The 144,179-nt window shown below is 39.0% G+C and overlaps 3 protein-coding genes across 7 annotated transcripts; 1 reads left to right on the plus strand and 2 right to left on the minus strand.

The window, feature by feature from the left end:
• The first annotated feature begins 13,789 nt into the window (after positions 1–13,789).
• On the plus strand, positions 13,790–17,570 carry klf4 (Kruppel-like factor 4). Of its 2 annotated transcripts, XM_036529865.1 has the most exons (5): positions 13,790–14,124; positions 14,258–14,375; positions 15,204–15,987; positions 16,078–16,242; positions 17,115–17,570. In XM_036529865.1, the coding sequence occupies exons 1-5, from the start codon at positions 14,120–14,122 to the stop codon at positions 17,288–17,290; spliced, it is 1,248 nt and encodes a 415-aa protein (XP_036385758.1). In that variant the 5' UTR covers positions 13,790–14,119; the 3' UTR covers positions 17,291–17,570. The 2 variants fall into 2 exon arrangements, with proteins under 2 accessions (XP_036385758.1, XP_036385757.1); XM_036529864.1 differs by having other exon boundaries at positions 15,204–16,242.
• A 4,794-nt stretch (positions 17,571–22,364) lies between these two features.
• On the minus strand, positions 22,365–38,620 carry rad23b (RAD23 homolog B, nucleotide excision repair protein). Its single transcript, XM_036529337.1, has 10 exons — positions 38,407–38,620; positions 33,847–33,928; positions 32,448–32,527; positions 30,566–30,765; positions 27,267–27,322; positions 26,351–26,478; positions 26,051–26,180; positions 25,763–25,890; positions 23,975–24,127; positions 22,365–23,378 (listed from the first exon to the last, which is right to left on the minus strand). The coding sequence occupies exons 1-10, from the start codon at positions 38,470–38,472 to the stop codon at positions 23,265–23,267; spliced, it is 1,137 nt and encodes a 378-aa protein (XP_036385230.1). The 5' UTR covers positions 38,473–38,620; the 3' UTR covers positions 22,365–23,264.
• An 11,415-nt stretch (positions 38,621–50,035) lies between these two features.
• znf462 (zinc finger protein 462) lies at positions 50,036–106,202 on the minus strand. Of its 4 annotated transcripts, none has more exons than XM_036528319.1 (13): positions 105,970–106,202; positions 82,432–82,691; positions 74,999–80,430; positions 73,362–73,499; positions 69,967–70,325; positions 68,388–68,506; positions 66,729–66,920; positions 65,190–65,439; positions 64,568–64,704; positions 60,350–60,573; positions 53,015–53,177; positions 52,798–52,921; positions 50,036–52,687 (listed from the first exon to the last, which is right to left on the minus strand). In XM_036528319.1, the coding sequence occupies exons 2-13, from the start codon at positions 82,658–82,660 to the stop codon at positions 52,471–52,473; spliced, it is 7,584 nt and encodes a 2,527-aa protein (XP_036384212.1). In that variant the 5' UTR covers positions 82,661–82,691; positions 105,970–106,202; the 3' UTR covers positions 50,036–52,470. The 4 variants fall into 4 exon arrangements, with proteins under 4 accessions (XP_036384212.1, XP_036384211.1, XP_036384213.1 ...); XM_036528318.1 differs by having other exon boundaries at positions 82,432–82,694; XM_036528320.1 differs by lacking the exon at positions 105,970–106,202 and adding an exon at positions 105,198–105,418 and having other exon boundaries at positions 82,432–82,694.
• Between the last annotated feature and the right edge of the window lie 37,977 nt (positions 106,203–144,179).

The following is a 144,179-nucleotide window of genomic DNA, read 5'->3' on the forward strand; positions in this document are numbered from 1 at the left end:
CGTCTCTCCTGTGTATGAATGTCATATAGAAGGACCATAGCTCTAAAAAAAAATAAAAAAGCCCAGACATAGATATTAAAAAAGGCAATACTTGCAATGAATCCACAAACCACAGTGCAGAAAGCTACACCTTTCCTTTTATAAGCATATGTGCTGATTGTTTTTTTTTTTCATTTGCAAATTTTACAAGCTGTCAGGAGGTGTATTCCACATGCTGGGTTTTATAAAACACAACATCGGGGCAAAGTGAAAGATTGTATTTTTTACATGTGTGCTAAAAAATAAGCATTTGACAGCAATGCATAATTTCCAGAGGAGTGTTTTCAGAAATAAGTAGTATGGTTTCCACTAATATTAATTTACCTTATGAATGGAAAAATACTGTTGCATCTGCTTCATAGACTAATCTGTTTCTTTCTGTGTTTAAGTATGTCATTTAAACATAGCTAAAATTCATATCTATCCTTATCTTCAGAATACCAAAATCATGAACAATCTACATGGCATTGCTGTCATTTTACATGATCCTAAACTTCCAGCCATCAATAGAGATATTTTCTTGAGAGGAGGTGATCAAACCAGCATAGAGAGAGTTCAAGAGATACTTAAGTGCATGGTTAGCAATTGTACGATTGGACCAGGCATGATTCATTCTCCTTATTTGCCCCCGAGTACCTTTGGACAGCCGTCATAAACAGATGCCCTTTAAAGCTATTCTTACGCATTATGAGTGATAATTGCTCTTGAAAGTGGACGGTTGACACGTAAAAACAAAACGATAACAAACCTTATTGCTATGGCAACGATTTGGAAATGTTCCAAGAGACCCCAGAAATAACTGATCCTGATTTCTGATGTATCAATGGTGTTTTTTTTCCCCACAACACAATAAAGATACTGTCTTTTTATGAAAGGATCTAAAGTGTGAGTCAAAATATTTTAATTTTGCACATCACACCTGGCATGATTTCTGATGGATCATGAGAGGAGAGTTCCCACTTTCTGGTCCATGAACACCGAGCTAGGCTTCAGTAAGCTGAAAAAAATGATGACTGCAGGTTGCTATGGCTGCTGACCAATGGCTGTTCTCACCATTTCATCTCCCTTCTCAACACATATTTTGCTTCCTGCCCTTTCCGCCGGTCCACTGCTAACAATGAACCACTGTTCCTGAATGTGTACAGCGCAGTCTACAAAACAGACTCTTTTTACACAGAGACATTGAGCACTGCTGGCTGTATGAAGTCCAAAAACTAGACAACCCTTGTCACAAGGAGAAATTGCTGTTTTGGCCTGCTGTGCTGTCTTATGTGTTTATCTAATAACGTTCATAGAGACCTCAACCAGTTCCATGAGAAAATTATGGCAAAGACAAACTATTACGGTGAATAAAATGTGACATATTTCTAGTGTTTGCCAGAACTTAATGATTGCCATGTTCATGAACAGTATAACTGAAGTGACTTTCCTGGGGCAGAGACTAACACTTCTATCACTAAATCCATACCCAGCTGTAAATCAGTTTCTTAATTGCATCATTAATTGAGTGAGGGCAAAAAGATATGCTGAGGAAAACGCAATATCTCAATTTCTATAAAATGCATTACAGAAATTTCTGTGTAATCAGTTAAAGATGATATCAACTTTGAAGAAACTGCCTCCAAAGTGTCTCCTTAAAATTGTGAGTTGCAAGGTCTCTGATGTCTTTTCAAATCCCCACACAAATAAATAGCTTTTCGCTGATGCAAGCAAGTTCTACATTATGGTTAAAATGGCCTAGGACCTTCTGTCTTTAATAAAGAAATCCACGTGAAACTACTAATTTGGTTTCTTTTAAAGCCTTGTATTTTTTGCAGACACATTAAATCCATCTGTCTTATGAGCACACCATATATGTGTGCACATATGTGCTGTGAGAGCAACACAGTGCTGGAGACCTTGGCCATTTGAGGATTTGTGATTTGCAGGTCACAAGTGTTCACGTCAGGCAGGACTCTCTGCTTCCCTTGTAATACATACTTAAATAGACAATCTGATCATTTGTTTTATACGTTATTACATTGCTTTTGATAGTATCCACAGGGTATCCACAGCCTAACAGTATGCATCCAGTGATCCTCTCAATGCTTATGAAGCAGAGAGTACATGAAAGAGGCCATTTCATTCAAACTCTGTCTGGGTTTTGGTATAATATGCATGACTGATTACCTTGATGACTGCGAACAATGCTTCCAAAATGTAAGTAACCCAGAGCTGAACTCCCTTCCATCTGATGATGCAAGCAGAACTAAGGCAGCTTTGAACTGGTGCTACAGGGCAATAGGAGAAAGACGAATTCTTACTTATCATTCAGAAACATACAATCAAGAATAAGAAGAATAAAATATTCACCATCTGCATGCTGCATGTCTGTACATTCAATTCTACAACCTGTTTTGTGTCTTTATGTCTTTATATATCTTTAAGAAATGTATAAAGTACTTCTGCAAAATCTTTTCAAATCACCACTTTGAGACTTTTCAAACTATAATATGAACTTTGATACTTTTCTCACTTTATTAACAAAGATGTTTCCCTTTACACCTCAGCCATCTCTGTCTTGATAATTAAGTTGTACTGTAAACTGAGCACATTACTATTATTTAAATTACTGCGTTGTTACTGCGTTGTCAATTAGTGTGATGTTAATAAGTCTGATTAACAATGAGATGCATTCATCAACCAATAGTAGCTGAAGCTCATCCTAACTGTTTTTTTCCTGTCTGTAGCAATCCTTTTTATTGGAAAATACTGATAGACAGCACATTTACCATACTCCATACACTAAACTGCAATGGCTACAGTTTAATTATGTAAAAATGCATGTTTCTTGCTAATTTAGGTCTGCCTTGATCTGGTCTAGTGTATGCATGCATTGTCTGGAAAAGCAGATAGATTGTCAAGTGAGAAACAGTGTTTGACTTTGTGTGTGTGTGTGTGTGTGTGTGTATGTGTGTGTGTGTGTGTGTATGTGTGTCTGTCTGTCTGTCTGTCTGTCTGTCTGTAAATGTGCTAGCATGGCATTTGTATGCAAAGAAAAGACTCAGGAACTCCTTTAATTTTGATTCTATGCTATTAAAATCTCAATGTAAATGAAACATAAAAGCATAGACAAAGCTAATTATAATTTTTGAATTTGTTAATCAAATTGTTGCTTTACTGTCATTTAGTTATGGTGCCAAGATTATAATTGAAAAATGTTTTGTTTTTTTGGTTGTGTATGATATTTTTTAAACATTATTGGAGGTGCCATTTTTGTTGCTTCATCATTATTCATTGCCTTTGATTTGGGTTTTGGTGGATAAAATGTATGAAAGCATGCGTCAGATATGATGTTAAAATGGCACACTGGAAAATACTCTTTTTCATACAACCCTGTAAAGATATTCATAGTAACACACTTAACGAGGTTGCTTAGCTAAATTGCACTCTACTGTTATGGTGCCTCCTATGCCAAATAATTACAGAAACTTAATATCCCTACTTACATAATGCCACATGTGATGAAATGGGGAACAGCACAAAAGCAGTGAAAAACAGACATTCATTTATATAGTGCAATATGGGGACTCCATTAGTTTGTGTTTGAGCAGAATGTTGTTTCGACAATATCGAGAAATGATATGTCCTTTTTAAATTAGTTGAATGGACCATTTAAACATTCATTGATGTTGATATATATATATATTTAGTTTCTTAAATGTATGCCACCAGACAGCTATAAACAGTCATATGCTTTCAAAATTGCCTTTCAATGCAGAGGTAGCACTTGTGTGTGAAGCTTTTATTTTCAAATGACCAGTCATTGCCATTGCCATTGATCATTGTGAGTTAGAGTGGGGGCTTTTTAATGTTGCCTCAAGCAGCAAGATCAATCCACATGTAATTCAGAATTCAATGCAATGGCATCATGTGATTTCCTCTGCTAATTGAAGATGTGCTGCTGAAACAACTTAATGATTCCCAACTGTGGAATCCTCAATGTGTTTCAATTGGTTTCATCTTGTTATTGTTCATTAATTGTTTAAGAATTTTTTTATGGTGTTCAGTATGATGCACTACAGGAAAGTTTTGTTTCTGCACTTGATAGGGGGGAAAACAACTGAGAGAAATGTTAGCAGGATAATACCTTCAAGTTTAGAAAAAAATACTGGACTCACGTTCTCACTTGCTTTTAAATATCTAAAAATTAAATTTAATGGAGGAAAGTATGCCCACAAGCATTTCTGGAGACTAGAAGGGGCTTATCTTATATGAGCATATTATAACAAGATGACAATTTTTTGTTGTAGATGGACGATGCAAATAACAACTTCTGTTACCCCCTTACATCAGATATGATTCCGAAATACTAATACTAAATACTGTTAGAACTGTTCATCAGGGCAATGAATACAGGAGACAATACAAAAAAAGGTGTTTTCACATAATTGTAAGACCTGTGGGTGTCTGAGCAAAATTTATATTAGTGACTTAAAGCTCAAAGTCATAGACTCACATTCAATAGTCAATTGAGAATAGTACTAGGAGCAGATATAAAAGTTTTCAAACACTCTCAAATACATTTTTGGTCTATTCCCTCAGCACAGTCTGGTGTCAGTCTGGTGTCTTCCTCTCAGTCCCAGTTCCAAGTCCCTTGATTATTGAGTTCTGAAGTTAACTTTCCTGTGGTGTTTTCCCACATTCCCTTTTTATCCTGGCAAATGTATGTTTTTCCATTTGAACATCGAGGATCAAACACTGAACTCCATAACAGGGTTAAAACATACAACACAGAGACTCAACAGTCTATTTTAAAATTTTAAATAGTATTTGTGACTTAGGTTAAAGGACCTCTAGCTGGAGTCTGAATACCATGAGACAATGCATCATCAACAGTTTGTACAGAAAAAATAATGTTACTACTGTTTCCCTTTTTTGACTGATTCCTTCTCATCTGTGACAAGTTTCTTTTAAAGGTCACACTCTTAAATTTCCTCCTCTAGCCAGGGCTCCAGGGTCAAATGATTCTATGTCTCAGAGTTTCTCTTTCAAATTCCACCTCCATTTGATATGATGATCACTGCAGAGTCATTGATGGACAAAGCCAAGTATTTCACAATACCAACAGTGACAGTTACAGAAAATGCAAATTCCACAAGTTGTTAATAAGAAACATCTTTATCAAGATGTATCCAATTGATTCGTGTTCTGTAAATATGTGGTTATTAACTATAAGGTGGACGTTTTTATTGTACCAGTAAACTGTACCACACCAAAAGGTCTGTATTTGCCATGAAGGAATGAATTTTGGATCCAGGGATGGATCCAACACTTTTGGATTGATAACTTGATTGTTTCTGTAGGAGCTATGATAACATAGTAAAGATGGTAGCAGACTCATAAACATATTGTTCCCTGTCTGAAAATAAGATGTACAGGCTTAAAAAATGAAAATAATTTCCAAGGACAATGTTACAATACCAGCTCATGTAAAATGATCTGTTTGTATAAATATGTAAACAGTGATGTTTCCATTTAGTAAATCATTAAAAGGAACCTACAGCAATTTGATGCTAATAGGTGCCTTGTCTATGGAAATTGTAAATTGAAAGATCAAAAAAGATCATGGAACACTTATAGGTAATTTATGTTTCCAGATATGTGAGAGGAGACAGTTAAATAACAACATCTAAATTCATCTACCTTAAAAATGTATTTTTGTATAGTTCCAAATTTCAGTTTAATTGTAGTATACCAACAAATATCTAACATGATAATAAAAAAGTCTGAAACAGAATTTACAGAATAGCAAAATGGGAAAATAGAAAAAAACAATTCTACTTTTTCTTTTTCTTACGACTTAGGAAATTTTCATTTCCTGTTTTACACTAGTTGGATTGAATCACATCAATCACAATTAACTATGGTCATTGTAGACAAATATTTTTTGAATAATGCTTGCCATATAATTGTCATTATTATTATCACTGTTGTGATTTGGCAACCTTTGTGGATAACAATAAACTCACTATGTATGTTTTATTACCATTATTCATGCAAAATCATTTCAATTAGTGGACTCTCTAACCTGCATCTCACAAACCTATGGAACGCTTTCCATTGAGAATGGGAACTTCCCTCAGGAAGTTCATTCTTTAGCTTATAAAAATTTCATTCCAAAACAACAATTAGCCTTTCAAAACAATATTTGATGAAATTGTTTTTTGATATTCAAGTTGCTAAATTCATATTGTTCTCTCGTATTTAATCTCTATAAATGTAAAGACTGGTGTCTGCCTGTATGTGTCATAAATGATTGCACAAAGACCTAAGTTAGTTCAATACAAATGGCTTTTATTCCACCAAATTTGAGACTTCCATCTGAACTAGGTATATGACTACAGCTAACTAAAAGTGCCTTTTTTCTCACAACCACAAAAATGTTATATAGAGAGGGAGAAACCTTGGCGCATGATTCATACTTCCTGACTTTACTCTGGTCACCGGTCCAACTGGGTCCCACTCTCTGACATTTTCTCGGGACTAAATGTAATATTTGCTAAGGACAAAGAGGGATCCTTTTATAGCCTCTCAAAGGAGGACTGTGGAAAAACGGTGTCGTTTACAGCATGTCTCACTGCCTAGTACTAATCCATGCCCACTGAGCCCAAGCCTAGCTTTTACCTTTCCATCCAGGCACCTTTTGTTGATGACAGTCTCTGCATGAACAGCACGCTTTGAGATAAAACTGATATTGATATTGAGAACTGATGACTGAGACCCGGGTGGTACACAGCACCAAAATCAGACTTTAAATGTTCAGTACAATATTGGGCTTAAATAAATACAGGCAGTCTACAATTCACAATGATCAGGCTTTATATGATCTGCAAATCCTGATTTACAATGGGAGGGAGGCCAGAGAGTATAGGGGAATGCAAGCTAAAGTGATGACAAAAACAGCATAAAGGGCAACAAAGATTTTATTTACCCTTAAGGTAACTTCATTATAATCTCTCGTATTTCTCATTTTTATTCATTTAGTGAGCTATAGAAGAATTATTTGTTTTATTCTTTGACTGTGTGCAGCATCTCACTCACTCTGTAGTATCACCTGTCCAAAGACTGTTTTGCGCCTTGTATCTGTCTATCGTCATTCCCAAATATATATAGTGAGTTACAATACAGTGTTTTTGTATTGTATGTTTATATTGTACCTCATGTGTGTATAATTACATGTACAAAATGCATGAAATATTAACATCTTGTGAACAATTGACTTAATGCCATATTCAGTTTCCCTTTTGTGAGGGAAAGAGAAAATGATTTTGAGGCATAACCCCTACTTACAACATTTAGTCTACAGAAAAATAAGATTTCATATGAAGTTTCTAGGAGTGCACTGTGTTCTAAAAGCAGGGCCAACCTGTATGTCTTGTAATGTACTTCATAATAAAAATAATAAGAATTAATAATGGGAAATAATTTGACCACTGTACAGTTAAATGGGTAACCTGTTTTGTTGGTTACCTTACCTTTGGTGATCGCCTGGATTTTTCCACTATCTACTGCACAGCTTGTCATGACATCCTCGCTAAGTAACTCATCTATGAACAACCACAACCTTCTGAGAGTGTAATGCACTGTATCATACAGTGTCATGCACAATCTACAAAGCACAAGTTTTCTGATGTGATTGTATTATTTTACCATTGCCAATCATTCTGCTTGAAGAAAATTGTAGAAGATCTGCTCAATGATACGTTGTCCTACCTGATTGAATAATATGTAGTGAGCGGTTTGTCTATTTAAAAGAGGAATCAAAAGTTACCAAGTTATATTTTATTTATTTATTTATTTATTTATTTTGGGGGGGGGGGGGGGGGCGGGGATTTTGGTTTTGATCTGTTGGTTTTGTGCTTTCCATTGTCAGTTATTAGTTGCCATTGGAATTCAAAATGTTGTTTTTTTAAGAAAAACATGATTAATTCTTATGTCACAGTTGCCAGTTATTCCCTTTTTGTGTGAACGCTGTACCCGATGAGTGACTCTCACTTCTCAATGTCGATAGCAACATTTCCAGAGTAAACAGATATCTGTAAGTTACATCTATGTGTATAAATTCCTAAGAAGGTTCCTCTCTTCCAGTCTTTTTAGGTGAATATATAGTGGATATTGTGCTATCTGCCTCCTTTCCTACCTCTCTTCATCAAGTTTTCACATTTGAAGATAAAACAAAAGAAATGTATGAGCTTATCCATTTTCTGTAAAAGTAGAGAAATGTCATATTTGCCTGTTGGAAAACCCCCACAGCTAGTGAGCTCATGAGAGGCTCCGTATGGAGACGTGCTGACCGGTTTGCTGGGGAGCTAGTGCGCATTCTGCCCTTTATAGAGGCTTCTAATTCTAGCGGGGCTGCTGACATCATGCTTCCCCTCGTCAGCCGATGTGTCGTACCCTTCTCTCATTTCCTCCACCGCTCACGAACACCAATCTCCGCTACCCGCACTGTTTGTTTTCTTCCTGACGTCCAAGCTGTTGATTAAAACAGCCTGCCTTGTCTGGGGGCCCAGACAGACTTGCCGAGGGGGTTAAGTTTAGAGAGGTCTGTGAAACGGCCAGCCTGTTTTTTTTTTTTCCCTTGTATTCCTCTGACTGGACGGTACCATGTGACCAGGAAGTGTGGCTCCCATCCATTTCCCCTCCTGACTGAAGGGAAACATTGTAGTTAAGTGGGATGGCTTTCTGCTGTATTACGTCGTAGGTTAAAAATAACTGGCATATATAAGGCTGCTGCGGAATCCCACAGCAGACAGACTCAGCCCGGATTGCGGCCCTACATGAGCTTGTCTCCCTGCCCAACCTCTGTGAACACAGCGCTGGGGCCCTGTCTGTCTCTGTAAGCAATACAGGCCCCACAGAGTAGACAAGCCCAACTACACCTGAACTACTGTGTTGAAGCCTTCCCACTATTTTTTTTTGTACTTACGAGTACATAGTTTTGTGAATTGTTATAAAAATATGCAAAGAGCAGTGCTTACACAGATTCCACTTCATAAGCAGGTTATCTAATAAAATAAACTGTTCCAAATCCCATCCAACACAAGACCCCTCCTAGAAATCATTATGCTTGCCTTAACTTTAGGAATGCAGCTCTCACTGCCTCATGAATTGCTCTGAAATAATTCTTGATGTTCACTGCTACAATTGTAATGTTTACAGACCTAATAGCATTCCTCTGTGAGTTCACAAACACTCAAGCATCACTCCCTATTGGATATCCAGTGAAGGCAGACCAAAAACTCAACCATAGTAAAGTAAATACAGCTCTGTCATGGCAAAAGGAATCAAGTACAGTTTTAATGTTAGCTCAGAGATAGATGTCTAATTTTTACATGATTACTCTTACTTTTCGTCAGGCATTATGGGTAGGATGACAGAAAACATGTCCTTGGAAAGTAACCTATGTGCCTTAAATAAATCACTGAACAAATGAGTGTCATTCCCTGCCATGTATAAAGTATATTAATGTTTTGGGAATGTCAGCGCAAATTGAAAAGCATGTCTGGTCCACAACAGAAACAATTTTATCTGGAAAATCAAGCATTAGTATTAACAGCAAAAATATTCTAATTAAAAGATACCTTACTTAAAATGAACCTATTCTATATAGTGAGAGGGAGTTATTTGAATCCCAGATTCATATTTTTAGGCCTCTGTAGAGTATGATTCATAAAAATGTTATGTGCCCTGATCCTTACAAACTACAGTATGGGGTATCTCAACACGCACAACATAAGGGTAAGATATGGTTGCCATGGCTTAATTCGATAATCTATGAGATATGTGATATTCCAGTACTTTCTTTTCTGTCTTTGGAAGGCTGAGCAACCCTAAATAACTATAGCACAAATAATGTTAATATGCAAGAAAGTCATCTCAACCACTAGTCTCAATAATAATGGGACAAGTTCCCATCTGACTCTTCAGGATTTTTTTTTTTTCAATTAAACAGCACCATCTTGAATAATACAGTGAATACCTCAGCATCTGAATCATGATCTGTAAGCTTTTATATTACTTTGAATCCCTTCCAGAAGGACTGAGGGATACATGATGATAGACTGTCAGTCAAAAGTGCTGTAAGACAATGCCAAGATCTTGATGTTTCGTGCAAGCAGAAATACTTAAGTTTGGAGCCAAATTCATAGTGTGCAGTATGCACACATTCAGATGTAACAGGGTAGAAATTATGCTTGGGTGGCATGTCACTCAGAGAGTGGGTAATGTGATAAGCACAAAAAATGCATTACTGTGGGATTTTCTGACATACAGATTCATAGACAGGCTTACTTGTTTACTCTTTGTATGTATGTATGTGTGTGTGTATGTGTCAGGATATATTTTGCATTTGTTCCCAATAGTAGTTAATAGAAATTTGGAATGGAAAATTAATTAACAATAAGAACATAATGGAAGAGAATAGGGTTTTCAACTTTCAACTAACATTTGTTAGTGTAATGCAATTGTAATCATCATCATCATCATCATGTGATTTGTAGGTGTGCCCATTTTTAAACTACTTCACGTTTCTACAAGAGGAAAGCAGAACACTCTAAATTGATATGGCCTGATAATGAAGCAACAGGTGGTCTCATGAAAAATTTCCCTGAAATCTAACATACCACAATTCTCAGAAATGTTCTCATTCCTATTGTTATTTTCAATGTTTCTGTGGTTTCAAGGTGACCAATCAACAGTCGTTGTAGGTAGTACATCAATAAAGAATGAAGACTGTCACCCTTGTGATGTTTATCCCTCTGTATTTTTAGACTGAGTGGCAGTCATCATTCAGTTCTATTTAGTATCTTCCTACAGTGGTCTAGACCTCTGTGGCTGATTACAGACAGGCGCCAAAAGCTTTTGGAATACATCAGACTGTTCTGGATACAATATTGTAAGTTGGCATTTAAATATGTTTAGATAAGTGTCATCTGTAACCTCATTGGTTGAGTTCAGGGAATTTTGGTATTGCACAAAAACAGCAGATTTTTTCTCCTTTTGCTCTTTAATTGGAAATGGTTTGATCCCTGTTCTCTGTGTGTTAGAAACCTTTTCTTTACATGGACGAAGTATGGAATTTGTTGTACGTGTGGCCAGTTTGTTACCTCTTAGGATTATGAAGGGATCTCTGTTTTTGCTTCAACCACTGCATTGTTGCAGTCATACGCCACAACTGTCAGTTACATGAGTCATAAAGCATCCTCTAAGCACCATCAAATCCTGTGAGCATGTCCAATTTTGCAATCTCAAATTTGTGTGAGTGATAGACAGTCCTGCTGATTTTCATGGGTTGCAAACTTGCAGAGAGAAGCGAGGGCTTGTATTTGTCATGCTAATTATGAGGAAACCATGGGAAGCCCAAGGACAGCAGCAATGCAGAATACTTTGCTCACAAGTTGCTAAGATATTTTTCAGCCCAGAGCAATCGCAGAGCTTGCTGTAATAACACACACTCACCACACTGGAAAATTAGGATAACATGCCAAGAATAATTTGTGAAAACAAGGCAACTGGCATTGTTTATCATGACATGTGAACAACCTGAACAGGTGTGAGACTGCAACTTCAATATGACAATTTCCAGTTAATTGTATAGAAATTTTTCATCACTTTTTTGTTCTTATTTTCTCTGGAGTAAGAAAGTATGAATAAATATGGAGGAAACATTTTCACAATGTCAGTGTCTAGCCCCTTTCAACCACACTCACTGAAATACCTGATTGATACTTGTTTTTAAGTAGTAACATACCAGCTGGTGTAATACAGACTATAGCTACAAAAACAAAATGGCAGTGCACTGCATAGAAACAACAATAATCATTTTATCATTCCATCATATATTATGCCTCTATTTCTGCATCAGATAAATTGTATGTGTGGTTCATTCATCAGAGTCACAGGTACATATGTAGGAAAGATGGGGGAGGGAAAATCTGTTGAAATGCCTCACTAACTACATCCTGATGTAACAGGATTGTAGTGCAGTGTACAGAGTGTAGTGTTTGTTCTTAAGACAAAGCTTTCAGCTGATCCCGTTAATTACAGGATGCGTTTAAGTTAGCACAAATCTCTATGCAAACATTACACAGCCCACTTCAAAAACAGCTTGAGTGCATATTCAATACTCACTATGTTAAACGTTGTATGATATAATACCAGAAAACCATGTCTATATTCAGCCTCAGAGCAAACTATGGGTTGTTGCTGCCACATGTCTTCTGAGTTGTACACTGTTTTACAGGGAGACCCAAACAGCTACCCTTTCAGTATGACTGATTTGAGAATTGAGTCTTGTTATAAAGAAGATCAAAAAAGCTTCCAATGATGAAGGCATGGAAGCATGTCAACTTGTTGCAAAACAAAAAAGCTAAAATAAACATTACACAGTGGCTCTCTGATGATAATGCATTTCACATTATTACGCATTTATGTCTAATTGCAGCTTGCAATTGATTTCATATCCAAAAAATCAAGGGAATGTGTTACCATTTTGCTTTTTAAATGTACACTTGAGTCCAGAATTCCAGACAACATCCCAGGCCTGAACCTGAACTTGCATGAAATGGTTGAAATATTGGGCCCAAGCTTGAGTAATTAAATGTGTATCTTTAATCTGTATTCATTCAGATATAACAAACTTTGCCCCAGTGCAATGTAAACAGTAATATTTGCATACTTTCACCATAGTGAATGACGCACCCCATGTTATGACTTTAACGTGTAACAGCCACATACCCAGTACTAGTCTGTAATGCACTTGAAGCGTACACAACGTAGTACCACCGCTTCCTGGCCAGTAATTTAAATTCTTAGATTGGACTACGGCACAGCTACACTTACGATTAAGAAAATAAATGGCCTATTCTAATATCCATAGAGATAGAATACCAGAATTACATGTGCATGTTGTTACTACTGCTTCTACTGATACTACTAATAAACAGCTGTATCAGTGGTTCCATCTTTTTGTATACATTAGCTAATATGTTATTTCATAGTTTTCCTTTCTTTTTTGCACGCCATAATGCACCGTGATGGAATTTTAAGTCCAGCAGAACATTCAATAAGCTGAACAATGATTACTACAAAAGCAGGGGAGTGTTTTATTCTGAATCTGCTGCGATCATTTCAAACACAGGGATTTTTGTAATTCTAAAACGAGTGAAATAACAGTAAATCAAAATTATTATATCGACTCAACAAGAGGAACGTCCAAACAGTACATACAGAACCTGCTCAAATACCTTTTGAGTAACGTTCAGTTAAAACGCAGAATCTCACCGGAGGCAGAGATCAAGAACTTGCAAGAAAAATCTGAAACGACAGTTACATAACTCTTAAACTTAGTTTTGCATTGACAAGAACAACAAACGCATTTCCCTTTTGTTTTCTTTTAGTTCGAGATCTGCATGTATCCTTTATCTGTCCAGAATTTTTTTTTGCGTGGATCCGGTTCCTCCACTTTAGAAATGAATAAAAAGCAAACACAGCGATGCATGCAGGGCCTCCCTGTTGCTATCGCTCTGTTTGGATACAAACAGTAACAGGAGACTTTCTTTCGCCTTTTTTTCTTTTGCTCTGCAGCCCAGCTGCCAAGGCTCGTGTCGTCACGAGCAAAAAAAATGTTCCAATAGACACGCCCTAAACTAAAAGTGAGTGTTTTTTTTTTGCCGTCGCCCGGCAACAAGAAGGCAATTTAAGACTTAGGGAAGCCCATTCAGCGCGGTCTGTCACTCGAGTCTCATTCAGGCAAGCAAAGCCACGCTCTCGCCCCATGGCAGCGGCAGCACGACCTAGAGGAGGGAATCCCCGGGTCTCACCCCTTTCCTGATCGATTTGCATCACTGTTCCAGCGCTTCAGTTACCTGTTCCATGTCCCTCTGCCACGGCCATGGCACCACGGGCGTAGCGTAGTGAACAGCGCGGGCTTGACAAGACCGGGAGCATTCACAACTCATGCGAACTTGTCTTTTTTCACACGGAGGAATATCGGAGGCTCAGCAACAGAATAATACAACTATTTTCTGTATCATTAATGAGGTGCGTTTTTCACCGTGGCGATTTCTTTCTATTAGACAGTTCACTACTCCTGATTTAACATTTATTTATGGGGGAAATCGAGAGCTACTGAAACGCGACAAGGATTTATTTACATAATCTTGTGTTCTTACAGGCAGCCACCAACTGACTTCGACATGGCATTAAGCGGAACGCTTTTGCCATCCATATCTACGTTCGCCAGCGGCACTCCTGTCAAGGGCAAATCAACTGGACTGGGAATGGCGAGCTCAGTAAGTCCATTCGAGCAGATCTTTTTTTTAATAAGCCCAGCGTGCGTCATGTTCGTTCCCTTTCTATTCAGATACCTTTGCGTACTTCTTGCCATTGCCAGGCGTTACACTGGTGCGTCGCTGCACACCTATTGGGATAAATTATAACCAATAGTACATTACAAAACGAGTTGATTTCCTCAACAGAGATGTTTTCCCCTCTAACTGTAACAAGGTTGCTGAAAGGTCCTTGGTTTGTTAGGTAGGCGAGAATCTTTCTTGTTTTTTACTACTCAGAACTTCACATACGTTTTAAATATATATCCCGCCATTTTTATAAGCTCAATTTGCGTTTTATTTCAACGATTCTGGGAGTGATGTCCTTGGTTAAAATTATAACAGTTGTTGGTAAAAGCGTAGTTCTGACCGTCTAGCGTGGTTCTGCCAGGTCTATTGAACAGACCTGCGAACATTCAGAGGAGTTCCATCTGAAATTACAATAATTGTTGGAAGTCAAGAACGAATAAAACACTTTTTGACATTCGTTGTAGGCATTTTATCATTAACGATTGTTTTAAGGGAAATATTGTCTGTAGTTATTACATGCAGATCATTTTTATGCAATTTATTTCATCTAAAGATTAAGAAAAGAGTTCAGTGGAAGGTACTCACTCAAAATCACTTGGATAACAAAACAAGCTCATAAAACACAAAGATTACGTGTTATTTTGTGAGTATTAAATAACTAAACTTAGTAAGTTTAGTTATTTAATACTCACAAGAAGCAGATCTGGTAATGATTTAATGTTGCTATCGTGACTGAACAGGTGTATCAAACTTCTTTTTCAGAGATGGAAAGAGGAGCTCTCCAATCTAAAGAGACCCTGCGTGCCTACAGGTGGTGGTTGTCCTGATCATGACCTCCTTGCTGGGATTGCCAAGAAGGAGCCTGACGACGCTGACCTACTGGATTATGATTTTATCCTCTCCAACACTATGCTGCAGCAGCAGCAGCAGCAACAGGACGCCATGGCCGGCAGCTCCCGAAATCTGCCCCCTTCTCCAGGGTCCTACTCCTATCAGCTTCCCTCCCCCCAGGACTCTGCCGGTGACATTCTCTACACCATCCCCGATATCAACGACGTGTCGCCCTCAGGCGGCTTTGTGGCGGAGCTCATGCGACCGGAGCTGGACCCTGCGTACCTGCAGCCCACCAGCCTACAGGGGAAGTTTGTGGTCAAAACCACCATGGACATGGCGGACTACAGCCAGGGCATAAACGTCAGCAAAAACAGCACTGTCTTGGAGTCATCCTTGCCCTTTGTTTGCCAGAGAATAAAGCAGGAGAACCCCAGCACTTGCACCATCACCCGACCGATGGACGTCCATCTCGGGATTAACTCGCGTCCGGGGAGCAGCCAAAGACCCCTCCTCAACCCTCACGGTTACCCCTCAGGGCGGCCAGGGGCAGCCAGCCGGCCTTCTGCATCCCTTTCCCCGGGGGACGTGCTGAACAGAGACCACCACCCCTCCTCTCAGGTTTTAAGTCACCCGCCACTGCCTCTCCCCCAGGGCTACCATACCTCAGCAGGATATGCCCCCTACAGCCAGCCTCCGTCCCTGCAGTACCAAGGTCAGTCCTATCTAAGTGTTTTTGAAGAACCTGTACACATTCCACCTTTACTGCCTGAGGCCATGCTCACCCCACCCTCTTCACCCCTAGAGCTTATGTCACCCGTGGACTGTTTGCCAGAGGAGCCCAAACCCAAACGGGGGCGCCGGTCCTGGCCAAGGAAAAGGATAGCTACCCACACGTGTGACTACGCCGGCTGTGGCAAAACCTACACCAAGAGCTCCCACCTGAAAGCACATCACAGAACACACACAGGTACGTTTGCCTAAACATACACAAACGACTTGCTGAAGGCTTTTTTAAGTGGGCTGAGAGTGCCATAAAAAGAAAAGTCTTTATTATTACATATTCACATTAATAACATAAATTTGAAAACCAGTCATACTTTGATTTCAAGTTTAAGTCTTTTAATGTTATGGCCAGGAATGCATCTAAGAAGTTTGTAGAGGCCCATTAAAGTCTCTCTTTAAAAATTGTGGTTGTGGCTTTTAAGGCTTTCGTCAATCTTTATGGTGAAAAGCTGGTTATATGAAATGTACGATACAGACCAGAGGCTTGACTTGGAAAAATAAACTATGTTAACATGAAATTGTAACCTGTGAAGGCCTGACTGTAGGACCACTCAAACAACTCTGATCGGTGTAAGGCATGACAGTTGAGGTGTAATTCCACACAAGTCTGGAATGATCCATTGTTAGTATAGTAGGACAATTAATATATAAGTGAGCAAAAAAGTAATGTGATACATGAGACAAAATTCAAGCTGGTGCATGACAGGATGACTAATGTCAAAGTAAAGAGGATTCAGAACATTTTCTGTAGTATTTGTCTATAAGAAGTACTTTTCCAGCAATACCATGGTGCTTAGAGAAGTGGCTAGTTTGTTGCTAGCAGTACATTTCTGTAGTCTGCCATTACTGTAATTGCTAGAGAGCAGCTGGGCTGACAGGTGTCACAGGTGACATCAGTTTAAACAACAGGATGATATTGATCCCTACTGAAAAACAACTGAAGGCTAATTAATTTAGCCTTTCACACAATATGCAACAGGACTACTTTTTGTGGTGATGAAATTTATATGAGTTTGAACTTGTGGGTGAATTTTTTTTCTTCTAACTGTCCTTTAGGAGAGAAGCCTTATCACTGTGACTGGGAGGGTTGTGGCTGGAAGTTTGCCCGTTCCGACGAGCTGACTCGCCATTACAGGAAACACACAGGCCATCGCCCTTTCCAGTGTCAGAAATGTGACCGGGCCTTTTCAAGGTCGGACCACCTGGCCTTGCACATGAAGCGGCACTTATGAGACTTGACGGAACCAAGGAGGGAGGCCGAAATAAAACAAAAGAAACTGAACAAATTTGTGCCCTTACACCACACACTGCCTTTGAACAGTTGTACCACATGACCAGCTGTGTTGTCCACAGTGAAGAACTTCTTCGAGCGGAGCTTGAATGACAGGCGTTTCCATCGTCTTCCAATGGACTGGAGATTGATCAGAAATTCTTTAGATCAATAATTGTTCCCCGGGACTAAACTGGAATTCTGATTTGTACATGACAAAACTTGGAGGACCAGGTGCCAAAGTATGACTGGAAATATATAAAGTATCAGGGAAAACTTAAATAAGTGATCAAAAATGAACTTGATGAAATGAGGCCTTTGACCAGCAACATTCCATTTGTCTTCACAAAAACACACTGTTCAACATTGTATTATACGTCTATTTTTATACTGCTCCTGCAAGCCATTAAATTCAGGTACAAAATAATTTATAGTTTGTAACGGGATGGTGCTCTGAGACTTAAGCGTATTTAAAGGTACCAAAGGGAAAAACATGTAAATGTTATTTTTTTTTTAGTGCCATAGGGTTTTCTATGAGTTTCTTTGAAACCTCTCTTCCACATGCTTGATTTGGATCAGGTGAATGTTTCCCTTTTTAATGGTGATGGCAATTTTCAATGCACTGTGATTGCAAAGTGCAATAACGTCTAGTCATTAATTGAAACGCTCATTTTTTAAAAAGATTGTTGTGTTTATTATATGTGTTTATAGTCAAATTATGTAATATAATCTCTGTTTCATTTTGTACATGTGTAAATAAAATTTTCTTAAAGCTGATATTTTATGTATTATCACAAAAATATGCCCACAAATAAAAAATGTATTTAAATGTTGTTACACTTTAAAGAGCCTGTATGCGTTCTACTGTGGTGTTTTTAGTATCTTTACCATTGATTTTATTAACAAATCATTGTGGCAAATGCCGTTTTCAGACCACACAGAAATTTAAAAATAATTGCAAAAAGTTTCATAGAGCTTATATTGCATTGCTGATTAGGGTGCTACAGTACAGGATACTACTCAAAAGCATACAATGCCATTTTAATATGGTCTAATTGTGGTCTGATGTGACCATGTTTACTCTGTATCTAATTTGTTGATTTTTAGTTTCCTTCACCATCTGTCTTTGTCAAACAGCTTTTTCAGGGTGGTTATGGTATTTTGTATTTTTACACTACATTTAAGTAATAAGGGACGTGTTCCTGACATGTTATGAGTGCTCTTTTGACAATGAATTTGCAAAAGAACAGGCAAGTTTGGTAAAACTGCAGAAGTTTATAAGCAGAGAATTTGCATGAGGACAGTTTTAAGATGGTTTTGCAAATGGCTCCCAAACCAACAAACAATTGTATGGATGTGCTTTTGCCAGCATCTAGATTGCTTTATTATATAACAGGGTAAAATAAATGCATATAAGGAATTAATTCAATACTCAAAACTGCATCAATTTTCATTTCTTTTAAGGTCAAATATCATAGAATGAGCCCCAACACCTCAGTTCATATTAATATTAATTAATTTTAACACTTGTTAATGATTAGAATAAATGAAAGGACTGGAAAACCTTGGAAAACCATTACAATATGATACATTGGCCAAAATCGAGAACCCTAAAGTTTTTAACCTATTCCTTGGTGTCCATAGTTTGGCTCACCTTCATACTGTTAGTGGTCTGAGGAGCGGAGGAAAATAAATACAACACAGTATAGGAAATAAAAAATACAAACAGATTAAAAGTTTGCCATGGCTACCGTTCAGTTTACAGTCCATTATACAGGTGTTCTAGCTCATTTCTTTCAGTTATTGCTGGTATACTCTAACGTATTGTGCCGTTATGGATGTATTGTTAAACATGTTTATCCACAACTTAAGGCAGACTCATACAATCGCTTTCATGAATAATAGGGAAACTGCCTGGGGTGAAATTATACAATGTTTTAGCTAAAAAGATCTGAACAAATACTCTTCTAACATGTCTCGTTTCCATGGTGTTCTCTTTTCACTTGTCATATAGAAGAAATGAAGTAATGCAAGCCACTGGATGGCATTCAGCTGTGAAACAATATCCCATTTTAACCCACCATTTAACATTTGTACTTTATTTACAACTGCCGGATTCAATAGCCAGCTAACCATATTGTACCACAATAGACTGACAGCTATTTGACAATTAGGTTAATTGAACCATTTTCTGTTAATTTACTTTAATTTAATAAATATCTATGCCAATTAAAACAAAAGTATGCCAGTTATAGGGTTTATCATTTGTGTGGATCCTTTCACTGAACACTTTCCAAATTCTCTAAAAATCAGCCATTTTCCTTCTCTCTTGAAGGCAACCACACTTTTTTATGTTTAAAATATCAACATATGAACCAACATTGGTATATACATACAGCTGTTTGAAAGTCTTACAGACTAGACATATCACAATACAATGTATTTATCTTCTTATATGGATTAGAATATCACCATGTAATTGTGTTACTATGTAAAGAACGGGGAGAATTTGAGTAAAATGGACCACATCACTCAGTTTTCAAAGTGTGATGTCTGAAGCACAATGAGCAAATACAGACTAACATCATCTACAACTGACAAACTCAATGCTGGAAGATCCAAGAAGCTGTCTAAGAATGATTAGTGATATTTGGAAAATAATATCCGCACAGAATACAAAGAAGACAAGCATTGAATTTGCAACACAACTGGCAGAGTGCTCAGGTGTTGCCCATCTATCAACATTAAGACGGTCACTCCTGAAATCAGGACTTAAAGGATATGTTGCAGTAAGAAAACTTATTTTATGAAAGGGCAAAAAGACTAAAAGGCTAAAATATGCACACATTTTTTTGTTTCCTTTTGCATCAGAGCATGCACAGCAGTGTCCCGTTGGTAGCAAAGCTCTGTGTGTGCTATTGTGATATTACTGCAGTAACAAAACAGAAAATAAACACCAATATCTATGGGAATTCATCCAAAATGCAAGAATGATAAACACCAATCGTGAAAACATACCAAATGCCTTCTGTCCAAGTCATGTGTGTTACTTCAGCTGAACAAATGACTAGAGCATGGCTCTAAACAACCCTGAATGATTCACAGAATGAAGAGGGTCAACTGAACCATCAGAAAAATGGAAGTTAAAAGAGCGGAACAAAGACTAGAGCAGAGTTATATTTAGAACAATGCAGACTCAACACTCCCCTTGTTGAAAGACAATAAGGGAGAGATACATGTTGCACATTTCACACAATTTTACACCTACCAAAAGTGGAGAGTTAAAATATAAATCTAAATTTCAGTGTTACAGTGTTATATCTCCATGTCCTTTTCTAGATTATGAAGTTTTATAGTCGTTGTTCAATTGACTAAGAGGTTCCTTAGGTGACACAAAACAGATGAAAAGAAATATTATGGTGCATACTGACCCCTGCAGGGCAAAATGGTTCCATCAAAGTGAGAGAAAGTAGAGAAAGAGTTTATCAGTAGTGGTGTGGGCTTGAGTGACTGGGGCATTCAGTTTGAGGACTTTCGATGAAAAGGTTGTAATCTCATGTCATAGGTGGAACGCTGCATGTTCCTTTAACTGGAACTTAAGGTGTTCCAGTTGTGTAAATAGCAAACATGACTGTATATGCAAAAATGCAGTGTTTTGATAAAATATCAGCTAAATAAATAAACACACTCCACTGGTACACAACCACAAATACACAAAAACACATTAAATATTTTACAATATTATTTAAAATCACTAACAAGCTTTTGTTATAACACAAATCTAAAGAACACTAAAGTGTGATTTACGACAGCTTGTCTTGGTGTCTATTAAGAAAACGATTCTGAAGTCATTTTTGGTCATTTATGAATCATATTTGGGTAAACATGTCAATGCCTGTTGTAGCACATCAGAATGTCAAAAATATAACACTATCTTTTCAGCACTCATTTCAGATTAGCAGTCTTGACATCTGACAGATTCTGCTTCAAAGCATTCACTATGAATCACCTTAATCATTTTGTACACTTGGGACTGGGATAGGCTTGAGGCAAGGTGATCTTCTATTGATCATTTGGGTGAAGTGAAAATGCTGACCCCATTTCACCTGCTATGCTGTTCTTGACAGCTCTCTTGCCACCATGTGGTCAAACACCATATTGCACTAACTTTATATTCACCAGACACAAGTGCAATCTACTTCACACAGAAGAGAATACTGTGGTACTGTGGGAAGGCATGGAGGGGAGGGGGCTGCTGAGTTTTCCATGTAATTACAACAGCAAACCTCCACACTGTGTCTTCATGGTTTTATATGTGGCTGGGAGGGTCTATCAGACAGGAGATGGGAAAAGTGGAGCAGTGTGTGCATGGGATCTGCAGTTATTCTGTGCTGCCCCACATGATGTCACCCACAGTGCAGTGGGGGTACCTTTAACACTGCATAGCTATGAAAATGCACTGCTGAGTGCAAAGCTATGACTGCCATTCACCCAGTGCTGCCCTGACTTCAAAAGGAATGAATACATTTTGGTTTTCACATTGGTTTCTTTACTCAAGGACAACCACAGACCAGAGAACTAAAGAGAGCAATTTCAAAAAGGTCTAATAAAAAGGTCTATTGTGGCATAGTTGAAACCACAGATGCATCCTGGAAAAAAAATTAAAATCTTCAGAGATGTGATTTGAGTAATGGATCCTGTGTGACTGCTTGATGAAGTGATTATGAGTGAGGGGAGGGAATTAATGTTGCAAGCTTAGTGGGGGCCATTAGGACATGCAGAGGTTTCTTCATATATCCACCACACACTCACTGTGACCACACAGTCCCATCTCATCTTTTTGAGTGCAGTTGTAGTGCTTCTGTGATTGCAGACCGCAGGGCTTTGAAGAAAGCAAAGAACCCAATGCCCATACATACAAAAACAACTAGATAGTGTCAGACAAACTGATGCAGATAAGAGAAATGGCAAAACTATCCTCATTCTTCCAAAAAACAAAAAAAAGTCAAATTTTGAACTTTCAAAAGTTTATTTCTCTGTAAAAATGACAGTAAATTGTAGTAACAGGAACTGTAAATACTAATACCTACTACAAGTCATTTACATACCTTTAATTTTTGATAACACTAGAAGGAACTGCAATTCAGTCTCCATGAATTATGGCAATAGTTCATTTCTGTACAACTCCCCTCAAACATGTAAACCGAACGTATTGCATGCAGTACACTTTGAGCCAATTCCTTTGAGATTAATGAAAAGGATAATTGTGATTAAGAAAAAAAGTTTTTGCTTTAACATCATTGCTGTTATTAAAATTGCAGCAAACAGAACTGGTAAGCCTATACTGTTTAACCAAAAACAAGAAAAATAAACAGGAACATTTACGTATGGATTCAAAAACCGAGACAAAACACTTATTTGGTGATAAACCCTTCAAATCAGCATTCATTCTGATGTGGAGAAAATCATGTTCATCCCTGCTATACGAAAAAGCAACAGATGTGTTCAGAAATGGTTCCTTTCTTGCACATAGATGTTGATCCAGTGTTACCAAGATTATACGTTGAAGTAAAATCTTTAACATCATTGCTGTTATTAAAATTGCAGCAAACAGAACCGGTAAGCCTATACTGTTTAACCAAAAACAAGAAAAATAAACAGGGACATTTATGTATGAATTTAAAAACTGAGAAACGCTTACTTGGTGATAAACCCTTCAAATCAGCATTAATTCTGATGTGGAGAAAATAATCATGTTCATCCCTGCTATATGAAAACGCAATAGAAACGGTTCCTTTCTTGCACATAGATGTTGATCCAGTGTTACCAAGATTATACATTGAAGTAAAATCTAGAAAAATCAAAGGCCCATTTCAAACCAAAATGATAAATCAAAAAAAGGACAAAAAAGTTGAGCAAAATTTCCATGGCTCCCTTTAATCATCATCAAAGTTCTGTTGTAAAAGGAAGTTGGCCGCCAAATTTTCGTTCTTCTCACAGGCAAAGTAGGCCTGTATGACAAGTCCTTCAGGGAATCCTAGTGCTTTTAGCTGAAAGAAGTAGAGAAAGAACACAGGTTAGACTTGTCACATTGTTAACATTCTTTTAGGTGACTTCCACCTATCAATATAAACACACTTGACTCACTGAATCAGGGCAGTTTTGAACTTAGCCAGCCTATTTTTTCAGGTGACAAATACAAGCAGGCAAAAAACAATGACAAAAAAAGCACCAGAGGAGATTTTATATGACTACATCAGAGATGTTCATGCAAGACTACCTCTAAATGGTATTGAACTGGTAACATGGAGGTTTAAAATGACAGCATTTTTGAGCTTCATAATTATTAACTGGCACCAAAAATGCTGTCCTGTGATTGTGCAGAGCCAGAATGGATTAGAAAACAAAAGTTTTTTTTGTGTCACAACCCCCAGCAACATTTAAACAGCACCACTTGACCAAGACTACCAACAACTTAACAACAGGGTTCTATGGACATCAGTTGGTTATGCAGTCAATTGAGAAAACAGTTCAGATTTAAACCTGGAGGGTCAGAAAACAAAGCAATAGTTGACCAGGCTGACCAAAAAGGCAGTGTGACAAAGTGAACTCTTTTCAGCTACGTTCCATAATCCACAGTGCTTACCCTTTCGATGGCTTCCTTCTCTTGGGGTGTGACCTGGATGTAGTTCATGGGTCCACCACCAGCCTCCGCCATGCCTCCCCCACCTCCCTGACCTGCCTCCTGCACAGGCTCATTCAGCATCTGGATGAACTGCTCCTGATGACTGCTGATTTGCTGGTGGGAGGACAGAGGGAAATTTTTAGTGTTCCAAATAATCAAACCTTGCAGCCATTTTTTTTATAGAGACCTGCGGGAAAACAGGCTGGAGGTTAAACTCGGTGAGACAATTTGAAAGCAACAGCCTGCTTTCCATACAACAAAAATACAGTGCTTGGCAATGCAGGGTCTCAGTGTATAGACTTTCCAGCCACTTTCTGGTATGCTACAGGATGACTGAGATGAATACACAGCAATTGGGATTCTGCCTAGCCTCGCCATCTCTTAAACACAAGGGTTTTAAGAAACTCTTTCATCACTCTTGCTGATAAAAAGCAAGCTGGAAAACGGTAGTAATGACACTGCTTCTAACGGAAGCCTTTCATAAGACTTTGGACCTGCTTCCCAGCCTTGATCTTTGGAAGATACGAGCTGACAGTTGTTCCAAAATCCTTCTGTAAGACTCTTTAATGAGCAGTGAGCTGGCTACTATATAAACTAAGGAGAAATGAACACATAGTGACACTGAGCATCAGTTTACAACACACTCTTTCTGATTAAATAATCATTTTATGAATGGGTTATGATGCAGCAGTCACAATCATCAGCTTGTCTGCTATCTAACTAGCTTTGCAGTTGATTCCAGTAGCATTTTTTTACCTTTATTACTTGATATTACTTATCCAGCAAATTGTTTTGTCTTAAAAGCTACTTAAGCTGGCTACCCAGGTCTCCTAGGAAACATATCATATGGGTGAAACTTGACAATTAAATCAAGAAAAATAAATACCGAAATCTAAATTCCCTGCATACTTTCTTATTTCTGCATTTGCGCATTTGCTCCTGCTTTGACAAGCTGATAGGTAACTAGACAAATATTGTACATCACTGACTTACATCAATAATACAGTGAAAGATTACTTCAACTAAACACCACCTCCTCCAGGGGTTCATGGGAACACAGAGTGAAGGTTCCTGAATGCTTGACATAATTTAATGTACTGCTCCAAAATAAGAAAGAAACCAAATGCTGAGAGGAGAACAGAAAGACACAGCAGGGATCACCTATTCCAGCAGTCCTGAAAAGCCAGCACAGTCTACCAACAGCCATATGTTAACTATTTTTGCTTTCACACCTACCCCTGTCTGCTGTCTTCTAAGGCACTGTTCCATTTTGGGAGTTGAACGGGGTATATGATTAGTGCCTACAACCTACGTTCCCCTGTCTCTATATGTGTAATTATAATTCATAATAAATACACTGAATGCTGCAGTCAGCCATATGGTTGATGAGCTAGGGTGAAGTATACACTTTAGGGTGATATCTGAGAAATAAATATAATTTATATCAAGATCTAATTTAGAAGATTCAGATACTACACTCAGAAACAATACTAGCATTTATAATACTAGGGACTGACCAGGGAACTAGCTTAGAACATACATGAAAAGCACACAAGCAAAAGGAGTCAGATGGATCCCAGACACAACCACCCAGTTAAGACAGTCAGAAATCTATTATCTATCTGAATTTATTACATTATGTTCCACCTTTAACCAAGTGAACACTAAGAAAAACAAAAACACATGTTCACGTGTGAATTCAACTCAATATTTTCTGTGTGTAGACAAATGACTGAGTGTTCTCAGTACCTGCAACAGCTGGGGATTCTCCCTCCCAATTTGCTGTAGTAAGGCAGGTAGCAGAGAGGGGTTCTGCTGGATGATCTGTCTCATCTGCTGGAACTGAGGCTGGTTCCTCAGGAACTCCAGGGGGTTGGCTGGGATACACAGAAAAAAAAAAGAAACATGTGACTGGAGTACAACTTTTGGAAAGCCTTTCCCTAACTGGCTGGAGTGTTTATGCATCCATGGTCGAGGCGCTGGAAGTGATACACATATGAACCCTTATTGGACTGCAAGATTTTGGGAGACACTCACCCCCCGAGGCGCTGATGGGTTGTGTTGGGGTGGCACTGGAGGGCGAGGACACAGACCCTGTGGCTCCAGCTGGAGTTCCCCCTGAGGGGGGCACCACTGGGTTGGCATGGCTCTCCTCCACTGGAAGACCCTGGGGAAGAGAAGAGCAAGCTATAAGATACACTCAACACAAGGAGGAGAAAACACATTCACACACATTTCTGCTGGATAGAAGGACAGGCGTCGTTAACCTGCTTCAGGTCACTCGTGTGGTGGGAATATATTTGGACAGACAGGTAAAGGTGCAGTTGGGGTGCTCACCGTCAGCAGGTACTCCACTGCTCTGTCTGGATTGTTGAAGCTGGCCCTCAGAGCTGCCACTACCTGCTCTCTCTCATAACCCATCAACATGATCTCTGTCACCATGTTCTCATATGACTGGCCTGTCACTGGAAAGCAAGCAGAATTCAGTCACAAGTCATATTTCTCACCCACAGTGATATACATTTCTACTTCAAGTCATACTCATGTTTTTCCATCAAGTAATATTTCCTGTACCACACCTGCCTGTTACTCTATCTTTGCTTTTCCATAGTTCCCCAGTATTATGCACTAGACAGTTGAAACGCTGCCTTATTCTGAATCTCCTACACTATATTACTCAGAGCTGCAAATGCCTAGTGTATAATACTGGATAGATACAGAAGAAATTACAGAATAGTACGAACATGCCAATGCGGCAAAGTAAACATTAATTGTAGGAAAAACATGTGAAAGACATGAGATAAAATCAACCATCTTTTCAAGCTAACACTTTGTGAAGTTAAAGTTAACCATATGAACAGTAGTAACAGCTGTGGTTTTTTTTTTTTTTTGCAAAACACTTTCAAGAAAAAGTCAAAGATAAATTACCATGTAACATTTCAGACAACTGAACATGCTATCACAAAAAACTTACATAAATCAAGTGCTTCCTTCAAAGTTCTGTTTTTAAACCATTTTAGCTGCAATTTCCTTTTAGGTAGAGAGGAAAATTATTGGGCTGATACAAAATTAAAAACAATTTCAACCAGCCTTTCATTATAAATACTGTTTTACCACTATAATGTTCAAATTATATTAGAAAATGAGAAAAAATGTTTCTCATTCCTGAACCAATAATTTGACAAGCTCATTTCCATCATGGGCAAGTAATTCCAATTATATTTTATTTCAAAGAGCAAAATTTAAAAATTACCAAGAGCAGAGGTGGCCTCTTCAAAAATGTTCACATTTGGCAAAGGACCTGAAGAACTGCAAAGAAATGGAAACCTGTGATAATGCATTGTGACTACAGAATGCAACAATAAATGAAAAAAAACTATTAATTAAAAGGATGGGCCCCTTTCATACTTGTCATCTCAGACACTGAGGTAGCCAAGCACTGTCAAAAATGAACCAATGACCTACTAATGTGCAACTTGGGAGTTGTTTTGCTGGAGTGAATTCAAACACAAACCCATGATGCCTGAGGGTGGGGGGTGAAGCATACTACCCACAGAGGGAAGAGGAAGCTCTAAATTCCACCCCAGTGACAGAACCTCTTAATGCTTTCAAGTCAGAGTTAATGTAACCTTCATACCATCTGTTCCCCTACGTCTTGGCACCCTTCTCTCAGATAAGCCTGCCAAAAATGTTCTCGCAACCCTTAATTAACCTCATCTAAAGGCATTCAGAAAGGCTGCTTGTGTAGATAACTGCAAAAGTGACGGAAGATTCAAAACTGATAAAACCAGCTGACAATTCATTTGAATTTTTTTTCCAGGAACAATGACACACAAAAAATAAATTAATAAATAAAAGGAAAATGTTCAGTACAATAAGGAAGGCATTAGGTCATATTTCAATACTAAGTGATTCAATACTCCGTTATTCAATTTATTTATGCAGCACAGGCATGTATATAGTAGTAGACTCTGGTGTTACAAGGATGGCAAAGTACTGTGCTAGCTGAAGCACGCCATTAAATATGCTCACTAGCTTTAATGTGGATTAAGACACAAATCTCTTTCATGGATTCGAACTTTAAGAGATGTCCTTCTACAGCACTGCATAAAGTACTCTATGCTGGAGGCCCTTCTGTTCTTCCCCAGGAGCAAATGTGCTGTTTAGGTTACAAGTGTTTGTATTGCATCTATCACCTAAACACACGTCAACCAGGTAATTAATATTCCTCTTTAGCCAGATAACCAGCAAGGTAGCTATGACTGCTCCTTCTATACTGCCTGCCTTGGTAGCACACTGCACCCAGTACAATTCTAGTTCATACGACTTTTGACTAATGTATGACATATTGTAGCTGTATATATGCCACGAAAACAGGCCTGCGAAGAGCTGTTTTTGTGTGTTGCCAAGGATTTCTTCCCTGATACATCTACTTTGTGCTGGCATTTAACTAGCTTAAGCAGCTTTATAGCAACAAGCAATTCCCATGAATGAACTCATAGTAACACCTTCCCAGCTAGCTAGCTAGTTATCAGTTTAAGAAGATAGCTAGGTGGCACGCAAGGTAAACTGTCATTTAGAAATTGTTTACAGAATTACACAATACCTAGCTAGCCTGCTACAACTTTGCTAAATATGGGACAATGCAGCTGTCTAGCTACCGACTGTGAAAAATACAAAATGCTAAACACAAAGAAATGTGTAAGTTTAGAGGACTATTTAGAGTCAGATCCATGAAAAACAGCACCACGGATTAGTACAAGCAAGTTAGCATGTTTTTTCAGCTAAAATGCCATTATGCAGTATTAATAATTGTTAGATGCCACCACAATATTCTAAATACCTAATTACCTAAGAGAGACTTGAGAATCTACTGCTGTTTGGATGGCTAAGCACCCACTTAGCAACAGTGTGCATGTGTTGTGTGGAGAATGTTAAAATATTCTCCTAATAAAGATATAAAACTGAAAAGCTAATTTACTTATCTTAGTGTATGTACACAGACATATTATAGTAAGTTTGTAAGTAACATCAACGAAGCTGGGTCATTCCATCTGAAACTAATGCCTCATGCACTGTGGTCTAAGATTCAATCAGCAATATGAGAAAATTTTCATTCAGTGATGAGCAAGTCTTATGTTTATGCTCTGTTTTCCAAGAGGTTTTTGAGATAAACCTGTTTCACTTTACACTCATATTTTGGTCACCATTTCTGTATGTCCAGATTCTAACACCATAGGACATAACATACAGAAAAGCCTGACTTTTTTTACTGCAGTTACCATGGACATTGAGCCCTCACATACAACTAAATATCCACATCTACAAATCAACCTAAAATAAGAAAAAAAAGTATTAGAATTAGTATTATAAGAAAAAAAACATGTTTGGGCATTTCTAGTTAGAGAAATAAAGCTTGTGGCCATATTCCTTGCATCTAAACAACTTTGACATTTCAAAACAATTTGTATGCTGTCCCTATGCGCCAAATTTAATCGTCATTACAAGATTCCTTCCTAGTGAACTTCAGTCTTCATTAACGCACATTTCTTTCATTTGTTCATTTCAATGAACTAAGGAATACTAAGAATAATCTGCAGAAAATAATTGATAAGGTACATAAGGTCCTGCAAATATTTGCCGATTTGAGATGGAATATCCCAGCAATACAGTATATTTTTTTGGAAATCATAACCATAAATAATCCTGACAGATCTCAAGAGGATTATCATGTTTCATACACTACTTAATACCAGATGCTGTAAATTCACAGTTTATAAGACAAATACTACAGCTACTTTGTGGACAGTTCTGTGCCTTCTAATAATTACAGTGGCCATATTATCACAGAATTTCTAATGGAACTGTAAATCAAATCAGTTAAAAAAAAAAACCCTGTTCAGTTTCAGAAAAGATCACTGAAGGGTGAGACCTGACCCATTTTTTTTTTTACCAAAAATTAACTGGATTATTTCATGTATTACTATTTACTGCAATGCAAATAGTCAATGAGTTTTTTCAAATTGGTTTCTTTATATGCTGGATTTTACAAAAGGACTCTTCAGCTGTATGAAATCAATGAGCGCACACATTTTACTCACCAGTACACCTTTGGTTCAACTTATTCAATTTACATCCACTTATAAAAGAAATTGATGTAGGGGCTAGCAAAGCAGTTCAACTCTTACCTGCCTCTTCTCCTTTAGAAAGACTAACTTCTTAATCTCTTCTTTCCCTGACTGATGCACACTCATGTTGATACTGATGGGTGATATTCCTCTGTATTAAGGTTACCATGATCAAGACGTTACCTGAGGTCAACCACTGCATTTCCACTGAACAGAATGCAATTATAGACACTTCCACAACATGTTTTCATCCTCACCAATCCTGGAGACTCTGTGCCCTTTAAAAATGCCAGACTCAGCTCTGCTAGACACTGGACTGAGAAAATCAATTCCAAAAAATTCTGATTACAATTTAAGGGAATGAACACTGTGAGATGCACTTGTTGCTGTGTCAGAGAGCGGTGGGCCAAGGACACTGCAGTACCTATCAGGAGAGGAGGCAGGATCTGTGCTGGTGGGAGGTTTCCCCTCACTGGGCTTGTCGTCTTTGCTAGTACTCTCAGGTGTGGTCTCAGAGGTGGTGGAGGCGGCAGGGGCAGGCGAGGGGGCTGTAGTGCTGGGTGGGGCTGGGGTTGTGGTCGACACAGCAGGGGAAGACTGGGCAGCTGATGGCGCCGCTTTAGGCTGCAAAGCAGAGACGTGGAACAGAGTGATAGTGATTTACAGCCCCAATAAACAGTGCATTAATCTTGACAAACCTCCGTCACCACTAACATTTCTCTATTTAAACATCAAAAAAGAAGTCTGTCTGTTGACAGACCTTAATTTCCTGCCGTTGTGGAAAAAATTCTCACATGCCCACCCCCGCCTTCACCATTCCCAGGTGCAAAACAAATCATATTTCAATGAATATAAAACCATTTTTTGAAAGCCCCTACGGGAACTTGCATAATTGCAGTACCCATGAACTAGCACCTTCTGTAGTGTCACCAACAGTGTCTCAAACTGGGCTGACAAATGTAACGGCACAGGTATATGGCCTCAGATCATGGGAACTGTTACAAACACAAATTATTACGTGCTAAGAGATGATGTCTGGGCAGCTACAACCGCAATTGTTAACATCTCCCCTCAGTGGGAGTGAGACTCTGGGCACTGTCTCAATGACATACAATATGGGATATTTTCCATAATAACAAGCTCTCTGCTGAGACGCATCTCATCTACCTACTCGACCTCCACTCTAATGAAAAGGGGAAAGTAATTAAGACCATCGGTTATGGTCAACGGGCACCTAAGTGATCACATCTCAGCTAGTAAGTCAGCCAATATAAATGATTCAAACTAAATTAGCCGGCTGGGTATTATGTGAGCTTTTTAGTGCTTTGGTTGGTACAGTTCTCAGTAAGATACATTCTGCAATACTTGGCAAAAACATGGAGGCAACAATTCATTTGAAGCTTAATGTGTGAACACCTTGTCTCATGGCCACTGAACACAAGGGCATTTTTACTGTTAATAACCCGATATAACAGTTTTTAAGCCAGACAGTTCTGATTAAAGTAACACTGAAGGTTTTGTATATTCTATCTGACATCACTATTTGTTTCAAATTTTTACACATTTTTGAATAGTAGCCTTCTAGTAAAAATGTTTTACTAGAGCTTTATTTATAGTCATCACATCCCCAGTACCTATTGAATTAAATGGTGCATAACTATTACAAATGTTTCATTGAAACGGTAGTGTAGCAAGGGTTCCTGTACATTGTTATTCACATAATTGGTCTTTCTGATATAGGACCAGGGAAAACGACACTCGTGACTAGGTTGAGTGACAGGGATAGCTAAGGACCAATCTAGCTCAATCCGTGCAAAGCCGTCCATTCGCCTACAGCTATTGTGCTGGAGGCTGCTTGAATATTTTTGTCAATACAACAAATGAATCAGAGAAGAGGTAGCAGAGTACTAGCTTAGCTAACACACACACACACACACACACACACACACACACAAAATAATGTCAATAAAGCAACAAGAGGAAATTAAGCTGCCTAGGTGATTACAATATATTTTTGTACAGGACACTTTAGATACAGGGTGTTTGGAGCAACGGTTTGTTTTAACTGATAGTGCAGAGTTTGGTTTGCTCCATGAAAAGAAATACTGAAGAAATGTTCTCTTTCTGGCTGTTGGATGTAGAATTTTACAGCAAATGAGCTCATTTTCTTACATCAGTACAGACCGGGCACTAGACAGAATCACTGGCCTGGATGTGCTAAAAGTAGACACCAATCTACTCTCTTAGCTGGTAAATCCAGATAATGAAGACTAGCTTGTGTTAGATCAAATTTTTATCATTGTCACCTTTGCCACCATGACAACCACAAAGTTCTTCTCGTCAATCTTGTACTCCTTGAGTGCAGTATCATCATTAAGGATTTTGCCTGAAACACAAAAGAAGGAAATGTGATTTATCAATAGGTGCAGAGGACATTTTCTGTGAGCCATAAATATTCCCATGAGCTGCACAGGAAGATGTCTGGACCCAAATAAATAAAAATGTCACAGCCAGTACCAAGGTCTAGAAATTTTGAGGATAATAAATGAACTGCCAGAACAGTTGAAATGCGCCATACCTACCCAACTGCTCCCAAAATATTTAAGGGTGCTTCAGTTTTGTAAAACGCACAGAAAAATATTCAAATTGAATGGAAGCAAATCATTTATCATGTGGTTTGACTAGCAATCTGATCTTAAAGTGGAGAACAACTAGGTACCTTAAATACTTAAGCAATTGAAATAAGCTTTGCAATTATTTGGGGGAGGGGGGGGGGCTTTCATCGCATAAAGGTATTGCTAGATCAGGGTGGAGTAAATGCCCGATAATATTTAATGACTGCCAAAGTCTTTATAAGCCAGGTCTCGATATGTCACTTAAATTTAACAAGTTTGCATTGACACCAGCACAAGCACACACAAATTTGCATGCAACTTCCCGAACCGTTGCAAAGCCCGATCACTGGTGTCTAGCTCAAACTCTCCCTGCCAAAGAGAGTACAAGCAGGCCAAGGTGCACTTTATTGCCAAAAAGCAGTTCTGCACATTGAAATTATGGGTTTCCTTGGGAGGATGCCTGACTGATGTTAGTTTTTGGTTGGTAGGACCCAGAATATTCAGTATGACAACTACAAAGCCCACTGTTAGTCATCTGTTGGAACAGTGACAACTGATAAATGTCTGGTATCTACAACAATGGTTCCTGTCACATCGAATTCTAGATCCTAAAATGGCCTTTTCACAATGCTGTCCATTTCAAATTCCTCCTACTCCTGCCAATCCTCCTGATCAAGTCTGGCAACTCTTAAATGTCTGGGATAAACTGGTGACACCAAAACGCAGAAGGACAGAAGGACGTTGCTTGCTTTCTTTACTTACTGGCACCCTTGGAATAGAGAGACATATGAGAACATCAGAGATGTCATATCAGAGAAGAGCACCACAGATCAATCAAAGCACCATACAAATTGCAACCAGCATACTGAAATCATTTCAATTATAAGCAACTGCCATGCAAGTCCACCGAAAGATAGGACTACTTTAAACCAGAGAAATGCTTTAATTAGAGGTAGTTAGGACTCCCAATGTATCCACCAAAAGATGGGTAAAGGTGGATACATCACACCATCTTTTGAGAACAGTTTGTGCTCTTTTCATTTAAAAAATGTCAGTTTAGGGAGGAAATTTAAGAAAAGAAGAAACATACCTGCATATATCAGTTTTTGTCCTGCCACAGGAAAACCATCCTTTCCTTTCTCATTCTCAATTTTTTCCTTCAGCGCCTTTACCTATTAAAAATGATGCACAAAAAAACTGATTAAATGAAGAGTGACAGGCGTGTGACATTAAGTTTCTTGGCATACAATAACTAGTACATTAGTGTTACTGCACACTAATTCTTATGCAGAGCACACTGCACACCCACTCCTGCCAGCATCTCAGAAACGCTAATTCCTTATGATGTCACTCGATTCTTTCAGTTTGTTTTCAAAAAGAAGTATTTAAAAAAATACATTACCACTGACTTCATAAAAAGAGGATTCTGTTCAAAAATAAGCGTACAAATAATTGCCCAGCTTGAACAGATAATATACAAATCAACAGCATTCAATTCTGAATGTTTGTCAGCTCAGTGCTTCTTGAAAAATGCTCAGTAATTGTTTTCTTCTTTTGTGATTTTTGAGATGATAAACACTAAAATATAGCACAGCCCCAAGATAGATGAGTTTAAAATAAAACACACTGAAGAAAGTAGGCACTAATACCTTTAGTAAACCACTTCTACAAAAATATTTACTGAATGCAAATTAAGTCACAGTTAAGTGGCTGCAAGGCAATGCACACATTTAAATAACTATTCCTAACAGGTTATAAAAAACATATGCATACCTGTCCTCTGTTAGCTCACTGTTAAGTCATTTGTCTGGCTACATGCAACTTCACACATCCCCAAGGACAAAATATGACTTCCAACTGTCATGGGGATAATAATTAGCTGCATGGATAGTTTCACTGCCAGGGTATCTGAACTTCACAATGATTACATCCTTCACCAATCTGTGTGACTCAACAAGCTGCTGAACTTAAATCATAAAGGAAGCAGGAAAATTATGTCCCCATCTGTTGGATGTTCCACATAGCAATAGTACTTGCAACAGTTTTGTCATCAAGGGCCCCCAACTCCCCCTCCCCAATTTTTTGAATTACCAGCTGGACATAAGGCTTGCCTCAACAGGCACATGCTGCAGTCACACAAAGGGCCATGAAGTAAATCCTGCAATCCTATGATACTCCCATCCTATGATTCTACTGTAGTGCATTACGGGGCCTGTAGCAGTTTCACTAGCTACAATTCCCGTAGTGCACTACAGGATAACCAGTGTCAGTTGGAGGATCAGTGTATCTCTGACAGCAGCTTATGGGCACCTATGCCCAACCTACCCTTGCAGGACAAGGACATATAATCTCCCTGCTGCACACTCCTAACATTAGCCTGCTAATGACATAGTGCAACTTTAAAATAGTGAATGTTTTGTTTATAGAAGTGCCTTTTCCAAATGAGCCTCTTGAGAACCCCTTAATCAAATGTTTAACAATAAAACTATGCATAAGGTAGGCACAATTCAAAGGCAATCATTTCAAAAATAGGTGTGATGTGGTCTGTTAGCAGGTTAGTTCCTTGTGTTGCACCAGGTTTGACAGATGCAGATGAAATGATCAGCTGAAATAGCCAAAATGTAAGTAAGACTGCTGTAAAGTAAGAAACATGATGGGCACAGACCATGCGGTACTGATAACTGTACATACACTGTAGAAACTTAAGACTTGGATATGGGTGTCACTCATCCACAGAGAGACTGTAAAGAATCTTTACTGGGACTTCCTTGTCTAGGTGTGACCTCACAAAGGCTGAGCCATGCAGAGAGAGAGAACAGCAGCTGCATGGCTGCAGCAGAGGCCTGCCAAAGCAAGCCATGGGTCAGCCAACTGACCCAGGCTTTGCTGAGAGACCACGACAAGTGTATACCCTTGTGATTGTAGGGACAAGGCTCATGCAGCCAATCAGAGCCAGGGACACATGAATGGGGCTCTATGATGGGACAACTGGTGCCATCGTACACACTGCACCAGCCCAGATTTCCTGGACAGTGAGTCACTGCCTGTAATTGTTTGTCATTCCAGAGGGGGTCTCATTTCTAAAACTACATGCTGAATGCAGCCACTTATCCCACTTTAAAACAGGTTTGTAATAGTATACATATATATATATATATATATATATTTTTTTTTAAAGTTTGGTGCCCAAATTTAATCAATTCAAGCCCGACTATAATTATTTTCTCATCTGACCAAAACTCACGGCAAATTTTTTTTTTTTTTTTATCCAAAACTGCTTACACACAAACACTGAGAGGTACATCAATGTGATTGATTCTGGAGAATGTAAGAACAATCTAATTTCATTCTAGAAAAACATGTTACAAAAAAATCTTTAAAACAACAAAACAAAACCTCTTCCCCGAAGTGGTCCTTCTAAGCACCAACTTAAGTTGTAAATCTGATACTTCTGCTTGTGAGCAAGGGTTGATCAATACGGTTTTTAGGCCTGGTACAGAGATTTTTCACAGTATTTAAGCAAATGATGAATAGGCCTATACAATATGTATGATCATCCACTGTGCAAATAGGTGATATTGGAATATTACCTCAGTCATGTGCATATTGAACTTCTTTCTCAAAATCATGGTTACAGATTTAACTGTGGTAACAAATTACAAACTCTGGGTACTTTCCTTGCTACCTATTTATATAGGTATAATTATCTACTTCATTCAGTACTTTTGTAGGTTGCTCACTAACATTTGATTTGAATATCGGAAACACATCCATAAAGACAGTATGAAAGACCAAAGGTGATTACATTTTGTCATGGAGAATGGGGTACAAAATACACTTAATCTACGCATTGGTCATTCCAGTGATTACCACATTTACAAACAGAAAAAACTACAGTGAAACAAAACTTCAACTTTCAAATTGCATGTTGTGTTAAAAATGGTACCAGCTGTGAATGTGTCCATGCATCATTAAAATGCAGGATTCCCATTGCAGCAATTAATATGACCAGTTTCTACTGCTGAGTCACCTGGCTGGTGCTGACCATCAGGAAAGCAGCACAGTGAAAGGCCAGACGACTGTAACACAAAGCAGTGAAAGACTTGAAAAACACATTTCTGGGTTTATGTTCAACAAAAGTTTTTAACACTCCCACACGGGCTTACAACACACTAACTCTGTAACATCATACTCCCAATCCTGAAGCGGTCTCTAAAGACCGTCAATGCGAGTCAAGTCATGCTTTTGCAGGCCACTTCCTGTGCTGTCCCCTTGGAGGTTCACACTACACAGCCTACCAGCACGCTAGTTATGTTACCTCGTTTCGATTAAGCAGCTCAGACATAACTAGACTAACTGGCAACAAATGCCCTCAAACATCTGACAGCTAACCACGTCTATAGAGTAGACATCGACTCAGACTAGACATTCTTACACCGAAAGATTTTCACGTGGCTGCACACAAAGGTTAGGTTCAAGGTTCAAGCTAGTTAGCTGAGTAATGATACCTCATTGCTATCTTGACACCGATTTACTCGTTCATTACAGGAGATGACGGTAGCGTGAGCTCGTTGAGTTATCAGGGTAAGTAGCTGGCTGAAAACATCAAACTAACTTAGCCAACAAGAACTGGCTAGCTAGTTATAATCACATTCGTCCCGAGTAGCTGGCTACCTAAAGACCTACAACTAAACACCCACCTTCTGGTCAAAGTGCAAATAACGTTTTATTTATACTATTTATATTTCAATCGTGGTAATGCTGGAGTAGTTGATCAGCCGCAGATCGCAGCAAGTTTGCTGGATAGCTAGGTCAGACCTAGCTACTACACTGGTCACGACTAGTCAGCTTGCTTAATGCTACATAATCCAGTGGATCCACTAGGTAGTTATAGTTAGTTAAACCGCTATCTTCACATTTGATTCACTCACAACAGAATTATGAAATGTCAGATAGCTATATACTTACACAATGCTTAATGCATTATATTAGATGTCTGACTAGATAACTAGCAAATGTACAGTTAACGTAACGTTTGGAGATAAGTAGCTCACCTAATGTAACTAGACTAATTAGCCCGACAGTCCATGACATATGGTCGTAACGGAGCAAGATGGCTAACTTTAGTCTATCTAGGTAATTTAACATTGCTACTACAGAATGATGCAACAATTTTGCATGATAGCTAACCAGCTAACTTGCGGTTTTGGTTCGCTCACGTGGCTAGCTACTTATATTGGTAAGAAAGCTAGCAGGCTAACCTTACCAAGTAGCGAGCCAAGTTAGCAATAAATAACCAATCGTCTTAATTTCTACTATTACTAACGTCAACCGATTAGCTAGCTAGCACCCTTAGCTAAGAAGCTACCCAGCTACTTTTACTTTTCACGAGCTGGCTAGCTAACTAGCTAACTTTCAGGTTAGCTTGCTAATATAGTTAGCAAGTTAAGTTATGGTTCCAGTTCATGAAATACAAAGTTAGTGTGTCAGAACGGTTACGTTTCTACTGGTGGTTGCTAGTACTGGACTGAAAATAATAACCTTATTGTCCTCTAAAAGTGGTAAGCTAGCTACCACCCTCCTCGAAGGAATCTATCAGTAACGTTAGCACCACCTCCAACCCATGCTTGGTGTTTCCACCCGCTCTCACCGTCTCTTCTCCATCTATGTCGATTTTAAACGTCTGCTGTTGCAGGGTTTTCAAAGTGATCTGCATTTTGTCGACTTTCCAGTGCTCTAGCTCACTAAAGTATTAGGACTATGCCTTCCCGCAGTTATTTTAAAAAGGGTAGCTAGCTGTGTGTGTACTTTCCTCGCTATTTTCGCTAGCTCATCACAGGCTGGCCGCCGCCATTCCTCTGCGCTTTTTTTAGAGCGTAAACAAACCTGGCCCTAGCGAATACGCATGCGCTGAGCGCCGACGGCTTCTGCGGCTGCGCAAACTACGGAACGTTAAAAGACTCGAACGTCCGGGGGAAGAAGCCTCATCTTTAAAGATACTACATAAAACAAAGATGGCAACGTTTGTGTAGTTTACACTGAAGTTGCTTGGCTTGTACGTGAAAACCGAAATGTCGATAGTAACCGGAACTTAATTAAGTAATAAAATATTTGGAATCAGTTGAGTTTACTCAGAAGTAACTCAGAATACATCTCCCCTTTCATCGTCTTAGCCATTCTTATTGGCTTAGTGGGGAAAGTGACCCTGGGGGGCGGGGACTGGACAGAAGGTCATGGTTGGGGAATGTCACAAGGTTTTTGGCAACAGATATGGCTAGGCCTGACCAAACAAAAAGAATCATATTGTAAGCCTTGAATTGAAACTACATGTGGAATGATACTCAGACTACAAAGGGGCAAGAATAGAATGCAAAATACCTATTGAAAATAAGAGACGGAGCTTGCACTCACCTCTGGAGTGCCAGAGTTTAAAGTGGGTCCTTAAAATGTATTTTTGTGGTTTTATTTTTCATGAAAACTCCACGTTTTTTCCAGTCAACCTTCATCTGGTTTCTCAGTAGTCATCTGTTCCATGCTTGATTTGTGTTTGTTAAATCCTTATTAATACACAAGAACAAATTATGTACCAAGTTCCACACTGTGAAGACAGGTACTATGTTACTAGCAGTATGAGATCTTACAGAGAAGTAACAAGGACATTTCATTCGAAAGGCAGAAGGACACTGACATCCAAGGTAATACATCAATTTAGCTGGAGGCGTTATTCTATCATTGAATTTTTCTCTCTTTGAAGTTGAAAAAAAAAAAAAACAAAATCTGGATTTAAACTGCCTACATTTTGCTGCTTTCAAAAAATGTTTGAGTGTGCTTCAGACCATTCAGGTTGGTGATTACAGGACACAGTGTCAAGGCATGGATGCATTTGATTACTTGATTCCCAGCTTGTCATTTTAAATGGAAACTGCTGCCCACAAAGCTCATTCATTTCAGTTGAATTACTTTATTATGTTTCCAATATAATATTTTGACATAGTGTTTTAAAAGAAAAGTAGGTGCTCTTCCAAGTGAATTTTCACACTATTTGAAAGCTTGGTTCGCTATCATAATGAGTACATTAGACCTTCCAATGTCATTGGAAATTTGTATCTTTATTGTCATGAGGATAAGTAACAGTAATGGAAAACACTTTTCACAGTCTCTTCCTCAGGCTCACTTAGGCTATAATTGCTGTACTAGTGGGAGAGTGCACAGACTATTTCTCTAATGATACAATCAAATAAACCTTCTCTGTGCCCCCCTTTATCTTCTCATCCAGGAAAAAAGTAGATTGGAAAAGTGGAAGTAAGGACATCACGGTTTAGACCTCAATTCCATTCAGAGTTCCAACTACTTTTAGGTGCATGGATGCTTCTAGTGATGTATTGCTAATGTCTCAAGCAGCCACATGTCTGACAAGCAAGTGAGGGAAGAAAGGAGATAAAAAGTAAGACCCGAGGACAGCATTACAGTGTGAGATGTAGGCAACACAAACACATGCACATGCCAAACATACATAGCTTGTTAAAATGCTTGATATTTGGCAGTGTGATTTGGTGGACATCTTTCCCTTTCCATGTACTTGTGCAGGAGGACTAAGGTGAGATGAATCCAATGGTCCAGTACACTCACATGCAGCCAATGGCTATTTTTTACACTGTTAGTCACGGTGCACACTACAATGGATGCTCATTGAAGGATAGATGCTACTCGAATGATGTCGTCTGAGAAACTTGTAGATGCTTGACAAATGACAGGGTGTGATAAGACAAGCAACCCCTGCTGACATGCCTACCCCTATTCCTGGCACAACAAATAAATAAATCAAAGTGTATTGTTTCTTTTCTATCTTGTTTTTGTTCCTATTTTATCCGAGGTGTAGAGAAATATGGAGAGCTATACAACTCCAATGTGACACACATTCCATTGACATGATCTTGCAATTAGTACCCAATATGCAAATCATCAAACGAACGTAACTAGCAATAACGCATTATTCACAGATGAACAGTAATTAGCATCAATTATCTTTGCAAAATTACCTACATTTTTGACCAAGTATTTGTACTACAGAGCTCAACAGTCAGATTTTGGGATCTAAATTTAAGACTGGATATTGGCAAGTATTTGAGATGGCAGCAAATTACACAGAATACACCTCAAAGAAAAACTCTTAAACTGAAATAATCAAGTCAGTGAGGACACAGCACATTCAGGGAAGACATCCAAAGTATTTCTCTTGCAGTAAGTAGTTTAGCAGAACCACTGCCCCTAAATGGGATTCTCACATTTTTACACTTCCATAAATGTTAGAGATACATGGCATATATTTGTCAAGAATATAAGTCCTAATCAGCTCACCTGAAAAATCAAATTTGCTTCCATCTGAAATGTCCAATGTTAAATATTATTAACTCCTAGCCCTCACTCCCATACATGTTGCTGTGGAGCCTCATTAGAATAAGATCATTAGAAATGGTATCCTGGGTTTATAATAAGCTGAGTTATCCTCCAGTTGTAGTAAGGGTACATGAGTCTTGCCATCACCTTTTAATACCACAAAATTCTGTAATTTAAGATAGGTAGCATATTTAATACTGTAAACACATCCGTGTGTACAAACACAAAGCTGTGGTGAGTGTTGTCACTATTTGTGATTAATTTATTTGGCAGGTGCTCATATCTGAAGTGAATAAAAAGGTCTGACTGCTGCTGCGGAGGGGAGAATTTCTAGAAGACCAGAGGTTGTGGAGTAGAGAGCACATGCATAAATGGAAGGTCTGATGAAGGACTGAAGGTAGGAAGGAGCCATGCCCTAGACTGCCCAGTAGGTAGTGCAGTGATTGTAAACCAGAGAACGTAAACAAGCAGAGCTGAGATATGGTATATTTTGGGAGCACTCTAAATGATTTGAAGGAGTCTAGTGGCACAGGCAGTGAGGCTGGCTGACTGAATGTTAACATAGTCCAAGCGGGATAGAACCAGGGCATGGAGAAGGAGCTTAGGCAGCTTCGTCTTGTGTTGTTTAGGAAGAACCTGCAGGACCCTCCATATTCTATCTGGTTATGCATGATCATCTCTATTTCTGTAAATCTGTAATATCTCCACCTGGCTACTAAGCGTATAATAATATTTGACATATTGATTGATTGGTTGTTTGATGGCAATTGATTGATGCAATTATATTTTACTTAATTATATTTGGTCTTTACTATATTTACTTTATGAATGCATTTTTGTGACCCCAATATCTTTCTTCACACTTATGTGAGTACCCATAAGCATATGTGTTGTGCGTAATGACTAACAATGTCTCCTCAATGATCTGGATGACTGGAGATGGCTGGGAAATGCTTTGACTTTCAGAGAAAAACTATGCCTCTGAAATAAACATCTCAGTCATTCAAATGTGTTGTCAAACAGCCACATCCCCCCACAGAAGAGCTTTTTAAAATCTTTTTATTTTTAGTGCTTGACTTTCATCCCCAAAGATCACAGCCAAAGATGAAAACTAATAGTAATGAAACCAGCTACAAAGATAGAGAAATGAAAGGGATCGTGTGGATGCCCAAAGCTTGGCAGACTGAAGCCTTCCCTGAAGGAGGAGGTCTATGTGAGAGGAACCACAAAGTTGCATATTAAACATAGGATCAGAAGATGGTGAGAACAAAAGCGTCCCTCTTTGCCCCCCCCAAAACTCTGTCAGCTCCAGTGGTCCTTTCTGTGTTGCTGTGGATGCAACAGTTCGGTCTGCTCATGCAAATGCACACATCGTGATGAGAAGGCGACAGATGCACAAACAATGGGGGGTCCTGCCTGGAACAGCGCCACTGGTTCTCAGCCTCCTTTGCTCATACGTTTTCTAACCTCCTCTGCCCTGTGCCATGGGACCTTTCTCATACAATATTCATATTTTTGATCATCATTAAAATATTTCAACTAACACCTTTTTTTAAAAAAAGATATATATACTAATAAGTGTGATATGGGTTTCAATGCTGTGGAATCCACCATTAAGCAAAAGTGTGTTCATCAGGTTGAAATGGGTGAAATGTTTGGAACAACAGGACCAGTTTTGGTTAGAGGAATGTTTTTCAGTGAAATACAATACTAGCAGTGCTGAAAGCTTCTTTTAATATCAAAGTTAGCCAGGCATGCCATTTAAACAGACCAACTTCCAAGTTAATTTTCTACAGTTGTGTTTACTGGTTAGGTTCTTTTTCACTTTTTCTTCAGCATGACATAATTCAAGAATATGAGCAGAAAAATTCTACGCCTTTTTAATTTACATTTTCTGTAGCATATTGCAATCCCTATGGAGCTGGTCTGCACCTGTGCGTTGTGTCAGGTTGCCATGTGACAAAGAAGCAGTATACCCATCACCTGTCACACATCATTTAAAATTAAATTTAACCTGCAAACTCCTCTGATGCCTTTGGGACATCAGAGGGGGAAAAATGAATGAATTATCCAGGAGAGATAGACCCTGTGAGGGCACTCTATAAAAGATTCAGGAGTTTCAGGCCCAGTGGCGAGAATTTTGCACCTTAGCTTGTATATTGAGTAGCCGCTGGCAGTTGTGTTAGTGTGTGGCCTGGGACCCAGGTCAGACCCAGTGAACAGGCACTGAATCTCAGAGCGTCAGTGGAGAGATGAGCGTCTGACCTCCAGAATCGGCCAGGCTCATTTTCACCACAGCACCAAGTGCAAATTTTAACCTAGAGTTGCAGAGGGTCACTTTCCACTTGAACTTGTTTAACCTTCCACCAAAGAAAACATTCTAAATGGTACTGCTTCCAATGTGTATCAGACATCAGACTGATATATACTGCACCATCTTCATCTTTATGTTGCATGCCTGTAATAACTTATTTGTTTGCTGATACAGATCTATGTACAGGTGTACAACATGAAAGGTAAAGATGGTGTTAAACTTTAGATGTATTACAACATATCAAGATAGCAAAAATATAGATTTTTTCTTCATCGTCATGGAACAGTTCATTATTACCTGTGACATTTAGGGTGAATTGCCACATTTTCCATGCAGAAAAGGGATGCTTCCTGCACAGCAGGCAAACAACTGGATCAGTCATCTTGTAAACAGACAATATCACCTAGCTGCTAAATACATGATTTTTCATCATAAAATGGTACTCAAGTCATGCTACCCCAAGCAATATGAAATTGATTTAATTGAAAACACAGTCCAAAATAAGATAATGTATCCATTTTAATAATTCCATTATGACACTGTTCCTAGCCTTGTGGGATTCTGAAGATGTTTTAAAATTCTCAAACAAAAGCCCACTGAACATTAACATCTAAATGATAGCTGACTTACAATAGCAGTATCATCTCTCCATGATTCAACTTGCCATATCACACAATAACATAAAAAACTTGCCATTTTATTGCTTTCCTTGAAATAGCGTGTCTAACCAGGTATCCACATTTTTTGTGGTTAATTTAGGAGGAATGAATGTGCACGGTTAACTCCTGAGTCATTTCTTTCTCATTCACTGTAACAACTAGGCATATTTATCAGTGCATAATTATATTTTCTTTTGTTAAGTAGCAAACATGCCATATAATTGCATTGCAAGCGCCATTTTACAGCCAAGTTCTGGGTTCTGCCCTTGATGTGGACCGGTGCATTAGATCGTTGACCAGTTACCCACAGGACAGTGGTCTAATGTACAATATTATGCAGAAACTCAGTGAGATGACATCCCCTGGCTCCGGCTCCTCCATCTGCTCTCCTGTGGCGAGTGTGGAAAACTGCAGCTGCTTATACAGCATTCCTTCAGCAATGCCTGGGATAGCTCAGCCACGGCTTTTCCTCAGTCTCTGGGGCTGTGAGATTGACATCGGCTTCTCTGAAGTATGGAGTGCAGGGTTTCAGAGCTCACTCCTTATCCTCACCGTCTTCACGATATTTTTAAAGATGATGTTAGACTTGTGAAATAGTTTGCCTCAAAGACAGAGGCTGAGGTGATACTCTGACTTTCCCGCAGGTTCAAAAGATGACTCAATCACACACGAGGTGATGTAATTCAGAGCAGATTAAAGCTATTAAGATGAAATAAATTGAAAGAAGAAGGGCCGAGCGTAGGTGATATCTCTGAAGGACATCTTTGTCAAAATATGATGTAAAAGGAGCAAAGTATAGAACTAAAATGCTTTTGGGGCAAAACAATAGACTGTTTGGTGTACTGCAGGTGTTATATCTTCAGGAAAATGATTATCACAAATTGTGCTCTAAGAGAATAGTATAAGGCATGTGTACATTTTTACATGTGATCAATTCATTTGTTTTCTTATTGTAGATAGTTTTGTAATTTCACCATATAGGCTGCAGGATAGATACTAAACCAAATTTATTAGCAGCAGATATAGCAAGTATAACCTTTTCCATTACTGCAAATGTACTGAAATGATACAGTGGTTGCTTACACTCATTGTTTAATGTTAAGTACAATGTGTTTAGTGTCTGCAAAATATTTTTCATCAAAAGACAAGTACAAACATTTAAGACAGAAGGAATATTAAAGCCTTCTATTTATTAACAAACAAGAACTACAGCACACTGCCTGTACATTACTGCAGAGCCTTTCTCAGGGTGCTGTGTACTGTATCATTCAATACATATTGAGGGCTCACTGTAAAACTCTGCTTACTTGGAGGTGGAGGGAGACAGTATAAAGTTCACGTTATCATTTTATTTTACATATGAACCAATTATACCTTGAAAGAATTACATTCAAATTAAAATAATCACTGTTGAGTTACAAAAAAGGGAAACAGTTTCCTTTCTCACGCAGACCTGGGAACAGCATTTCCTAAATTGTTTCACACTGAATAAGGTGCTATCCCCAACTTTAATGGATGGCGTAATCATTCCCATCTCTGACATTCCTGCAAGAGTTCAGGAATAGCCAATTTATAATGTTAACAATTAAACAGTTAACATGATCTGTTCAATTTGTATATTTATTTTCAGCAACTCCCTTTTTTGTCTTCATCTGTCCTATAAAAGAGCATACAAATGAACTTGCTAACCTTCAAACAACAGAATACCCTCTTGTACAATTTTTTATATATCATTTTTTCATTTATTCATTGTTATTTAGAAGACTTTTATCCAGTGCAACTTACATGCATACAGAAGGTTACAATTTTATCCATTTATACAGCTGAGGCAATTATATAGTTATAATATGTTGTGATTGTAAACACTGCATTTGAAATTTCGAAGTGGTTTACAATGAGTAAAGCCATTTCCTATTTTCTCAGGTGTACACTTATCTGAAATCTGTCATATAATGGGATTTTTTTTTTTTTTTTTTTTTACAGATTTCACAGTTCCATTTAAAAGCATTTTTAAATCTGTCATGAAGACATTTAGCCTTAATGTAAGAATGCTTGAACATCAAAGATTTATTTTTTTCTAACAGTATAGTAGTATAGGAATGCCCGGAGATTTATTTATGTTCAATATGATAGTCATTAACATTGGAAATACATTGTAGAATTTATCATGGTCCAAAGTGTAAGGCTATTTGTTAGCCAAGATCAGTGGAATCTATCAGGACTAAGAACTTAAGTTTTCTGGAGATGTAAATATTTTAGTTACTCTTATGTAGTGTTCAGATGAAAAAGGATTGTTGTTTGTGTTGCCGATGTATTCATGAACAGCAAGAAATTCATGGTGAGATTCAAACCAGAATATACTGATGTCATCAGTACACCAACCCCACCCAAAACAAATTAGTATAGAATGGGAACTAGACTTTAATATGCTTGTCTTGGAAGAGAAAATGCTTATTTTTGAGGGGAGGGTGGGTTGGAGGGATGGGGAGCTGTTGTAGCCTTACAAAGATCACTGAGTGACATGATATACCAATGGTAACACCACATTAGAATTCAGCTGAGCTTCCAGACTTTCCAGGTTGACAGCTGTACACTGTTGCATCAGTTTTTGTATAAGTGAATTTTCTCACAGCTGAATTAGCAATGGGGGATTTTCCAACAGATCTCCTGTTCCACTTTTTTGCTTTTTGCCCGTAGTTGTTGCTGAACGGAACTTGGTTTTTCTAATACAAATGAGGTCCAATGCATATGTTTCAAACAAACTAGTCTGAATCTCATGTGGATGTGGATTTTATTTTCCAGAAATGTGAGAGGACTAAACAATCAAAACTAACCTAAAGAGCAGTATAGCTTAAGTGTAGTAAATAAACAACTCCACCAGTGATAACAAGAATCAAGCTAGCATTGCACATAGAAAATTCATCTAATGGAATATGTTTCCATTACAGAGGGCTATTCTTCTAGACTCCAGAGTGACTCAGTCAGTAAAAGCACTTGATCCAAATGCAGACTGAGCTCTACAGCCTGGGTTTGAAACCAGACAGATAATTTGACTCAACAATGACTTGGAACCCACATCGGTGGAACAAATTGGCTTCACTCTTCCAGGGATAGGAGTGGATAGGTTAGCCAGGGTACACTTATAGCTCTGCTCTCACCAACCTGTGACACACCTGTGATTTATACAGATAGTGTCAGGAGGAGGCAACTTTGTTGTGTAGAAGGAAGGTGGTTGCAGTAAGCATATGTGTGTGCCTATGTGTCAGAGGATGACATTCACTTCACGCCATGCTTCAGAGTGATATCGGTGGTGTCGTCATGGTGGGAAGAGCATCAATGTATAATTGATGACTACTAAAGATGAATGAAAAAGGAGGAACAATGCAAACATTCATAAAAAAAGAATGTGTTCTTGAAGAGTTCTTTCTGTTTACACAAAGTACCTACATAACACCAGCTGTTTTCCAGAGGCCCCAGTCTGACTATTCATTATAATTTACCAGAGTATTTCATAGACCAAACATCTTTCCTGCATCTAGTCTGGGGAGACAAACAGCGATGAATACAAGTGATCAAACACTAGAGATGTCTCCCAGGGACTTGCAAAAAGAGAGAAGAAAGGACTTGAAATCATGTACACCTCTGAAACATGAGTGTTCGGGGCTCCCTCAGTTTGTGGAACTGTCAGGGTGGAGGGTTGATTGCAGGTGTTGGAAAACCTGGAGAGAGAGAGAGGTAGCTGCAACTCCTTCTATGTGTTTCATTGCATGTTTTCTGACAAAATTGCTTTTAAAGGGTCTCTGTATCTCCAGAATCATATTCCTTTTAACAGCCCTGTAACATCTTCTCAATTGCACTGTCTCAGAACACCGTAGCTAAGATCAGTTTTAGGTCAGTTAAATACTTTCCATAGAACCCAAGAGACAAACTTCCCCTTTTCAAAAAGAAGACAAGAGTACTATAGACCAGCGTTTCCCAAACCTCTCCTGGAGGACCCCTTGTCCTGCATGTTTTAGATCTCTCCCTGCTCCAACACAGCTGATTTAAATGATCAGTTTGTTATTAAGTGGCTTCAGGAGTTCATAACGAGTTGCTCATTTGAATCAGCTGTGTTGGAGCAGGGAGAAATCTAAAACATGCAGGACAAGGGGTCCTCCATGAGAGGTTTGAGAAACGCTGCTATAGACATTAATCTGACTATTAATTAGAGAAAATGAATACAGGGTGCAGTGACTCCCATACTAACACCTTGGATATTTCATCACAGTTGTTAATCCTTGTAATATCTACAGTAGACTGTTGACATAACACCAAACTGGCTTCACACTAGAACCATCTATGACTGAGATTGATGCAAAATTGATGCACTAAATGCAGTATCTGATATTTAAATCACTTCTTGAATGACTTTTTAAATCCCCTAATAGAAAAATATTTATTAAGTTGACAGTAATGCTGTACAATCTTAGAGTGCTCCATGAACCATGGTTTAGTTCCCATTTTCCAGATAAAAACAGGAAATTGTTGAGCTATGTTTTGCAATGATGACCCTAAATCACCCTAGGGTAACTGGTTGTGTTTGACATGGATCACAGCTTGCACATACTGGTAGTTTTGGGTTCTGACCAAAAAAGTGAGGCTGTGTTCAACAGGTGTGACATTATGGGCAAACATTGCCTGTGCACGAACATATTTTGGCTTGCTGAACCCTACAGGATATTTATGACCTAAAATCACACAGGCTTTTAATGCAGAAAACTGTGAGCCCTCTGAAGGTAGTGTGTTACTGCACAACGGTGGGTAGTGGTAATGTCTACAAAAAGGCATGCCTTTCTGCCATCGTGGAAAAGTTTCTCTTTTTTTCCTTTGGCGATTTGTTCTGTCTGGGGGAAAATGAATACAGGGCTCCAGTCATGGATCTCCAAATGTTTTGTCTGTGGTTTTCACAGTTTGATTGACTCCGTCACATTCTCTTATCTGTGATGACAGTGAGAGCACCACAATAACCTTACATGTCAGACTTTCTTTTTCTTTTCTCTAGCCCAGAGGTTTGTGTCCTAGTCAAGATTGCACAAATCTGTCAAAGAAGAAACAAACAAATGATATGACCTCAAAACTACAAATATACTTAATTCATATCCCCTTTAAAGAGCTCTGTAACATCTTCTCAGTTACTTCTCAGAACACCATGGTTAACATCAGTTTCAGGTTAGATACTACCCTCAGAAGCTAAGACACAAAATCGTTTCTTCACTACCTTTTCTCTGTGTTTATCCTTTACAAATCCCCCACAATGTTATGATCTTCAGCACATTTGAGTTTTGAATATATTACACCAAGTAATTTATTTTTCAGCATTAAATTATTTGTTGGGGTGTCAGTCATAACCTTGGCTCACCAGACAGCTGACTGACTTAATTTCCAGTGAAGGCTGTAGAATAAATCAGTTTTTAGCTGTGGATTCCAATAAACTACACACAAGGGTATTTGTGTAGCATCTTTAAACCTGACATACCTTAAATGTAACTTCCTGTAAATTAATCTGATTTGTGATGAAATGTAAATGGATTTGTATCATTGGTGGGCTGATTACAGTTGGTGCTTTCTGAGGCATCTTCTTGCTTCAAGAACTCTCTGTATACATTCTAAATGCTCTGTCAAAGGAACACAAATTCATCTGTCTCAGAGGACAGTTTTACAGGACTTAAGGGATTTAATCTTAAAATGAAATGCCCATTTAAGGTTATCTGATAACTTTATTAACAAGTTAAAAAAAGACAAATGAATTACAATATTTACAGAATATCCAGAAATAAATGGAATAAAAGTGTAAACAACCATTCTAGGCAACATCACAATCCACCTTCAGGAATCAGATTTTCACAGGAGAAAGGCAAAATGGAGGAGCTAAGTCAAACTATGGTGAACTCCAACAGTCTGAATAGAAGGTAAAACATAACGGAACAAAAACCAAAATATATACAAGTTTCCAGTGTGTTATAACGGGAACTGCTAGCAATCAGCTGCCATTTAAAAGCTTATTTCCTTGTTTTTCTAACTATTTTAATTTTAAAAAGGCAGGCTAGTCCTTATCAAGGAAAACAAAACAAGAGACAAAGAAGATCTTGGCACCTTATTGCCCCCAGTTATAAGGTACAAAACGAAAGACTAGACGCTTCTTATTCAGATATTGTACAATAGTTTGAACAGATGAACAGTGGAATAACTCCAAATTTTGTCATTTTTCTTTTTTTCCATTTGTAAGAGAACAACATCTAAAGGAAATGGGGCAAACTATCCTTTCTGAGACACCACAGTTTCAAACACTTGACAAGTAGCTTGTTTTCTATACACGGCTGAATACAGCATGCGGAACTCCCAGAATGCACCTTGCAGCACCTGGGTTTTCTCCCCCTTACAGCAATGGCTCATTGCTCAAGAAAGAGAACTGTAGCAAAGACAGCCATCCAAATGTCCAGGAAGCTGACACTTTTGGTAGCAAGAGGACAGTTACCTTTGTGTGTCTGTATCATGGCTCCAAGTAATTTCTTATCATTATGTTAATATTTATTTTTGCTTGTTGGTCCAACTGGTGTTGGAAAAAAGCTATTTCAATTAAGTGCCAAAACAATTGCTATTATTAACATCTAATAAGGCTTCAGGGTATTCGAGCAGCAACCTCTAACACATACAAACTATGTTTATCTCTTAAAATCAGTTTTGTCAAACCAGACACGTCAACCAGGTTCAGGAGTTCCTCAGGATTAGATTACAGACTATCTGGCAAGGTGTTAGTCATAGTTAAAATGCACACCGAAGTGGACGATTGTTTACAATTGCTGGTTGTGACGACACCACCATCATCAAGTCTGGCGCATGTGCCGCTACATGACAGAGCTGTCACAAGTCAGTTAACCCTGGTCCTGAAATGAATCTACAGCTCACATCAAACTAGTTTCAAACAGGAACATCTTTCACTCTGTGGGACTTCCTTGAGTCCACACTGCTACTGAAGGAATTACCTAATGTCAGTTTCAGAGGTACTGTGTGGGGAAAAAAAGATTTCCTCAGCGATACTATCCTGCGATGAGCAGCTACATTTCTACATTTTTTTTCCTTTCTTCTGACAGTTACATTTACGTGTCAAACTAAACTGAAAAACTAATGACAATCTGAACTTGTTCTACGTAACAAAAAACATAAGCATTAATGATAAAATCGAAGGTGCACATTTTCCCTTTTAGAGAACAGGATTTCAGTATTAGTGGCGAATATCAGTCTGCTAACCCGGACGTAATTTGGAAGGCGATACAACAATTTTGTTTAGAATCAAAAGTGTGGAAGTGCAGAGAACTCGTAAAGCTGCAGACAAACAAACACACATCTCAATTTGTGTAGCAATTTGCTACAGAATTTGGGGCCAGTGTCAATATTTTTTTAAATGTTTAAAAAGTAGACATTGATATGCATATAAAAAGAAGCAACTATTCCTCAAGGAATTTCGCTATATGAGATTAACACAGAATCACTAAAATGTAATGCCTGTAACTCATCATTCGGGTCAAATCACAAAAACCTTTTGATAGATTCACAATGTTTTTGTTAAAAAAAAAAAAAAAAACAAGAAAAAGCACATTCAGTAGTCTTTATCAACCAATAAATGCAATATGTCAATATGTCGATAATTAACCAGGAACAGTCACCTGACTGTCAGACAGGTAATGACTCGCCAATCAGTCTTCCTTTAATTTGAACATCTGCAATTATCTTTGACAAGCAAGACATTTAAATCCATCCAACCAATTTGACTGTTAGATGCTTTCTTAGGGTCATCATCAGTAGTTGGAGCATTCTACCCCTTTTCCAACTGGTTAATATGCTGATTGGGGAAATCAAAAGGCTAAATGTCAAGTTAATACTGGAGAGGCAAAATTGTACTGGGTGAGGAAAAACATGCTGTGCCTCATTCCTTCACAAATACAACTTGGCTAATATGAAGTCACTTGTGTTACTACTGTAGAAACTGACTGAGGATTTGACCAGAATGACTGCGTTACAGTACCATTCACTATTGGTTACCAATATATTAGCATCTGTCCTACGGGACCAACTCACTCATTTTAAGGTTCAGCAATATTTTTCTATGTAGGATGTAACACAACCTATAATTTCCAATGTGTAACACTTAAAATCAAACAATGCTCAAAAACGTGAGGGATTCTTTTAACATTTTTTTCCGCTTATTTAAAGTGTTTGTAAAAGCAGCCTTTTTTTCTGCCCCCCCCACCTTAACCCATGGTTTTCAAGTACAGTACATCGCACAGCTGCAGAAATCTCCCTCTTCCTAAGGATCATTTTTGGTCTCAGGCGTTTTGCTGTCCTCCTCTTTCAGCACTTTACACTGTGCCAGGTCCGGAGGATATCCGCCCTCCGCCTCCATGGTGTCGCTGGGGAAGTCTCCGCCTCTGTCTGCTGCGGCAACCTGCGAGCTCACCTCGGTCTGAGTAGCAGCTTCTATTGCTTCGGCTGAGCTGGCCTCTGCCCTCCTGTTGGTAACAGTCCTAATATTGGAGAAAAAGTGAGGAGGAAGATTAATGTCACTGCCCGCTGCTGCGGGGAGGAGCTGAAACAGTAGATAAATTGGAAGGAGAGGGAAAGAGGAGAGACCTACATGCCGTGCCGGAGGACGTGGCGCTCCCACTCGGTGCTGTGCGTGAAGCTGCGGCCGCAGAACTCGCAGGGGAAGCGCTTCTCGCTGCAGGCTGACACGCTGCTGTTCGGGGACCCTGGGGCATCTGCACGGCAGAGGGTCATGGTTAAACACGGCAAAAGGGGGGGAGGCATAAACCACAGGGGACGCATCTATCACCGTCGGCTCCGTCTCTCACCTTTTGAATCGGGCTTCTCGGCCTCCTCCTCTTCCTCGTTCTCCTCCTCCTCTTCCTCACCCTCCTCTTCCTCCTCGGCACTGCTCAGACTGCCCATTTTGTCCTTCACGGCCTCCAGCTGGTCCAGATTGACCCGCCCAGCCAGCTCAAAGTTCCGGATCACCTGCGGGATGGGAACAGGCCAAACCTGTGAGCACTGGGTATGAGGCACACCACAGCAGGCAGCGCACTGGATCGAGGAGAGTGAGGAGAACGTGGGGTGTCCCCGTAAACACAACAGGGAAGGGTGCACATGGCACAGCAGCGAGAAAAGCTAGGTACTGGTTTCAGGAAGTCTTAACCGCCTTAAGTAGCTCAACATTTTTCTGCTGTGTCCAAAGTTGTGTTCAACAGTTTTGAAACGCTTATTTTATGTCAATCATCTGCCATTTACTGACTGGCCCATTTCCTCTACAGAGATGCACATGAAGCTCACTGCACAAAATAATAACCAAGCTGGGGTTTGAACTTGGACCTGTCAGGTAATGAGTTCATACCTTTGTATCACTACACCCCATACAGATGCAAAGAGAGGGATGCTGTTGTTTAATATAAGTTTAGTAGGAAAATGTACCTAACAGTGATGCTGAAAACGGATAGCTACAAGCATGTCACATTCAACAACCATCTCCCTTTGAATGTGTGTACAGTTTTTACCCTATTAGGTAAAATTTATATGTCACCCTCATAAAATGCCATCTGCCCTATGCCTCCATTTTATACATTTTCCTCAACAAAGGAATAAGGGATATGGAATGTATTCAATTCGAGATGTGCTTAGAATAATTAATACTTTCAGGTGAGGGATAGATTCAGACAGCCAAGTACATCCATATATCCCTCTTGCATGACATCTGATCCTAAGTCATTTTTAAATCTCTTTATGCCAATATAATGAATATTTAGAAATGGAAGATACAAAGACGTCTATTCTGACTGGAATGCGCTTTGTACAGACGGGTGACAAAGTAAAGGAAGAACCAACAGAAAGTGTCTTAGTAAGGTGTTGGGCCACCACAAGCCGCCAGAACAGCTTCAATGCGCCTTGGCGTAGATTCTACACGTCTCTGGAACTCTACTGAAGGGATGGAACACCATTCTTCCAAAGGATATTCCCTCATTTGGTGTTTTGATGATGGTGGTGGAGAGCGCTGTCTAACACGTCTGTCCAAAATCTCCCATAGGTGTTCAATTGGGTTGAGATCTGACTGCAAAGGCCATAGCCTATGATTCACATCATTTTCATACTCAGCAAACCATTCAGTGACCCCTCGTGCCCTATGGATAGAAGTACTGTCATCCTGGAAGAGATCCCATCAGGATAGAAATGTTTCATCATAGGATAAAGGTGATTACTCAGAACAACTCTGTATTGATTTGCAGTGACCCTTCCCTCTAAGGGGACAAGTGGACCCAAACCATGCCAGCCCCCCCCACCCCCCCCCCCCCCCTCTCCGGCACCTGAGGAAGAGTTGCTCTTCTGTTTTTCCTTACATATCGCACTAATGCACGCGTGTCACGGTCATTGAATGTGCGCTGTCGACCACAATTTCCAACCCTATTTACTGATGTCTTTCCCACAGATCTAAATGCAGATGTCACTTTAGTCACTTTTCCTACTGAAACACTCGCCAGTTGAGCAGTCTTTGTGACTGAAGCTCCTGCCATCCGTACCCCAACGATGAAAGTCACTTAGATCTTTTCCTCTTGCCATCCTGATCCAAAATCGAGATCAACTGGGCCTGCTCAGCATTTTTATACATGCCACAGAGCATGATTGGATGTTAATTGCTTAATGGTACCATGCTGTACACCTGTGTGGAAGCATCTGCATTTGTTATGCTTCTCCACTCATTTACTCAGGGTTTTCCTTTAATTTGTCACCCGTCTGTACTTGGTGGCTTCTGAAATGACTGAAAACTTGCAAAAATCACACATCAGACTACCTGAAATTGATCAGTCTATGATAAGCACAAAGAACATTACTACATTAACTCTGAGCCTATGGGCCCATTTTTATGGTCTTAGTTCAACCAGAAAAAGCACCTTGCAGTTCTCTACTGCTCTCTACTGCTATTGCTTATGTGTGGGAACCTTATACAAATGTCCTTTTTGAGACTAAACCATATGTGGAAAGGACTGCAACGGAGGAGAAAGGAGACATAAGAGGGAGAGGTGACAAAGGTGTGACAATCATTGGATCCAGTACCAAATGTTGTGAATTGAAGTCATTTGTGATAGTTTAGCCTGGTTGTTTTGATCATGAAATTATAAATAAGGTAAATTTGAAGTGATATACTGCTTGTTACTGATAAATTTGTGTATTGCAGGCCAGAAAAAAATCTTTTGAAAATCGTTCCAATTTAAAACATTGGCTCTTGGGACTATGATGTTTGAAATCAAGGAATCATTCAAACATTTAAATATTCATTAGTTAATGTGGGTATATAGGGCTTTTCTGATCCCAATGATCATTTTACCAAGGAAATCTTGGTAACTTAAAATGATTTCAGATTTGCAAGTTATTTTCTTGACAGTTTTACACCACTGCATTCTCCTTCACTGAACAGACATGAATGTGCATATCAGCATAACAATCAGCCATATTTGACTGAACCTGTATGATAAAGGCCATCTTATGAATCATGATTCATGGTGGTGTCACCGTTACCCTGACTAAATAAAACAAACAAAAATATGCACTGAAACACTGAATGTAAATTCTGAAATGAATAAATCAGGAAATATAGCTCTGAATTGCATGCTGTAATGTACTATAGATTGAGAAACTGTAGGGAAAAATACTGGGTAAAGCAAGAGTAGGGATAGCACACAGACTGTCAGACTGTTTACTGTTCGTTATTAGGATTCTACATTGAATACCATCTCTTTACATGAGTTAAGCTTGGCTATGTGTTATATGGCTGAGATGGGAAATCTCAGACTCTCAGACAGATAAATCTCAGACAGATAAATTTTAGCCACCGAAAGTGAGTAATATGCTCTTGCAGAAACCCATGAGAGGTACTGTGTCTGGTAAAGCAACTGAAGACCATGAATTTATGGCTGGCAGAAGGTATGATGTCTGATATGAGTGCAGATGTCACCTTGCCTGATTTGTTCTTACCTCAAGAACTGTATTTTCCCAGCTTGATATGAATCTGTGAAATTGTGGCATTAGGGTTCTAGGGTCTCGACCGCCTTCTGAAATCTACACATTTCGTTTCCCAAAACAAAGGTATGTTAACATGGTAGTGTATTTACATGAATCTATCCAAGCTATGCAAACACTGTATCAGACTAAATCATACGCTCACCAGAATCTCTCTTTAAATGCATTTTCTTATTGTACTTCAGAAGGCTTTTCAAGTGGTACCAAAAACTGTAACCACATCTAAGAGTGAGGTGGCACTGAAATTAGGCCACAGTCAACAACCCCTCACACATCCTTGGGATTTCAGTTCAAATAAATCTCGCTATTAAATAATCTTTCTGGATCGAGACGATTCCATATAGGAACAAATTCTTCTAAAATGCAATGTATTATGAAAGACAGAATTAGCAGTGATAGCAGTGGAATTTTGTGGCCTGAAATGTTGTTGACTTATAATTATGCCCATTTGAGCACATTTTGAGTGAAATTAAGTGTGTGCTGCTCTGACCTCATTTCGGCATGCTTATTCCATTTCCCCACACCACTGATTAACTTAGTTTTGTGGGTCTCCAGATCTGACTGTATATTGTACTTAAAATTTTCTTCAAGTGACATTCAAAGCATATTATACAAGAGTTTAGTAAAGAATAAATTACAATATATATAAAAGACAGTTCAAAGAGTAATGACTTAGCATATTGTAAACTACATGCAAACATAAACAAAGAAATCAGAGGGGCCCGAAAAGCTCTTTTAGAAGAAAATCACTTAAGATGTATAGCAATGAAAAGTGCTTTTTTTTCAATATTCTAATAGATAAAGGAACATTTGAGTGGAGGTTAGGTACATTAATATTATGGATGGTGTTTTGCTTTTAACAATAAAGATACTTTATTATTATAGATCAGGTACTAAACAGTTACTGTCATGAGAGCTTCACCAGGTCTTCACCAGTCTCTACCTGATGTTACATCTGATGCACAGGAGATATGCAAAAATTTTGAATTAATGGACAGTGAGGTAATGGAAAAATTACAAAACCTTTAGTCAAAAAATTAATAGACCCTGATGGTATACACTCAAGGGTACTTGAAGACGAGGGGAGACTATATACACTCACTGAGCACTTTATTAGGAACACTATACTAATACTGGGTAGGGCCTCCCTTTGCTCTCAAAACAGCCTCAATTCTTCGTGGCATGTATTCCAAAAGATTTTGGAAACATTCCTTTGAGATTCTGGTCCATGTTGACATGATTGCATCACGCAATTTCTGCAGATTTGTCAGCTGCACATTCATGCTGCGAATGTCCCGTTCTACCACATCTGTGTTCCTCAGCAGAAATTGAGATTCATCAGACCAGGCTACGTTTTTCCAGTCTTCCACTGTCCAGTTTTGGTGAGCCTGTGCCCACTGCAGCCTCAGCTTTCTGTTCTTGGCTGACAGAAGTGGAACCCAACATGGTCTTCTGCTGTTGTAGCCCATCCGCCTCAGGGTTCAATGTGTTGTGCATTCTGAGATACTTTCCTGCTCATCACAATGGTACAGAGTGGTTATCTGAGTTACTGTAGCCGTTTTGTCAGCTTGAACCAGTCTGGCTATTCTCCGTTGACCTCTCTCATCAACAAGGCGTTTCCATCCTCAGAACTGCCACTCACTGGATGTTTTTTGTTTCTGGCACCATTCTGAGTAAACTGTAAAGACTGTTGTGCATGAAAATCCCAGGAGATCAGCAGTTACAGAAATACTCAAAGCAGCCCTTGAAAAGGGAGAAATTCCTGAATTACTGAAACAAGGCAGTGTACAACAAATGTACAAGAAAGCAGATCACTCTGATCCAGTGAACTATGGGCCATTTATTTTAATTTGTATCCCATGTAGGATTTTGAAATCTAGGAAGGAGCAGGCTACAATTATTCCTGGGAATATGTCCTCATGAGGGACAGTGAAAACAATTTTTGTTAAGTAGGATAACGCTTAACAAAACTGGACTTCTTAAACAATTGACTCAGATCATTCTTATGACATCATATACAGATGAACCCAGTTAATATCAACTAGCATATTACCAACCCTCTAGATTTCAAGTTTTTTCCAAACCATTTGCCATGTGCCACTGGATTCAATGTCCAATGAACTCTTTTAATATCAACAAGATATCACCAATTATTGTCACTTTTAGAATATCCCACTATAGCTTTTTGTCCTTTAGATGTATAGTGTTAAGTTTTAAATAATTTACATAATATAAATGTACTGTTAGCTGCAGAAACATTGTGAACAGCCAATCAAAATTACTGAGAAGTTATTTATCAGATAAACTAACATTAGTCAGAGAGCTTGTCATAACTGTGTTAAAAATGTCTGCATATCAACAAAATTCAACAGCGCATACCTTTTAAAAATGAAGCCAAACTTTAGCTTATATTCAGATTTGATTATGTCAAGACAGGTCAGGCTAAATCAGCTGTCAACCAGTTAGCAATATGTACCACCAGCTAGCAATATGTTCTTGCTAACGTGACAACTTGCTCAGACTACTGTTCTTGTTGCATCACTGGCTATGTTTCATCAGTACTGGAGTCAAGTCTTAAGAGCAGACATGGTGAAAGAAACTTGACAGAAACAGGTGTAGTCTGCATTTAACTCCTAGAGCCTCCGCTTCTGAAATTCTGATCCTCGAGAGAAGTTAAGAATTCTGAATGTGCATTTGCATGTCTAGCTGTTTGTTTCAGCTGTCTTTAAAACATCTGTTAAACATTTTAACAAATGACAAAAATAGCAACTTCGACTCTATTTTCTGCCCTTTTTATTACAAACTGACAAAATATTGTCTCATCTTGATGGCCAGTGGTTTGTTTCTTCTTAGCTACTCTTACAGTGAATATACAACAGTGATTTATATGCCATTTGATTATTTGATATTCTACCTTGCTAGGCTGAAACAGAATTTTAAGAATATTGGTCAGTGGTTTACAGGCTCTTAAAGTATGTTGAATGTTAATGTAATTGATGATGACATTGTGGTCAAGCATACTACATTATCATTGAGAACAATGAACTTGATCAATAAATAGACATGCAATGTACAAAATGCAATTTAATCAGTTTTCTTTATTTAACTATAAACACATCAATATCCAAAGCTATTATACTGTTCTTTGTTCATTTATTTGTTTCAAAAGGTGTATGAGAAAGTACTATATAAGCGACTCATCAAACTACAATCAGTAGGAATTAACAGTTACGTCAAAGAGCAACAAGACTGGTTCCAGGTATCAAATGTATAAGTTATGAAGAGAGACTTAAGACATGTAATCTCTTTAGTCTCAGCAAAAGGAGACTCAGGGGGGATTTGATTGAGGCTTTTAAATATTTAAAAGGGATTAATAAAGTGGACCAAGCTATTTCAAGCTGAGTTCTGTAAACAAAACAAGAGGAACACAGGAAGTTACATAGGCCATCTGGTCTTTTTTCACTCAGAGGACTATTAAGGCTGGAATAGGTTACCAGTTTTCATGGTGAAAGCAGAGGCCATTGAAGTGTACAGGAATAAGCTTGACTTGCCAGAATAACCTATTTTTTAAATTAAAACTTAAGTTCTTATGTTGTTCTTAACTAACCTGTACAATGAAATGTGAGTTGCTACGTTCCATAAGAATGTGGCGGGGCTGGACGACTGGAGGAAGCATGTGTTTCTTTTGCAGATAACATGCTTCACCAAGACACATTAACCAATTATATCCAAAAATTGTCCAGTGATTTTTAGAGCGTCATCAGTTAATGCAAGTTCTCAGAATATGTTCCGGTAAAGAAAAACTGATTCCTGAAATACTTAAAACAGCCACTAAAAACAGAGCCCTCATTTTACAGCACAGCAGTATCGGACATAGCTCATTGTCATAAAGGACCCCTCATAAGGATGGTGTCCTCAAAAAATGTTTTCAGAAGACTGCTTAAGAGGTATGCAAGTTTTCGAGATGCAACTATGACTTCAGGTTTGAGAGTGGGGAAAACTGGAGACACCATTCACTGGAAACTAACCTAACGCTAATGCTAATGTGGCATGCAGTGAGTGCAGGATACAATATGGAAGACAGAACGCTACCACGTCTGTTGGATTCGGGAGTAAAGCCTGACCTTGTGCTCATTCCGCAGGTGGGCCTCCAGGTCTTCGCGCTGCTTGGTGTCGTAGTAGCAGAGCTGGCACTGGTAGGGCTTGAGCTCGTCGTGCTTGTGGATGTGCAGCTGCAGGCTCTCGTCGCTGGAGCAGGTGAAGGTGCACTTGTGGCAGCGGAACACGACGCCCTGCAGGTGCCGTGACAGCTTGGAGCGGCAGACCTCCAGGGGAACCACCCGCTCCTCTGGAGCAAAGAAAGGGGGCAGCAAATGGTACACTCAGATTAGTTCTTCCTTGGCTACACCTTTGAAAAGATTGGGAGGATATCTCAGACATCTCGGCCTGGATAAAAGAGCGCCACCAACTCGGAGTGCTACTCAACATATCCAAGACGGAGCTCCTCGTCATCCCAGCCAGACCGTCAATCCAGCACAACATCACCGTACAGCTCAGCTCAAGGACACTAACTCCGTTAAGGTCTGCTAGGAACCTGGGGGTAGTGACTGACAACCAGCTAAAATTGACTGTCCACATCGCGATGACTGCAGGATCATGCAAATTTGCGCTGTACAACATACGAAAATCAGGCCCTACCTATCTGAACATGCTACTTGTCCAGTCTCTTGTCATCTCAAGACTGGACTACTCTCTTGGCTGGCCTACCTGCACACACTATTAAGCCTTTGCAGTTGATATAGAATGCGGCTGCACGTCTGGTTTTCAACCAACCAAAGATGGCTCATGTTACACCTCTCTTGGCCTCGCTCCACTGGCTCCCTATAACTGCCCGCAACATGTTCAAGGCCTTGATGCTTGTGTACAGGACAGCAAACAAAACTGCACCTACCTATCTGAACTCACTACTGCAAGCCTATGTTCCCTCCCCACGGCTACGCTCTACTATCAAACAGCGTCTGGTGGTCCCGTCGCATCGCACCGGAATATCAAAATTCAGAACTTTCTCCGCCATTGTCCCCCAACGGTGGAATGAACTTCCACACTTCATCCGTTCTGCTGAGTCCCTCTTTTGCTTGTATTGTACTCTCCTTCACTTAGGAGTTGCTTTGGATCAAAGTGTCTGCCAAATGAATAAATTTAAAGTGAATAAATGAGGTTGTGAACATACTGACGTACACCCAGTGTGTGAAATACCCAGTTGGGGGACCTACTGGGGGCGTACCCATACCTGCCAACATTTAGGTTTCAAAATACGGGAGTTTTTTTTTTTTTGGGGGGGGGTGTATAGTAAAATAAATAAGTAAATAAATAATTGTATGTAGTGTGTGGATTGTGTGTGTAGATTTGTTTCATAGACAATCTGGCAACTTGGGTAACGTCAGACAAACATACAAAACTGCTGAACTCGCAGATCCGTGTATGACGATTATTCATAATAAAGTTTGCCATGCATATTACGGGAGTTTCCCGGGAGAAACCACAAAACGGGAGGACGCTGGGAGATGGCCTTGAAATACAAGAGAAACCCAGGAAAAACGGGAGTGTTGGCAGGTATGCCCCTACCTAATGCTCCAGTGTTGAATGCTGAAGTCTTACACAGACTCAATACGCAATATACAAGATTTCATGGATGCAAGCCAAGGCAATCAACTAGGCTATACATGCTTTGCACACACATCACCAAGGCTTATATCATTAACAATAAGGCCACAGAGCTACACAACCACGCAACAACTATGCCCTGCAACAGAATCCACACAGCACATTTGCCTGACACCGCCCGACACACACACGCACAAGCACACACTCGAACCCGACACACACACGCTTGTCTGTCGCTGTACAACCTTTTACCTTATGCACAGCAGGTCTATCACAATTCAGTCACAGCAAACACAGGCTAGAGATCTGTCTTAATAATGTGATTATTTTGGTATGTACAAATATGTGACTAACATCATTACAAAGCTCCGGTTCCGCTCTTTCTTGTGATAGCCTATGTGTTCCATATCTATGCAATGACGAGTTCATGAGTAATTCAAACAAGAGTAATAGGTGTGGAGATGGATGCAGAGCTGTATGCAGATTGTAACTATGATTAAAGTTGATGTAAATTCATAATTATTTTTCTTGCCAACACTTTGTCGCATAGACAAGCAACTAGCATCGTTAGTGATGAATACTTTGTGAGCAATTCAACCGAGAAGAAGGGATGTGAATTTAGATGCAGGCTGCGTCTGTCAAGCTTTAAGGGTTAAAAGCAGGGGTGTTGGCTGGACTGTTAACCATCAGGGGCTGAGCCCAGATTCTTCTCCATCAAAAAACTGACCTACAGTGATGTGTGTGTGTGTGTGTGTGTGTGTGTGTGTGTGTGTGTGTGTGTGTGTGTGTGTGACACATCTAAATCATTTAGATTCGGTGTTTATCTCCTAGTTTAACCTGACATCTCTTGTGAGTGAGCTAGTAAGCTGTGGTAACTTAGCTTAGCTGTCAATGTATGACATGATCAGACAAAAAAAGTTGGATTGGTCATAAGAATTGCCGTGGGTGTTATCACTGTTTGTAGGACTACCAGACTGATAAAATATAAAACTTTATCGAACACGAACACTAAGCTAGTTTGGTGTCGCTAGCCAAGGGGAGGCACAACTAAGCTATCATTGATAATGGTTTAGCTGGCTAAAGTACAATGCAAAGTACGTTAGCTGTATATAACTTATGCTCTGCTCATATCATGTTCACGTAACACGGAACTCATACAGACATTTACACACCTTGTTTTCCTGGCTCAGCATGAGAGGATGTTTGTGTTTCAGCTTCAACCCCTTTACCAGTAAAAAATCTGCATATATACTGTATATTTTTTCCTCACACTGACTGACTGTGTGAGTTAGCGTTTAGCATAGTAACCCCATCAATTGAAGAATTGACAGAGACCTGTTAACCAATAAGACACGAGTATTTCCACGTATTTTCCTGTAAACCCTCCCTGACTGGTCTTGCCTCCGTTCATTGAAGATAAAATACAACACTCCGTTCACTGAAGATACAAAATTAAAACACTGCCGTCTTTACTGACGTTCAGTTATGTAGTGACAAACTTCTCAAAGTGCAGAACTACTTGGGCTAAAGAAAAAATCTTTGGGGCTACAGCCCCAAATGCCCAAGCCAGGCAACACCTTTGGTTAAAATTTTTAGTGACAATTGCAAGTGACAAATAATTTTTTTAAGATTTTTCCAGAGACCCCCCAAAATTTTGCTGCTGAGGCTTTCGGGGGGTCTCAAGTGTCAATCGAGGAGTCTCGGACCCCCCCGAGACCCCCCGTATTTCGCACCCTGCATACACCTCCTCAGAGGGTTAAAGAGCTTGCATTCGGTTATCAACATATATGTTTTTGCTTATGTCATCTATGTAGATTTCTCTCAGATGTGTGAATGTAAAGGTAGCTCTTTGATATGTTATCATTTTAGATAGCCCTATTCATTTTTCGTGCTTTGGAGCTACCACTATCAAGTTTCTCTTGGGCTCAAGAAACTGAAAATGTCCTTTGTGACCAACTTCCTCATATTTATTTGTGAGATTCTTCTGATATGTGGAGAAGCATAATATCGGCACATTGGCGGATATGTGTTTTGATTTTTAAAATCTAATTTCACTTTTGCTTTAGATCATTTTTTTCCCTGGTTCAAAAGAGACCACTCAGACTTGTATATTTCTAAATCCATTTTGGCACTGCTGCAAATGCTTTTGCAAAGTACGAACATTTGAAATCACATCCCATGGTAGCATTGGCTCATGAATACTTTTATGTGTAGCAGGGAAGCCAAGTTTCTGAAGGCACATGGCAATCCTCCCCGCTAAGGGCTGACAGACTTAGTGGTTTGAGATTCATGCCCTTGCTGGTTTTGAGGTGTGCTGATGAAAGCGGCAGTTTAATATTAGCCCTAAGGAAACAGCCAAAGTGCAAATCTATCTGACACATCAGCACATTTACTCTTCTGGGGTTACTATAGGAGTTTCATCCTTGTATTCATGTTTATAGACTTTCTCATTGCAAAAACCAATCCATTTATTTGCCAGTCTGCTTAGTGTCAGATATTGACTACCGTGAAATGTTTAGGAAGCCAGGAAAATTGCTCAATGAGAAAACAATCCCCTCATTTAACTGAGACTTCATTACCTTAAATGATGCATCAGCACATTTAATACAGCAGGTGAAATGTTGCCTTTATTTGGCATGTAATTCCCCCACTAGAAAATGTTACAATAGGTGGCTCACCACGGTGCAGGACGATATGGTCGATCATATTGCTCTTGTACTTGGTGTGGTAGAGACAGAGGGGGCAGCGCAGGTCTTTGGGGCCTTCCTCAGGGGTGCTGGCATGTCCTGCTTCCACATGCATTGTGAATGTTGACCTGAAACATAGGGGACTTGCAACAATGCAATGCAAGCTGACTACATCAACATGGTTAGCCATCGCGATACCCAAGAGGTTAATTTTGCATACCCAGCTGCTACACTTTGCAAAAATGGCACCAAGCCACAATGACTGTTCTTGCTACGGCTGAAAACAGTGCTTGCTAGTGATCTAAAAATTCTACATCCTAAAGATTCAATATGCTTCTGATAATTAAACAATTTTGTGTGGGAAATGGAAACGTAGGGATGCACCTTGGGGTGAGCCGCAAGGTGGTTCTGGAGAGCTACGGTGTCTGTGAGCTTTTATTCCATCCAGGCACTTAACCACTTGAGTTTAATGACTGTCCTGATTGAACCAATTTCACTCCCTTCCCAAGTCTTGAGAGTATCTGTGGTTTAAAAAGAAGCTGGAAAAACTGCTGGATTTCTGCCCCGATCTAGAGGCTGCCAATGGCACCCCAAGGGAGCGCAATTTTCTTACTTGTAGCATGTGAAGAAGGAGCAGTCCTTGCACTTGAAGAGCTTCTTGCCACCGTGGCGGTCTCGGTAGTGCCTGCGCAGGCTCTGCATGTACCCCGAGCTGAACTCGCAGAATTCACAGGTGAGAGTGCCATCCAGCCGTGCCTCGACCACAGGCAGGACAGGGGGGCTGGAGGAGGCCTGGTTCCGAGACGCAAGTTGGTAGCGACTGAGCTGCTGCTGGACATCTGGGGGCTCCAAATATGCAGGTTCTGGAACCAGACAGAGGATAGAAATGTGAAGAGGCCTTCTTTGAGAGACGAAATGTTACCCTCAAGCTCCCTCAATGCTACCCTTGAGTTTGCAAGCTCCCCTTGATCCCCTGCTATCCACTTCTGAACTGAGAACATGCCCACCCCCAGTGAGGACAATATATGATGCTAATTTATGGTGCTGTATAAACGATATTTTTTGTCTAGAAAAAAATCAAACCAAATATGACATCGCCTCTGTGTCTAATGTTTGGATATAGACCTGAAATCTGGGCTTCTTACATCAACAAAAAAGCATACAATATCCATAAATAACATTCAGGACCAGTAACAAGTAGGCAGCTTACAATAAATGCTTTGCCAGCATGTGCAAAAAGAGACCTGGCTTTGAGTTTTTAAAATGCATGTGATGCACTTCACATTTTGTAGAGAGGAAGTGCAACAAAGAAGCTAAATATAATACACTGAATTTAACACTGTTGACATTTGATTCATAATACCAGTCACACTCAGGAAAGGACAGCTCAGGATGAAGTAGCATGTACAATACTTTGAAAGTGTACAACTGACCTTACAACGCTATTTAACAAGGCCAGACTGTCAAAAGCCAATTTAACACAATAAGACTACAAGACAGCACTCCATGGCGATCCTAAATGAACAGAAAAAAAACTGCTCAGGGAAGAAAAGTGAAGCTGAATTAGAGAGAAAACACGCATAACAAACACTTTACAGCTCTTGATCACTGATTGCATCCACTTACTTGATTCCTCCAATCAAAATAAGAGATATCATAGAAGCAGTGATGCCCTCCTCATCTGCTCATAATTGCAGATTCAATGCAAAATGCATTTTAACTCTGTGCTAACGGTAGACCACGGTACGACAACATTCCTGAATTTGTTAAAGCTAAACCCTTCAGGCCCCGTTTTTGTCACAGAGGGACAATTGCATTGCATTCATCCTTTTGTAGTTTGAAGAGGTGTACAATCTTCAAATGTTTTATTCAAATAAAATGGCCAATTTTAGACGAAGAACACAAATCCTTAAATCCTTGGGTGACAAGAACACCAGGAAAAGTGGCATTCTGCATGGATTGCTGATCAATAGGACCTGGTTTTAACAAACTACTCCATACACCTATGAATAAATTATATTTATATAAATACTGAACTGGAGGGACTGAAAGAATGTTCCCATCCGCGGAAATTCCCAAGAGTTTGTGGAAGGGACAGAAATCCTGCAGAGCTCTTCTACTTCCTCCCGAGACACCGAGAAGAGGCACTTACCATCCGTTTCGGAGATTACCAAGGTCTGTTCGCTCCCCTGGGTCGGCCTGTGGGAGCGGAACGCAGCCTGGGTGGCGGCGCGCAGTTTGGGAAGGGTGAGGGCCTCTCCGTGGGCCTTCAGGGAGTGCTCCTTCAGCTGGCTTATGGTCATGGTGGAGAAGGAGCAGGACAGACACTTGTAGGTATTCTCACCTGGTTAGTAAAAGAAAAAAAAAACATCCAAACTGTCATCAGAATTATGCAAATCTGTTTCATCACTTTTTTCTGCTCTATGTACCCTGATCACAGTCACCTAAAGATTGTATGAAAATTTATTGTTTTAAAATGAGAAGTGTAGAAAGTCTTCAGCCACAGGGGACAGACTTAAGTGTTTAGTATTTGAATTTCCACAGCTCTGTCCTGAAGTCTTTTTACACCTTACTGATAAAAACTCCATTCATGTGTCAGACGCTGTGGATAGAGTCACCTATAGGTCAAAGCTATGTCCACATCTAAGCATGTCTAACATAATATAACAATGAAAATGATATTCATGAATAATATCAGAGAGGTTCTGTTCACTATCAGAATTCAATAATTGCATCTTTAATATCCAATTAGAAGGCATAATACATTTTTAATACACATCATCACCTACTTCTTTCTCATATCAAGTGTTCAATTGCCTATATTTAAGATAAAGTTAACTTTTTAACTTTTTTAAACTATTGTTTACACAGTGCAATTTACTGGAAACCTTTCTAAATATGCCTATTAATTCAATTTTTTCTGGTGATTAATGTGTGAAATGTAACCCTTCATTTTACAAAAGTGTGACACCATAGCCATTTCAACATTTTGTTGATGCATTCTTGTAAATATTGATTATTCAGTGTCTATTTGAGCATGTATTCCTCCTCTTCAAGGAAAAGGAGCCATTGAATTTAAAATAATTGTAAGTGCACATTGGAAATGCTTAGTTTTTTTTGTTGTGATTGCCAACTGAACAGCAGATAAATTGCTGTAATTTTGTTATAACAAAGACACAAACACACAGCCCCTTCAAAACATTTCAATTGCTAAAATAACAAAAGAAAAAAAACAAAAGATTTACATCCAAGTATGAAAATTCAGGGAATGTGAAAGGGATATGACATATCTTGCAAAGTAATTTGCAAAAGCAAAGCAAATACAGTCCACTCGGCACAGAATAGGTACATGTACACAACATGTTGTCCATCATGTGCCGTATAATGCATATAGAATGCCCTGGTTTACAAGTATTTTGGTATAAAAAAACACAGGTCACACAAAACAAGTGTTCCTTTATGTTTACAATTCACTATCATTACTAACTAAAAATAACCTGTAAATATTTTCGATTCAATTTACCTTCAATTTTTTAAAAATCAGAATATAAAACTTCATACAGATGTTTGAAATACAAGTTTAAAAAAAACTAATGCTCTCTTTTTTCGGTAAAAGCATCTTTTCTGAGGGAAGAACAAATGAACACATTCAGTAGTGTTCACCAAACTCCACAAGACAGGTCCATGCCATTTTATGACGGCCACACTGTGAGTACACAAGCCTTTGCAAATGAACACTCTCTTGCGATGAGGAAGCTCGCTGTGCTAACTAAGGTGGGAGCAGAGGCCATCAGTGACACGTCTGCTTTACCTGCGTGTGCTTTGTACAAGTGGCTTTTGAGGCGACTCAGGTAAGAGGACTTGAAGGAGCACAGCTTGCAGCGGAAGGGCTTGTGATGGCCGTGGTGAGACTGTACATGCCGATCCAGGCTGAGGAGAGACGCAGGCACATTTCAGTTCAGTTTGCCCAAGTCTTCTGTGTCAACACAACAAAACACTCCAGCGGTGAGGACTCACTTACAAGCCTTTTCATCCACAGCACACTCCCACTGCATTCAAATGCTCATCCGTTTGTGTTCAGAATGACGATACTGGGACTAACGTAAAATCAGACTGAATCAGAGGCACTTGTTTGCTATCCCTCTCAGACAGGCAGATTTGCAAACAAATTCTATAACAAACAAGGACATGTTTAACAACACACTATGGAACTATGTCAATAATTTTTGACATTTAGCATTAGTTGCGTAGGGGTATAATGTGTCCTTCCAGTATCTCACTGGCCCAGACACGCGGGGCAGAGCATGCACAAAGCAGGATTTCGGCTGCGATTCCTCCATTTTTAGGTTTTGGATGTAAAATTTGTCAACAAAATAATCACTATGCCTTCGGTGATCTGAATACTGGTAAGAATTACACTACCCAATGCTAAGAAGTGTGTTTACAGTGCATGTTGGGAACTGTACCAAAACTACCTCAAGCACCTCTAGGGCAGTAAACAGACGGTATTAAACTAATGTGAAACCAAACAAATTTCTCAGACCTTGTTTAGCACCTAAGTGATTCATGAGGAAGCAAGAGATTTGAGTTAGAATGCCAAATGTGAAAAGGGCTGTTAAAGCTGGGCTGCTCAACCCAGATTGTGGTGGGTTGTGGTGTTTACAGGATTTCCAAGACTTGAATTTAATGGAGGTACTGTCTCCACTGAACTAATTCAGCAGCCTCTCCTGTTCTCAGAGTGGTAGTGGGGTTAAAGACAGCTGAATTACCTGCTGGAATGCAGCCCTGCAGGACCTGAGTTGAGCAGCCTTGACCTAAAGCTTTTTCTTCTGGCTTACAAGAACCTCATCAAGCAAAGGACTTCCAGTGAACCTGCTGGCTCTCACTGGAGAGGCCACACTGTGAAATCATCTCCCAAAACCCTCCAGTGAGAGCCTCAGGCTACAGTTCTTTGTGTTTCAGACTTGGGACTGTTTAGAATACGACTGGGTTTTCACCATAGTCCCCCGGGTGATGTGACGGGACGATATTTTATTTCTGGGTCACGGCATATCCAGTACAGTGGGATTACACCAGGGAGCTCAATACAGATGAGGTCTGTCGACTTTGGATAAGACAAATTGCTCTATCAAAATATCTGTAAGTCTCTCTGGAGTTAACTCAAAGTAACATTTTTATTTTAAAGGATTATATATAGTTCAATAAAAGGGTAGTCTTTTCAGAAAGTAATAAAACACCCTAGATACTGACAGTCAAGAAAACTTGAATGAACTCTGAAAAAAAGGCTGTAAGAAGAACCACACAAGACATTAAAACAAGAATGGAACCACCCAGAAATAATGAAGTGTATCTTCTGAGCAGATGGACCGTACACAAAGGCCTCTCCTTACTTGTGTCTGAAAGGGGAGGCAAACTGGCAGTACTGGCAGTTGTACTTGTCCTCGCGTGTGAAAAGGGCCATGGCCGAGTGGCTCCTCTCGTGCGAGCGCAGGCCCTGCATGGACATGAAGACACGGTCGCACTGGCCACAGGGGTGCCCTCCCACTGCCCGTTCCTTCATTGCCACCACCTCCCGGGGCCCTCTCTCCACCTCCGCAGTCTCCATGGCGACAGGAGCCGGGGTGACGGAGGCCTGGGCGACCACTGAAATCATCTCCACAGGGTCTGGTTCCACAGCGACCACATCTGCTACATCCCCGTTAGCCTCTCCTTCCACTGGGAGGGGCAGTGGGATTTCTGTTACCTCCTGCTATCAAAAGAGAAAGAAAAACTGTTTGTAGATGTAAATTCATTCAAATTCGAGTGCAACAAACTCAGACAAACAAGCATACCACAAGATTTGTACGGAAGTTTTGGCAGGCTACATTTTACATCTACTTCTATAGAACATGAATTCTTGTTGCTGAAAGCTACAAGATTCTAAATGGGAGTCTTTAAGCTTTCGCTGAATGGGTTCAAATAGTCAATGAGAGACTTGTTTCAGATGAAGCTGCCTCATGATTTCCTACAAGGCACAAATGTAGACCTTCAACCCCTGCCTGGAGTTGATTATCCAGACATTAGCTTTATTGAGGCCCCCACCAATTCCAGAACATCCCCCTTCCTCCACGTCTTAGGAAGAAATACATCAATTGCCTTCACCACAAAGTGGTTCCTGTGCTGCTCTGAGACAACAAACTTGGGTTTTTATGGCTTAAAAGAAACTTGACATTTCTGAAAAAGTACCTGACCCTGCACTTGATAGGACCATAAATAAGATATATAATGTCTTCCAGAGAAATCACTAGCCCTCTATCGTCAACCCTCAGGGCATGTATTGCTTCTCACCAATGCAGTGCATTCTGTTTTGTATCCTGTACAGATACTGCTATTTCTTATTAAAACCTAATAATAAATAAATTATATATATATATATATATATATACACATATACATACACATACACATACACATAAAATATAAAATGTAAACACACAAAATGAAAAAGGAATAGTAGTTGCCATTAAAAATGAGCCTACACATTTCATATTCTTGTCATTAATAATTATTAAATTAATTATTTCTTCTCCTATAAAAGATGTTTGAAAATTTAACACTTGCGAATATGCGAGTTCCAAGAATAACATGAGACAGATTTGGAAGAGGTCAAATAGTCGGTGCCCAAACTGCGGGTGCATCAGAAAATCATGGCGGTATATGTCTGACAAGGAAAAGTATATGGGGAAAAAGGAATTGTGGTCACAATTCGGTGTTCACTGGCAGAGACAGGGAGACGCATAACAGAGTACTTGCTAAAAACAACAAAACAGCCTCAAAAATTAACACAAAACTAAACCTACACCTCAGTGACCCAGCCTCAACAAAAACTATGTCATGAGCTTCAGAAAGCTTACATTTATGGTAGGGCTGCCATTTGGAAACTTCTTGGAACTAAACCCAGTGAGCAATAATGCATAACCTGCTATAATGAGCACCAAACCTGCACCTGGAAGAAAGTAATATGGTTTGATGAGTCATCCTCTACTCTTTTTCCCACATCTGGAGGTGTTGATGTTTGGAGAAACTCAAAGGAAACCTTCAACCCACATTAGCTATTCCGAACTGTTAAACATGATGGTGGACCTGTTATGGAATGGGCAGCCATTTCATGGGTAGTCACTGGGTCCAATTATTACTCTGCATAGTAGAATTACAGCCAAGGAGTACAAAGCCATTTCAGGTGACCAGGCACACCCTAAGGTGCACAAAGTGTTTCCTCAAGATGTTCCCATATCCCGAGGTGATAATCACCCCACACACATATTCAAGAGTGCTGTCATGAACACCAGGATGAAGCGAAACACCTTCCATGGGCTTCCCCCATTATTGAACCTTAAAGAGAGGTTCTGGAAAATAGAATGTGTAATGACTAAATTTCCACCTCCTTTACCCCTAAAATAATTGGTGGCTTTCCTTTTTGAAGAATGGTCCAATATCCCACTAGAAACAGCTCAAAACTTGTATAACAGCATTCCAAGATGGATTCAAACTGTTCTGAAAGCAAAGGGTGACAACTCCTTATTAGTTAGTGAATATTAAGATACTGCTAAAATATTAAGATACTTTGATAAGAAACCCAGACTTACTCTTCACAAGTTTCTGTACAACACAACGTTAACAAAATGCTTCTCCACAGACATGTTTTGCAGTATCCCACATTAATTTCCACCATTTTCGTATCACTGAAAAAGGTCTACTCTTTGTAAAGGTACTCCAGTATTGCCACCTAATGTATTGAAATGTCTGGCTTGGACTACAGAAACAGGCCTTCATTTGGCTTCCGTTTCAGTTGAGACACTAAATCCTCTGGCGCGCTTCTCTCTGCCAGGTCCCTGGCACCCTCAGTGGAATACTAATGTTAAAAGAGCTACCCACTGGCCTCAAAGCTAAGCTTTCTTCTGCCCCTGCAATAGGACTACCACACTTCTTTGCTCCACAGAAGTTAACAGACTGTCTAACCAGGACCTCTGTTGGAAATAAACAAACCTGGAAACAGCACCAGCCAATTAATAAGGCCTCTTCAAATGCAGGCTTTCTGAAAGCTGAAAGTCAATAGTCAAGACCCGAGTAGACGGAAGGAAGGAAAGGAGGAAAAACAGTTGTTGTCACCTTCAACAGATTTCAGAGGACAGTTGAAAAATCCATTAAGGGAAATGCAGATAAAGCATTTTTTCAGAAACAACTTTCAATTAAACCACCAAAGGTAACAAATAACTCACCTTTTTGCCTACACTTTCACAGAAGTCTTTTATATTTAGTAATATTTAAGGTCCAGATTCCATTTATTTCTTTCCACACATTATTGACAGAGTGAAAGATTCAATTTAAAACTGTGTGCTTTTTGTCAAGTTCTCACCACAGACTAATCACTCAACAATCTTGCTACTTTGAACACATAATATTTAAAAATAACAAAAAAATATGGAGGTCAGATAAAGAAATATATCACCACCCCTCTCCAAGAACATAAATAGAACAGTGAACAAATATATTTATTTAAAAAAGCAGCTAATGTTTTTCACTCCAGCTGCAAGATTAGGACACACCGTTTGAACTGCTGGCATCATAAAGAGGACATAATCTCCCTATATCCTGTCTTGGCACTGTGCTCTTCTTAAAGCTGCAGGACCTCCTATCACAAATTGACACCAGCCTGAAAGTCTCATGACAGCTCAACTTCTTGTATGCCCTTCTTGCATGCACTTTTCTAAGTTGCTGTGGACAAGTGACTAAATGTTCAGCTTACCTTCACATGCCCTGCTTTGACCTCTCCATACTGTACATGCTTCCGCAGGTGATTGCAGATTGCTCTCAGAGTGGGGTGGACCTCCACACAGAAATTGCACCTGTAGCCAACAGGGGTTTTGTCTGATGGAGTGTCCACCTAAAAGAAGGTGAATCGAGATAGGAGAAGAAATTGTGGTGTTCTTCTGAGCACAAAGATGTGGCATTGAAAAAAAATTAAATCATTAGATAGTCAAAATCTTTTAGTTACCAAGACATCTGTAAGTACATAAGACATAGTTATAATTGTGACAAATCTTGACAAGATGCAACAGCTTGCTCTCTAAAAACGTCAAGCTACACCACTGCAACAGTCTTATCCTTTAATCCCCCTGTACACTGTTAAAACCAGGACTATTAAACAAACCCTTCATTTTTGTCATTTTTGCCATTTCTGTGCTTACTCATGCATCTGTAAAGATACTGTCACTTTCGGTGTATCCAAGACACAATCAGTTTCATATTTTACATCTCAGTTCCACATTAAAGTTCCTTACATATACTGAGACAATTGTTGCCTTTGTTTGCTGAGAGTTTAGGCATATTCATTTTTATAAATTTCCTAAAGTTATAATTGCCATGATAGGGGTTATAAAGGCTTTTTATAGATGGAGTATGACTGTCAATACAGTGTAAAATTACTCTCATTGGATCCCTGAGAACTCACTGCGCAATCCTAATGCGCAACATGTGTAAAACTACCCATGTCCTCTTCAGACAGATGGTAAGTTCTTCTTGTAAATGTTAAAGGGTCTGCATTTGTCAAGACTTGGCTCCCAGATATCATAAGCATATCATCAATTCTTGGATTTAAGAATTTTTGAGCTCATCCAGCTGGATAGAAATTTACTTTCTACCTCTGATCTGCTCTGGAAAACCTCCAGCACACAGCCAGGCCTCCATTTTCCATATATTGTATTGTGACAAAACCCCTGAGGTCTTCAAAAGCTAGCTTTTCTGGGCCAACAGTGGCCACCCAGGCAAAGATTCCAACTATCTGAATAGGCCATCATTGCATGTGAAATGGCACCCAAAATTCACATTGACCCAAATGCAAATTAGATGCCTCATTGCTTAAGGACATAATGTCAATGCTCCACTTAGATCACCAATCACCCTCCCTACCCCCCCAAGCCTGAAGGTCGAAATCCATCCAAGTAAATGCCTTATGCCTCAGCCTGTATATCACCAGGTCAGATCCTGCCACAGTCTATATTTTTTATTATTTTCAAACTATGCATTTTTACTTTATTGGTGTCGAGACAGAGATACAGTAACTATACAACATAATCTCACAGCACCTTACTGCCTTTATAATTCCTATGCATATACATGTGATGTGTCATGTCTATGTGAACGTGATGTGTCATGTCTACGTGAATGTACATTAAAACTGCCTCAATTTTTAAATATGAATTGGAAGCTCATGGATTAATGATGAAAGATAAAATTAAAAACAAATTGCATTTTTTTTCAAACTCTTCATTAAAAACAAATTGCATTTTTTCTTACAGGTGTCAAATGAATGTCAGAATTTTTTTTATGTCTTTTCAGTTTCAGGACCAGCTTCTGCAATGAGAATAAATATGTTCCACCCACCTTCTCTGGCTTGTTCTCTGGTGGCTCACTTCCTTTTTGCTTGCTCAGGAGCTGTTTCCTCCTCTCCTGGCGCATTGCTCGCTTCTGGAACTCCTCGTTGTGGTTAATGAGATGGGTGCTAAGGTCTAGGAGGCCCAGGAACTTGAGATCACAGTGGGCACACTGGTAGCAGTCTACGCCATCCTGTGCAGGACTGGCAAGGGTGCAGAAGTCCCGCTTGAGGTCCTTGCTGTGGTAGTCTGTATAGTGCATGCAGAGCAACTCTGCCGTGTTGAATGACAGTTTGAAACACTTCAAACATTTGAATGGCAACCTCTCCAAGTCCTTTTCCAGCTCTGTTTCTGACTGATCTTCAGTTACTTTCTTCTCCTCGACAGCAATAAGGTTTTCAGGCTCCTTGGCATAGACTACAGTGAAGTAACGCCCCAGCTTGCTGGAATTCTGCCTCTTGGGAAAGACTCCTGGATGGCGCTTGATGTAATGAGAAACAATGCTCTTCTTGCTGAAAGCCTGGAAGGAACAGAGGGAGCACTTTCTCCTTTCCACAGCCTGTCTCAGCTCCTCACTCAACTCTGGCCCTTCTGACTGAGAGGACACGGGCACTACCACCTTGTTGGGCTTATCACTGATAGACTTGGAGGCTGCCAAGCAGTGAGTGTAGTATGCATCAATGTCATGTCGCTTTTGGTAGTGGGCTGCCAGGCCTTTGCGAATGGGATTTGTGTAGGAGCAGAGAGCACATTTAAAGACATTGTTCTTACCCTCAGGTTGAGCTCTGACATTGTTGTGTTTGATGCGGTAGTGGCGAGCTATGCCTTTTCTGGTGGAGCAGAAGTACTTGCAGAGCTGACACCTGAAGATGGCATGCTTTGCACCTTTGTCAATGGGGAACTGAGAAAGCGCGAGGTGAAAGTCACTCACATCTGGCACTTCTGTCACACTTGCACCACTGCATTCAGCTACCGGGTCATCTTTACTGGCAGAAAACTGCATGTGAGGAGGGTTAAACATGTCAGAAGCTGACTGGTTATGGTAATTTTCATAGTGGATTCTCAGCTTCTCCAATGTTCCATGAGTGTAAGGACACATTTTGCACCTGTAGGCACCATAACCCTGTCTTTGAGATTTGCACTTCTCGTCACCGTCATTAAGGTCTTTAACTTGCTCAATGTCATCCGCAAAATCCTCTGCAGTGACTTTGACCAGTGGATGCCTCTTCTGATAATGAGTGAGAACCCCATGAATGCGAGAGTTCACATAAGGACAATGACGACACTTGTAAACTGAACTGGGGTTGATGTCAGCTTCTTGAGCAAAGTCAGCAGCCTTGACTTTCATGCCAGGATGCTTCTTGCCATAGTGGGTCAAGAGCCCATGAAGGCTATTATATTCAGACAGACACACAGTGCACTGGTATGGGTTGTTTGAAATGGAGGTGCTAGCAAAGGACAGATGAGGGACCATTTCTGTAGATGGTCTTGTAACGTCAAACGATTCCTCATCTTGCTCAGGATGGTGACTACTGAGCGGTCTAGCCATACTGACATGCCCCTTAGCAACTGGAGTCTGCGATTTTCCTGACGAATGATTACCTTTGATTATGTCTAGGAGCACAGACTCATCCCTTTTGATGGCCCAGGGGTGAACAGCTTGGTAGTGATTTGTGATATCCCAGATGGTGCAAGCCTCAAAGGCACAGTCTCTGCATTGGTAGTGCTTGGTGTCTGAGTTTCCTACTCGCTGGGACGAAGAACTGTCTGGACCAGCCCACAACTTGCTGGCCATGTATGTGTAGTCGACATTGTGCTCTGGGTGACGTCTTTGGTAATGCATGAGTAGTCCATTTGGTTCTGCATGTGAATAGATGCACCACTCACAGTGGTATCCAGCCTCAAGGATACCATCTTGGTAAGCCCAGTGTAAGATAGTCATAGCTGTGGCCTTCACAGTGGGATGATCCTTCTTTAGATGCTTCTTCAAAGCATATACATATGGAGATGTGTATGAGCAATGCCTGCACTTCAAGGACCTAAGGGCCCTTGTTTTGTCTGTGTCGGACACAGAGGCAGAGACAGACATACCGCCAGACTGAATCATCTGAGCCCGTTCTCGTTGGCTACGTACAACAGCAGTGTGCCTGCGAACAAGATCAGCATTCACCTTCACATCCCTGTGTTTCTTCTGGTAATGTATCAACACTCCTTTCACTGTGCGGTTCCCATAGTCACAATGCTGGCAGAAAAACAGCATCTCCGCTTCGCCCTTGTCTCCACCAAGTCGAGCGTGGGAAATTCCAGAGGAATCTATTCCATTGTTGCTGAACTGTTTTAAAAACTGCTTAGGTGGTGCAATCTGTAACTCATCCATTAGTTTCATCAGCCCAGGGGTAGGAGGGGCATGCTTGATATATTTTGCTGTCACCTTTATTTCTGGATGCCTCTTTTGGTAATGGACAAGCACACCAACTACAGAACGGTTGCTGTAGACACAGTGTTTGCAGTAATATATTTCTTCATCTGCTCCAAAGGGACTCACATTAGATGCCTTTGGAGGGTTTGGTGTGTTCATACTATAAGATGTGTTACTTGAAGTCTGAGACCTATCAACAGAGACCACCCTCATGGTTTTCTGAATGCGGAAGTATGATGCTTTTTGTTCTGGATGTTTTTTTTGATAGTGAACTAGAACTGAATGCATGTTGGGGCTGGCAAAGGAGCAGATGTCACAGTCATAGACTACTACATTGTTAACTGTGGTTTCTTTTACAGCATCAGTTTCTGTGCTTGACTCTTGCATCTTAGAGATGCTTTTGTGAACAGGACTCGAATGGGCTGATGATCTGGGTACAGGGCTGGAAGCTGTGAAACTCTTGGGTCCAGAGTTTAAAATCTCTCTCAGCGTCTGGGACTCACCCTTTTGAGGCTGCTCAACCACGTAACTAGAGAAGATCATGGCATTGTTTATCTTCACTGTTGGATGCATTCTTTGGTAATGTGGCATCAAGCTTCGAACATTTGGACTGGTATATGAGCAGAAGCGGCACCTGTATACCAAATCAGGCTGATTAAAGTTCAGCACATTGATGGCTTCGGGGTGATGTTCCATGTAGTGCTGATTCAGGTCATCGAAGGTTGTGTATTCAATATAGCACTCCAAGCACCGAAACACAGCGCTCTGATCTTCTGGATCAAGGATATATCTAAAGCTAAACTTGATGTAGGGGTGCATTCTCTGGTAATGTGTGCTCACACTACGAGCTGATTTGTTCTGGTATTCACAGTGTTTGCAGTAAAAAAGTGTTCCCGCATCCTCATTGTAATCAAGGTTCTCCTGGCAAGCATCTCTGCTGTCTTGGCTGCCTCTATCTTGAAGATCTTTGGACTCAACAGGGGCACCATAATCAGTTTCATTGTCTTCATCATCTGAGATACTGAGCTGAATGGGAATATTCCTTGAGATAAATTTTGACTGAAGGCTGTGTTTCTTTTTTCCCGCGATGCCCTCCTCTTGAGAGTCCACTGACTCTCTCAAATGCATAGGTTGCCTATCAAAAGAGTAGCTCTGATTTTTCAACTGATGCTCAGTCTGTGAATCATCATCATCTTCATCTATAAACATTTCGACTTCATTATCTTCCTCTTCTTCTTCATCATCTATCTCCTCCAAGTTTATGACGGTGTCCTCCTGCTGCTTGCTTTTACTGATCTTACTCTGTAGGTTATTGGCAATTTCGTCTATTCTGGTTCTTTTCTTCACTGGAGACAGATCCAAAGGTAGGTCATTGATGGACTTTCTCGCAGTCTTGTTGATCAAATGCTTTTTGGATGAAAACCCAAGGATTGATGTCTGGGTTTTCTTAACATAATTTGGAGAACTATACGTTTCTGACTCAGAGTCCTGCTGTTCATTTGATGATCCCTCATGACTAGCTGGCTGCATGTTGTCACAGTAAGAATGCTTGTGCTGCTGATGAACACGCAGACCTTTCAGTGTGGTTGTGGAGAAGCTGCAAAGTGTGCAGTGGTAAGGATTCTGTTGGTTAACTTCATTTACTGTGCCAGATTTTTTGCCGTTGATTTTTGAGGTAAGATTACCCCCATTGATGGGCTCAGTCAGCTCATTCTGACCTCCTGGGCTTTCATTTGGCAAGTCCAAAGGGTCCCAGTCTGAGGATGACCCCATATGACACTGCTTGTGGGTACCTAACTTGAGCGGACTGGTGCAGATGAAAGGGCATTCATCACACTTGTACACAGTTGTCTTCCCCGACAGGTGGATGTTCTCAATGTGACGAGAGATGCTCCGCCGATGCATGGTAAGGAACGAGCAAAAAGGGCACTGGAACCTGTTCATGTACCTCCGGAATGGTATTCCTTTTGTCTCAAGCATTTTGTTATCCTCCTCTGACAAGGGCTGCTTGGCAGAATCTCCAGCTGACGAGTCTGGGTTATTGGGATCATCTATATCTCCTAGTTCCTCATCTGAGCTACTTCCAGATTCATTGAGGATGATGTCTGTGTCTAAGTCCATAGCAAAATTAGACATGTCAGACATTGCAAAAGTTGATCTTTCAGACAAGATGGAGGATCCTGTACTGTTAGGGATTTTGGACTTCATCTGTGAATAGTCATAAGATGAAATCTTGCTTGCTTGCCCAGTGGACTTCAGCATTGTATTTCCAGAAGATCCCTTGAAATTTGAGGTGTTAGCTGAGGACCCTTCATTGCCACTCAAGTTATTGATTATCAAGTTGGAGTTGGGGGTTCTTGGCGAGGAGGGCGAGTTGGGTTTTGAGGAACCCACACTTCCCTCTCCCTCCTGTGGCTCCTGGATTGAGGAAATGATCTTCACCATGTTGCGGTGCTTCTTCATCATGTGATCACACCAACGCTCTCGTCTGAGAGTCTGGTAGCCACACCACTCACAGGAGAAGTTTCCCCTGGACTTAGTAAGAGGTTTGACCATAGATTCCAAAATACTACGCTCCACCACCTCCTCGGGCAGATCGCTACAAGATTCCTCAGAGAACAGAGCATTGGAACTAGATTCTGTGACAGCCTCAGGTGGGGACCCTGGAGAGTCTAGCAAGTGGCTCTTGTGATACATTTTTTGGTGTTTTAGGATCCTGGCTCTACGTGGAGATTTATATGTGCAATACTGGCAGGAGAACACCTTCCCAAAACCATCATGCATGAGGATGTTGAAGTTGGAAGATTGGGAAGCTGGTGAGTTCTCTCCACTTACTGAAGCACCTCCCACAATGCCATGGACCTTCCTGGTGTGTTCATTGAGGAGGGATTTTGATCTGAAATAGCGGATGCAGAACTTGCACTGGAAAAACTGGTTTGCAGGCTTTGCAGGTTGGTTCACTGTTTGGTTGTGAGTCATTTGGTTAGAACTGGAAAACTGCCCAGAGTCAAAGGAATGAGGGCCTGAAAGACAAAAGAAAAATACATAATTCTATAAGAGTGGGATAAGATCTAAGGAAGCCAGTGGGATCAAAATATTTAGGGTTTAAGTCTTTTACAATGACAGAAAACGATATAAGATTTAATTTGAATATAAATTCTGAGCAAAACAGTTACTTTTTCTGAAAAATGCATGGGTTCTGCATCTGTGATTCCCATGATAATGAAAATTAAGATTTTTATCTGCTAAATTCATGCATCATTCCAACGTTCCTGGTCTATGCACACAACCCTAGATAACTGTGAGGGCTGGACTCATTTATCTGGCATTTAAATGTCTACATTACATTCCAACTTAGTTATCAATGTCAGATTACAATATAAGACTGCAGTACCATTTCAAGCACAAATTTTTGACCCACATATTAAAAGACTCAAAGACTGTTATTGGCAGGTGATGCCAGTATCCATTCAGAAATGTGGTGAGTGCGCTCATATGTCCAGTTCTTTAATTCGTTAAGAATTAGTGACATCTTCTAATGCTGTCTCCTGAGACAGTGTTCTTTGCAGGATTTTTCTTTGACAGTGTTCTTTGCAGGATATATTAAATGGCAGGTCTGTACTTCCACACTTAATTTATGATGGTCCATAGTGACGTCTCTGTTGACCATGTTGTGCAAGAAACAAAAAGAGGGAGAAAGTGAATAATGAGGTTACCAGGTAGTTGGAGGGCTGTGTTCATCAAAAACTAAATACAGTCGGACATGAGGTCAACACAATGTATAGATGCATGAGGAATGGATGGACATTGTGTGTATAACAAGCCTTTGTTTATAATGAAAAAAGATTTTAGAGGGTCAATCCATCATTTCTATGTAGATCTGTGACCATTAGTCTCAAAAAACATATACACCACACTCATTTCTATCAAAAGCAAGCGCTCCACAAAGAATAAAGAGTACTGCTCACATATTACTCATATGCTCCCCGCAAAATGATCAAGTTAATTTGCTCTATACTGTTACAGCAGGACCTTCATAGGGACGATAAACAATGATAGTACGTCTGTAAATAACAATACGACACCTGGAGAGATTCACATAATAAACCAAATTTGAAACAGAGGAGAAACACACTCAGAACAACTAAATGCACAAAAATGACCATTAATTGACATGTAAGAATCATAAAAACACTGTGGCATCTTAGTGACAACACTGCATAAATTTGAAGAGAATATCATCCTTAAAATATTTTGCAAACACACATACGTTTCAGAGGTAAGAATGTGAGAAGAGAATCTTTCTGAATTTATGTTACATACTGTGCCACAAAGAGTTTAAATGAAGAAGTTTACGTAAAGCTGTTCTTTTGCCACTTTTAGCCATTACACAGTTTCTTTTTACTTATTCCAGATTTACAAAGTGAATATATCTGTACTAAGTAAAAGACACACCTGAAAGACAGGATTTTATTTCTTTTTGAAATATATAATGTTGCTAAACAATTTTACAAGTACAGTTTTATTGTACGATAAAACTGAGGTGTACAATTACGCACATTACTTGTGAGCATAAAGAAAAAGAAACTTTTGCAAATCTTTATGTAAACATTTACTTTGTTTATTTTAAAGTTGCAAAAAAGTTATTGATGGATTGCATGTATTGTATGCGATTACAACCTTTTACAACCTCTTGCATCGTAATCAATAACTGGACCTAAACAGTAATTGGGCATAAAGTGTACATGTGGTTGCTCTGAATCTTGCATCACATCTCTTGACCAGATTTGAAAATAAACCACTTTTTGGGTGGATCTCACCAGGTGTCATTTCTGTCATTTATAGAGTCTTCTTATTATTGTTTATTGTTCTGATGGAAATTATTTGTGACATTTCAAGTTAGAATATATAAATGATAATATATTTTTGGAGCACTTAATTTTGTATGGGAGCTTTACTCCCCATTCAGTCACATTCTCCACTTATGAAAACTGATAAACATCCCTCTGTACAGGTGATCATACCTGCTTGTTCATGTGGAGTTTCAAACTCATTGTTCAAAGAGGCCAGGTCCTCCTCATCCTCCTCCGCCTGACTAAGGGAGTTGAGGGAGTCGGACCTGGAGTGGCTGGGAGTCCCGTCTCCAACTGCCGTGGGCTGCAAGAAGGCTGTGTGGACATCCTGGATGTGTGCCTTAAGGTCATCGTAAGATTCTGCCCTGAAGTCACAGCCATCACACTGTAGCACCTCCATCACTGAGGACTCCCTGGAAAATCAGGGAAACCTGCTGGGGAAAGAAAAGACAGTTCTTTCTTTCAGCAATCAGAAAGGCCATGTGATGTCTCTAACAACTAACAATCATTGCAATATCGGGTCTCCTGCACACACCAGGACACAACTCAAAGTACTGCGAGAAGGAATGAAGAACCGGGGTTGTGGCATGTAAAAGGAGATCTTTGTTCTTAGGACAACAGTAGAATAATGGCGAGGAGGGATTATCGGTTGATTTGTTCCATTTTTATTACCTTAGGATAAGCCACAGCTGGAGAACACAGAGCATTTCAGTACTTACATCTGACAATACTGTCAGATTGCATCAAGCCTTCCAAAATAAGATTGATTGAATCTGCAGGGAGATGGGGGACACACAGAGGTTTAGAGCTTCCATGAAAATATACCGGATTATGCAGCCATCAATTGGAGGTGGTATAATCTGGTCCTATGACCTAAAGATGTATTATGCATCTATTTGGCTTTCTAAATAGGGCACTGATATGACCATTCTGTTTTTTTCCATTTATTAGTTATCTTAATCAAAGCTACCAATTTAATGGTAAATAGTATATTTCATATACAATAATGCATAAAAGACGAACACTAATAACGCACACTATGTGCTGTGGGGCACAGAGACAAACCCTTGAGGCCCTTTGGAACAGACAGTCCAGTACAGACAGTAAAAGGGTGGTATATTCCTTTGCGTTTCTGAACCCAGAGGTTGACCATTACAGTTTATCTGATTTTTGATTCGACTAATAGCTGGTCAATCAGACTGTGCCAAAATCATTGCACTTCAAATGGTAGACAACATTCTTAACATTCTCCAAGCCATACAGTGAACCTCAACAAGGTAAGCTTTGTGCCTTTTCCCTTTGCACACACAAGAGTGTGTTGAAAAGTCACACGCTCTGCCAATTAAATTTAATCTGCTTCAATTCAAGTTTACTCTGCTTCATCATTATTTTAAGCACCCACTGCCTCTTTTTGGTAACAACTAACAGGCTATAATTAATTTCTCAGCAAATAAAGAATATAAAATAGAGTGATGGATTGACAAATTATTATTGTTATTAACATTACTGTCAGTACTTAAACAACAAATAAAAACATTAATAACAAGAGCAGCAAGATGATGTTCCAGCAGTTGTTTTTACTTTGTAAAATCACCATCAGGATAAGTATTAGAAAATGAAAATACTATTTTTTCTTGGTGTACTCCTCTATTTTTGCAATTGATTAAACTTGCTTTGAAGTGTTCTGCGAATTATGTCTGCACACAGAGGTGATTGGACAGTTCAGAAAATTACCGGTTGCTAAGTAATGGTGCCTTGGTTATGAGTGTTCAGTGTTTTAGATTTTTATAGATTTTGCTAGCTGTATTACTTAACATGAGTGTGAATATGAACGATTGCACTCACCATGCAGTCTTATCTCTTACTGCTGAGGTAAGATAAAAACATATCTTTGTAACCAATTTATTTTTTGACAGGAATAAAGGGAGAACATTTTACTAGCTAGCTACCTAATTAACTCACATGCAGATCTGCCTAACTACAGGTGATTCATCTGATTTATAAGAGCTCTGTAAACCAAAAGTCGTGTTATTGTACATACATTTGTTTAATTTACTATGCATCCATTTTCTACATACACATCACAGATGATGTGAACAAATGAATACTCTGAGGAGAAAAAAAAAACACAGATCGTCTGCATGTACCAGGAGAATTAACAGTTCATGAAATTACAAATGTATCCTTTTGAAATCTGTGTAATTGTGTGCAATCCTTTATTCTTGGCCAAAAACTGCAAAGGATTGCACAAAAGAACTGACCAACAACAATGATGAAACCACTCCTCAAACAGCTCTTGCTCAGGCCTATGAAAATGTACAATTAATGCAACTGTGGGCTCTTCTTAATTTGGCACTAAGTATGTGCTACATACTTTTAAAAACGAGACCTTTTAATATGACATTCATTAGAGATGTTCCTGTGGACGTGGATACATTTTTGCAGGAAATAAAAAGTTCCTTAGGCTGTCACCCTTGAAACTGTAAAGCTAGAAGTCCATTTGACCACAGGACAAACACTGCCACTGTCCTGGAAGAGCCTGCTCCTTACTGTGTATCTGGGTCAGGTTACAACAGCATGAATGCCCCACCCTGATCTTTAACAGCTCATAGGCACTCAGAACAAGTTTTTACATTGCTGCCAGGGTACTTGTCATGGATATCAAGAAAGACCATGAAAAGAATGAAGAAGAAAAAAATATCTACCATCCCCCTCTTGTGTTCTTTGTGCCAAACCAAGTTAATGGGTGAGATTTGTCATACTCTCATCAGCTCGCTGGGACTCTGAAAGGCACTGAGCTGCATGGATCCAGGGAGCTCCAGGGGCAGCCATTTTAGGAGACAGAGATGTTTGCTAAGGTGTTCAGCCTGCTCACAACATGGACCCACGGATTTGATCCTCCTCACAGACAGCCCGGTCACTAGAGAGCTGCTGACAGAAATCTATCTGCCAGATGTACCCAAGTTCTCTCCCTGCACTGCTCAGCAATCTTTGCGCCTGCCAGCCTGGCTGACTCTTTTTCATATCTTGGAACAATATCCTTCACATTTTGGAAGAGGGAAAAAAACACAGTGACATGTAGGGTCAGAGGGACGCTTCTTCAAACCGGGGAAAAAAAATGGCAACTGCCAACTAAGCTCCGCAAGGGGGTCTAAAAATGCAAAGCATGTCTGAACTTCCTTTTTCAGCTCAGAAAACATCTGCAGCCTTGGGTGAAAAGGGAGGAGGGGGGAGAAAAAGCATGCCAGCATGACCCAGCCACCTGGGAGACCTTCCTCCGAGCACAGAGGACAAAGCCATCTGACTCGGCTCCCCAGATTCCAAAGTCTACTGACGTTTGTTAATCACCAACCGGTCTCTCTGCATCGGCAAGAGCTGCCAGCAGTCACACCCTCTACTTAAACTCGTCTGCAGCAGCTGCTCTGTCTGAAAGAGGGCCTTTGAATAAGCCAGCATTAAGCTGATTAGGAGTACAGAGGTTTTGTCCTTAACTGTTGGTCCACCATCTCGCGCATTGGGATGGAGATACAGATTACATTGTACATGGAAGTGGCTTTGGCTCTTCCTTCTTCGTTTTAAGGTGAACCATTGCATTCAAAAACGTCACAGAAACAATCACATTTACAGCTGAAAAAATCCTCCAGAAACCACAGCCTGTTTATTCCTTTCACCCGTAGGGACAGAGCTCAATCACATACACAAAAAAAACAAAAACAAAACAAAAAAAAACTAAAACCAGCAAGGTCTTAAGAGAACCAGACCAGAACATCCCTGACAGTCCTACATTTATCTAAGAGCTCAGAGACACACCTGCTCCAGCACTTCATGACCCTGAGCTTTCTGGCATTTAAAGAAAAATTAAGAGGACCTTGTATCAAACATGGAGGAGTATGCTTTTGTTTATTTTTTTGTTTGTCATCCAACCCATTGATTTTGCCATAGTATAATATCCTTAAATTCTTTTCAACAGCTTTTGACACAGGAGACTAATAGAAAAAAAGTTCCCCAAATCTCTAAAGAGAAAGCTATTAAGGGGGATCTCCACTTGATTCCCATAATTTGGCATGTTGTTTCTTGCCTATTAAATAATCTATACTGTTTCTCTCATGCTGTAAGTACTTGCATCATGAACTGAATGAATATGTAGATGTGGTAGTACTTTTGACTTTTCACACTTGCATGTATCCAGTTACACTTCAGTGTGGACATGCTTATAAGCTAACTAGCTAACTGTTAGTAAGTAACCAGTAGTTAACATGCCATAAATTATTACCTACTTTGAGAAATGATTATATAAGCAAAGCATACAATATCCTTTAAATAAAAAAAAGTTTTGTAATTTGTGTATTTTAAGATGGTCTTATCTTTTATGTGTGACAAAAGAAGTTCAAAGTTGAAACCAGTCCTCATGTTTTTTAATGTTGCCTTTCATTTTCTTGTGCATAGCTTGTGGTTTTACGACTCACGCTAAAGCCATAAAACTTCCAGGTCCTACAGCCCACATCAAAGATAGCTTTTAAACGTGCTGTCCATATGACCAACAATGAATGCATCATTATTTTTTGCTGTTAGTATCACGCTATTCCTCATTGATATTGTGGACAGTATGGAATAATTGTGAATGGAATCTGAATGCAGCGGGAGGTCATGATGATGTGATGAAAAATTCAAATCACCATAACTGAATATAAATCTATTGCCATTCTGTTGCCAATCTCTGCTGTTTTACAATAAAAACCATAGTGATGCACTAGTTTCTTCCCATGTTGTCACACACACACACACACACACCAATAAGGTCATTGGCCAGATAACTAAATTATATTAAAGTTTCATGAGTATGAGTAATGTGCTGGATGGCTAGCTACAGTAGAAATCAACTCAATTTGGTTATGACATGGTTTGTTTTTTGCTCTCATTCTCGCCCTACAGCCTCTTTCATCATAAATCAGGAAAGTGTGTGTCATAATATTTGTGTGTTGTATTTTTATGCACCACCATTATGAATTGGACCATAGCAAACGGAGGCAGCCTGAACATAGCTACTCCTCACCAAGACATATACACATTAGACAAATTTTTGGCCTTATCAGTTCGAACCAAGATGAGTATATTAAGAGGAGTCATGGCCAGCGTCATCTCTTGAAGAAGAAATCAGTATCACTTCAGTAGAAGATCCTAATGCTATACAACTTGATACTCTACAGGGATATACATACAGTAAATATGGTTCAATCTGTGGTAAAATTGTGTTTCTTGCAGAGAGTGTGCAAGCGCCAGTTAACATTCTCATTCCACGGACCTGAAAACATATTCCAAAACCCTGGCTGTAGCTACCTTTTTGATTTTACAATGCAAATAAATACTTTCTATTGATAGCGTTAACTGTTCACATCATTCAGACTGGGAAGACACAATACGCAGTAGACAGAAAAACTGTATTGAATCTATCAATGCTACTACAACTCCCAACTACATGAGGTGGTACTATGGTGGTACCTTTTTGAACCCATTTGCATTTGTCTGCATTTATACAAAAGACTGTATACAATACAACATGCTGGAAAAATTATTCCATCACACATGGTTTCTGTGAAACTGCAGTGTTATCTATGATCACATATTTAACAGAAGGCTGTACAGAAGGCATTATTAATGATACGATTTACATTTAACATGTAAAATAGAAAAACCTATTGAGTTTTTTAATTGATATTTACATGGCTTAGATTGTAACACAACTGATGGTGAAGTAACCAACTTCACTTTCACCATCACGACTCAAGATTATTGACTTTGCTTTCCACTTGACAAGGTGCCCTGGAATTTTGGTGCCGGGAATTTTGTGTGTGCTGTATGTAATACATTTTAATATGCTCTGTTCTTAAACATTCCACAAAGACTACTGGTTGGCTAATTTTCACGTCATCTATTTTGTGAAAATATACTCATTAAGAAATATTATGGTATGTGTTTTGGCAAACACATTTGATTTTATAAGAGCTTAATTATATTTCAAGTAATACAGAAATGTTCATTGTAGGATATTAAACCAATGCCTTCCATACTGGCAATGCTGGTTTTAAAATAGGACTGAAAGACAAGGTGATGATTTTACAGTGCCTTGATAAAAAAGGTCCCAGGACCACACTGCATCATTTATTCTGTGATGTGGCATTGGACACCATTCTTTACACTTGACCACTTACATTCTTGATATAATTAGAAGCACATTCCCTCCCATAGTATATCATTTATTTTAAGATGTCCCTTGACTGGTGAAACCTGGACTCTAAGCCAGAATACTAGAGAATTAAAGCACTCTGCATAGACACGTAGGGTGAAAATGGCCTATGTTCTGTTAAGGCACCCTTCTAAATGACTTACCATGATGAAGTGCTGGAGGTATCACCAGATTCTGCTTTAAGTGCTTCCCGATGTGTGAAGTTATTATGGTACACATTGGGACTAGCATCTCCCTCCACCCCACAGGTTAAGAGAGCAGAACAAATAACTGCTTCTACAGATTACTGTTCAGTTTCATATTCCGACTGGCAGGCAGTAGTGCAACTGAACTGTACTGTCTGTTCTATAGTGGATAAGATGGCACCTCTAAATAACAAAGTGTTAAGAATGGCATGCCTGCACCTCTTTCCAGCATGACTGTGATTGATGCTTACGTGTTACGTCTTCCATTTTGGGGAGACACATTGACAGCTCATATCACACAACTTTGCACTTGCAGTTAGAGACAACTTGGAACAGGAAAAATATATGCACGCACCATGCCATCCTTTGCAGTAATACCTGGGTAGCCTTCATTCCAGTGTATTTTTTATTATTGTGTGCAGTCGAGCATCATGTTTTAAGACTTGAGGTGCCCTTTCAGACCCACTTTACTCAGACTGTGAACAATATTGCAGAATAGGGAACAGACAAATATTATATGCTGCTGCACGCTCCTTTAGAATTCAGCTGACATTCAAACACAAGTGCAATACACTATGATGCCAGAGTCCCAAGTGGGTGAGTCAGCAAGGCATTCGTGTTGCACTCAGGCTAAACCCTATGGCCTGGGTTTGAAACCGGCCATGTCATTTGCTGACAGTGGCCAGAGCCCACAGTGGAGGAACAAACTGTCTTTGTTCTGTTGAGGATATAGGTAGGTAGCTCTGCCAGGATCTCCTGACCTCACCACTCTCAGGTACCCCGCGATTCGTCAGGTGCCTGGAAGCTGCTTGGATGATTTCAGTGGAGTAGTGCCTATCCTCCAATGAGTGCCCACTCGAATGTAGCCCGCTATGTGATCTATAGAGAGAAAAATAGCTGGTGGCAGCATGCAAGCGCAGTGGAGAAGAATTGCATTCATCTTGCTTCAGCAATCCTGGGCAAGTTTAAAGGTTGTTGTGGTGGGATAAACTTAGTATACAGTTCCAATATAAGGTTTCACAAAAGGGACACTATTGACTATACACTATTCATAATAACTGATGATAAAAAATCTGTTTAATCATATAACACAATGTCAAAATAAATTGAGAGAAACTGTCCATTTCACAATGCAGTGTGTCCATCAATAGTGTCAGCACGCTAAAAGGTCTGCCCTGGGCCGTGCTGGGAAGCATGAAGCATTCCCCTACCAATGAAACAGCTTCTTAGCTGATGTGTGCCATCAGTCCAAGCATTGCTGGGGTTGATACGACCTACTTTAGCACCTCATTTAACCAGTGTTAAGAAAGTATTTCATACTTTTTTCATGTTGTCAAAAGAAGACCACAAAAAAGATCACCCACTGTTGGGAAGAACCAATCTGCACCAATCAAATCAATTCCTACAGTGTCCATAATAAGGTAGACCACTGTTTTTTTTCTTACACTGAAGGACCGGCAACACATTTCAGAGCTAGTCACAGTCATCTTCCCTCAAAAATCCAATGGTTCTGACTTCACAACGAGTCATTAAAGAAATCTGAAACATATGGTAACAGAACTAGGTCAACCATTAACCAACTAACAGGGAGCCTCTCTGAGAATGCCCAACAGAGGCCCTTTTTAAATGAGCAGATATTTTTCACGACCTTCAATAATGTCACACTCAGAGAGCACAAGGACCTAATCACAGTGGGGCGATCAAATGGGATATTCAGGCAGGAGTCATATTTATAGTGATCTTTACTTCGTGGCATCAGAGCTCCTGGCTTAATTGGCATTTTTCATTCCTGGCTGAGGTAAAAGACTTTGTAATATCCTCAAGAGGACAAACTGTCACGTCTGCTTTGATGGTGTATGTAGTATGGACGCTCTTTAATTCATTACACTACAATCATAGCGGTTCAATTGCAGATCAACCTCACTGCATACTGGAATCCACCTAGTATTCAAAGCAAAAGTGTAATCAAACGGTATATTTCAAAACCAGGATGGTTACATGTGAACTAACAAATAAGACTTTTTAGAAAACTTAAATGTAGAAAAACTCCAAAAATAGCATTGCATGCATTTGTAATGTAGAAATGTGAATACAGAAAAGAAAAAACAATATTCTCATCCGTGTATTGTTGTATTCTAAATCACACTGTAAATCATCTGAATTAACTAAAATAGTAATTTTGCTTTTGCTTCACAGTGCCTACACAGACAGACAAAGATAATGTAACCTTTGATCTGCACATGATGCAGTCACCATCTTGGAGTGACACTAAAGCTCGTGGTGTGCTTGGATACTTTCTGTGACCACTGAAGAACTAATGTATATTATTGTTTTATTTTAAAATTATTTATTTAAAAATATTACAATTATAGAAAGTATCATCCAAGGTTTTCTTGTAATTTTACTATGACATAGTGCACACTCCCTGTAATGTGCATATCAAATTAAGGTGGGACCTCTAGAAGATTCAGAGATACTGCCAACATTATGATTGTGGAATATAGATGTTTTTTTTCAATGTCTACATTCTACAAACATAATGATTGCAGCAACGTACAATTACTCCAGTGGAATTCCTGAGAACATCTGTTAGAGTCCTAACACATATTTGAATTCCATGAAATCTTCCAGCTGATCAGTCAGCTAGCTACAGTAGCATTAAGTTTCTATGGTTTAAATTTTCAGGAAATGTACGAAGCATGTCAGAGAATATTTCACACATTAGTTTGACATGTAAATGCATGTAGCTTTTTATTACCTACCATGATCTCAAAAGTACAATTTGGCTTCAACACTATTTCCTTTGCTTTTTTGTAGTGTAGCCTATGTTTTGCAATTGGATACATATAAATAGTCATTTAAAAGGTCTGCAGAATATTTCAAGTTACCGTGCTTAATTATTATTTGTGTTTTAATCTATCCTGTTATCTATTGTGCTAACCATCTTTGTTTTTATTATGATGTTGGTCTAACAAGCTTTCATTTTCTCAGTTTGCTTGCTGTTAAATGTGACGCAGTCTTGCTAAGATGATTTTTGAAGACTCTTGAAGACACTTGAAGACTGAAGACATGTAAGTACTTAAGTTAAACAGTTTTTGCCATTTTTGAGTTAGCTGAAGTTTCTTATGAGGTTTTAGATGTTAGCATTTCTCTTTCCCTCAAACCATGCCATGGATGTTTTACATTGCACACACTTTCTAGATATTTGGCATTAATGGATTTTTGATGCATGGGAAATTACAGCAATTAGAGTACAAGTAAGTACAATTAGAATTAAAACTTGTTTGTTGAACTTTGTCTAATGGTATCAATTGGCTAGGTACATTTACAAAATTAAGAAATGGGGCCATTGACATCCAGCTTTCCAAAATGCCCATCCCTAATTAAAACCAATAAACATGATCCCATGATCCCACCTCTTTACTTGATGCCTTCACAGACATCTCCTCTTGATTCATGTATACAAGAGGGAAAAACATGCAAGGACTTTTTGGGATTAATCAGATTTGCAATTTATGCACTATGGCACTATGTTTGCTGCTGACACAGAAGTCCCTAAGCTAAATTTGCCTCAAAAATACCATTAGGCTGGCTGCAACATTATGTTCATCCATCAGTGAAATGATACAGTAATTTGCTCTTTGATGTCTGGGACCCAATAATGCAAGGTCACATAAAGCCTTCACAAGGCCCTAACAGATGGTTACCTGACATTACCCAGCTAGGCTTTAATACTTAATATCAGCACGCTGCTCTCTTTTTTATGGTTCTGCTGTCCAAAGACCTTTTTCCAGCAAGCACAATTGATTATATCTGGCTTGAATCAAAGTCACACCACAGCACAGGCAACCTTGCTCAGATTGCACCCTTTTTTCGCATAAAAAGCTTTGATATACCCTTCATATACAGTTGCAACACTGATAGTTTGTCTCTTTCACAATCAGAAGATAAAGGAATCAAAGATCAAGACAGATGCTGCTAACACCTTTCTCTTTTCTTGTCATCTACAGTGTCTTTTCATGAGACACATGCTGTGGAACTAACTACTATTGTGGCTAATTTTCAAGCATCCAACGGTTTTCCACTTGATCACTGCTTTAAACCAACATTGATATGATAAACACACCACAAGATGAATGTCTGTTTTTACTGTTTTAATGGATAAACCCATTGGGTCTTTCTAAATTGCTATGAAACCTTTCAACAAAGAAAAATAACTAACACACAAAAAGCAGAACAAACCAACAACGGATCAGCATTGGGAGCCAAAGAAGAGTTTGGTTTCAAGTTGCACGGTTAGGTTCACTGATTCATGAGGCTATTGCACAACCTGCTTAGAGAAGCCACCTCCCTCAGCGCCTGCCTGTAGCCTGACAGAATTATCTTATGCATCACAGCAGAGGCAGCGAGAATGCTGGCTCTGCACAGACGCCTCCATTTTATATGGCCTACTGCAGTCTCAAAAGAAACAGTGGCATGGTTGTCCACCATTTTATAATCCTCAAAGCCTAGGCAATACAATGTTCTCCCCATTCACTTTATCACTACCTTCTTGTACAAATAGGACAGATGGGACCATTTAGCAGAAAGCAAAGACCTGAGCCAGTTCCTCTTCTTGTTTTCTGTCATCACAGCCAATAAAAGCAGAACAAAGAGCAACACTGTGGGCAGCCACCACAAGATCTTCTGTATACCTTCCCATCTCCTGTAAAGATCTGAAGACTCTACAGTATTTAAGGAGATATTCCAAATCAAGCTCCTTCCAAAATGCCCTTACATTTGTCTACAAAGATTGGAGTTTCCTGCCAAATATATGAGTGTTTAATGAAAAGTGTTTTAAATTGGTATGACAGCCATTGAGGCGTGTCCTACCTTATATACAGACAAAAAATATGGATAAAACTACACCAAACCATACAGTCAATGTTATGTCTGAAAGACACGTTTTACAGCTATTTTCCCTTGCTGTTGGTTTCTGACGCCACACAGTATGCCTCACTGTCTACATGTCTGCTCTGTCATGCCCCAGGAGTCTTTCCATGATTATCTCTTACCAGCCATATGCAAAACTACTTAGAAACAATTCCTTTATGCTATCCATACCAACTACTCATCTGTTACTTTTGTGTTCTGCCATGTTCTGCCACATTTCTGACCAATTTCCATTAGTGGGGTGGAAGTCCTGTTCAAAGACGAAAACAAATAGGTTCAGAAAGTCTAGCTGAACTTTAGGCATGAATATCCAATAATTCATGAATATGTAGAGGCTTAACAAGACTCAAATGCCCACTTATTAGGAGCAAATACAGGCATAATTGGTTGCTAATTCACTGCTAATAAGCATGTAATTGGTGCCTTTTACATGGTTGGCTAAAGCAGTGTTACCATTACTTCTTTAGAGAATGCAAGATCATTTTCAACGCAAGAAAATAGTGCCAGTATTAACAATACAATTTAAATTAATTCACATTAAATCAAGAACAAGCACTTTACCACTAAAATGAAACATTTTAAATAGGACAATAAATAACCTTTCAAATTAAATGTACACAGCTCACACACAATTTCAGCTATTAGCATAAACAAGTCAAGGCTGGATCTGCTCTTTCTGCCTGCTTGCTGTCACTTCATGGGATATTTAAGTGATTGCAGATCTTCATGTAGAGAAAGATCAAATTCAACTTTCAGACAGAAAGAGCTGTTGACTTCCAGCAATCAACATGCAGATAAAATGATCCAATGAATGTGGGATGGTGCTAAAGAGGCAGCAAACATAGCAAAGAATAGAACAACCACTGTCCACATGAAGTGGAAATTTGCCTTTGGCCTCATGACAAGCAAACAACAAACATTGACAGACAAATATGAAAGCACATAAAATGAAGCAGCTGTAATCTGAATTCAGGATGTGGATTGCAAATCGTATGAAATACATCTGCATACTTTAAAGAAATATATTATAAATCACTCCAAATTACAGATTTTTAATAGTTACCCTTTAAGTGTGACCTACTAATAATGTTTTCAACATATCTATGACCCATTTACAAAGGCTTCCATGCTAGAAACCATAGCTCTAACAATGAGCCAGATCCCTACTAGAGAGGTTATGATGCAATGACCAATAGAGCATAATCCCAGAAAAGCAGCCATAAGTCATATTCTTATGAATCTTCTCATTAACACTCTTATGATTTAGACAAATTAAAGAATGAACACATACATTTTCATTAAACCTCAAAGGCAACATATATAATGGCTTACATGAGGCACTTACATGCATCATTTACACTTACAGCCTGATCAAAAGTTTTAGAGAAAGCCCTAGTAGGCAAAAAAGAGCAAATATTAACCATGTGTAGAGGTGTGACATTGCTTTGCCTTGGTGTTATCATTAGCAGCAGAAATGTATTTGCCAACATTCATGAATCTCTGAGAAGGTCATGCCAAAATGGTTCTGATTTCACAGAACCAAAGAGCCCAGCTCCAAAAGTTTTACTGTTATATATCACATTACTCCTGGAAGGACCTCCTATGCCTGGTCCTGGTGGGCTCCAGGATAACTGCAGTCATAAAATGCAAAACTGAAACAAAATTTTCAAAGGGAATGTTCTAATTCAGGATTAACAAACAAATGGCAGTCTCGGAAATCAAAAAAGGAGTATTTTTCCATTGATATTATTCCAGAAATCTTCCATTATCCCATTACTGCTGGACATGGTTTTTAAGGTAACAAGGTTTTTGTTCTGAAAGAAAGCCATGTGCATGGCTTAGGATAATGCATTAGGAGCATGCACAGAGGAACAGAACTTACTGGTGGTCAGTCACAGATGCCTTGCAGGGGTGTGAGACAACATGCAAGTTGGCAGGCCTTCACAAGACTTATTTCCATTCGAAACTTCGTTTTTTTTCCACACTGCATGTTTTGGAAACATTTCGTATGTGTTTCTCTAGGCACAGCAGCTTAATCATCAGACTCTGTCACCCATCAGTCAACATGGTGATAACCATGTTTATTCACCCTGCTATTTTGACTGTTTATATCCTGAATATGTAACTTTTACATGCTTGTCCACCTTTACAAGCTTTACTTTCAGTCTGTAAAAATCACTGTCAGGGCCTGCTCTACTCAAACTCTGGCAATATTGACTGGCCCAAAGCCCTAAGGGGAGGACAGACAGTGTCATGACCACTGAGCACACCCATGTCAAATGGAAAAAAAAATGCAGCAGTTCTGAAGTAAGAAGAGGCCACATTTCACATAATGACCAAATCAGTGGACCTCAGCCAAATATCTTCAGCTTTGACTTCTTCCGTGCAACCCTGACATAGCAGTTACTTCGGTTACAGCGGGTGAGGTTTCAAGATGGACTGACTGACTTGGAATGACCTAGAGAGGACACGTTAACAAATCAAGAGGCTTGATCCACTGTCAGAAGTGCTTTGGAGATCTTGTGTGGTGTTTTTAATTTCAGTGTTTTTGTTAGGCTTCAGAAGAATTGGAAATATGAACTTCAAAATTTTATTTGAATTGTAAAACTAAATTATGTTTTAAACTGATGCGTACAAAAGGCAATTAATAAAATTCACAATGGAAGAAAAGAACTGCACGATTTTCTGATATAAAAAAAACAGAGGTTTATTCCTTGGGGTGGTTTGCAACATCACTGAATCTAATGTGGCTTTCTTTTTTTTTTAAATAAAATAATGCAATTACTCTCCAGGTGAGCCAAACCAACCTCTTGCAGCAAAACCAGTTGTGGTGGAAAGATGAGAGATCCATTAATATTAACTCACCAGTAAGACCTTCTTCCAAGTCCTTAAATATTTAATCTGCCTTGAACGGCAGCAGTGCCTGTGGGCAGCTGTGGATGTTCTCTACAGGACCATGACTGTTCATTCTCAAAGAGGGCCTTGTCCAGTACAAGCGGCCTGGCTGAGGAACAGGCCGCTCCAAAGAATTCTGAATTTTTCCAGCTTCACTGCTGACAGTATTTGTTTACTGCATCTCATTTAAAAACGCAGAGTTGATGCAGCCTTCCTGCACACTCCTGCTATTCCACAAATGGACTTAAGTCGGTGGCCTTGGGTCTGTTTAAACAAGCGGACTTGCTCTATTGACAGACAGCAGAGAGGGCACGTTCATACTATTTTTGTCAATGTGCACATCCAACAGGAAAACACCAACAGTTACATGATAGACAAGAGCAACATGTCAGAATTAATCGGGCCTTATTATACATGACTCCCAATGCCCTATTACAGAAACAACCAGAACAAGTTTCCATAGGTGCTGTAATCACTGACTGCAGAGTTCATGATCCTTACATTATCGCAGGAGTGGGCAACCCCCTTACTGGAATGACTTTGTACATTTCTCTGAATGGTGGAATGATGAATACTTTGAGCATGGAGTCACCATTACTCTTTAAGACAAATAACTGATACATTTTTGCAAATAAGCATTCAGATGGAACAAGAATCAAAGCCTCCAAAGGACCTGGCTGCCACCTAAAAAGAACCCACCTAAAATCATTTTAAACCCATGCTAAAATGGCTTTCTAAAGAAATTACAGAAAATTAAGTGAGGGAATCTACTGAGCAGAACTTTACTGAACTTTGGTAAGTTAGCTAGCTGAAAACTGCATACTGCAAATAATACAAAGCTATTAAATATGAAAACAGAACTGTGCGTAATCTGACTTAGTGGAACCAGCTAGCTGTCTAGCTAGCAAGATTAGAAAAATTAGAAAATAGATAACACAGAACTGTAGCTTTTGGAATTTAAAAATCCAACAAACATTAAGGGAGTTACTACTATTACATTTTATTCCCCAATTGACTGCAAGTTCTGTTCTAAGTCAAACTGACGGCATTAACTTGTAGATACACACATCACCAGAGAAGTGTCAAAGATCAGGAAGTCCACCCAACCAATGTCCATTTACTTTGCAGTGCTACCTGCACCATGACCTACATGCAAACTGTCCTGGGTCAGATCATAACTTATAACCTTCTTTCAGTCATCACTAATCAGACTTATTTAACTTAGCATTGAGAATGCTGAAAATGCATTGCTGCCTCTAACTTTCTCATACAGATCCTATGTTTAACTAGTATAACTATTACACTGGAACTATTACTGTTCTTTCAAACAGGTAAAAAAAATCTGTGCAAAAAAATTACATTACTAACTTCAGTTACATTATATCAGCTGTGTCAATCCATTTTTTACTCTAGAAATGTTTTTGTTTTCATTGAAACATTACTAAAGCAATGGAGAGCATGCCTGTAAAAAGCAACTGGGTTTGGGGAAGGCCATCATTAAAAAGAAATTGTCCTGTTTATAGAACATTTTTTCCATGAAGGCATTATTTCAAAAGCAAATACATTACATATGTGCACACAAGTAACACATACACACAATGTCAAATCATATGAAAATTCCCATATGTACATTTGTCTATATAGGGACATTTCATAGGTGTAACAAAATAATTAAATACAATCATGCTTTGATACTTTTTATTAACATAAAATATTCAATGACTGACTAATTCATTGTCAATTATTGTCTGTTGTTTAGAGAATGCCATCATACCACATTACAAAGGCAAAAGGGCAAAGACACATCTTAAAGAACATCTTGGTTGACCAGTGCATGGTCCCACCTTCCTCATACCTCCAACTCAATAATAAGGATTTCCCACCCTACGTTCCACTTACCACTACAGCAGTGCCTGTATCAGGTCTATATGTTGTCAAAATACCACAATTTCACCAGTCACACTTCTTTAACTCTCTGAGGTCTGCACTAGTATTAGTGGAGTTTTTAACACGTCAAAATCAAACTCCATGGAATACACTACACATAATTATTTACAAATGTTCATTACAATGATTATGGATTCGGTTGTGGGTGTGAACAAGCTGACACATCATTAACATTAATATACAATTGCAATTTCAACATGCAACAAAACATGTATAGAAAGTACCATTAAGTGCACTGTGGTTGAAGTGAGCCTAGCACAGATTCCAAAATGAAGATCCTCTGAAACAGTTCAGTCATCACTCATATAGCAGAGACCTGATCAGCCATGGAAAATGTAGCTGCGCTAACAACATACAGTGGGAGAAATAAGTATTCAACACGTCAACATTTTTTTTTTTATTAAATGCAGTTCCAAATGCAGCAATTCACGTGAAATTTTGACCAGACATTGGTATTAACTCCAGAAATTCACACAGATAAAGAAATCACACAAGAAACATCTCATGATGGGCAGAGGCAAAGAGCTCTCCCAAGACCTTCGCAACAAGATTGTTGCGCTACATAACAATGGCACTGGTTACTGACGGATTTCGCAACTTCTAAATGTTCCTGTAAGCACCATTGGGGCCATTATTCGCAAGTGGAAGGAACATCACTCCACCATCTGGCCACGTACAGGAGCTCCTGGCAAGACTTCTGAACAGGGAGTCAGAAGGTTAGTCAGAAGAGTAGCCCAAGTGCCAAGGACCACTCGGAAAGAGCTCCAGAAAGACTTGGAGGCAGCAGGTACAGCTGTCACAGAGAAAACAACAGGCAATGCACTTCACCACCACGGCCTCCATGCACGCTCACCCCGGAAGACTCCATTATTGAAGAAAAGGCATGTTGAAGCTTGTTTGAAGTTTGCTTCAACATATGGAAAAGCCTGTGAATTACTGGGAGAATATAATCTGGCCAGATGAGACAAAAATCGAATTTTTTGGCAATAATACCACACGCCATGTTTGGAGGAGAAATGGCTCTGCATATGACCCTGAAAAATGCTGTACCAACAGTGAAGTTTGGAGGTGGAAGCATCATGGTATGAGGCTGTTTCTTTTCTCATGGTACTGGCAGAATCCATATTATTGAAAGGAAGATGAATGGAGCCATGTACCAGGAAATTCTTTAGATGAATCTGTTGCTATCCACCAGGATGATGAGGATGAGAAGTGGACGGACCTTCCAGCAGGACAATGATCCAAAACATACTGCAAAGGAGACTCTCAATTGGTTCCAAAGGAAGAAAATTAAGTTGTTGGAATGGCCCAGTTAATCACCAGACTTAAACCCAACAGAACATTTGTGGAAGGAACTGAAGATCAAAATTCACAAGATGGCCCCCCGGAATTTTCAAGATTTCAAGACAGTCTGTTTAGAAGAATGGACCAAAATCCCACCTGAGCACTGTGAGCGATTAGTTTCTTCATTCAGGAAGTGTCTTGAAGCTGTCATTGCAATCGAAGGCTTCTCCACCAAGTATTAAATACATGTACATTTCCGTTAACGTGTTCAATACCTTTTTCCAGTGTCATTCCACTTTATTACACATAACTTTTTTATGGATTGTAATATTATGATTTCTTTATCTGTGTGGATTTCTCGAGTTAATACCAATGTCTGGTCAAAATTTTACGTGAACTGCTGCATTGGAACTGTGTTTAAAAAAAATGTTTACGTGTTGAATACTTATTTTCCCCATAATTGTCTATTCTATTCATGTGAGTAGGATTTCCAAAAGGGTAAACTTTTGGCAGAACAAACTGGCTTTGTTCCACCAGGGATATGGGTATATCAGCAGGGGTTGCTCATCTCACTGCTCTCAGTAACCAGGCCATTAACCCTGAAGTGATTACATAATATAAATATATATATATATATATATATATATGCACACACACAGAATCTAAATAGATTGATTAATTCAAAGTAATGTATTTCTGTACATCAATAACTTCTGTTATAGCATAGAACAGGTGAACATCCACAGCAAGTAACAAAAATAGGTGAATATCAAACATGTTTAGTTTATCATTACGAATAACCCAACTCACAACAAAATTTTAAAAACAAGTAACTGGCAGGTACTGACTCATATGGAGGTTTTTCTTTACATGTGCACATTGCATAGAATGTGCCAAGTGCATCACTTCCCGTCAGTCAAGGAATGACGTCAAGAAAGCACTTACTGGAGCATTTCAATTGCCTTTTGTGTCCGCTCAAGCCATTGCCCCAGGTATAGTACATCACCATGTGAGTGAGCCTCACCATATTGCTCAGGTTCATAGCTGCACCAGTGAACTCTTTGAAGCGGGTGTGCTTCAAATAATCTTCCCCACAGAGGAATCCTTACCATACATGATTCTCATATCACACAGAATACAGAAAAATCATGTGATTTTGTTTCATAACAGTAACTCCTTGAAATGCATTTCAGCAGCAGTAAATGAACTTTATAAATTCTTATACTATCTTATCATATTCTATACTAACTGTGCAAATTAGAGATATAAGGCCTTAAAGGCTGTGAAACCTTGTTGCTGGAGGAATGTTATATGTATTCCCTTGTAATATGTTATGGCTACCAGTTATTTCCACCAGCTGAACATACATATATAAAAATGCCACTTTTACTTGACTTTATAAATTTAAAACAAATAAAAGACAAGATGAGTGCTGTTGTGTTTTATCTAAACAATACACCAACAGCCATGCCAATAAAAGCCAATACTCATGAAGTATCATGGCATTTCTTTCCTTATTGCTTCAGCATAACACTGTCACTTAATATCACCAGGTACTCATTATTAGTTACTTGTGAACTGTGTACATATCATAGGTATAGCTGATTTACCTACACTGCCTGAAGGCACATTTGCTCTAGAATGACTGAATACTTAAAAAAATCACTAGTGTAATGCTCTTTCTTTTTGCAAACTGAAAAATATCTATCCATTCTATGTTTCAGTCTACAGTTAGCAAGCAAAATAAGCAGTATGAATAAAACAGATCACAAACAGATCGCCTTTTGACCTTTCTAATGCATAGTATCTGTTCAGTTTATTGTGCACAATATCGCTGCATTAAACTTGTGTGTACTTCCATGTAAAGCAATTTTTCCAGTCCTAATGTGTATGGCGATGCAGTCAGACAATACTGACTAACAAAACACTATTCTGGTACATTCAATTGTTGCATTTAAATGCTTTCCTCACTGATGACCTGCCAGAAGCAAGCCCCTCAGATGACAACACAGGAACTGTCAAAATTAATGGACTAGAAATATTCAAATTCAAATGGAAACCTGTAAGGAAAAAAGAACATTTACTTCTCCTCCACATGGTACTCTGTAGAGTTTATACATATATTGTTCATTCAGGAATTTCTGTTATGCAAATTAGTAGTGTAACCATCATTGTCAATAGTGAGCCTGCAAATTTTTATTGAAACTATTTTACATGTTATACACATTTTTTGAGATATTGGTAAATTGGAGCAGTAATCAATGTAAATATGATTTCAGTTTTACATACACAGTTGTGTTTTCTGTAAATAATAATAAAGCTAGTCCTTTTGCATTTAATATGTCCTATGTGGTTGTTTGTCTTATCAACAGTATCACCTTTCTTGACAATTTAGTAGTTGGCTAACTAAACTAGGGCTAATAAAATAATTAGCATACACCAAAAATGTATATAATTTTCATTTTAACCAATTCATCATTTTGTGTAATTACTATGTAAATTCTTCTGTCCTAGAATCCATTCATTTCCATAACGCCGCATAGTTAAACACAAAAGGTAGCCCAGGCTATATAAAATGCAGTACCCATACTAACATACGTTCCCTAAAGAATGCCACAGTTAAGGTCTCTTTCCGTCTAGCCAGCTACATTGTAGCAATTAATGTTAGTATTATTACACATCTTAAAGAGCTAATTATTTCACTGGAAATTACTTAGTTAACTTAATACTCAAGGCAATTTTGGAGAACCTGGCTAGCTGCTAAGGACCACCCATGACATCACCCATGACATACTAAAAGATTTAGCATCCAAAATTTAAAGAACAGATCACATTCAGTTAATATTTTACACCTCCATATTCTACACAATTTAGTATATGTATTATTTAAGGTAATAATACAAATACCTAGACTTTAAAGTCCCTAGACCTTACATATAAACAGAAATTTCAAAACTGCATCTGTCGTTAAACTTTCAATTTAGTTTATACTAAAAAAATGACAAAGCCTCCACTGTAGGTGCGAAGCCTTCCAGTACAGCCAGTGTCAGTTCTTCAGGGAGCCAAACACAGGAGAAGAGCTCCATAAAGCTATAAATGGAGTTGCAATTATTATAAATGGCAGGTGTTGTGAAGTCTTGAATGACCAAGATAATCCAAACAGTGTGAAGTGTAGATCAGCATTAAAATCCACCAGTTATTTTACATGTTTTTCAGTGTGTGCACTTGATTTATGGAGCCCTTCACTGCCTGGTTACCACCACATTTCACACCATTTTACACTAAGTACAAAACTTTCCTGCTTTCTTAAACTTTATTTTACATAAATTTCACAGCATGAATCAATTTTGCTTGATAACCCTTGGACTGTTGTTAATGCCCCTGAGGCTGTAACAAAATAAGAACCCACACAAAGGTGCCCTCCAACTTATTCCTGGTTCACATTGGTTTAAACAAAGTGGCCAAACTTCTTCAGAGTTAGCTCAGTGGATTCTGCTGCCTTTCTCACAAATTCCATACTCCAGAATTTAAATGTGTGATAAATAACTTTATAATGAGATAAGATGAATCCACTTCAGGATCCACTGCATCTGCAGTTTTGTAGGGATCAAATTAACATATTTTCTTCTAGGATAAACCTACTAGGGACCCACGGCTTAAAAACATAGGCAACACGTCCTACTACATGAAGCCAAGAGGGAGCTAGACCTAGGGCCAATGATGACACACACTGATGACCCTCGGAACAAAGAGTCAACAAACTTGTCTACTCCATGATTGTTGAACATGCACATGAGAAACAAAATTCTCAGTACAAAATAAATGGCAAAAAAACATGATTGGGCCAATATGCTGATCTGAGCAATGCCTGACTTTTAATGAATGACTTACAAGAGTCCAGAAAAATATTTGGAGTTGACAGCTTTATAATGTTAGCCTTCACAAGGTTAAGGTTATTGTGTTATACAAAACGAAAGAAAATACTCTCCACAAAACAAACAAGTCATGAACAAGATAAAGCAATGAAAGATTACACCGTGAGAGTATAACACATTGGAACTGGTCGGTATTAGATCAATATCTACATTAGCAAACATTTGTGAAATAGGAACAATCATACCTTTATGACCTTGTGAACAATCTAATAGCAATCAAGAAAAACATCTTTCTGTTTTCACTCCTTAAAGGCTTCTAAGAACTGAATTAGTCTAACAGCACACTTCTGTCAAAACATTCTAAAACAACCATGATTTCTGAGAGATTTGCTTTGACATTACAGAAACACCTCCATTTTGATCCTCCGTAGCCAAGAGTTTGTCGCAGAAAGACTGTCTAGCTCTGTCTGCTCGTCAGCAAAATTCCACTGTAACCAGTGTTGCTGCAGAAGCACCAAAGAGCCCTTTTCTCTTAAAAGACAGCTGAGTAAAGGATATGTATGGAGCAATTCTACTGATGTCTGCTTTCACACTGTATTGCAACAAAATGTGCTTATTCAAATAAAGAAACATGAAGGTAAAACCACTAAACTGATGAAATCTGTTGTGGGTATTTACAGAAATATCAAAATGCTTATCTAATATCTGTTTCAAATTAGTAAACATGAGCTTTTCCAGAAAATATGAAAAAAATACATTTCCTATTGCTTCCTGAATTCAAACTCCCAACACTGTGCCAAAGCATACATTGGACCATTCATGTCAATTGAGAAAATCTGCAGATAATTATTTAGGCTGCCTAGTGCTTTGAATTGGTTGTGGTGTCCCACACTGCAAGAACACCACCACTATAGATGGCCTGTAATGAACTTGTGAAAATATAGCCACAAATTGAAAATGACATGCTAATTAAATCCTCAAGCAAGATGCAAAGGCTTTAAACTCAAACTCAGTCTTAAGCAAATTAATATATTCCATAACAAATCATTTGGGGAGGAAATCTGAGTCCGTCTACACTTTAATAACGTTTGAGACTAATTAATGGCATTTAATTTGAGGACAGGGACAGCCAATCATTCCAGGAACTTTAAAAACTCTGTGAGAATAAACTTCTCCTAGCTCCTTGAAGGCCACTCTCTAGAACATTAAAGACCTGTAGACTCTACCACTGAATAATTAAGCATTAAAATTCCTATCTCATCCATGTCCCTCTTTCACCCTCACACTGTGTCGGCTCCAGCCCTTCTCGCAGTCCGGCTTCTGGAAGCCCTAACGCCCTCCATTTTCTACAAAAGGAAAAACTTCACCATGACCAGTTCACCCACAGCAAAAATCACACACTTGGAAGCTTCTTCTCCGTACAGGCGCACAACGTGCACGACCAGCACTCCTGCCGATAACCAAAACAAGAAAGTCAACCTTTGTTCTTGCGCTGGAAATCCTGTCTGACTCCTGGCTCTCCTAAGAGACTCATCTGCCTTCCTCCATTTTATGGTGAAGCCCACAATGACATACCTGACTTCAGAACACTGACAGCACAGACATCCAAAACCTCAGCTTGCAGTCGTAGCAGGGGGTGAGAAAGAACGTAAAGAATCCAAACTGCAATTCAAAATAATTCCCCACAAAACTAGGTACTTCCAGTCGAAACAGAAAGCGCATTAAAATCCAACAGTTGAGATTTTAACTGAACAAGAGAAGATATGCAGGAGCAGAATAACTGGACATGGCTTTTTAGTGAGTGTCTGGACGTGGACCAGCGGCAATGCCAGACTGTCGCTAATGGAGGCTCAGCTCCTGTACCGCTGGTGCTGGGAGAGAAGAGCAATCCGTGCAATGGCTTCTCCTTAAAGCAGACGAATAATAGAGCGAGAGGGTGAGAGCAAATTCCCTGACCAGACCTGCCAAAATTAAGCTCTCCAATGCTGGATCACCCGGCACAACATAAGCTCTAATGAGGTTCATTTCAGAGCCCCGATTTCCCAAAAGAACCACGTTTTGATAGCTACAAATAAAAGGGTGGTAAGAATAATGAAGAGGACTGGATCTGGTTGACTTTACATGTTTGGGTGCCAGCACCAGCTTTCACACGTTTATTCTCTCTCGGGCTCTCCCAAGTCACCACGACTGGTCCTAAACTAGCTAGCTAAGAAAAAAAGAAAACCCTTCAGCTCTTTCCAGGTCATTCACGAGACGTTCTCCAGATTATTCGGTCTAGCACAACGTCTTGCATATGGATCACTAATACAGCTTTGAGCGTGACGTTTTGGAATTGCGTTTTACTTACGGGTTTGTCCAGAAAAGCGATCTTTCTGAAAGTTGTTTTGTAGCTCATGCGTGTGCCTGGTCTAGTGAATGATCGCCATCTTTCCTGCTTCTCCTATGCTGCAGCTGCAGATGACCTGAGCTCCGTCTGTCTCTGAATAATGAGCAACCACAGAGACAAGGAAGACAATCTGCAAAGCAAGCAACACAAAGAAGTTTTGGAGACTAGCAAGCACCAGAGGGTGCGCAAGAGTTTGCGATGAGATGGGAGAGTAGCGGAATGGTCAACGTGGTCTGTATCCAAAACGCAATGCAAATCTCTTATCCCTGATGGACGTCGTTATCAGAGAGTGTTCCACTGCACTAGGAGTTGATGTTTTAGACATAATATTAGTACCTCCATGGATGGATAAACTTACAAAAACAATGTTCGTCTTGCAAACATGTGGTAGGGTTGTTTTCATGCAACCACAGAAACTGTAAATAAAGAGACGGAATTGGTAAATTACGTTAATTTAGATGCCTGGGTTGTCCATAGACATCGTTTCATAAGTGCATGGTTTTGAACACATATTGCATCTGTTTTGGATGTATGGCGTGTTTTAAACGTTAATGAAACATTTTCCTTCATCTGTCCTACTTGGCTTCAAGATGGGAGAAAAAATCCTTTCATGATTAGTTCTCTTTATGAACAGCATGTCCTGAAGTTGCTAATCCTACGTGGGTTTTGGTAGAGATCCCTTCTTAAAATGACATAATCAACTACACTAATTGTGAACACTTGCCATATTAGGGAAGAGCAATTGAAAATATTTATGCAGTTGAAAATATTCTGCTGTAATTAGTAGGTCAAATTCAGTATGTCACAAAGATTGTTTGGCAATATTCAGTTATGTGCAGAGATGGGCAACTGGCTTAAAAGAAAATGCATACCCTGAAAATTTTTGATATTTGTATATAGTCTTAATAATTTTGAGTCAGAGTCATAGTTGTCCTGAACATGTGCTACAGATGACTTATGTCAATGCTCTTGTATTTGCCAAGCAAACACAGTTTTCAAGCAGATTTTATTTGATGGGATCCTTCCTTTCTGTTGATTGAAACAAGTATTTACTTTTGACAGCCTCACATTTGTGGGAGATTTTAGTATTTAAACATAAAATTCTGCCAACCATCATTACCTCAGTTTGGCCATCCCTTACCCATTACCTATCATTTCATCACCTGTTTGTGGCTTACTGTAAATTCAAGTTTAATACATGAAATGTCTGTCGCCATACTCACAAGTGCATCAGAATGGTCATTGAGCATGCCTTAAATAATACAGACAACCCTGCTCAAAAGAATCATTTTTGCTCTCAAGGCTAAAAATCTTTTTACTGGCCAAAAAATCTGAGTAGTAATAAAAATATTTTGCTGCCTAATACTGAATAATGGTAGGTATAAAACTGCATGTTTCTGTACAAATGATATAGATTCCTAATATTAATATGTTGTACACAATGGGGCTATCTCAGAATTGAGAGCAGTGAGTGTATTTTTGCAGACCTCATTTACGTGTTTTTCAGGTTTTGGGATTCAACTTAAGTTACACACCTACTTTTCTCTTAAAGTGGGTGGTACAAAGTTGTGCACTGTGAATAAATGTAAATTGGACTAGAAAAGTAGAACTCCCTGCCCCAAGCCTGGTGGCCATAGAGTTTCCCTCTGTTATTAGTTATCATTGCAAAATGCAGTCGCAAGACACTCACTTTAATCACGAAAGCTGAGCAGAGACTTTTGAGAAAATAATGCAGTTCTGGAATGGGATGAGCCTTTTCAATACTTCAGCATAAAGATAAAAATGTCAGTATCAAATATTTTAATTTTTAAAATGAAATACACAGTGTGCTTAGTTGAGAGTTGTTTCTTCCTCTCTTTATTCATCAGGTAACGTTAGATGAATAATACAGCAAAATGAAACCGTATTGTCAGCATATTGTTGAATTCTTTATATGAAATGGTCAAATTAATATTAAGTGTGACGCGCGAGAGCTGATTGAAACACATGGGTATTGATGGATAGGAGTTTGTCACTAAGCTAAAGTAATTAGTTGTTCAGACTGCTAGCTCGGTCACTTGTCGGGACAATTGTGTCACCTCTGTCATGGCACTGTGTGATTTTTCTGTTTGCAGCTCTAATGGTCCTGCTATGGCCGTCAGTATGAATGGGTCTACATTCAATTTAGCCTTTCTACCTATCTACCATTTTAATTGTAGTGAGTGTTACTGCAAATTAATTGACGTTACATGCCCTTTACAAACATGAAAGCATTAAAGTAATGTGTTATGATACAATGAATACAATTTGTATGTCCTTGTTAGCTAGTTACTGTGCTTTCAAATGAAATAAGCTGGGTGTATTCATGGTAAATGGTAAATCCAGCCAGGTCAGAGGACCACAAAAGGGAGCAAATGCTTGCAGACACGTAAGTTGGAAAGTGTTCCCAAAGTACTGGGCAAATTACGAGTTGGCCACACAAGATATTGCCACTGTATATGCCGTATAATTTCCGGAGATATGTCAGGACTTCTCTGTTCATGCCTCACTGGGAAGCTTTGTGAGAGCAGTGTCTCAATCGTATCCACTGCCTTTGCCATTGCCTGAGACAGGCCATTGTAATATTTTGCTCTCCATACCTCTAGTTAGTGAGGTAGGCAACTGGCAAAGTAGTCAGAGCAACTTCATCTCTTTGCAACTGTTTCAGCTATTTCACAATACTGTGTACTATCTATACCTAGCTACCATTTAAACCATAGGGAATGTTTTTGTCAAATAGATGTCTGAATTGTCATGCCAATCTTCCCTTTCAAATGACAGTGTTATAGTTCACTGTGTTGCAATTAATATACTTCCTTTTGTGTGAGCCAGCTAGCGAGGAAACCTGGGGTTCTACTACCAATTCACTAACCTTAAGAGTGAGTAGTACCTACAGGGCACATGGCAATTTGTTCTTATAGAGCACCATATCACAGGGGTCTTTATTTGCAGGTATTTATGTGTTTGTGCATGTATGACCAATGTTAAAGTATCACACTAGTTGAGTTGAATCATCATTAATGAATATGTCTTTCAGTCTCTCCTTCCCAGTTTCAGATGACATATTGAATATTATGCTGTGTTTAGAGAAAGTAACGTTAAACCTTTGGTACAAATGTAAAATTCAATATGTGTCAAATGGAAACTGTTTTCTATGTTTATTTTCACTGGACTTTTCTTGTCTACTTACCAGCAGTGTTGTTACACATGGTGACCACTGTGGCACACATTTTATTCAACCTTTTCCTGTGCAAAAGGGTATTGGAGAAAAAAGAGACTTAAGAAAATCTTAAAGCAGCACTTCCTAATTTTTGGAAGACTCTGCCCCAAACATGTGCCCCCCACATACGAGGTTAAGTGGCCCATGCACTTAGTAGTAACAGGAGCGCTGCTCTGTCCAGAAGCACTTAAATGGAGTTTATGCCTGCAAATCTCAAGTCTGAATCATCCCCATTACTTGTTCATTTTATGTGTCATCCAATATTACATGACAACCAAACAAAAGGAGAAAAAACATGTATAGGTGAAGATGTACAGTATATGCATAGTAAAGTATAGAAGATGGCATGTTGGAACAAAAGGGCCCAAGGAAACAGAAGAGGCCATATCAGGGATGTAGCGGGAGTATAATATAATGTCCTTACAACAGCCACAAGTAGGACATTGTACAGGCAGAGCAGACACACCATAAGTACATTGTGAACAGAGCAAAGAGGAAGGACAGAAAAATTAATGAGACTTCCTTCATGTTTTCAGATTTCCAACATTATGGCAGTGATCAGAGTAATATGGAGGCAAAACCAGGTTTTGAATGTACTTGGTTATTAGATCATTGTTAGATTGTATAGTCCTTGCCCATCTAAATTCAAGTCTCAGAAGATTTCATCCTTGCCCATCTAAATTCAAGTCTCACAAAATTCCATCTGGGTATGATGATTTAAAAGCTGTACAATAACCAACTAACTACAAGGAAAGATGGCTACTCCCTAATTACAGTTTCAGTACCATTCTGCACACATAACTCTGAAAGTCTTGTAAAAGATGTGTTTCCAATTCTCTTTGAGTGTTGATACAGCTTGTGCTGAAGTATAAGAAAGAAATGAGAGAATGAGAATAGTAACAGTGTGGCTAATCAAGTTGTCTTTAAAATCTGTGTACTAATGAAGTGACTTTAGGTGTGTTTGCTCGGTTTAAATATGACATATAAGATCATAAGAGTGGGATTTCACAAAATACACAGAAATGTAACATTAACCAAATAACATTAGGTTAAAATGAACTGTCTGAATATTTGATGCATTGTGGTTGTGATCGTATTGAGTTCTTTTTATTCAGTTTTTCTTCATTGTCTTAACCTTGTGCACTTGCAATATTATCAGATACAAGTTCATCATATTCTGTTAAGTTGGAACTATTATTTCGACAAATCATTTAGTTTAGTTGTCATCCCTGTTGTTTTATTTACTTTGGAATAATTCTCAATTATTCAATTGATAATGGTGTTTGCATTAAAGGAAATTTTGACAGAATTTAATTACCAATCCCTAAAGAAAGTACACTAAAATGATTCCACTTAATTTCTAGATGTAATGCTGGAAAGACAGTATGTCTTCCTAAAAATAGCTTGCGTGGATGCTTAATGGACATGTTTATGTGAAGCTGTGTGTGACCTGTCACATTGAAAAGCATTTACATTTATTAATAATATAATGATTTTATTAATTATTACTTTAGCAAATAGTAATATTAGCCATTACTGTTGGCTTCAAATTTTGTTCTTTCTTTCAGTAAAAAGAAAGTAAGTTTGAATCAACGTTGCACCAAACTTTGTGAACTATTTCATTCATATTATCACTGTACAATGCAAACATGTTCAAAACATCTGCTGAGATTCATGCAAGTACTGAAACATAAATATGTATTTGCATATACACATGCCTTTAACCTTTCTTGAGCCAACAGCACCTGGATGTAGTCTTGTAATAACTTTGATTTTTGTCGATAATGACCCTCTCCACTGTTGCTTACTTTCTTGATTGAAATGGTAAGAAAACAGCTAATGAAGTATAGTGATTTGAATGCATGTGACCTTGTGACCCCAATCAGGTGTGCCGAGTCTTTATACTCTCAAGTTTAATTTTTTATTGAAATGGCACAAGCCAGTGTGTTACGATATGCAGGTTTAAGGCATGGGCATGTGCTGTATTAATGTGACCAAGACGTTTTGAGCAACCATGTAAAAGGTGCAAACTGTTTGGCCTTATAACTGAAATGGCAAAAGAATAGAAGATTAATCTGAAAAAAGAACAATACACACCCCCTCCCAATTAATAATCACTTAACCTCTGCAGGCCACATTTATTCATTTCTGAATGATTAATTGGGTTAAGAGTTACAAGACACCACAAGTCTACAGAATTAAAACAACACACATCTTGAGAGTTAATGATTTCACTCAGTAGGTCTCCTGCATAATCTCCCATATCATTTTGCTTAAGCAATCTTCAGCAGCCTCTGTAAATGAAGACAGTTTCTCATGGGAATTCCCAAGCAAAGCTGGTTAAAAATATCTGTGGACAAATGAGAAGAGAAGTCATAAATTATGGGGGTATTAGATGGTGTGAGTTGCTCCGTCCGTACACTCAACATGGTAACAAAGGGGGAAACTGAAGGGCAAGGGAGAGGACATCCTGTTTGGATGCATGGGAAGAGGGAGGAGGGTTATGTGACACAAAGCAAAAAATAATCTTCTTATCTTCATAACTTTGCGTTCATTTAATGAACAACATGTTGCAAGGTAACTGGGAGATGTTGTTCCAATTACAATGAACATAGGTGGCTTGTTACAGAGCTGTTGACTTGTATTTACACATCACTGTGATAATAAAAGTATTCTCAGCTGTTTGCTGAATTGGTCCCACTTGCAATAATCAAAGGAGCTGATATAGACGTGGGGCCAACTGATCCTCGCAGTAGCATACCTTTACAGTATTCATTATGATGTATTGCTAATGCTCAGTCAAAGAGAGTGCAGAGATTGCCTGGTTATTTTCTAAATAATTGGACATTGAGCTAAATGCATCCAATACTTTATACTATTGAGATTCACCTTAGACAAAAATACATCCATCCTTATACATTTCAAGTAGAATTTTTGACATCATTATACTGAAATGAAAAATGTTGGTATTGATAAAGACCTGTCAACTGCTTTAGAGAGTTTTAACAGCTTTCACACTTTGTTCACACATGTTCTAGAATCCTTATAAAGAATATGGACATCAGAAAGTGTTAAATATCTGTACTGGTAGAGTACATTCTGATACAAATTACACATAGGTGTGTATGTACATTTTACATGACCCATGCTCCAAAAATGTAGGATATTTATTTATATTTACAAATGTACATGGGCATTTTTTGGCCTTTATTCAGCCTAAGTAACAGCTTTAACATGGATGTGTCTCACCTGCTCAAGGCAAGTAAAATTGTCTTGAATTATTACAAAGAACAGTTTTAAGAATGCCACGGCCTGAGGGTCTGACTGTATACCTTTCCCACTGAGCAAGTTAGGCCTTGCAGCTAGATTACCAGGATATCAACACTGGTGAACAATAAAAAGTCTCTGATGTCATTCACAGACCTTACAGCATGTGTTCATACATCTCATACTGTGTGGTTCAAAGCCTGCCCCTGACCTAGTTCATCAACTAGACAATTGACCTTTAAATAAGACACACTTTGACCATGCTTTCATCACTGTGGCTAGCAATACACAAAGCTAGCTAATGAAGCAGTGTTTTGCTGAAATTGTTAGTTTTTGATGCAATGACTAATCTATTTACTGTCATTTTATTTCACTGTAGAAGACTATGATTTCCCATATTCCACACAAATAAAGCCTTCCATAACACACACACTGTGATTTATGTACCACTTTAATGAACAATTTCTATTAATTCACCCCTTAACAGTTGCAATGGACAACAAATGTGTTCAAATCATAGTAAAAGAATGTAAGTGCCAAGCTATTTAATTATGTAGGACAGGATTATTATATATGTGAAGTAAAATACATTTTTTTTCCTTGAAGTCCATAAAGGGAAATGTGAATCATCCCAGACAACACTCCTACAGCATTTTCCCTTTGTCACACCCTGTCTCACTTCCCACAGTCGACTGACTAGGAGTGGTGACACTGGATTAGTCTTTATTCTGTCATGGAATGATTTTGTTCCTTCTCTTTCCCTCTGTTTCCCCTCTCATCTTTTGAATTTCAGGCCATTACTGTCACTAAAACTTCTTAACTCAGTGTTGTTGTTCTCTGTCTCTCAGCACGCCCACTTGGCAACTTCTCTGAATAGCTGAAATTTCTGCTGGGCACTTTCCTGTGCGATGACACTCAGATGATCCTGCTTGGTGACTTCATCGCTCAATTGGACAGCAGCACTCAGTCTGCTGGCTCTTCAACATGCTGCTTCAACCTTTCAATGTCTCCTTGTCACAGACTCCTCCTACACACAGATCTGGCAGGCAACCTTCCCCTGTACTCATAAAAAATCTGTGGCTCTTCTGGCCTCTCTGCCACTCCCCTTGCAAGTCTCAAATCACCACATTGTCCCTCTTCCCTCTTCCTCTATCATGTGACCTCTCCCTAGTGTGTCAACCCCCACTTTCACTTTCCGTCATAATCATGGCAACTTGTCTTCCTCCACCACCTCCTCTATGGTCTTGTTTTCCTTCCCATCTATCGATTTCTGCTCCCATCTGATTGTTGCAGTACAGTAAATCCACTCTCTTGCCTACACTGTCATCCACCTTTACATTCTGTGCCCTCTCTCAGCTGCATTTCGTGCTGATGGAGTCAAGCGATGATCAGCAAAGAGATGGTGGAGAGAGTCAAAGAATGCAGCTGACGTGTCCAACTTTTCACTCTCCATCAGTTACATTAAAACATCCAACTGCAGCTACTAACTCATCCAAATTGTTCTATACCTTCTCAACTCCCCTCCCTTTTCTTCTCCTTTTCCTTTCTTTGCAGAGGAGTTTGTAGTTTTCATTTTAAATATTGATCATCTATTCATTAATTCAGTGGAAAAAATTGGCAATAAGTGATGTGTGAATTCCTAAGTACTCAATCATTGATTTTAATATTTCAATGAGATGGAAATATACCACTGTATACACCACTGTAGTGAGGATGGCAGGCTAATCCATCTCCAACCCACATCTTCAATTCTGAGCAACAAACAGTGAGGCAATGGCTACCAGGTATGGCTCAGCTTTTGATAAAAACCCAAAAAGGTACTGCTGCTACCTCACAGTTCCACTGAGGTACAAATAAAACAAGTAAAACAATGAAAGTAAAACAGTTCAGCACTACCTGGGGGACATTGAAGATGGAAGACACAAAAATAGACCAAAAATGTTATTTATATGATAACTTGTCCTCATGATAAAGTATATATTGGAGAAACTGAACGTACACTGAAAGAATGTATTGCAGAACACAGAAGTTCAATAGAAAAGGGAGGATGTCAAAAAACATGTTGCCAGGAAGTTTAAAGAGGCCAAATATCAAATGTCTACATTTGCTTTGTAGGAATAGAGAAAGTTTCTCTGGGTCCAAGAGGTGGTGACATCAATTATTTTAGAGAAAGCAGGGAAGCCTTTAGGATTTTCCAGTGTAAAAGTTTATCTTTTCAAGGTATGAATGAAGATTTTGATATTGAGGACTTCTTGTAAAATTGCAATTTTGTGTGATGTAAGGCTTGTGTGTTCACTTTCCTGTGGAAACCACTCTTCAAAATATGTGTGCTTGTGTTCTTACTAAAGTAGTTGCCGTAATTCAATTGACTTTTCTCACACCTTACATTTCCTAACGAGACACACGTGTTAAAACCTACTAGTGACAGTGTAATAGACCATTCAAATAACTAATTGTCATTACAGTAATGTTTATTGGTTAACAGACTGTTACATGATTGATATTGGACATGCTTAGTGGTTATTCTGATGAGATTCTATTGTTATGTTTCAATTCTGTTATTTGATATAGAGATTGACCTGCTGAGGGCCTTTAGCCAAAATGCATGTTTTAAAAACTCTTCCATGCTCATTGTTCCACAGTTCCAATGTTCCAAATATTTTTTTAACACAGAGTTTATGGTAATCCCAGATCCTTACAATAACCTTTGGAGCACTATCATGTCCAGTTCAGTCTCATTATGTGACCATAGTTACTTGAGAGTAATGATCGAGGTACAACAGTAGGCACAATTAAAGGATTACAGGCACTTCATGGTCTTAAATGTACCCAATCAACACTCAAAGCACATTACACAATTTAAGATTCCCCTTAAGTGTTTTAATGTTGATGCTGTAAATGTAGACTTGGAGAGAGAAGCGAGGAGAAACGCTTTTGAGTTCATTGTACACTAAAGGTTTTTTTTTCAGTCAGGCCAGAGCATTGGTAGCTGAGATTGCAAGTCTATTCTGCAGTAATACAGAGATTAATCTGGTTGGAGGACCCAAGCACCACACAATAGGTGGAGTCTGTGCCTGGGAACACGGATTTATCATGCAGATACGACATATGGCTCCCCAGCAAATCTGATTAATATGGGAGGACCAGGACAGACTGCACCGGGAAAAACCAGCCGCTTCTATGTCAGTCTCTGCCAGGTCTTCCTCAAATGTAGCTAAAAACAGACAAGTAGACGTCAGGGATTCAGATGTACCGTCTGTGGGGAGAAGCAGGGCAGCAATTTAGAGTTGGGTATCCATTTAGAGATGGTATTGTTGATACACATTTTTTGTTATCTTGCAAACACATCTGTGTTCAGCCGTGGAAAGCTCCCTTGTGCAATTATTATTACATTAGTGCCTTTATTAGATTATTTATTTGCTTAGTAGGCACTCTTGTTCAGTCAGACATACATAGCTTACATTTTTCATATCATCTGCTTATGCAGCTAGATATTTATTGAAGCAATTCAGGTTTAATTACCTTCCTCAAGTATACCACAGCAGTGTATCACTCGGGATTCAAACGCCAGTCAGAAGCCCACTTCCGTAAACTACGCACCTCACTGCTGCTTGAACATTGACTGATTAATTGAAATAAACATAAAAAATTAAGGTGGTGAGTCATTAAATCCACAAATGTTTTATGTACTTTGGCAATTGTACCTACATTTTGACCACAACAAAGGATAAATCTGAAATGAATGGACTCAGAATTCTGCTCATGTCCCAGGGAGAATCAGTTGTCTCATTGCCTGTGGTGTGAAAACCTTACTTTTTCAGCAAATTATTTTATTTGTGAAATAAGGCCTCCCACAGTAAATTACATGCATGGGTTAATACCATGGAAAAAGTTTTTTAAATGGCATAATATTTCCTGTAAATAGTTATTCTTTTTCCAGTGCAATAAAAATTAACTTTGAATGTTGTCGCTGTCTTCTGGGAGAGAACCCATTTTTATTTCATTTCATAAATGGTAATGAGTTAGCCTGACTAAATTCTCCAAGGAAGGGAGCAAAATCTAGGAGATAAACGGCTGAAAAGCACAGGCACCCAGAGTTCGTGAAAGCACCAGAAAGCATGTTGAAATTCACTGTGGATCAGAGACAAAGGCTCTGGAAACACAATGGGTAGTCACAGCATTTGTAACAAGCTAGTGAACGCTAGAGTTTTTAACTGTGGACAAACAATCACCTGACCTGTCATATTGTGAGTGATTCCAGAGGTTACCACAGCATTCATCAGCTCTACTCTGTCTGAGCATTTAAGCCCGGCTCGCCATCCCCATTTCAAAGTCTGATTTGTCCGAGGTTCATGCTGGAGTCAGGAGTGAGCTGAGAATCAATGAACTGTAGCTGCAGGTAAAACATTTTGGTTGTCAAGCGAGACACCAGAACGAAGAGGAAAGTACAAAATGTTTTCGGGGCCTGACAGTGTGTGCAAGCATTTCAGTCTTTTCTGAAAGCACTGACCAAGCGAATTCTGACAGTGCCTGCCATGAAGAAGACTTGAAGCTGAGCCCTGACAGATTTAGGTGTTTGGAAGGAAAAATTGGACATTACTCAAAGAACAGTAAGGCAAGCCTTGTGAATATAATCTTACACCAGACCATGGAAAGAAATAAAGGGACAGATGGAGGTACAACAGTTAAAAGTAGCACTGAGGAATGAATATTAAGTCAAAACAAACATCTACATACTCATTGATTAACACAGATCTAGTAGTCAAGTCCCTTGAGTCTCAGTACCATCTACCAGTAAAACCATAATATTTTTTTCTTCCTCAATATTTCATTATGAACAAATTATGTGAAGAATATTCCAAACATTATAGAAATGTTAATGCCCATATGAAGCTACAATGCAAAATGTTTATGCAGGTCTCTGTAAATTAAGGTTCAGACATGGACTGGATTGTAACACCATGCGCAAGATCAGACATTTCCATCACGTTTTATTTTATGAGTTACCATAATATGTAATATGATGCATTTGTCGATAATGAACAATACACAAAACTGTGTATCTATGGAAATATCAATGTGATGAATGATGCATGCCATGGTGACTTTGACATTGGGCTTACCTAAGTGGGGAAATGAAGGCCCTGACCTGATGGAAGACTGGAAGGACTGTATGAATATCCTATAGATCAAACATGCAGGAAAGGATAGGAGAGCAAAGGGAAGGAGCAGCACAGGTGTGTTTGTGTGGAAGCAGGCTGGTGAGTGAGGACCTTTTGTTCCTCCCAGACTCATCCAAACTGTAATCCTTTGTGCTTGATTGGTAAGATTATATGACAAAACAGCTTTTAAAGGAATTTCTTTTAAAGATGTTAAATAAGATACATGCATACATTAATGTAGAAGAAGGCCAGCTATTGCTAAAAATGTGTGTTTAAGATAAAACATGAACATAACATTTTCAGTACAGATAATCTGATTTATATATCTGTATGAATGGCTCATTAACACATATTTTCAACATTGTTTCTAATGCAGTCAACATCACTTTATATTGCATTTCTTTTCAATGAGATTATTATGTATGTATATTTACATACAATAAGCAACAATTATAACAGAAGATCTGTAGGGCAAACTGCAAAGTATGCACTTGATTACCAAATTAAAGACCACACAGAAAATTTTATGTATTTCTATATCATTATAATTAGTATGTAAACATGAAGTCTAAGTTTATACATTTTTGTGAACTATTTAAATATAATTGATGTTAACCTACATACTGTAGGCTATATTTAGCCATAGCATAGTATATTTCTTCATCACAAATGAATAAAAATCATGTTATACTTCTTCAGTTCTCAGGTCACATGGATCTAATTTGTAACATTGTTGTTTTTGATATCTTATCCCTTTTCATTGCAACTGAAAGAAAACACAGTGACATGTACCTCACTTGAACTTTCATGTGCACCAGCAGAGTGCATCTTTTTTCAGTTTCTGATGAAAAGGGCAGATACAGCCAACAGCATGTGAGCAATCAAAACAAAACCAAACCAAGAAAAGTTGGTAGATAGTAAGAAGAGTGTTGATGCACTGCAATAATTAATTGTGTTTTTGCATTGGAAGTATGCACATTGCTATAGTAAAATATTTTGAGGAAATAGGGTTTGGCCTGAAATTAGGTTCTGAGCTGTGGCTAATAATGACGATAGGAGAAGGTACAGGAGTACGTCTAACTTGTTATAATATATAATTACAGGAACTCCAGACTCATCAACATGCACTTGGATGAATTTTACACGTTACATACCATGTCTTTAGGAAGGCATTTTTCCCTGTTAATACAAAGTGGGAGCCAAAATGTACCATGGAAACCATTTACACAGGCAAAGTAGCAGAAGTTAGCTTTGAGAAAGCTGTAAAGGCTTATGTACTTCCAGACCTTTGTAAATATTATTTCCCACACAAACACATTTTGTGTGCATAATTAAAATGACTTTCAACAGGTTGCCAACAGCACCTTTTTCATTCATCTTTTACCTGAGTGTACAGATCAATATATTTGCTGAACACTTCCTTAAAAATGTAATTTACAGTATACAAATATTCTTCAGATATTCTGGAAATATGCAATATGTGACAATATCTAGTCAACATGCATTAATAAGTATATAGATAAATAAATGTACATATGTACATAATGTATATATAACAATAATGAATACACACTATTAAATGATGACTGCTCTCCTGCTCCACTCTCCCCTGTTTCTTGATTGACCCTGTCAAATATGTTAATAGGGCTTGCAAATACAAAAACAATAAAATAACCTCACTTCCAGTCATCATCAGTTTCCTACATTTACATTTAGCAGTTATTTAGCAGATGCTTTTAACTGGAGTGACTTAAAAGTGAGAGTACAAAGCGAATCTACTAAAGTTTCAGGAAAAACACAACACACAGAACACCACCAACTACATCTGAATGTGCGCCAGTCCCTCTCCGATAGGGACTGTAATAATCCATGCTACTGTAAATACATAGGTGGTGCAAGAAATTTGTCAGTACAAGGCATAGGTGCATACATTCGTACATGCAATGCAACAATGCAACATAATCTACACATAAGACCACACAAAGAAGGCAAGATGAGTTATGATTGGGCAGGAGATGGAATATGCCATTTGAAGAGGTGGGTTTTCAGTCCACGTTGGAATATAGCCAATGACTCCTGTCCTGACTGCTAGGGGAAGCTCATTGCACTACATCAGGACGAAAACAGGGTTACAGAGCGCAGTGCTCTAGTCAGTGTGTGGGGACTGATGATTGTTTGCAGATATGGAGGAGCCATTCTCCACCCATTAGCGTAAGACAAGCATTTTGAAAGAGAGGCGAGCCATTACTAAAAGCCAGCAGAGGAGGATCAGGAGAGGTGAACTGTGGGAGCATTTGGAGAAATTGTGGATCGGCCAAGCAACGGCAGTCTGGATGAGCTGCAGGGGTCTGATCGCACATGCAGGGAGACCTGCAGATAAGGAGCTGTGTGAAAAGATCCACAACTCAGCAAAGCTGAGTAAGGAGTCAGGAAGGAGCAGATATTTTGGATGTTGAAGAGAGGATATATCTACAGGCCTGACTGACCATTAGTCGAGGTAGTTCGGCCCATTGCCGAGTACCACCCTGAGGCTGTAAGTAGTCTGGGAGGCTAACACTGTAGAGTTTACAAGGGTGATAGTGGGAGTAAGGGAGAGGACTAGGCTGGGATGTGGAGATGCTCAGTGTTAGCCAAGTAGAACGTCAGGTAATGGCGGGACATTCACATTGTGACATCAGCTAGGTAAGCTGAGATGCTTGACATGACATGTATGTCAAATGGGGGAAAGAAGGGAAGTAGTTGGATTTCATCAGTATAAAAGTTATATAAGAAAGCATGGGAAGAAATAATAGGCCCTGGGGCTCCCAAGTGGCTCTGTTAGCAAGATGTGCATCTTGAGTGCCAACAATGACCAGGAGCCCTCAGCAAAAAGCTTTGATCTGCTTGAGATAGGGGTGGAAAGGTCAGCCAGGCTTTCTTTGTCTCCACGTCGTGCATCAGATGACATCAATGGAAAAGCTCCTATCCTCTGATTTTAGCCCATTTCACTGTGGTGCAATTTGTACTGTGACTTATAGATAGCTGCATATCAGTGTGTTGGGAGATTGCCTTCATCTGATTTCAATGCTCCTGCACAAGTACAGAGGCTGTCATGGTGAGACAAGAATAATGTACAATTTTTGATATCAAACAGGGTTACAAAAAGGTGAAAGAAGCATTAAAAAATAAATAATAGAAGGGATTTCATGTATAGTAAGAGTGAGAGGGAACTGAGCACAGATCCCAAGGGGACTACTTTTAAAAGACCACGAGTGGTTAATATGGCTTCTCTCCCAGCTTCCTGGTAGGAGCACTCAGAAAGGTACAGTACAGGAATGAGAATGAATGACACCTAGCCTAGAACAGTACTCAAGATGCCCATCGCTGCCAGGGTAGACAGGTTTCCAAGTTACCAAGTTGTTTACAACTGCACAATATATGATGAGTTTTTGTTTTATAGCAGAGCTTATCCATGGACCCTGAGGAGATTGTGAGGATATTGCAGGGGGTTCTCAGAAAGTTGGAATGTTCAGGAAGAAATATTTCAAGAAAGGCAGAATAGTATACTGCTTTCCAGAATGAGGCAGACAATATAAAGACTGCCAGTAAGAGGAAGACATATGGGAATTAAATGTACCAAACACTGATGAACCACCTTACAGTAATCTGAATTTAGTTTGTAATGGTCAGTGGAATGATTCATGAAAAAGTTCAACTCATCATGCATTTTTTAGGCTACTGCCTTTTGAATGCTCAGCTCACTCTGTGCAAGATCAACCCTCCCATTGCTATTGCTCTTATATTGCTCTAAGGTCAGTTCATTTGTGTGTGAACAAACGCAACCCACCACCACACAACTATCCATGCTTTTGTTTTTTCCAGTGCTACATTCACTTAATAACATTGGATCAGTGGTCAAGATGGTGCTTTATGGTGATGGTTAGTGAAAGCTATGCTTAACAATAAATTACTGTGACCAGTATCAATAAAATCATTTAATAAAAAGCACTTTCCTTAAATGTGATCATTACTTATACCTCACATACATTTTTATATAATATTATGTATATGTAGAAATTGAAAAAGTTAAGCATAATATATTTCAAGTTTTATTTCTTGTAGAAGATAAGAACATTCAACAGTCTCTATTTAAGCAGTAAAACATGCTTCAAGCAATTGTACACAAATATTTTCAGTTTTGCATTTATATGTGAAAATGTAACCTACAAAGCTTAGTTCTGGTTTTAATCATAAAGCAAAATATTCAAGTGGCTCAGACTTTGCCTTGTAAAAATAGGCAGATTTGGTTTTGGTTGAAGGAAATACCTCTATGTTCAAAAATATGTATAAATATATTAAGTCTGAATTGAAAGGTATATTATATAGGCTAACTATATTTAATCTTTGAATCTATGCCAGATTGGCACCTGAATTAGGGAACATAACTATAATAATATAGCTCTTGAATCTATTAACTTGCTACATTTACACTGTCCTGATTTCACCCTGTGAGGAAGGAAATAAAAGGGTGACACAATTTGTCAGCTTTACTGATTCAGCTGTATGTTAGTACATCAATGTCATTACCATGTATAAGGTAAGGTATCTCAAATTTGAGACAAATCTGAGAAGATTATACCCAGTGTTTCTTATTCTTTTGAAATATTACACATTGAAGAACACTTTTCAAAACGCAGTACCAGATATGGGTTGTTTCTTACATCATGAAGGTTGATTGAGGACAATCAGGCTCGCTCTATAGACTTCTGGGAGACTGAATTACTAAATAATGAAAATTGATCTAAATTTATGATTCATAGACTCAAAAAAACCTAGGTTTGCTAGGATTGCAAGAGGTGATGATGTATCTTTTTAAGCCCATTTTCTGAGTATATGTTCATTTTTTTCTGATACCAAAAATTCTGCTCATCTCTATTTGAAATGTAACTTGTAACTATTAACCAGACATGCAAACTAATAATAGAATTACTCGCGCACAGTTAGTTTTGCTCACACAGAACTGGATATTCATAATATTTTTCTGGAATAACATTATTGTATTAATTAAAAAGTAAGAATATTACAAAAACAAGCAGTGCACTAAAATACATTCAAAGTGTATGACAGTGAAAATTTGAGAATAGTTTGACACCATGAATTGACATGTTTTATGGGTGACAGATTCACACTGCCATCATTTCATCATGCTTCATTAAACTGCATTTGATGTCAGTGTGCAAAATATGCAGCACTAATATTTTGTCACTAGGTCTTACAGTTTCATGATTATACTGTAAAAGTAAGTTTATATAAAAATAATGCCAAAAATGAGGTTACCTTTACACCTTTATTCACAGAGTTGTCTATAAAATCTAAAAGCTGGCTTACACAAAACTTTGAAGGACATTTTATCTCCTTGGGAAATTTTGTGTAGCATTTCCTGCTTTTAGCAGTAAGCACTTATATAAACTGTTTGCATCTGGTGGTCGTAATGAATCAATTGCCTTCTGCGAGCCAGACAGAAAATACACAGCTTCAGTAACAACTGTCATTTTGTTAAACTTCTAATCCGTGTCTCTTGAGAAGTTCAGCGAATCAGAAATTAAGGAAATCTTTTAATCAAATATGAGGGAAATCTGAGGGGATCATCTTCTCTTCATCTGGCTGTGCTTCCAGTGAGTGTGTCCTTAAAATTAAGCAGCAGGGTGGTGTAACAGGTTGCCCACTCCAGATTTTACATTTCTGGTTCAAATCCCACCCTTGCCTGTGATTGCGCCCTTGCTGTGATTCTTCTGTACTTTGTCCATGCATTCCCTCTGCTGTGTGCCAGCTGAGTTCAGCCAGGTCTCTGCTTGACTCCCCCCTTTTTTTTGATAATGATGATTGACACATTAAACTACACAAAGCCCTGGTAATATTGGAATATTTGAGATGTCTTTATAAGTGCCTCTCAACAGAGAAACATTTTGAAAAATTTTAGACATATCAAGTCACAGCCTAATGTTTCAAATGTCAAGTGTTTGAAAAAGGAAAACAAATATCTCAAAAAAAATAGAAGGAACCATCAGTAAAAAGGAGCGACCTTTTATGGCTCTAACTTTTGGCTCCTCTGGAGGAATGCACTGCTCACCCCAAGAAGTATAGCTAGGTACCTTCTTGTTATTTCTTTTGAAGAGTCATCTCTTCAGATGGATGGATTCCTTCAATACTGATCTGTTTTCTTGCTATTCTTTTGTTGTTCTAACTACTGTATGCAGTATTGCTTTATGAAATTCACCTCCTGTGACAATATCTATTGAACACTTGACATGAGTGGTTTGTAATCACATTTACATTTTGTCATTTAGCCATTATTCCAATGTGCAAACACAAAGCAAACAAAAAATGGAATGTTGTATGAAACAATGACATGCACATGATTCAACATGAAACACAAAATGAATTGAAATAAAATATCTCCATTATTATGAGAATGAAAATGCAATACCAGAAAAAAAAACGACAAACTACAATATATAAAAAAGAATTACAGACAAGGGAAACAAAATCACACAAGGCTAGGGGAAATGAGGTACAGTTTGAAGAGGTGGGCCTTCAGTCTGTGATTGAATGGATGTATTCTGTTGTTTGTTAGTATACATAATGTATATTCAATTGATGTTGCCATTTTTTCTTGCAAAATGTCTGCATTTTACCCTTTTCTGAGCAGCACATGGAGATACCAAGGCTGTGATGATGGTCATCCTTTCAGACACAGAGTATATGTAAATCTAGAACATGCCCACATGTAAATGAGAGGTGAGCAGCATATGCATTCAGTGGAGCTCAAACAACCTCAGAAAGAATGATCTTCTCAGATAACATCAAGGTGAGATTGAGGTGGTGGAAAACTTCAACATTAAAGGTAATCCAAAATGCAATTAATATTATTTCCAAACAAAATGAGGTCAGTAGAATATATATGTTCAGAATATGAAAGTTTTTAGGCATTTTAATAGTACAGTTATGCATGTATTTGCACATCTATACAGCTTTATTTACACTCAATAATTAAGATTTAAAAACAGTTGTAAAGAGTAAAAGAGTAATCCTACATGAATTACTTTACTGTGTTTTGCAGTGTGCAATTCAGTTACATCTCTTGTCTCAGTAGTAGGTAACTAGCAGTAGATATTTTCCTCATGTACAATATTCAGTAGGGCTCATTAATAAATCTGTTCATTAAATAGACTCGATTTCGCTAGCTAATTGTCATGTCATTTTGTGATGGTGGATGGTGGGCAGGCAGTAAGATTATTAGTAAGTTAACCTCAAGATAATCACAAGTTAGCTAGGCCACTGTTGCCTACCTATTGTATAGTATTTTCACACACAGTGAGGTTGGATTTGTAATTGCTGAATGTCTTTCACTATATTAATTGTGAAGAAAGAAAAACAGTGCAAGGATTACCTCTCTACAATGTCAGTACAGAACTCTCATATTACTAATTACATATGTCACACATAGTTGTTACCAACATGGTCTGCATACGTTATGATGGCTTTAGTCTAAGAAAAATATCATTAAAAAGGTCTAACCTCTTTCTCAGAGAGGCCACACCATGCACTTTGTTTACAGTCTATTTTTCTGGTGATTTTAAGACAAATTGTTGACCAACTCAGAAACAGACAGCTGGAGGAAGATTTGAAGACACTGTACACCAAGAATCAAAAACAAATTACAGAGAAAATAATGATTTGAAACGCTGGTTCCTGCTGTGTAATTTGAATGCAATTTCTAAACCCATTTTAATGGAAAAGCATTATTTTTCAAAGGAAGCTTTTGATATGTTGTTACAAAAACATGAATTACCACACGATGGAGGGCAACTGCGTATTTACATTCCATAATTTAAAGTGCCCTAACTCTAAAGCTCCAAGTTATTCCCTCACAAATAAATGTCTCTGAAGAATTGCATAGTCCCTGACAAAGTGTCTCATTTTTTCCGGGGCAAAGATGCTTTTCCCTATTCTCGGGCCCTGATAGGGAGGTCAGTGCAGGAAGAAAATGTCACCAATTTCACCCCAATACTGCTCAATACTAGCTTTGCTTTGACATGGGGTTAGCCAAAGACCTCAAGCCCTATTATTAAGCATTTTGCAGAGGTGTTCTCTTTTATTGTGTTTCTTGCAAGGCTATGAATTCCTATTGTAGCTTTTGTTTATGCTCTCCTACAGCTGTTTTTGAGAGGTGTTTCTCCTTCCTGGCACTGCAGTACCTTAAATTTGTATGTTGCATTTTGGTCTGTTTTTTATTAGCTTTTAAGTAGTTATGATTGACTCAGCTGATTACTTATTCCCACTGCATTACTGCTTTTCACAAAGGGTGCACTGTAGACAAACTGTCAAGTAATGTCAGATCCAGGTCAGTATTCAACTGATATCTGAATCAAAATGAATGCATTAAGAGCTTATGTGGCAAAAAAGTTTTCTGTCCCTGACATCCTGTGTGTCTCCTTCTGCTCTCAGAACTCCAGTGATTACACCAAGATATTATATTTATGTCTAATTTCTTGGTCTCACATTTCAGTATTGCTCTTTGCAATCTCCCTAAAACAATTTCAGTTGTGAAGAGTGTTCAGCATAAAGTAATTTTACCAATTATGTTTTCTATATTTTATATTTATATTTTCTGTACCTAATTTACACAGAAAAGTATTTGCAAAATTATTGCAAAGCAGAAGTAATTTGTATATAGTGTCTTTGTTTCCATGGTATAGCACAGTAGGCATACAAAATAAAGAGTGTTTTATCTTATTTATTTTAATTTTTACTTAAATAATAATAATGTATTTGTGGATGACAATCAAATGATCGAAATCTTTACTGTCACACTGGGTATTCATCTTCTTTCCTCCAAGCTTCAGATAATTCAAGTTGATATTTTTGACCGCACAAAATTAACCTGGCTTACTTTTTTCCAGCCTGTCCAACTAAAGGCTTACAATAGTCATACAAGAATCAACTAACAGCAGCCAACCAGGTCACCACTCAGCATAGTACATATTTGTCAAAAAGTACCTCAGAAAAGTGTACTGTTCATTCCACCCTCCTCCAAACACTGTTCTACATGGATCTGTTTGTCTCCAGAACTAATATTGAATCATGATATCATGGTATGTGCTATGACATCAACTGAAACCCAGCTCCAGTTATACTAGCTCTACTGAGGTAAATTAAAAACTGTTGGATTTCTCTCTTCATTTTCACTCTACCATAAAGATACCATGATATTAATATATCAGTACAGGGGGGATATAACAATAAAAAATGTAGATTTTATTTCATTTCACAGGGTTATAACCCCAATGACAAATGAATTAAAGTTGTATCTCACTGTGGGTAAGGTTCACTGGTGATTTTTCTACTTATAAGCCTTCTTTCTTACCAGTCAATTGTTTTAAATAAAGTTGACTGTAGTTGTAAAAGCTATTGCAGCTGTGAGTGATTGCTTTAAACCCTTTAAAAACCACATTTTTCATTGAACAGATTCCAGGCATGTGTATGTAATAGAGTTACATCATTCAAGAAAAAAAAATTCTTTTCAAATCTGGTGGCTAAAGCACAGTGGTTTTGCATGTCCAGTTTTGATCTAATTAATGCTTTATTAATAAAGCACTTACTGCTGCCACCTACAGTACATGACAGTTATGATAACATTCTGTGTATGTTTAACATCATTTGGCCTCAGTCTTTTGCTGATGTTTTTTCTATCTACAGGTGTTTTTCCATAATATAATGTATTTATTTTCACCCCTCCATTAATCTTGAGATCTTCCACTGAAGATAATAAAGACCGCTTTATGCACAACATTTTATGCAGATGAAGGTACCATCTTATCTGAATTTTGATGATTCAGATGCTGCAGGAGCTTTATATTTGCATAGTACTTACACACCTCATGTGGCTATGATACTTTAATCAAAAACGGTTGTCATTTCTGCCACATTGTCCCTAGACTGAAGAATTGCCCTGCCAGTCTTACTTATCATCACTCTCCTTGTGACTTTGTGTGCTGTCCAATTCATGGTTATGCTTTTATGTAAGCATAAACTACCTATCCATGGTGAAAGCAAACAGAATCATTATTTCCATATGTATGTCATCATCAGCATAATGCATGATATTTCAATGTACATTATCATGTTTAACAGATATTCACATGCCTGTCATTTTCTGTCATTTCTTGTTCTCTGGACATATGATAAGTGGAACTATTTTCCATCTGAGAACTTCCATGAAAGTAAGAGGTACATTATGTCAAATTAACAATTTAAGGTACTTAAGACTTAAGAGGTACACACCAGTTACCACCTAAGTGATTCAGACATCTTAAGTTCCCATGAGGGAGATGTGCATTTCAGGTAGTGTTTGGTGGGTGAGGTAATGGTGTAACATCATTATTTGTAATTAGACAGGCTATGTGTAGTGTAAGTAAATAAAGAATACTGAGCTTGTATTTCACAACTACTGATTTTTTCATTTGAATTAACATCATTTGATAACTCTACACAATTGTCAATGAAATGTTGAACTTTCTTCTTACAAGACATGCTGTAATATTCTCTGTGAGGTCTGATGGCTCTAAAGGCACTGATGGCTAATGAAATGCATCATTGAGATACACTCCACTGATCAATGAACATTCACAAATTAACTAAACCAGTGCCATCCATGAATTTGGCTATCCTAGCATGCTCACTGGTCATACATGCACACAGGCATGCATGTACTGAAATACCCACAGACAATGCCCCGTTATAATGTGATCTATAAGAACAAACTGCCATGTGTCCTGTACAACACATAATTATAGTCCTGAGGTAAGTGACTAGGTTTTTTTCTGAAAACAATAAACAAGAAGGAAATAATTTTACTGTTACACACTGTACTTTAACCCTTTCATATCAAAGGGATGATTAATATGAAGATTCCTTCTTGCCCTAAGCTCAGGTCAGAGCATGTTCTGTGTAAAAGCTGGCACAGTTTCAACAATCATAAAATGTTCAAACCACTTTTCCAGTTAGCATCGAGGATGCTGTTTGCTCAGGAGTGAATGTGACCCTCCAATACATTTGCATGCCAACGACTATTTTTCACAAGTCAGAGGATAGAAGCATCTCCGTCCCATCATCTGAGTGACTCACCAGCATCTGACAGCTTGCAGGGTGTTAGGAGTTGTGCGACAAGGGAACCCAGGCTGACAAAACTCACCCACCCCTGGCAGAGTGAAGCCAATTGTGTTCTGCCACTCCCAGTCCCAGTCATCGTTGGCGGATAGGGAGAGTATTTTTTACTAGCTATCTAGCTGCCTGATTCACATGAAGGCAATTAACAAGTGGTGATAACTGATACTGTCAACTTTCGTGCCTATAATGTATGATGGAACCACCCATTCTTTTAATCAGGCATCTTTCAGTCAGATTCATGTGCATGAATGAGTCAGCTAGCTTGACAGTTAAAATGTAAGGTTATACATTGTCTGAATGAAATGAAGACTGTTAACTATCAAGAAAGCTAGTAACTTGTTAGACTGTGCATCAGGTAAGCTACAGGGTAATTGTAACATGGTATCTGACGTGACACAGCAAACATTTTACAGATTACACTTTGTCAGCGTGTCTACAGCTGGATGTACATTTCATCTGTAGTTATAAGGGAAAATGACATTCAACATAAACCAAAAGATTCTCATAGCAAATAGGTTAAGTATTTACTTACTTTACTTTACTTACTGTACAGTTCATGTGATAGTATTTGTTTATGGATGCCTTCCCCCATATAATCAATTTGTAAATCAGTCCCATTATTATTCTGGCTTTGCTGGGGCATGCTGAATTGCTGTTTTAACCTGGTTTGGGTGGATTTACTGTTCATTATGTGCAAACAGAAATATAATTGGGTTACATTTCAAAATGAACCATGCTTAAAAAAAGTCATGCACCCCTTCTCTTTCACACTAATACCTCGGTAGCATTTTTAGTAACTCCAAAATACCATTTTCACACTAATCAGTTATGATAGGTGTCTTTGCAAAGTAAATGCAAAGAAAAAAGAATGAGTTTCTTTGATGAGTACCTCAGTACACCCATCATTTTTAAGCCACTATCATTTTTAAGCAGGTAAAACTTCCCTGCTTCCCTAAGTCCATATTTATTAGTGACACAATCCTAACTCCTCATAGGGGTTAGGAGAGTGGAATCACTGGCCATCTTACTACACAGACTAAAGACCCACCTCTTCAGAGGTTCCACCTCAATCCTCACCCCCTAACACTTGCTACTTGTATTATGTGCTGTTTATTTTAGGTGTAGTTCTGCAATGTGTTTTGGATTCTGTGATCTAGAGACTGTGATGTATAATAATATACTTGGCTTCCATTAGTTTCTAGGCTGTCTAATCAGGTTGCACAAGTTAACTTGTGGTAGGGCTTGAATAATGTTACTCTCACACTCACTGGTCTGGGAGTGTTGTTAGCCTGGAAGTCACTCTGGATAAGAGAATCTGCTAAATGAATGTAATGTAATGTAATAAAACAATTATTAGTGACACATTTATTAGTAACGCTAATCCTGGAGAAAAGCTGACACAAAGTATTGTACCTTTTGAATAAAGCTTGCCTTATTCAACCATATGATGACCTAAATGTTCCAATACAATACTTTGCATCTGTCTGTGAGGTGAAATGACATACAGAGAGAAAGCTTTATGACAACAACAACAACTTTCCAACTGGATAGACATCCAAGAACTCTCTGGCTACAGAGGTTTGGAGGCAGTAGTGGTTTGTGAGGCAATAGTGCACAGTGATGCATTACTCTGCCAGCTTCCTGGAAACCCTATACTCAACCTGCCAAAATCTGATTGAAATAAACGACACACAAACAATTTAACAGAGGACATATCTGAAAGAGAAATACATTTGCTTTTGGTGGGTCTCAGACTGAATGTCTTTTCCACCTTTGAGTTCACTGCATTTTTTTTTTCAAGAGAAAATGCTTTTTGAAGGAAACTGCCTTTCCTGTGAGTGCTATGTACTGATTTACCTGCAATTAACTGACCTGAAAAACTGTTTTCAAAAGAAATGTGTGCTCTGTTATTTAATCCTGTTAAATAAGATAGGATAAAATATATAAGATAAAACAGGTACTGTACGTACACTAAATACAGATCAGAAACTACATTAAAAAAATGTACACTCAACATCCTTTAAAAAAAATTAGGCTAAAAGATTTGATACTGTGTTATTAGGAGAATGGTGCTGTTCTGTAGGAAATCATTACATACCTGTTTCTACGATGTCACAACAAGTGGGAAAGTTAATGTGTGAGGAATTTCCAGCAGATTTGTCCACCCACCCCATTAAACAGGGCCTGATGGAAGAAAGGAAGGGAGCTGGACCAAAAACTAAAAAAGAGCACATGTAGCAGAGTTAGTGTTATTTCATTAGACTACCTACTCTTGACAGGGTGCTTTACAGGGTGCCTTCGATATTGACTGTATAAGGGAAATGTACCTCAAGAATCAGTGAAATTCTTGTGAATTCCGCTACTGGAAGTTAGATGATTGCTTATGTCTTACAGAATCGTATGAATATTGGAGTACCACAATTTGTTTGCTGTTCAGAGTATTGCAATAAGCATGACTTGTTACAAGAAAGTTTGCCAAAAGCTGTCCGTTTGCATAATGGTTTGGTCTCATCTGAGTGGAAAAAAATGTCATATTGCTATATTTTGATCGTTTTGAAATGAACCCCTGCAGAGAAGGTGTGTCCCTGGTGTCAGTGCATTCAAAATGCATATAAAATCCTTACTCTTCAAAATGTGTAAAATGAATCGGAAATATTAAACAAAATATAGGAAATAGGGACGGAAAGTATTAAAAACCGGGGAAATACATTAATTTAAAAACACAACTTTTACCAGCTTGATATTTTTTCAAATAGACTTTGATCATTTAATATGTTCATACAAAATAATTTGATGCTATACATTTATTTTTTATATCTGCTCTATGATGAGGGAAACATATGGAGATAATTATCAATTTTAAACACAGTGGTGCAGAAAAACAAATGCTATGTGGAAGGCAGGTTTTATTTTTATATCCCCACTTCTAGCATGCAGAATGGCATGTGCCAAGCAGTTCCTTGCACCACGATGGTACTGTCAGTAACACTTGTTAGTACTGTATTATTTTAATTGGAAAACTACTGTTTGACACTTTATGGATATGCATAAAGTGTCATATACACTGCCTACATACTGACAGTGACAGGATTATTTTGCCATCCAAAAGGCAAATTCATTGGCAAGCCATACTATGCCTGTGTGGATTTTCTTGTTTTTGTGTATGTCTCTATGCAGGTGGAATTATTTTACAAGGAGCCCCTTGCTATAGATTTAATGTTTTATTGAACATATGGCAATGCAAGTGCATACTGTTAGATTGTTAGTTATTTATTTAGGGAAATTTACTTTTGGATTATGTAAAACTATTACTGAGGCACAGTCTGTGCCTTTTTGAAATGAACCTCTACAGAGGAGGTCACTCCATGCAGGCAGGAGACGCAAGGCAATAAATCCACAAATCCTGAGACAGCCGTCGTGTCCTCATTCCAAACCCAACACAGTGCAACACAGAGCCAGAAGCAACAGTAAACAGAATGTCCCTGGTACACACACACACACACACACAAAGATCATGCGCACAGATACAAAAGTGAATATCAGTGCAGAGGGAACAGAGTAGAAAAATAAAATTACCTTTCTTTTACAGGTAACTGCATCTGTGAATGACCAGTCTTATCTTTTGGCTGTTAGACAAATTCTGTCATGTGGTGTAATTCTTGTGAAGGATATATTTAGGATACTGTATTAGTTATCACAGGATGTGGTTTTCACAGAGACTGGATCCCAGACATGAATAGGTATAGACCTAAGCACACCAAGCCACCAAGTTTAACATACTTAATTTCACTCGGGGGCCCTCCCAACCTTGATGGCTCTATTTTTGTAAGACCAGGAATGGTCTGAAAATGGAAGGGCTGATTGAACAGAAGAAACTGGGTGCTCAAACTTCAATACCTGTGACTCCTGACATGCAGGAGGAGCCATCTTGTGTGGTGCTGGGGGACATTATTTAATGAAGCTGATTCCGCATTAGCACCCTTTTTTCAGTGCTGTGGAAAACTCACCTAAAAGCCCCACTTGGGAACAGTATGTAACGTGTCTCACAATTGCCTTGTCATGCCCACTGCAGAAAGGAAGTGCATTTGTCACATTCTGTTCCATGAGCAGATCACCTGGGCCAATTGAGAGTGTGTCGAAAACTAAGCCCTTTGTTCTGCTGGTCCAGTTTATATCAAGGTATGCAGGGCTGCTGTCTCAAAAAATGTCATGTCAGAAAATCATGCATCGTTCCTCTGCAGCCATTACCATGTCCTGTATATGTTGTTTCAGAGTATTGCTATTGTGTGGACATAGCAGGTACCCCAGAGGAAATAAGCACTGGCTACAGTTACATTCTGGTCATCTGTCATATGGCAACCTATTACCCTGAAGCCTCCTCACTTAGGACCACTATCACCATACCCCACATCATTTGCTGCTAATATGATATGTTTTTTCATATGAGAGATTCTTGAGGAGATTCCTACTAATTTCACCTCCATATTCATGAAACAGTTACATCATGTGTTGGACATGACAGGTATCAAAACCCACCCCATACCATCCCCAGATTGACCATCTCATGGGGACCTTTCAAGATATGTGTGTCTGACAGTTGGTATGACTGATGCAAATAGTGATATCACCCACCCCATTTGGGTCTGGAGAGGGTAACCAAATGCCATGTTTTCCTATTTTAAACTCCTGCAAGAGTGGCAAGTGTTAGGGCCTGTGGATATGAAGAGGGGCTAGGAGACAGCAGCAAAGACAAAGTCACCACTGGCCACAGTGAACAGCATAGTCTACAGCCTTGAGATGCAGGATTATCCTGAGTGCATGAGGGAAACGGAAAGGGAGTTTCATTGGTCCCAGGGACCACAGAAGAGCTGTTATGACCACAGCATGCATTTCTAGTTTAAACCAAGGTAAAACACCTTTGTTCTCTTACAAAATGCCACCAAATGCTCAAATGTAGGGCCCCTAACCTGAAGAGGATCCAGTCCAGTCATATATGAAATCCTACAGCAATATCAGGGTGGGAAAAGGCAGGAACAAATGACCTCCCTCCACAGGTCATCTGAGTTTGCACAGATTACTGGTACAGATTTGACTGTTATGTGTATAGGTCAGCTTGCTGGGTGATGGATGCAATATAAGGATTTAACAATTTAATGCAAAGGTAAACCTGAAACTACATCACCTTACCACATCTCATGCAACACATATAGATGAATCTGAGGTAAAGTACTGTCTGAACAATGTATTAATCCAAACTGTAGTGTAAGAATTTAGGATGAATTTCATGATAAATGTTCCCAACATTAATTGAGGAAATTAATCCAATCCAAACCCTTAGGTTGTTTTGAATGCATCTCCAACTGGTCTTTGTTGGTTTAGTTTGCAGCCTTGATCTGCATTCAGTGAGAATCATGGAAGTGTAAATCAATACCTGTCTGAGTGTGACATTTTGGAGCAAGCAAGAAGCACTGCATTCATTTTGCTGATAAGATGTGGTATCAAGCACATTTCTAAATGAAAGTGATTTTTATGAACATCAAATAACTACTCACAAGAGAGTTTCGCATAACTGTTTTAATTACTGGTCATTGTTATTGTCACGAGGGCCTGGAAAATAGGATTTTTTTTTAACTAGTATTGTTTTCCCTAACTGACAACAGGACACAACATACATCCTCCTGACATCAAAACCTTGCTATAACACTGTGCTGTAACATCGCACTAGCATTATGTTGTCAAAATATGTCATTGAGCTGTAGCAACCTTGTTACAAAGCTGCTACACCTTAAAGTAGTAACATTTAAAATATATATATTTCAGTCTTAACCCATTCATAGCCAACCATTTATCAATTATTTTGAGTGAAAGAGCGCAGACTGTCCGTAGTTTGTGTGCTTGCGAAAGCTACAATGTGAGATTGTTTAATTAACAAGGATGGCAATTTGAATAATTAAGTGGCAAGTAATCCCAAAGCTTTCTCTTAAATGTTTCACATTATACCTTTCTTGTTACAAAATTCAAATGACAAAACGGAGCTAAATTTAGTTAAATCGATTTAAATTACTGAGAATAAACTTTTATTAGGTTGAGTGCAATGAACAGTAACGTTTAGACAAAAGTTGTGATGTGAGCATTTAACGTAATTTAAATCGATAAATGCCATCCTTGTTAATTAAACAATCTCACGTTGTAGCTTTCGCAAGCACACAAGCTACAGACAATCTGTGCTGTTCGCGAGCATAATCATTTACTCTATTCACGTGATTGGTGTCAATTATTCTGTGAATTATTTGTTTTATTGTTAATCAAGGAGGATAAAGGGGAACAGGTTGAAAGCAATGATAGATTTAGAGGTAATGTGTGGTATTATGTGGTATCGTGTGGTATTATGTGGTATTGTGTAGTGTTATGTGGTATTGTGTGGTATTATGTGGTACAGTGTGGTATTATGAGGTATCGTGTGGTATTAAGTGGTATAGTGTGTTATTATGTGGTATCATGTGGTATTATGTGGTACAGTGTGGTATTGTGTGGTATTATGTAGTAGAGTGTGCTATTATGTGGCAATTAGTGGGACCCACAGTGGTCAATGGCCAATGGCCAATGGTCAGTAGAAGTTTCACTGACTTTGTTGTAGTCTTCTTGTGCTACACTTTCACTGCAAGGTCCTAGCTCTGCAAAAAAAAAAAAAAAAACCTTTCTACATGGCTTGACTGGCATCTACTAACCAAGAAATTACCTGGCTCCACTTGGAAGCTGGAACTTGTTGGCTGGGATAAACATTCGCCAGAAATTGGCACACATGTTTGTTGTTTGACTCACACTCAGTTTTGAAAACTCTTCTGAAGATCTGCCTTTTAACAGGTACAAAGCGTACATTTTTGTCAATTTAATTTGTGAAATTATGAGACAAAATTGACAGAAAACTGCATTTATAAGAAGTCTGGTGTGCAGTGGATCATGCATGGCTGGTTAGGGTGTCAAGCTGTTGTCTGTTTGCAGGCAGTAGAAATGAGACATTGGGCTGGTTGGCACTGTAAGAATGGAATGACATAGAAGGAGAATTTCAAGCCCATTTGAAAGCAATTAAGCACTTTTTTTCAGTTATGGTATTTTCAGTGTCTGGTCTTTTAGAGGCATTACAATGCAACCAATACTTCAAAAGCTGACATTCTGACATTATGCGTGGGGCTGCATATTATTTGACTTTGAAAGTTTATTTCAATACGTAACGTGATGGACAAATGGTTGTGATTAGACACTAGTACAGATTATGCACTGTTTATTTTTAGTGCCTGTGAACTTGGATGGGAATTAAACAGTCAAAACAACAGTGTATAAATAATGTGTAGATATCTTCTTTACAGTATAATATTCTATTTACTGACAGGACACTCTTTTGATGCTTTTATTATTGATGCTTTTTGATGAATGCTTCTAACAATACCTCTCTTTACATTACATTTAAGGTTAAAACTCTTGCTCATGGCAGCAAAATGGTAAGGAACTCAACCCATTAAACACGTATGTAGCACCAATTAGGGGAGGGAAAGGAATTACCTCACCACATGCAAGTGAGTTTTTCACCTTACATGCATATGCACAAAAGGCAATGAGAGGAGTAAAACAGAAGAGGGGATGAGCGTGAAGAGTTTCATGCTCAGAGGGAAACTGAGCCACTGTAGCAGCAGCTGCACTTTCAAAAACAGCAGCAGCCGACTTTTCTTCAGGTGTTTTGGGAGGCTTGTGAGCTTCATGCTCACAGCTACGTGGTGGGGGTGCCCAAAAAAGACAACCTCTGTAATACCCAACTGCTGCGTCTTCTAGTCTGATGCCATAGAACATCACCTCTGGGTGAGAACAGCCCAGGTCTAATACAGAATGATAGTATAGACAATGTTAGCCGTTCACACCCTTTGTCCTCTTTGTTCACCAGTCTGAACCTGGACATTAACCTTCATTCCATCACCATAATCCTGCATTAACCGTTAATTTTACACAAACTGTTATTTGAGCTGATTGCATTTTGCATTTTTGCTGTAATTTGTAGTTGTCAAATGTGTCACTTTTTTCAATTTCAGTTTCTGTCAATTAAAAAACATTCAATACTGTAAACTCGCACAGTATTTATAATTGTATTATACATTATTATAATCGTTATACATTATATTGCATTTAATATTTCGACATGTATATGCTACACCTGCCAAAGGTACCCAAGAGTTGAGACAATGCATATACCAACAACCCCAATGTCTGAACACTTTCTTAGAGGTGAAACAAAATAGCCTGATCGGGAAGATCAGAGCAATTGCCCCCTTTTAAATTGTTTTCACCTGTAAGAAGGAAGCCAAATTGGTTCAATCATGACATTGTTTAGTTTAAACAGATGGTTCAGTACCTGGCTGCGGTGAAAGCCTGCAGACACTGTGGAAACTCCCCAGACCAGAGCTGTGCTGTTCTAAATTACAGCTGTGAAAAATACGACACCAGACAATCTCTGCCTTCACTGCCACTGTGCTCCACTAACAGCCACACCAATTTAACCCTATGTCTGAATGTCCTTGTACACCTCATTGTTAATTTCACAAAAGGATGTGGAAAGCATAAGTGTAAACAATTGTGTTCACTATTGAAATGTGGTAATCACTGTGCATCAACAGAAAATCTCTTTCTTCCTCTAATGCTCCCAAAAGTGCTCTCAGCTGTCAACCATGCATTGCTGTGCTTCTGGGTAAGGAAAGCCTTTTCACGTCATTTGACTATTCTCTCAGCAAACAGATTCATAAGCCTCAGCTGCTGTGGTAGAATAGTGGCTCCCTCTACATCATTTAACATTTCGGTTCATCTTGGAAAGAATGAGCTGCCCCTGCCTTTCTGAGGCAGAGTGAAATTGCTCAGCACATGTGTTATGCACTAAACCCATTCCCAACCCATCTTATGCCGAGTAATACACAGCAGTAGCACCTGCAAATTGAGAAAGATACCCAACCATCCTGAACACCACTCAAAAAGTTCTTGTGTTCATTTTCAAATGGGGTTTAACATTTCAGCTTAGACACCATTCTCACAGTGAGAGGATTGATGTGTTACTTTGCTGGCTGTGGATTTCCAGTCCCTCCTATACTCCATGTTGACACACAGCGACACACACTGATAATTAGTTTTCTGAATCTTAATCATGTGTTGAGACAGCATAGGCAGAAAGATATGATGGTACTTCATGAAATCATGAATATTGTGTTTGTCCAGTTTGTATAAATGTCATCCTGCCGGTTAGATGGCCAATTCACACTTTGGGCAGGAGAAATGAGAGTGCACAATGATCCAGCATATTGTATATTGCTGGTTTCATGATGCTACAGCAGCTTTCTTGTATTACGGGCCTGGTCGTTTTGCTGTCCTGTTCCCACCAAATTTTTAACCATTGCCTTTTCCAGACCTCTTGAGCGTTTCATTAAAGACAGCTGTAAACAGTGTCTGCTGATAGCACATCAGATAACATAAACCAATGTTAGAGCTAAATCCTACCTCATAATAAACAAGTATACAATAAGGCGACTATACAGATATGATAGAACCAGCCCACTTATACTTTGTAATCTAGAAGTAAAAGTTTAAAGACTAGATGTCTAATGGGGACTCAGAGAAGAAAGGACAAGGATGAAGCAATCACACCTTTTTGTATTTGAGTTAATAGAATATAAAAAGAGGTAAACCCATACAGGAGAGCTTTGTAATAATCCACACTTCAGTTGATAAATCACACTGGATGGGTTTCTTTCTATCGTGACAGTTTTAGTTTGGCAGTGTTTTTGGCAATTGAAAAAGCCACTCAGTATTCTACATAGTCTTACCCCTTGATTACATCAAAATTTGTCCTTAACTTTGGTTTGCAATTAAATGTGGGAACCACAATTAAAACTGTTGCTATTTCCCCCCCCCCACACACAGTTTAGCAAGTTCAGTGAACACCGTATGTTACTTTACACAAAATTAACATTCGCATACACATTTGAATCAAAGTTATGTGCAAACGTTGGCTTCTGTATCACTGTTGACATTTATTTTTTCTTATTTATTAATTTTAATATCTATTGATTTTTAAATTTGACATGTTTCATCCTCCATAAAAAAGAACAATGGGTACATAACTCTATCTACCAGCTATCAAAGACATCAATGCTGAGGTAAATGCCAGTGTTACTGTACCTAGAGGGGTGTGTGTAGGTATGGTGTGAAGCATTTGTAAGGTCATCATTTTTACAAATTCATTTATGTATTCAATATTTTTGAATATAATTGTATCCACATTCAATATTAAATTCACATGCAGTATTGGATAATTTAAATTTGAATGAAAAAAAGAAAAATGCAGGACCTTCGCCTCAATCCTAAATAAAAATACAAGACATTCCCTGCCAAAAAAATCACATGACCCACTATTTCCAACTCCACTCCAAACTAATACCACAAATTACTTCATTATTAGTGAAACAATACTTTCAATGTAAACGTTGAGAATGACATCACCTTCTACACTTGTTAGCTAATCACCCCCTGAAAAATATCTTTCCTTCCTCATCTTAACTAACATTAATTTTTTTTTTAATTTAGATTTTTTGGGCAGCAGGAAGCCGTGAACTTGGAGACCATGTTATTGTCGGGAGTGGACAGAATGCCTAGCCCCGCCCCAAGGGGTTCGTTCCCTCCTAGGGATCCGCCTGCCACAAGGACACCAGAACAAGGTGAGTAGGGAAAACACTTTATTTTACAAATAAAGAAAAACACGTACAAAATCTCATAAAAACGTAAAGGTGCGGTTACGTTTTCCCACCCGCAGCTGTTCTCCTTCCCTCACCCTGCTACCCACTCTCATCCTCCCCTCCCAGGACCCAGATGAGCAGGTAAGCAACCCCACACACAACAAACCCACACACCACACAATATCCTTCTGCACACGTGCCCCACTGCAGTGCAGTCCGTGATCTGGCAGACCCGCCACCCGGGCACGGGGAGAGAGAGAGAACCACTCTTTCCTACGCCAGGGGAAGTCCTACCGCCGCAGGAGAGGTTCCACACACGCACACACTCGCGCACGCACACCACACAAGACACACACAGAACAAAACAGAAATATAAGGGCCTCGCTTATGTCCCAAAATAAAAAAATAAGGAAACGCAAAAAACCCTCCGCATCGGCCCTGTGGACTGGCTGGCGGCTCCAGCGAGGACCCACGTCTTCTCCTCGCTAGCAGTTTGTGCCGGCTCCGCGGGGTCACTCAGAGGGAAACAGTTTGGCAGCCAATCCGCCCTTTTCTCTCTACACCTTGTGCCCAGGACTCATGCACACAGTTGCCGGTTCTGTGTGTCACCTCCCTCTCACCTGGGGGACCCACCTCCCAGGCACACATTTTCATGGGGTTAGTCCCGGCTGCGTCCTGGAACTGTTAATTGTTTCCCTTCTCCCTCAGGGACTCGCCGCATACACTCCTCTTGTCGCCGCTCTTCCTGGAGCCGCTTAAAATACACACACAGACAACCTCTCATCCATGCACACCAAAGAAAAAGAAAAAAAGAAATTAATTAACGAAACCACTCCTAAATCCTCCCCGGGTCATGACTCCTGGGGCTCAAACCGAAAGCAAACAAACAAAACAAACTGAAAATAACCAACTCAAAATCTGCTGTGCCAGCACGTTTAACAAAAAGTAACCAAATAATAATTCCCACTCTAAAACCCGTGTACGAGGCCTCCGTCAGCGTCTCTGCTGTGCTGTTCCTACTCACTTGCCTAAATAGCCCTGGTGTCCCCTTAACCAGATAGACAGCAGGTGCGGAGCATGCATCAGGCAGCGAACCCCATCAAACAACCAATAATTTGATAATTGAATTAGCCCTGCTGCAAGCCCGAGCTCCCTTGCTCTCCCAGGGAGTACAGTGCGACGAATTACCGCTGTCAGGAGAAACTCATGACATTAGTTTTTTAAATATGTGAAAAAACCTAAAATTGGCTTACTGCTGGCTATGATGTTAATTTGTCAACTTCATGTTTATACAGACATTAAACATTATTGAATATGATAAAAATATAGCTAAATCAACCAAGGTAGCTAGCAAACCAGTTACAGTTCTAGACAGCATACGATCTGGTTAGCTAAGATCTGGCTTCATAAAACTGTCCCCCCTCTGAGACTGTCAGAACTTGACTACTGCAACGGCTTACTGGCTGGCTTACCGGCCTGCGCTATCAGGCCACTTCAGCTGGTTCAGAATGCTGCTGCACGCCTGGTGTTCAACCTCCCAAAATACTCTCACGTCACTCCGCTACTCACTGCACTTCACTGGCTTCCGGTAGCAGCCCGCATCCAGTTTAAGACACTGGTGCTGGCTTACCAGGTCACAAGAGGCTCTGCCCCGTCCTACCTTCAGTCTCTGATCACTCCATACACTCTAACTCGATCTCTCCGCTCAACCTCCTCTGGGCAGCTGGCAGTCCCCTCACTTCGGGAACCTGGCAGCCATTCCACTCGGTCACGTCTTTTTTCTGCCCTCGTTCCACGGTGGTGGAATGACCTTCCTCACCCAATCAGAACTGCGGAATCACTGGCCATCTTCCGCAGGAGCCTGAAAACCCACCTTTTCAGAATCCACCTGTCCCCTATTGTGTAACCTTTCTGTTAGGATTCTATTAAAAAAAACCTTCTGTACTAACCCTGTCTCTATGTTGCAGGTTTTGTTTGCAGATTTCTGTTTTATTGTTGCAGGATATACAGGAGCATGCTATTAATTTGCATTCCTACTGCGATCTTTTGCCTATTAGGAAATCAGCTAAACCTGATTGATGCACTAATTGTAAGTCGCTTTTGTTTAAAAGCGTCTGCGAAATGGCAAATTTTAAATTGTAAATTGTAACTGTGTTAAACTAGCTCTCTAGCTATGGTGCTAAAGACTTGTCAATGACTGGTAAGCTCTTTCAAGCCTAGCAATCCTCGTATGATTTCAACTAGCTTATCTGGCTAAATTATATAGTGAAAGGCTCTTGCAAATAGGTATGGTGTTTAGGAATACCATTTTATTAATATGCTTAACTACTAACTTGCCACTTAGATAACTGCAACTCATTACTTGCGACCTACCATAGCATGTTTGCAGTAGTGGGCAGTAAGTATTATTAACAGTAAGTATTAGTCAAAATAAAAAGTAGAACTAATTTGTTAGCTAATTTATTTACACTACTCACTCCCCAACATGCATACACACAGAGGGAGGTAGATTTATTTCCACTCTCTGTTTTCCACTCCACTTTTTTCATCCAGTGGTGAACCTTTGGTGGAAAAATACTTGGTAACATAGCTAGATAGTTAACCACCCAACAAGAAGTGATTCCATAGTTGAGAGGGGCTGTATATTCTCAACAATGTACTCTGCTACTATCTTCTGAGGCTCTATTTTGTGGCATTGTTTTCACTGATTTGGCTCTGAAATCAAGTTTTCCATTTCCTTTGCAGAAGACGTTATGTTCATTTATTGTTCATCATAGATGATCCTGCAGACAGATAACTCTAGCCTGAAAGCAATCCCATATTTTCAGACTTTTATTTTTTTCATCAAGACCCCTACACTTTGCAATTGTGACAGTTTCCAGCATGGCCATACTACTAGCGGAGCACTGGAAGGTTACAGCATGCCTTAGCGTTTGCTCAAGATTATTGTATAACCTTGTGAGCAGGAGCAATGTTTTTAATGTCACTCAAAACTGGAATGGGTCAGAAATTTGCTGCACATATATGCTGAGGTTTATCAGAAAATAAGGTAGCTAGGAAACAGCCTCCCAGGGTTTATGCCTGTTCAGTCCACTATTAGTGTCTGTCCATTTAAGCTCCAGTCATGACTGTTTAAGTATGTGTGCTTTCCTACTGTACCAGGATGCGGGTCTCTTTCAGTTTTATGTGGGGTAATTGGGGGGTAGTGTCATTTTAAGTGGGGTAATTATTTTATGAGTATTTTGCAGAATGATGTTGTAATGTTTATTATGTAATGGTAAGAAGAGTAGGTCTAAGTAGCAGCAGACAGGAGACAGGAGAAATCAGCACCATTTAGCAGTTAAGATGCAAGACAGTTTCAGAGTTGACCAAACAGCTCACCATGAGACAAGGCAATATCTGGCACCTGGTATTTCAAACATAATCAGGAAGTGATCAAATAGAGTGGCCATTAGGATTTGTGAGCAAAACGTACTGCCTCTACTGTTGCGTGCACTATTGACGGATGGATAAAGCCTTGGACCTTACCTTATTGAAATAAGAGAAAGTGCCTGGGGAGCCATGAAATCCATAGACCCTGTTTTAATGGGTTTGTAAGAGGCTTCCGCCAAGTGGACCACGGCTGAAAGAGCCCATTAAATACACCCTGCTCCTCCACCAAGACACAAGCAGATTCATCAAATTGGGAAGTCAAAGATAATGATAGCTCATGGCCAGATGTGAGGCTTTTGTTCTGTCACCCTATCATGGGGGTACCATGTCAATAATAATTTTGCCTTTCTCTCAGGCAGTGCACCAGAACAGGACCCCACCTGCACAGACTGAGACACAGCTAAAAAGGATGCATTTGTTGGCTTCTCTTTGTTCTCAATGCTGTAGTTTGATGATGATAGATTGCAATGATCTTTTTTTGCATCGTATTTTGTAACGCCTTTTGAGTTGTCACAGATAACAGTGTCTTCCAAAAAGGTAATAAACTAAAAGATATTTATTGAGTTTTCAGCAAAAATATATGCATATATTAATTGTTTGGCTTTTGAATTCACAGAAAGTAATTTATTCTGGCACAATGATAACATAGTATAAGATGTGTTTGTTGCAGGTAATGTTTAAGGCAATGCTTGCAATTGGCTGACATCAATGTAAGTGCAGGGGACATTACAGATAGAACTACACATTTCTTTGAATGGCCATCTTTTCTGCATCTCTCCATGTCAGTGAGGAGGGGGGAAAATAATTAAATAAAATGAACCCTCCCCTAAAATGTGATGACTTATTGAATGCTGTGCCTATTTGAATATCAATCTCTCTTGGGGAGGAACAAACAAGGAGGTGGAGGCCCAGGAGCAGGACAGGGCAGCGAGAAAGGTGTCATTTGTGCTGCATCCCACCTGCTCCCTTGTCAAGCATCTTACAGAAAACACACCCTGACATCTGAGGGGGAAAAACATGCGTGCCACTGCGGCTCCTGGATGCAAGTCTGAGATGCAGTGGTTAACAACAGGGGCTGGCAGGTATGCAAATGGGAGG

Source organism: Megalops cyprinoides, chromosome 5 (assembly GCF_013368585.1).
Source record: "Megalops cyprinoides isolate fMegCyp1 chromosome 5, fMegCyp1.pri, whole genome shotgun sequence".
NCBI lineage: Eukaryota > Metazoa > Chordata > Actinopteri > Elopiformes > Megalopidae > Megalops > Megalops cyprinoides.

Bases quoted from the DNA above. Each gene is read 5' to 3' on its own strand.
- klf4 (XM_036529864.1), top strand. The intron at 14,376-15,203 runs GTAAGTCCATTC...CTTCTTTTTCAG, and splicing joins GACTGGGAATGGCGAGCTCA to AGATGGAAAGAGGAGCTCTC. The intron at 16,243-17,114 runs GTACGTTTGCCT...ACTGTCCTTTAG, and splicing joins ACATCACAGAACACACACAG to GAGAGAAGCCTTATCACTGT.
- rad23b (XM_036529337.1), bottom strand. From the start codon at position 38,472: ATGCAGATCACTTTGAAAACCCTGCAACAGCAGACGTTTAAAATCGAC. The intron at 26,181-26,350 runs GTGAGCACCCCA...TCTCTTCCCCAG, and splicing joins CAGTGGAGTACCTGCTGACG to GGTCTTCCAGTGGAGGAGAG. The intron at 24,128-25,762 runs GTACTGAGAACA...TCCTCCCACCAG, and splicing joins AGAATCCCCAGCTGTTGCAG to CAAATCAGCAGTCATCAGGA.
- znf462 (XM_036528319.1), bottom strand. From the start codon at position 82,660: ATGGAGGTGCTACAGTGTGATGGCTGTGACTTCAGGGCAGAATCTTAC. The intron at 68,507-69,966 runs GTAAGGAGAGGC...GTCTCTCCTCAG, and splicing joins GCCTCCCCTTTCAGACACAA to CCTGGATCGGCATGTACAGT. The intron at 64,705-65,189 runs GTAAGAAAATTG...CCTATGTTTCAG, and splicing joins TCCTTCTTCACATGCTACAA to GTCAACATTCACAATGCATG.